This window comes from Enoplosus armatus, chromosome 5, assembly GCF_043641665.1.
Source record: "Enoplosus armatus isolate fEnoArm2 chromosome 5, fEnoArm2.hap1, whole genome shotgun sequence".
In the NCBI taxonomy this organism is placed as follows: domain Eukaryota; kingdom Metazoa; phylum Chordata; class Actinopteri; order Centrarchiformes; family Enoplosidae; genus Enoplosus; species Enoplosus armatus.
This window is the reverse complement of record NC_092184.1, coordinates 7,903,459-8,047,637: the sequence shown is the minus strand read 5'-3', so window position 1 is coordinate 8,047,637 and position 144,179 is coordinate 7,903,459. Positions and strand designations below refer to the sequence as shown.

Below are 144,179 nucleotides of genomic sequence, written 5' to 3'. Positions count from 1 at the left end.
TATGAGGGCTATACGCAAAGATATGTGTGTGCTTGTATATGGAGGTGTGTGTGTTAATACATACAGCTACTCTGTGATGTGTCCTCTTTATGACCCTTTAAATAGTATTAAAGGACTGTAGAAGAGTTATATTATACAAAATCTATCAAATGACAAAATCCTTGGAAGCTATCTTGACGGTTGTGGTTGGAATGGATGATGATGGAGACAAGTAACCCGAGAAGGAGATTATGCTTGTGAAATAATATACTGCTCAATAGTCTCGCAGTTTTCTGAATCACAAACACATTCTAATTAAAAACAAAATTCATTGTGTGCTCTTGCACTTACTCTTAAACTGTAGGCCAGTTGTCATTGTGACATTGAGTTAAGGAAAATGAATTCCAAACCAAGGACATTCTTGTTGGTCATCACAGGTTTATTTTTAGGGGAGGGGAAAGTCTAGTATTTTGGTTAGGCATTGGAATTAGAGAGGTTTATTGTTACGGACATTGAAATAACACACAAAAAACATTTTTTGTCCTTGGAAAGAAGAACAAATGTTTACATAAACTTGTGTTTGTGCACATGTTTGCATGGTTGTTCTTTTATGTGTGTAGTTTTGAGGTCCGTGCATTTGGACCTCATAACATAATACAGAAAAAAAGGTTGGTCTATGTGTGGACATTTGGTCCATTCTTCTTCTAAGAATAATTTTGAAATTAGAATTTAGATTTTAGAAATTAAGATTAGTATTAGGGGTATGTTTGAGTTAAATTTAGGCCATGAAATGGAAAAGGTTTACAGTAGGATGTGGTCAGGTTGTCTAATACAAATCTGTACATGTGTGTGTATTTGTAGTCGGTACGGTACCCCTGATGAGCTGAAGCAGCTGATAGACGTGGCTCATTCGATGGGGATCGTGGTGCTGCTGGATGTCGTTCACAGCCACGCCTCCCAGAACACTGAGGACGGCCTGAACTGCTTTGATGGCTCCGACTCGTGTTTCTTCCACTCTCCACCCAGAGGGGTGCACAGCCTGTGGGACAGCCGCCTCTTCAACTACTCCAGGTACTCTCTGTCTGGTTCCTTCTACTGTACCTCATATATTGATAAACTGTATGTTTATCATGATTGAATGAGAAATTTCTTCACCCTATGATGCACAACAAATTTTTAGATGTGCATTGATGCACATGGTAATTTTAATATAATTAAATCTGACATTCTGTTTTTTTCTGAGCCTTTTAGCACCATCCATGATATGAAAGCAAGAAACTGCCCACTGATTACTGCAATTTCAACTCAACGCCGCATTATGCTCTAGCTGTGGAGATTAAAAGCTGCAAATGTTACATATGATGCTCAACTCATGAAAGAGATTTTTAAAAATGGCTGCGTCAGATAAATAAATGTTTACCTTTGACAACAAGGTTGATAAATGAGCACTCCAGTTTTAGGGGTTCTGAATTTAAAACAAAAATGTATGAGCAACATATGAACAGATTGATAAATGAGGCCAAATGGGAGCTGACATACCACTCTTTATATTATCCCAGACTATCTGATACAGCATGATGTGTTGAAGGTCAAAAGCAAGACATGATCTCAAAATGACAGATTACATCTCTCACCATAATGGCCATGCAGTAAGGTTCACTGTTAATCTGATATTCCTAATGCATAGAATTGGCTATTAATGGTGAATTTAAGTTTCCTCAAATGCTCTTGATTTAATCTTTAACACATTTGGAGAGACAGGTGTTGAATTTTAATGCAGTATGAGTAATGATTTGATGTTATAGTGTTGGCAGGCTTAGGTAATGCTCATATTTTCAGCTAATTACAAAAGTGTGAGGAAAAACATAAAAGGCCTTAAGTCGGCAGGCTGTTTTCTGACTCTGCTGGTGCTCAGTGTACACCAAAACTATTGATTGGTTTGTAGGCCCTGTTAATTAAGTGTCTCCTCTTGCCTCTGTACCCAGAAAATGATCCCAGCACACATTAAAGAGGAGCAAGCGCTGTTGAGTCTATCAAATGCCTTTTTTGAACTCGCTTTTAATAAGTGTGTGTCTGTGTGCAGCAGTTTCCAATACATTATACAATGTTTAGCGTGAGGCATGGGGGCTATAATAAGAGAACAAGGTTCTTCTTTCATTAGTTATTGAACTCTCCTCATATCCAAAGCACTCATTAAACACGGTGCAGACATATGCCAGGACTGGGAGGCATATGAGGAGTCATTTGTAAAAGCCCAAAGGAGCTCCGCAATGTCATAGCCAGTTAATTTGTCTTCTCTGCCTCTCACAGGTTGTTTGGACGTGTCATTTGTGTCAAGCTTTTCTGCTACTCCCTTTGGAAGGAAATGAACCTCAGGCTAGCCGCGATCCTAGTGTGAAACACAGCCTGTTTTTAATCAAGCAGCCTTGCTATCAGCCATCACAGTCTGACCATGATGTTCTTATTAGGTTGACAGAAGCTGACTGATGCTGGCTATCGAAGCATAAATATATTTTCCTTGTTGCTGCCTCTTCTGCTCCGCTTTCACTTTTGCATCTTTATCAACAGCACCTTTTTTACTTGGTACATGTATGTGTTTCTCTTCAACCTTTTCTCATAAAACATTCAGTGCTGTTTAGATAAATTGAATTCCCTCTGACACAAATGCATCTGCATTTGAGGACACATAGTGCAGGTGCTTGCCCTTGCTGACACTTAAGTTAGTGTATGTCAAAAGGTTCTTGGCATCTATTGTTGTAGATGAATTATTTAAAATATAATGGAGGAAAAGGTAATAAATTCTTTGCTTGAACCTTTGCTTTGAGCTGAAATATTCCAAATGCCCTTGACCATCAAATTATATTTAGCTTGCATATCAACTGACCACCTGAAAAAGACTTTTTAAATGTACTGTGAATATACAAGGTGATGCACCATACACTTAACTGCTCTTGATGTGATAAGCAGAACTAACTAGGGGATATCAGCATTATTCGCTGGCTGCTGTTTCCTTCATAAACCTTTCTAAAGACGTCCAAATCACCTTGAGACAGTGACCGAGTGAGTGGAGCTCATGGTTCAGCATGTAGGGAGTTGGCAGCCAGAGAAGCCAAGCCTCTTTGCAGATCAGGGCCTTCAGAAGTGAGAGTTCTGAGAAGCTTGATGTGGGCTCTTTCTGTAATCCCCCCACCTCTCTCAGGATCATTTGCATCCATTTTTCATCAATCTTTGTGTGAATTCTTAAGATATGAAAAATAGGCCCAGGGCCAGGCTTTTGAAAACTCTTTTTAACTGCTCTCCATGTTCTCATGCTGAGAGATCGGCCCTGTGTTTGAGGACCGAGGAGCAATAATTCTCTCTTTGACAAGATTACTCTATGTGTGTGTTTTTATGACATTCAAATATTTGTTAATGATATGTGGATGGGCCAATAGAAATGGTGAATGTTGTGGTGTTTGCAAAGGATAGCTTAAAGACATTCACTAACTGAGAGTAGCACTGCTTGTATTGTAAGTATATTCTACAGAGTGAGAGCTCAGATAAGGCAGAATTAAATAAGTTAGGTTCTCTGATGTATGATATAGTACTAAATCCAATGATCAAGTTTTTTAATCCATGTAACCCTGCTGTCATAAAAATCAGTGTATGCCAGGTTTCATTACTACAAGCTACTGTCATGGATTATATTTTAGTCTTTGTAATATAGTAGCATTAGACATGCATTTGTCTTTTAAGAGCCGCGTAACAAATTATGGAAAAGATATTTATTTTGTAAGCATTACTTAAGACAGTGTGAGATCTCTTGTATCTTTATTATTTATTGCTTTACTGTAGGTTTTCAGCTGTTGGGCCTACAATGTGCCAGCTAAACCTCTTTTAAATTGGGAAATTCTAAAATAACAGTACATAAGGGACAACATGTGGGGAAACAAAGAATCACCCTGCTGAAAAATGACAGGCTTTTATTTTAAAGAACCAGAGCAGAAACCATCCTTAAATAAAAAAAAAATCTATGTCTATCTCCCTTAGGAGCATTTATGTTTGGACTATAGTTGGGGCCTGGCTACTGTCTGATTAATCAATAAAGTGACACTAGAAAAGTCAATTCAGTTCAAATTCAGTCATTTCAGTATTTAAAACGCATGAGTTATTTCCACTGCCCCATCAAGTCGCACAGCAAGGGGAAAAGTTGTTTTTCCCCTTTGGTGAGCTTCAGTTAATGAGCTCCACTTAGCTGTAGGTGTGCATGGCGGCTGGTTGGAGCTGCCTGTAGTGCTTCCAGTAGGTGCTGGATGAAGCCAGTGGATGGTAACATATCAGCTCTGCACCTTCATGCCCCTCAGCCCCTTAAAACTATCTGACAAAAAAGTACCATAGCAGTAATACGTACAAAGAGCTTTCTGTTAGCAGTCGAATGATCTACCTCTAACATAACTATGTTATGGAGTGTAGATTCTAGAGAAAACCCCGGGGACTGTTATTCCCTCAGTAAAGCCTATAAGGCTTCACCCTCCCTCAAGGCTGGCTGCCAAGTTCTGGCCCACATCTTTTTGTAATTAACCATTCCCAAGTGGTCAGCACATTGAAACACATGGGGGTGATGTTAGCCAGCTAGCTAGCTAACTGTATAGCTATGACTTGGGAGACATGCCTATAAAGATTTCTTTGTCAGAATGGCCACACCATTTAAATAACTTCAGTGATAATTCATGAGTACACCTTCAGAGGTGTCCCGCCACTACTAAAATATGGTCCACTGGAGAAAACTCTGATGGGCCAGAATTGGTCTGCCAGGCTGCAATTGAATTCTGAAAGACAGCAAGTACAAGGTGATACTAATTACAGGTTGCTAAACATACAAACAGTCTCACAGGCAGCAGAATATCCCTCCCAGGATGACAAGCAAAAGCAGCTAGCTGCCAGGCAGCCTAAAGAATGCCAGACAAATCGCAGATATCTGACACAAAGCACAGCAATACAGGGACAGTCTGTCATCCACCTAGATGAGAGTTTACCCTGCGAGGCAGCCAGCATCTCCAGACTGCCTGGAGGGCAGCTTATCAATGTGGTATGGAGTATAAAGACGCAGTTCTTACACATGTCCAGCACAGAGCACACATTTGCATCTTAAGATGCTAATTGAACCCTGTTGTGACAACTATATATGTTAGTCACAAAAGTAATAGAAAAGACATTATACAATATCAGCAAGTCATATCCTTCAAGCATCTGCTGTGCATATGTGTATTTAATGTACCCACAAGCTGAATGAAAAATTCCATTATTGAATGAATAAATAAATGAAGCTTCAACCAAGAAATGTGAATTTATTGCAGGTGTCACTCCTGTCAGTGTCTCTGTCCTGGACACATTAATGGCTGCAGGGATTGGAGAAAAGTTTGAAATGCGTTAAATGAGGTACCTTATTTGTCCTTTTTGGTCCAACAAATGCACACCATCCATCAGACTGTCTTGCATCGTTGTTTGAGCATCACACTTCTTGTGGAATGACCTGTCAGCTTCGTAAATTTATTTGCTCTTATCTGCAGCTTACCTGTGATGTTGTGAAAACAGGGACTTAAATCTCTCTTTCTGCTGTCATGACAAGTTGCCTTGACCCCTTATGCAAAATTGACTTCTAGAAACACAGCATGTTTCGTTGTTGTTCTGCTTCCAACACAACAAGCATTCCGTAATATGGGTCGCAGTCATGTTCAGCTGGAGGAGGAAATCAGCTCTGATAAGGGGCAACTAAGCATGAAGCTGATGTGAAAACGTCTGTTGAATTGACTTGTAGTGACTTTTGTAGCAGTGTGTGCTTGCAGGTAAAACAACAAGATAAATTACCTTAGCTTACTCTACAAGCAGCAATATTAGAGGCTTACTCTATTAGTGCTCTGTAGCCAGGTTTCACTGTCATTGCTGAGCTTTAGCATGAGGACGGTGTAATATGCAATTTGCTTTTGTATTAACACCACAGGCCGAGTGATAACTTCATTGAACTGCATAGATAAGCGGCGTATTGCATTGGGCATAGAGATCTACCTTCTCACTGTAATTGGACTTGATGATGAATGGCATTGTGGGTCCTAATGTGGCAGTATGGTTTCATCTTGGGCCTCTGGCTCTCACTGGCTATTATCTCCATCCCGTGAGGATACATTGTGTCTGAGCCTTTGTTGGCTCTGCGCAGTGGAGTGGAGGACCTAATCTATTTATCACAGGGTCTGCGTGACCACCCAGCCAGGCTGCTATATCGGATCATACCAGGCTCCCTTGCGTTCTTCCTCAAGGGAAGAAGGAAGCGCCGATGTAACATGCAGCTTCACACCTGTCAAACAGTGCTGAGGTTGGTCATCCCTGAGGAATGGAGCACAGAAGGCACCGCATTTAAATGTATTTTGTGTCATGGCTTACTTGGCCAAAAAAAAAAAAAAAAAATCAGTGATTTTGCCATAGAGGATGTAATCCTCAGCATTTAGTGTTGGAACATTCATTCAGAACAATCAATGAAAGAGGAGGTATTATTAAGAACAAGAATTGTCTAGTGTTTGGATGGATTTTTGTAGTTTGAGATGATATTGAAGTGTTGTTGAAGCATGAATCTGAGACTCCTCACTGCTTCACCAACTTTTTGACATGATGAAATTGCATCATTCAAGCAAAAAGTGTTGAACTGCCCCTCAGTGTGGTGTCACAACTGAAAAAAATCCCAAACGAAAGTCAGTATCTAACTTTTCCAATTCAGGGTCTGAATCAGGTTCCCATACTGTAAATATATAGAGAAATCAGAACTTCCCAGTTATGTTTCATAACATAATTCAATATCACATTTATATTTTTAATAATCTAAATTACTAAAAATTCGGCCTTGCAGTATAACTCAACAACATGCTGTGGGGTTCACTCCAGTTCTCTGGACAGGGGTATTGATTTAACTGTTTCTGTTTTTACTGCATTTAATTAACACAATTCCCCACAAACCCAAGACCAATGCAAGTGAGACTTCACTAACTTGACAGACTAAGACCAGTTATGTTATGTTATGTTATGTTATGTTATGTTATGTCATGTCAGCCCACATGGACTTCTAAAACACAACTCAAGGTTGGATGGATGAATGAAAAATGGACAATAGAAGATTACATAAGTGATGTTAGAAGAATGAGTTGGATGATATCTTTTTTGTTCTTTAACAGTATTGCAAATGGTTTAGAACATCATACAAATGAAGTAATACTGCCACCTGCTGACCATGCAAACAGCTGGATATAATAAAGAAACGGTTATGACGACAAATAATACGCACTGCAGCGCTTATTATTAACTTTGTCGAAATCATGAAGGGTCCAGTTTATGATACCAAGTGCTGTAGTCGATAGACACAGGACTTTGGCTCTCTGGGGTATATAAGGGAGGGGGCAGGACCTGCTGTACTGCCAGCCAATGAGTGTAGTAATCCACAAACAGTCTGTTTCAGGTTTGTGTGAAGCTCTGGAGGTCAGCTGATATTTCATGAAACTTTTGGTGACAAAAGTCATCAATGTACTTCATAGCAAAGCAGAGGCAGCAGTTCACATGTCATTCGCCTCACATCCTCTGCACTTTGCTGCTGAGCATGGCATCCATGTGTACAGTGTTCCATTTGGTGCTCATTATGCACACCGCATAGAGACAACCAAATCTTGAGTTTTAACTGACGTTTCCATGGCAATATACCACTGAATGGGAAGAGGTGAGGTGCGTAGTGTACTTTGCCTTGAGTGGCTGTTCAGATCCAGATGACTCTCCCATTGCTCAGTCAGGAACGGGGACTGCAGCCATTTATGGAATCCACCTCCTCCTGCCTCCACCAGCACAGTCCAGCCAACAGGCACAGAGAGCATTTGCATGCTTTGTAGTACACCATGGGCAACAAAATGCAGCCACAAGTTATGCTTTCATATGCAGATAGTTTGTTGGTTTCACCCATTTTTATTTATATAGAGTGGCCTCTTGCTTGTAGGACAGAGGAGCTTGTCATGTGTTGAAGATGGAAGCCAAAGCGAGTAGAAGCATATGATTCATCTCATCCTGAGGAGAGGGAACTCAGTTCCCCTGCATGGTGTTTGTTTACCCAAGTGTAGCATGAAATCCTATCAGTTCAAATACTCGGGTATGGGCCTAGCTATACTAAACGCTTGCCCAGTGGTCATGCAAGTGGTCTAATGGAAATCAGGAAACTTTGTTGTGTGCATCAGCCACGGGTTTCTCATCCTGACAACTGAATACGTGAAAGATGGCATCCCCTCTATGGTGTAGTTAATGAAAGCACCATCTCCTGTCATTGACACTCCATCTCCAACATAATGGAGCTTTGGTTATCAATATGTGAATGTCCTGTAGCGGTGAAAATTAATCTCTGGTGCCTAAAGTGCATGATGAGATGTGTGAATAATTCACAGCTTCTTGTTTATCTGACCTTGAGTGTGTGTGTGTGTGTGTGTGTGTGTGTGTGTGTGTGTGTGTTTGTGTCTTGCTAGCTGGGAAGTGCTGCGGTTCCTACTTTCAAACCTTCGCTGGTGGATGGAGGAGTACTGCTTTGACGGCTTCAGATTTGATGGTGTTACTTCTATGCTGTACCATCACCATGGCATCGGTAAGGCTGGTTTGTGTGCATCCCGTAGGCATGTCATCCTCCTCTCCTTTGAAACCCACAGTGCAGTGTGCACCACCGACTCCAGAAGCTTAAAGAATAAAGCCAATAGGAGTTTTGTAGAAACATCTGACTGATCCCAGCCATCATGGGGTGAAATGTCTTATCAAAAGCATGTCTCAATTAAAAAACATAAGGCCACGATAGTGTAACTGTTGCCTAAGGAATGAATCTGTGTCTAAACATTTTCCAGATGATATTTTATTAAATGTAGTCGAGGAAAAAAATATTTATTGCATGAATTAAAGGTACTCACAGGTAGAGCAGTCACTATACTCGACAGTATTTCAAATGAGGTCAAGTGAAGTGTGTAATTTTACATGCTCCAGAGTTGCATGATTGGATGGATTTTAGCAGTTGTTCCGTGAGGAGAGCCAATTAAATCAAGCAACGATTTCATGCTATTCAATGGTTCAATAGTTGTTGGCGGTAAGGCCTTAAGAAACACAGCAATGCGCCAGCATAAGGTGGGAAAGAAAAAGACTGCTAATTAATGTTAACATGGATGTAAACATATTACAAATTTGGCTTTGCAAATGTTTTATGAGCAATAAAATGCACTCAACACGTTTGTCAGGCCTCCAGGATGCACACAGTGGTGAAGAACAATGAATGTCCACAGGGAAAAACCTCACGTCTAATTACTACAAAATGTTCTTTATCAAAGATAGAGATCACAAATGTATATTTAAAATGAAACACTGAGTACTAAGTGAAACTAGAAAATAAACATAACAGAGCGTACAGGAAATAATCCAGTCATTTGCAGCAGTGTCACACAGTCTGTAATATATGTATTATGTAATTATGAATCTCTTTGAGTATCCTACACACACTGGCAGGTGCTACTTTGCAATCTCTAAAGTGGCATCTTACTGTGTAGCTGGTGTACTTGTGAGCAGAATCAATGACAGATGTCTCTGTGCTAGTTTCTAACCTGAAAATGAGCCATAAAAAAATCACACTTATGTCTTAATATTAAGGACAGTTAAGAATATGTCAAAGACATGAAGTAAAACAGTAGCAGCACTTAAAAAAAACAGAGGAATGAAGGATTTTAGACGTTTGGGTGGAAAACATGATGAGTGTTGAGTGTGTGGGTGTTTACTCCTCAGGCTTGGGCTTCTCAGGGGACTACAGTGAGTACTTTGGCCTACAGGTGGACGAAGACTCTTTGGTTTACCTGATGATCGCCAATCACATTCTTCATACCCTTTATCCTGACTGCATCACTGTTGCAGAGGTAAAAAAAAAAACCTCACAAACACACACCTTCAGCATCCACTTACTTTGCAATGACACTGCCCACAGCTATTATTAATTAAAAGCACTTATTAGTTAGGCATAGCTTACTTACGTATTCATTGGTGTAATTAAGAAGTAATGCAAAAGGAAATGGGATGTCACTCTTTTTTGGCCTGTGGTATCGGATTTTATAGAATGAGTTGTGGAGTGGTATTGATGTGATCTTGGCTGACTACTGGGAAAGAAACCTGTGCACACAAAGAGAAAAAGTGATATGAAATAGTGTGACTTCTCTGCAGGATGTGTCAGGGATGCCTGCTCTCTGCAGAGGAGTGGAGGAGGGAGGACTTGGTTTTGATTACCGACTGGCTATGGCCATTCCTGACAAGTGGATTCAGGTAAGATGATTTACTTCTTTTTAATCTGCCTCTTTTTTTTTCTGCCCTTTCTGCAACTTTTGCAGACACCGTCGGCCTACACTCATACAGAAACATCTGTATGAGCCACAAATACAGAGAGAAAACTGAAAGCTTTCAAAACAGGGATGAAAGACAAAGGGAGTCACAGGGCATGTTAGGAGGCATTAAACACTCTTGTGCTATATTACAGCTGAGCCTGTTGCTAAGCTTTTGAGCCTTTTAAGAAGCTTTCAAGTGTAAAACTTGTGTAGCAATACAGTGACACAGGGATCTTACCCTGTGTTGTCCCAGAGGAACCTGCACACTGTTGTGCTCCGGTGTAACTTGAATGGACAAGGATGCTTGATAAACCTGGAAACTAGATAGATGTGCACAAGGGGAAATAGTACAAACTTTATCAAGTGACTTCTGAAATTTAGGAGTACACTATAAAGGTTTATGTACTTGTACAATACACTCAGTGACAAGAAAAACTACAGCGGCCTGCACAATGTACTTAGCCCTGGGTTAAAGACTCTCATAATGAAGCTCATAATGTTGACTCTGTGTCATGGAGGTATTTATTTATTTTGGTTTCTCTTAAGTTCTGTAGTTAGTGGTGTTTTTGTATTTGATTGCACTGTATTAAATGGTATTTGTACTGCATTATATACTTTTCTGGTTACTTAGTGTATAGGCCACAAACTGAACCAATTAATTTACATATTGATAGTATCCACATTGATTGCTTGCTGTAATCAAATTTGTGTCTTTTTCCTCATTATTAAAGTAGATGACTGTTTCAGTAATACCAGTACTATACTAGTATTCTCATCCTGAGATATCTTTCACACTGCTCCTATGAAACGCTGTTATATAATAGGAAACTTTTATTTATTATTGTATCTTTCATACTTAAAATGCGGCTCAAAGTGCTTTACATAAAATAACATCAAAACACCAAACATTTTAAAATATAATTAGACAAAGTCGAAAAACATATCTTTCTACTAAGAAAGGTTACACAGTTAAATACCAAACAGACTACTGACTATAAGAAGGATTAAAGTGATGATAACATTTATTTTTTAAGTTAACAGTATTCTATTTCCATGAAACAGGAAACAATGAATATATTTCTACAGTCATAATGTCACATTCACAGTGAGACACATTCACAAATGTAAACAGGTCACATTCATTTTCTGGATTTCTTTTGCTGTTATGGCGAAAGTAGTCTGAAGTCTCTTCCCGTGTGAAGAGACTCTGCACTTGAGTCGTTTTTTTCATCCCGGGCTGCGAGTTTTTTTTTTTTATCAAACTGAAGGTCTTTGTGCTTTTTCTAAAGCAGCGCTAATTTATTTTTCTTTTTTCCTCCTTAATCCTACCTGCTGTGCAAATGGGAAGGTCATTATTTATCCCTTCAGAAGCAGAGTTATGAATAAATGATGGAAGATACATAATTGTTATTGGAAATAAAATGTTATGTTAATGTTATGTTAATGTAATATTAACATGAAGGTCATTTAGTCGCTGATCTAAGCATTTGAATAGGCTGGCAGTCACCTTTACAGTCACTTTAAATCATTATTCAGTCTGAAATGTCTGTCCTTGGGGTAGCTTTATATGATGTCAAAGCAAAGGATATTTCTCTGTTTGAACGTAATGCTCTGTTGATTTTTCCCAGTCAGACAATCTGAATAGTAGAAGTTCAGAAACACTACTTTCCACAACAACAAATCCTTGTCACAGCAGGGTTATCACCCTCCACTCACTCTCAAGAACAGAGGGTCACTTCAGCTGTAATAAATTAAAGAAGAAAAGGGTCAATTATTTTCACTCTAACAGTATGGACAGTAAGCTGTAAAGAAATTAAGAAAATCAAATTTTTATATTGAAATGATAGAATTTCCATGAATAAATCTTCTTAAAATGGCAATAGAGCGTAACAGTTCATAGTCCTAAACCCGCACATTCATTGAGCGGTGAGTTCACTCACCAGATCTCTGATGCTTTTTCAAGCTTCAGTGAATTTAAAAATGTTACATTGTAATTCGTGTTGGAGGTTTATGAATATGGCAAATATGTGTTAATTTGAGGAGATTAGCAAAATAATCTCTACATCTCTGCCATCAGTCTTTGTTCACTTCAGTATTCTTCTTGAATTCAATTGAAAACTGTTAAAATCCTGAATGGAGTTTTGTCATGTTGGTCTTCATAAAGACATCATTGCTCTACTTAACTTAAAGATGAAATGTGACTTTGAAAACTTAAAGTAGAAATAGCTTAAACTAAAAATACAATATGAAACTTCATCCATTTTAGGGTTTCATTTCTTTCTTTCCTCTTGCTTTAATTTCTCACATTTTTAAATAAGATTAAGTTACCTTGCCATCATGTCTGTTTGTTATTTCAACACAAAATGTAAATCTTAGTTTCATTATTCCTACTATAGTAGTGGAGTAAGAATTGTTTAATGTGTTAACCACATTTTCATTTTAGTTTTGGTCATACTGTACTGAGGAAAGGTTTCTTTGGACGAGTGAAGTATTGAGGGTAAATGCCTTTTGGAGCAGAGCAGTTTTCTCTTTCCACTGTCAGAGTTTTTGATTGTTCCATGTTTGCTGAAGGTCAGTCGTGCCATACAGCATAAGGTGCAGCTTGTTGTTCTGCTATCTTCCAGACAAAATGTAGCTAATGTGTACACACAAAAACATACAGAAAAACACCCACTGAAGAAGACATCGCACAGTCTCCGCACAGGCAGGTGGCTATACAAAAAGAATTGCTGTACATCTGTGGATGTTAACTGCTTATCAGGACTTATATACTGATAATGTTAAATCACCTCAAAATGTTACTTCGCTACAATGGTTGCAGAAGAAGCTAGACCTATTTACTCTTAAATATACTGTAACATGCATTTTTACAATATCGTTTATGTTTATGTTTAGCTCTTTAATAACAGATGCTCAAAAGAACTGGTAGCTCAAAATGCCAGCAAGAAGAGGCTTGTTGATAACCGCTAACGTAAATAGTCAGAAACCATTTTAATGTAGCTTTAGTTAACGGCACGTACAACATTTAACGGAACATCTTCTCACTGCTATTTCTATTTAATTCTTATTTCTTATGGTGACACCAACATTTTATTTGGGCAAACATGGACTTGAAAGGTCTTAATTGAATGAAACTCCCATTGTGATTTATACTGACGAACACAAGTTATTTTTGACATAAAAGCCTCTGAATCAGAGTTTTAACACTAGAATTAGCATATAAAATTCAGCATTACCCGGGCCAACAAATTGTGAGGGAATGAACATGGTGACGGTGATTAGACATCATTTCTAGATAATTCAACCTCATATTTAGGTAGGATGATAACAACAACAGTAACTTGAATTTTTAGAAGGGCAACTTTACAAAAACAACTTAAAAGTGTAATATCATTGCTAAAATTGAAAAAGTACTTTCTTTCACTAATCATTACTGGCAAAGACCATCGAGTGATGTGTTTCCACCCAGCGCTGCTTCAGACTGGATGGGAATTTCTGGGTGCCAAATATTCTCCGTCCTTCCACAACAACTGTTGAAGCACCCTTTAGCTCGGCACTTCAGCCCAAACTGCCACTGTGAAAGTACTTAATGGCCCACAATGGGAAAACATTGTTTATAACTGTGCAGCCATCAGGTGTGAAAGTCCATTGCTGTATGATGTTGAAGCAGAGTAGCACAGTGCATGCATATCCAGCCATCCACCCGGAGATAAATAAAGGTTATTGTATATTTCTTTATCTGAAGATTTTTTTTTTCTTGCTGTCTGTTGTGATGGCAGCAAAATCCTGCTGTACATGTGCAGACTTGCTCTCAGAACATTTTTTTCAACTGTGTTTTGGAGCAATGTTTGCCTCTTCTGGAGAACTTGGACAGATTTACTGTACTTGTACATAACTCATCATTTTTTGTCTTGGTCCCCTTAGTGTTTCCTCAAAGCCTGTATTAATAAGAAATGCCACCCATTCATCATCAGCATGTGACTGTGTTATTATTAAATCAGCAAATATTACTTTAGAAAGTATATTTAGGAAAGCACACAGGCAGCAGGTTATCTCTGGAGATGTGTCTGTCTGTTTGGGTTGGCTGGTGGATGGATGTGGATTGTTTCGTGTTCTGTCAGTGTGTCGGTCTGTCTGTCTGTGTGTGTGTTTGTGCATGTTTAGAACAAGTAGAGGTCTTTTCTTGTTTGATATTTGAGGGGAAATGCTGTTTGCAGAATGTCTAAAGAGGTTATCTGTTGTAAGATTCATGAAACGCTGTGCCTTTTTATCCACTAGCCCACACTGAAAGTTATATTTACTCATATTTTTGGTGAAAAAGCAAAGCAGAGCGTGTGACCTCGCGCCGCATGCATCCTCTTGCGCTACAGTTTCTTGTGTTTCTCGATGGGGGAAGTCTATGCATCGTTAATCAAGTCTTTCTCTCACAGCGGTGGGTTTTACTCAGTAGCAGGGATGGAGGGAGGAGAGTTGAGAGGCAAAGGGAGGGAGGGGGGCAGAGGGAGATAGTCCCAGACTTGACCTTCCTCAGTGATGCTTGCAATAGCTGTGCGGCAGGCAGTGCTGTACCGCTGAGACGCAGTCTCCTCCACAGTAACCAGAGGTTTCACAGGATTATCCTCGGGACGCCTCTGGAGAGGTTGTTGCTTCTCTTTTCAAACAATAATGCTTGCAATGCAATATTCGTTTCGATACTTCTTCTGGTTGCATTTTTTCAATTAAACATGTTGCCTCCCTGAGGAGACTTGATGCAACGTGAATCATGGAGCTGGAGGAGAGCAAGTGAGCAGCGAAATTCTTGTATTTCTGCGCAGCCAAGCTTTCACATGAACATGCCTTGGTATAGTCAGTGAAGTGCACCCAGGGCTAGCCTTGCCTCCTCTCACAGAGTGTCAATTAGGGAGGGATTTGAATGGACTGAAGTGGAGCCTCCAGTGAGGTGTGTGTTGCAGAGAAGGAGACATGGAGCGGGGAGGGCAGGCATTCAGGAAGACAGACAGACAGACAGACAGGCAGGCAGGCAGACAGACAGACAGGCAGGTAGATGGACAGACAGACATACAGAAACAGAAGGGAAGATAGACAAAGAGAGGGACCAACAGAGCTGTGAGCTTATTTATAGATTCACATGTGTGCATGGATGAATCTCTCTCGGTTCCTCGAGCAGGGCCTCACGCTGTGTTTCGTCCCCAGCATGACTGATTGATATGACTCATTTACTGGCTGCAGAAGGCTGTTAGGACCAACAGGCTGTGAAAAATTAAGATATCCTAATGAGAGGACCAGATAAGGCGCACAGCACAAGTTTGGATGATTCGATCTGATTATGACCATAAAATGCTGTCACTCCTAATGGATAATGTTACAAAAGCCCTCTAATTTAACAAGCACCCTTCCCTCCAGCTACAATAGATTGAGATGTAATTGAAACAATTAGAGGCGGAGGAGGTAGAGGGCTCACTGGTCGCAGCTAGGATAAGAGAAGGCGATGCAGAGAATTCTCCGGCATCCCTCTGCTCCTCTCAGCTCTTCAACTTGAATGACCTCCGAGTCAATTGTCCCGATTCTTGTTTCTGTTCTTCCATTTATTTTAATTGAATGAAAATATCAGTCTGCACAGCTCTCTCCTCATTAGTTTCAGGGGAAAAATCCATTTCTGGTCCAAATACTTTGCTCTGTCCATCATACTGGAAACACTTTCAATTAGGCCTAACATGACTTAATAAAATGCCGGCTGCCGGAAAGCAATGATGGACTCCAGCTTGTTTATGTAAACAAGTCAGCAGCTTCATCACCAGCGTTTAAAGGTCGCCCACTCTCTTTGACCCCCTTGGTCGGTGTCACCCTCCTCTCGCCTCCTTTAACGGCAGCATTTCAGCTTCATCCTGTGTGATTTTAATTTAATTGCAGTCTGAGGCCTCCCTGGTACAGTATGGTGTTAAGTGGGGGTGCAGGATTTAGACGGTGTGAGCTTCTTCAGCAAGGCTTGTTACAAGAAAACTGTGAGGTGAGCTAAGGAGTGCCTTTCAGCTGAGCGAAGCCTCCGGCAAAGACATTTGTGTGGGCAGGAAGTTCATTAATTTCCAAAAACTGTGAAAATATAAAGATCGGGAGGCATTAGCTTGATCCATGGGATTGAGTGTTACACACCTTTGTTCTCTTCTCATCTCTGGGGGCGGCACTGTATGTGTGAAAAGAGGATGTCCCCATAGCAACGCAAACTCAAACACAGTGTTTGCAGAGACAGGAGGGGCAGGATGCTCGGGCCAGCCACCAAATGTAAAACAAGAGCTTTACACTAAACACATCTCTGCCTCCGAGTCCTTCCCAACGCCATGTGATGGTAGCAGAGAGGCTCTTGAATCAGTCACAGCATGTCAGTGGCAGTGAAATGACCTCATCCTGCTCTGCGAGATTTTTTTAAATTTTATTTCTGGCTCTGCCTAATTAATCTGGGCACTCTGGTTGGCTCCTGACAGCAGGCTTGTAAAGTAAGATTTGTGCACTGCTCATTATCATTGATGAAGTGGAGTGTCAGTGGTGCCAGGAAGCTCGGCTGGTCGGGGCTGATGTGGGTGAGCTGGTGGTAGGGAAGTCGTCAACCCAGTCACTCCTGTCTGCGCTCCGACAGTCCCACTCCCAGATTAATTGCTCCCAGACCACTTCTGCGGTTGAATTGAATTGTAATGATTCATAAGGAAGTGTAAAGTGTCTGATTGTACGTGGATGTGGAGGCGGCCGGGATGATCTCCGGGGTATATCCTGCAGATTCAGTTGTTTAGCTTTTATAGTGGAGCTGCTGGGAAAAAAAAGAAGCCAGCATTTAGAGGATTTATTTATTTTCAGTTGGCATTCTGAGTTTAGCTGCAGCAGTAATATTCACTATTCACATTAAACTTTGTATTACTGTTTGATTTATCCAAATAGTAACTACTGTATTGTAATATTGTCCAGGATGCTACTAAACCATCCTACCTCAACAAGATACTTTTCATTTGGAAGAAGGTCTGGGAATAGTAACCTGGTAACTATGACCCATCTGCCTCGATTATTAGGACATTTAATGTATTAACTATTCATTGTGTTAATATTTTTCTCCCTTGTGGTAATGTGTACGTTTCTATATGTAACTGATAATCTCCCTTATGTTCTTCAAAAAAAATTTCTAATCAGTTTTCCAACCTTCACTCATATTCCACTACCTCCTCAAAGGACTTTTATTGACCTTTCTGTCGTACTTCTCATACGGTACCAGTGAATATAGAGCTTGAACTGTGAAGCCATCTGTTTTGTTACATGTCTTCAAGATTCCCATTTAAAACAAAGTCTCATTCCAAATGACATGCTGTTGAGCTAAAACCAAAGAAAAGCCAGCGTGGCTCGGCTTGGGGATCTGAGGCAGCGCACTGAGCTCAGAGGGAGTTAAAAGGTCTCAGACTTTGTCGTACATGTAGATGATAAGTGCCTGGCTGAGGTTTTCTGGTGGCATTGGCAATGACTAACATGGCCACACAAGGCTAAGGTGAAGAAGAGTGAATGTGAACAGATGGTGATGTATAGAGCGGAGTAGGCTTTATTTAGGTGGACCAGCCAGTTCATCTCAGACGTATTGATCGGCACAATTTACTCTCTTTACTCAGAGGATTATGGCTCTGTGGAGTAATATAAAGGTTTCCTGACATGTCAATCAGCTGTCACAGCCAATTCCACCGAGCAGACTTCAGCCTGTCACTGAGATGGGCTCGCCAACACCCCCACCATTCAGACAGGCTGCATGTCCATCACCAAGGGTTCTTGGAGGGCGCAAACTCTCCTTTTTTCCCATTTAGGAATGACATTGATACTGTGGATTTCTAGCCTCTCTCTTGTTCATTAAATCATCTCTGTGCCCACGACAGTCCATATGGTTATCTTTACTCTGCCCTGTGCTCTCGTTTGCTTGTGTAACTTTGAGTGATTAAGAGCAGTTTTGACCATATAGCAGCACTGTGTGGGCAAATGTGCTCGAGATGTATGTTTTGTTGGCCTCCTGTTTCCTTCTGACCTCTGTAAATGACTCCTTTGGCTGGAAGTGTGCATGTAGGCAGGCCAGTGGCAGGGCATTGATTCCATGGTTGGATTTATTGTTGAATCCCTCCGTTTGGATGAGATGCTCTGACCTTGCCCATCTCAGGTGGGGAGAGCTGATGCCTTACTACCCATGGGCTGTAGTGAAGTTATTAAAAACTCCATTACCGCCATTCAAAGGTAGACATAACTCACAGTGCGGATATAGAGATGTCAAAACAGAGATTGATCTGAGAAAGAAGTGTAACCCAGAGAAAACTTAAGAAAGGTAGAAAGACTGCCAGAGCTGAAATACTGAGCTTTAGACATCAGTCAGAGCCCGAATGGATCTCTGAGCTACACATCTATCATAACCTTTTTCAATAACCCCTCTCTGTCACTGTGTAGATCCTGAAGGAGTTAAAGGATGAGGACTGGAACATGGGCAATATCATCTACACGCTGACCAACAGGCGCTATGGCGAGAAATCCATAGCCTACGCAGAAAGTCACGATCAGGTAAGTTACTTTCTATAAGATCCTACTTCATAGTGTCAACAAAATCTTCATTATCTCGCTGTTGGTAATGAAACATAACCCACCTTTCCAGGCTTTGGTTGGGGATAAGACTCTGGCCTTCTGGTTGATGGACAAGGAGATGTACACCAACATGAGCTCCGTAATTCCCATGACGCCCATCATCGACCGTGGCATGCAGCTGCATAAAATGATCCGCCTCCTCACTCACGGTCTGGGTGGAGAGGGCTACCTCAATTTCATAGGTGAGTCATCATGGTAACACACAAAGAATCTAACCCTACAGTTACCTATACATTATACTGTATACTAGAATAAATAATATTAAGCAGTCATTTAGAAAATAGTATTACCCTTGTTATCTGCAGTTCAATAAGATCCTGTTTTTTGATGGCGTCCTTTGGTATATTTTAGAGTTGAAACTATTAATCCATTGACAGAAATTTCATCTACAACAATTATGATAATCCATTACTAATTTAAATCATTCCTTTGTTTCTCTCAAGTGTGAGAATTTGATGATATATGGCTTTTGAACCATTGGTCAGACAAAACAAGCAAATTGACGTCGCCTTTAGCTCTAAGAAACTGTGATGATGTTCTTTTCTGACATTTTATAGTGTAAACAACTAATTGGGTTAGGGTTATTGTAAATATATTTTTGCACGGCTGACTTTCATTCACACACCATATTCTGGCATAAAATTTGCAAAATGCAAAGAATTTAGCTCACAATGTACATATAATCATGTCTATTCTGCTCTCACATCATGCACAACATATCAAATTGCATCACATTACATCTCATAAAATCAAACCATATGTAATAAAATCATATGATCAGGCATATTGATATATATAATATATAATTGTACCAGGTGACATTGAACAGTCAAGAGGCAATCAAGGTTATGATTGTGAAGCAGCGTCCTTCTGTTGGTTCATTTTTTATTAAAAGAGGTGAGGGCAATCATTTCAGATCCCTCTCATGTACGGTATTCTTCCTGAATTTGAACCTCTCCCCTCAGGCAGGCACAACAATCCCTAAGTGTTCACCGAACAGATATAAACGTGCATTTATTCTCCTGTCCGTCCAAGTTGTCCACAGGCAACAGGCAGAAGCCGGCTTCACTATAAATCTTTAATTGATGAGCTACTGTTTTCATTTGTGCTACTGTTAGGGGTGTTATATTATATTTTGTGCTGTAGTGTCGTTTATTATTGTACACATCATTATGTTTTATATATATATGTGTGTGTGTTTTAGCTTCAGGGTAAGACTCACAAACCTATTTTACTTCGCAATGATAAAGATACTCTAATTTATAAAGGCTTGAAACAGCTTGAAGTAGCCCGTGTTACTTATTTTCCATTTGGGATAAAGTGCTTGGTTATTGGATTTGCTATGTTTCATTCATGGATATATCTCTGGAGTAGCTTGCCACCAATGAGTCAGGGCTGATGATAAGCATCAAAGGAACCTTTTGAAGTGGGGTTGTCATTAATGCTCACTTTCCAGAGCTGATGGTGAAATACAGGACAAAAGCTGTCTAAGATCAGATAGGTTCTGTTTTTTTCAAATGGATCCAATTCTCAGTCACAGTTGAGATGCTCCTCAGTTTTTAACACATCATCTGAGCTACGGCATGGCTCCATTGAGGCCTGCTGGTAAAGATAATAAAGTGATGATTAATGATGTTGGAAGATGACTTTGGTTGAAGGGAATGCATTTCCTTGCATGTGTTGCTGTCTGGCTTTATGTAGATACAGCCTACACTTGTGATCCACAGCATTTTAGCTCCACCTGGTGACTAGGTGATCCGGTCAAGCTCTGAGTCCAAACAATCAAAGTACTTCTGCAGTGCCTGCGCTGCCTCTTTGGATTCATTATCACTCAGTATTCACAACGATGTCCAGTCTTACTCTAGGAAAAAGAGTGAAACACCTTGTGAATTTCTGCTAAGTGGATTGATGTGTGTGTATGTGGGGGGGGGGCACAATCAAAGCAGCTGTTCTCGATGGACAATCATAACAGGGCAGCTCATAATGAACAGGATGTCAGAGAACTGACCCCATGTGGGAAGTTGAAGAAGAGTTGATAGTAATTATATCTGATTTTCTGGCTAAAGTATAGTTTAAAGGGACACTCTGCTGTACTCTTGGTGCTTTGTCTCCCATGGATTTTTGATGCCACAACCAATCAGTGTAGCACCAGAATCATCAAGAGTTGATACTTGAAATGTCTATTTGACATTGATTTCATAATGTCAATCAGCTATCTTTTGTGAAGATAAAGACTGAATGAGTTGCTCACTTGCCACCCTGGCCTTAAACCATACAATTTTTGCATCTTTTGATCACATATAATCACATAAACATATACAGTGGCAAAATGGCAATCTTTTATGAGTCTCTAGGCAGTAGCCCATTAACAAGGGGCCTGAACTAGTCGATGCATTGCCTTCTTGCAGATCAAAATGCTTCAATCTGGTTAAATATGGCAATAATAAAAGAGCATGAAGGGGGCATGCAACTCATTATAAGAATTCACTATATTTATTAAGCCAGGTCCAGTTCAGTCACTTTATGTAGTAGCTGTTTTCTTGCAAAGCTAGAAATGACAGACTCAGAACCAGAAGATTTATATTCTTTATAGTTTCCAATAATCAACATGTGGATGAGGGACCTGTCTAGGTTGTAGTATGTACTATATGTACTATATATTTACTTTATTTATTCCCATTGGCCTGCACCTTGTAAATCATTGCGTTTGCATTTTCAGTATCAGTCTTTTCTGTATTATTTCGGTATTAACCAGTTGAGTAAATCAAAATTAGAGCTGCAAAAATGACAGACACTGAGATTCAATTATAAATACTGGTGTTCTGCTTTTATATTTACTTTAAATTTGAACTAGAGAATGTGTCTATAAATCCCTTCCACCTGTCACCTGTCTTAATACAGTGCCATTGAATCGTAATCCTTATTCAAACAATAAGACAGTTGTGACTTTTCTATTTTAACTTTTGTATAAACCTTTTATGCATCAGTTAATTTGTCAGTTTTTGTTTGTAGGTGTTGTGTCATGGATTTGGAGAAAGGGCAAACTCTTCTGTAGTATTAACAGAGCCTGTGTAGAAAACAAGAAATGTACCCAAATAAAGTAAAATAAAATCAGAACAGTCACAGCTATTTGTGCTCCATTTCCTTCAATCTGCATTTGCAGAATTAGTTAGACAAATAAGGCAAACTCACAATTCAAACCTTTAATTTATCCCATTTATCCTGTAATGCTTGGTGGTTCGAAGAGCAGAAAAATGGAAAGGAGACCAGTATTAAGGAGGCAGAGAAAGAAATATTGTTCTCTTTTGAAACCATCAAGCCTCCCCTCAGTGTTCAGCCATCATTCCTTGGCCTAGAAAGTACCTTCCAGAATATATTGGATATTCTGGGTCCCACATAATCATGAAATGGAGTCCATATGTGATAACATATATCAATTTTACCTCTAGATCAATATGTCAGATATTCCATAGGTAAAATGTTGAATATTAACATATGCCATTCTAAGACTGTTGGTGGCTTATTTGAAATACATTTCAGCTATATGCTTTTACGTGGTGCTATCATCTTTTGATAACAGTAATAATGGATGAGATTTTTCTGAAGAATGCAAAATCAGGGAACTGACAAACTTTTCAAATCACAAAGACACACCACACTGAAGTTCATCCCTGAGAACTTTTCAAAGTCCATGCCATCGGGTGAGCATTAGGGAAATTCTCAAAAAAAGAGAAAGAAAATCAAGTAGATTTGAGATGACATGCCGTGTCAATGGATCAATGACGGCAGAGTCATTTAGTCAGTGCTGAGCAAGAGCAAATTGTTTGAGCAAGCAAATCAATTTGAAGTGCCTAGACTCGAAAAACCCATTTATTTACTCATAACCAATAGCAAACACCACACAGCAAGAGGACAGAGGGAGCATCCGTATTTGAGATGCGGAGAGATGGATACTGTAAAGGATGTTGCAGTGTCAATGACATTAAAGCGCCAAGTGGCGTGGCAGTAATGAAACGCCTCAGTGGTTTTATCATTACATCAGCAGGGACAGAATGGAAGTGCTCACACTTCCTGACTTTCAGGGCTCACAGAGACTTAAGATAACCTTGCAGATTTACAGTCTAAATTATTGAGCGAAAAACTTCTCCCATCACTCCGTATTCATGGAGTGCTACAATGCAACAAGCAACCATTATACTGCAGCCGTGGACGGCGAATTGAAAACCAGGGCTTCCTCCTCATACATTTCAAATAGATAATCTCACTGAGAGCTAACTGTGCTTTCAGGCTCGTGGTTTTGGATGAACGAGGCAATCCCACCACTGCTATTGGACCAGTAATGCCTATTTAATGTGCAAACTGGGAGTGGGAGTGTACATTAACACAGTAACAAGAAATCAATCTAGCCAGTGCAAATAATCATTGCATCACGTCTGCAGCTTATTTATTCTTTTTTTTTGCACAGTATCTGAAACCTTCTGTGACTCTTGCCTTCCCATCCCCTCTGATTCATTCATTGATCTTCTTTTGCCAGAATCCCTCCAATGGAAACCACATTGATCCTTGGCTCCTTCTTGTGCTGCTAATTACTGAGGGGACTGTGTCACTGTCAGGCCCTTATCTGATGCAGGGCTGTGTAGAGGAGTAATGAGATGTGCCAGCTGAAAAGCTGTCTGACATAACCTTGTGTAAACATGGTTATCCCCCATTAATCATATCTTTATTGGAACTGCAAAAAATGTAACATTATCCAACAAACTTTTAGTCATTTTTTCCACCCTTTAGCATGGGTGCAACATAATGTAACTCTTTGCTAACTTTAGCATGCTAACATGCTCACAATGACAATGCTAAAATGCTGATGTTGCAGGTGTAATGTTTACCATGTTCATTATCTTAGTTTAGCATGTTAGCATGCTAATTAGCACAAAACACAAAGTTAAGATGAGGCTGATGGGAATGTCATTAGTTTTTTTCAGATATTTAGTCATAAACCAAAGTAATGGTGCATTGAAATTTTGACCCGATGATGGTGCTTGATTAAAAGTCTGGGGATCACTAAAGTGATTACAATTCATCCTGAGGGTGGCATGAACGTGTGTACCAAATATTATGGCGATCCACCATATAGTTGTGGAGACATTTCACTCGAAACCACAAATGTCCATCTGTGGTTGGCGGTAGGGGAAAAGTCAGGGGATCACCAAAAGTCATTAGGATTCGTCCTCTGGGGACCATGCATGTCTGTACCAAATTCCATGGCCATCCATCAAATAGTTGTTGAGATATTTCAGTCTGGACCAAAGTGGTGGAGTGACCCATCGACATTGCCATCCCTAGAGCCATGCTAGCTGCATGGCTAAAAAACCTTAATTGTTTTCTCCCCTTAAAAGATTACTGTGGTCTCTTACAAATTTGCTCTTAGCAGTAATAATAACATTGCACTCACCAAGTTAACTTTTGATATTAAAGCGACCACAAGCGATGACTAACAACTCCAGTGGGGCAGAAACATGAGCAGTCGGGTCATACAGGTTTTAAACAAACCCCCAGGTTAGCCAAACAAACTGCAAACAGTAAAACTATTAACGGTTTTATGTAAACATCCATCACAGTTTACAGACTGACTTCCTTTGTTAACTGTGACCTACTGTACTTGCAGTTGCTGTGTGTGTGTGTGTGTGTGTGTGTGCAGCATATTTCTTAGCAATTTACTTTGGATGAATTTGGATGATCTGGCTAAACAGTTGCCTTATTTACAGCCTGATCTTCTGACTGCCAGTGTTTCTTGCCCCATCTGACTTCATTGTAGTCAGACGTTGATGACGAATGATGTTTAAAGAACAATCCTTGCATATATTAAACAAAAACTCCTTTATCTCAGGTAACAGTGTCCCGGATATATTATGAAACACAAATTATGATTTTATTTATGTGTGTATTGTGGTGAGAATCCATCATATTTCATCCTTGTACAGAATGTGCTATCTGGTTTACTTCAGCTGTGAGGAGGCAGAGGAAGGTTATTAACATGATGATTAATGCAGGCATATGGGAGGAACACTGCTGTGTTATCGTAGAGGAGAGGGGAATGGTTACCTAATGGAGGTGTGTCCAATGTGTTTCTTTAAAGCTGAAATGAAAAGAGGAGTCAAAGGCTTCCACGGGGCACTGAATCAACGTGAACAGGAAATCAATCATCTCCACTAGACTTTATAAAATAATAACATTAGAAAACTGAAAGTAAATACAGGCAAAAGGAGGCCGGTGCACTTACACTGTTAATGAAGTGTAGCTCTGTTTAAATCTTTTATTAAAGCACCAGCCTGTATCTGGGCTCCCTGTCTAAAACAATGATTAGGCAGATCATGTTTTGTTTTTTTCTCTCACCCGTGTTTTTGTGCGTGTGTGTATTTGTGTATGTAGGTGTGTGTACATGCCCTCCCTGCCTCCATATGCCACAAACACACACACACTCTCACAAAGCAAGTGGATGATAAGCAATGCTGCCTGCTCATTAATAGAAAAGTCCACACTTAAACATTTTCACACTGTTAGCAAAATACTTTGCATTTCTGGGTACATTTTCTCGTGCGGTGGTGTTCTTATTTGTACAGGTCAAATGTGGGCCAATAGATGAAGTCACATCACGTTGAAATATTTCGAGTGCAGTGTGGAGTAACGGTTATATGCTCATTATTTTGCCCTGACTGTGTTCACGCCTGTAGTTCAGTTCCCTCAGTCCAAATCAAAGAAAAAAATGACCCATTGTTTTCTTTTGGTTCTAGTCCATTTAGGGGTCAAGCTGACTTATTACCAACAAACCAAAAGTTGCAAACATAAAGTAAAATGGACTGACAGGTAACTCGTTCATTGGACAGTTTCGGTGACCTATTCTGCATCATCAGCGCTACACGGTCCCGCGGGGGAAAATCAAAACAAAATGTATTTCGGTGACCGACAGCGTGACACTGCTTACTGGCGCTTGAAGTCTTTTCCTGGTGGTCACGAAAAGCTCACACAAAGAGAAACAGTTGGTCATGAGCAGCAGTTCAGACTGTAACATGACTTTATTTGTCATAAATAATGACAGAAGGAAGGAAGAGACAGCAGCAGAAATTAGCCATCTTACATGATTGGAGGAAGTTCTTGCCATAATCAGCAGACAAATGATGCAAAACAGCAAACAAGTTAACAGTGCAGGAACACCAATGTCACATGAGTCATGGAGGGTTCTAAGGGCTGAATGCTATCGGTCCCAATGAGCACATTTTCATTGATGATCTTCAACCAGCGAGTAGGAGCTAATCAGGGAAATCTCCTGGTGCACCCTTTGGTTGGAAAAGCTAAGCTCCCAGAAGCCAAAGCCAAACTACATACTAATTGCATACAGTTTTTTTTTCAGTTTACAAGAAATCAAAGTACTTTTCCGTTTTGTACTAGGAGGTGAAACAAGAAGTGGGCTGACAGATGTCAATCCAACTTCAGCTTTTGAAAACTGCTGCTAATTAAACTTCAAGAAGAAGCATACTGCTTCTGTTTTGTGAAATTTCCGCTGAGCTTTTTATTTATCACATTATTTTATCACAATTTGTAGAATAGTTTTGGCAGCTGTGAGTAGCTCCACCAGTTCCTTTGTGCATTGCTTTCTCGGACAACCGAGTGCATGAACAGCACGCTCCACAAATCAAGCAGTTTTAGTATTCCAATATCAACACACAGCGTCTTCAAAACCAGCTTAGAATTAGTATGTAGTGTGGAATTGGGACACAGCTCTGGATAGCCCTCATACACACCGCACATAGTTGAATACTGTGTAATGCATCTGTAGCTTGCGTCATCATGGATCTTGTCAGCGACATGTGAAGTACAACAACCTCTTTGATGGCTTTTTTTTGCAGTCTGAACTGTGCATGACACACCGCTGCATTGATCCATTTCTCACCTTTTCTTCACCAGAAAATGTACGATACTGCTGTGGTGGCTCTCACTCCCACCACATATTGTATGCAATACAGTGCAACACAGAGGGCCCATTTCCCTAAGGCGTGTCGAAAGTCATTCCCGGAAATGTAGTAACTCAAAAGTACTGTATAAGTTGTTGAGCCATACTCAAGGTGGATACACCAACATAGTAAATTATGCATTGGACATCATGTATTGATGTCTGACAGTGAAAGAGTATCTGAATGTGGATTTTTTTTTTTTTTGAAAATGAGTTCCCAGAGGTAATCACAGGACTTATTCCTTAGGTGCTACTTAAAGGGAGGAGCCTCTGACACAGTATTTGAGAGTGTTCTTTTATGCCATTGCTCCCTCTTGACTTGTCTTGATATCGTGTGAATGCTACCTGAATCCAGACAATGCGAAGCTTACTCTCTCTGCCTTTGTAAAATATAAAAAAAGGAATCATCTCTTTTCTTGAAGGCAAGTTGTCAAATGAGCTGAGAGGGAGGATGATTTGGACAGCTGAGGAAGGCAAGAGGAATGGGCTATTTCTTCATCGAGGCTCTGAAGAAACCAGCTAGTTGGGGGGATTGTCCCCCTCGTGGCAGCAAAGCACTCACAAGAACTTCATTGTCTTTTTGCCTGAGGGAAGTCATGCCTACCATATATATCAGCTGCCGACCTGTGGCCAGGGCCATGACACAGCCCAGAGCGATTGTAACATCCATGGTGAAATTGCTCATTTGCCTTGCCTTGCCTTGCTAAGAGCGGGTACAAAAAACAACTCAGTCAAAAATGGGAGCTTTAACCGTTAAGAGACTCCTGCTTTGATGCCTTCACACACTCCCAGATTTCTTCAGGCACTGGGGAGATGAAAACTGAGGTGTCCTCAAGAAAAAGTGAGGAGACCTACTAGGGTGAAGCTTACTGCTGATGGTCACAGACTGCAAACCACCAGGAAAGTCTCACCAACCTTACTCACCTGACCTATCAACATCCCAGGATAGGAAGGACAAGAAGGCATTGTCTTCAGTCCTGCCAAGAGGCAGTCTTCATCTCCTAAGGGAGGACACAGCAGCAACGATCTGTGAAGGGACAGAGGGTGCTCTTGCATAACTGCTGCCACAGTACAGTACAGTATGCCTCACTGTGATTACACTGGAGCTTCATCCACAGTGAATGCAGGATGCAATTATAGCACTGCTGTCTTCTTGTCATCTGATGACAAAGCCATGTGGTCCATACATCCTGGCTGGTTGTTGATCGCAATGACAGCATGCTTGGCACTGAGGTGACACTGATGAGCAAGCCTGGACAGGAGTAAAGAAATGTCGACGAGGAGCAGCATCATCGCTGCCCTTACACAAGCTCCAATGGGGTTGGATAGGCTCACTCCGATTGGCTGAGCACACAATAGCAGAGTGGCTATTTCTGGGAATGGAGAATGAACTACAGTACATCAGCCGATCGTATTCAACAAATAATTATCACGATGATCACACCAAATGGATCCAAAGCCATCCAGTTTATGATTTGTGACCATCACATCTCGAACATCACAACGGCCACATTGGTGTAAAATGTTATGTGTCGATTCGCACTCCAACGAGGAGGAAACCTAATGATTTTGGTGGCCCTCTGACCTTCCCTCTAGCACTACAATAGGGCCAAACTTTTAATGGTCAACATATATAAAAAACATTATTCATTTTGCTGACCTTATGACCTATACTGAAGCACCATCATTACAGAAAACCTGCACATTTAAAATTAGTGTATCTCAAGTCTCATTGCCTGTTGCTAACAATTACCTTTTTGCAACCTCACATCTCGATAAACTTTGATATTATATTATTGATTTATCAGGTTAAGTTACAATTTTATTGCAGTGCCACGATGATGATCTTGTACACAGTGTGATGAAATATGTGATCAAAAATACAAATTGTCAGTTGATGAAAGGTACAAATGATCCTCCAGAGATACATGACTACAGCTAAACTATATGCTCTATAAATGCTGTATTGCCTTATGAAATAGTAAAGATTGAGCAGAAATGGATGTTTTGTTTATATTGCAAAAAATATGATTCATTACCATAAACCGTTTTTAACTGTAAAAACAGTTGCAAATTTGATGAATGAGGGAAAACTGTATTCATAATTGAATATTTAAGAATATTCAGCGTTAAAATGTAGTGCTATCTGTTATTCAGGCACTCTTGAGTATTTCCTCTCTGCATAAACAGTTTGAACTTTGACTCATTTACTTTTTCAGTCATTAAAACCATACCCATGCTATGTACAATGTTTGGCTTTTTTCACAAATCCAAATCCAAAACTAAATACAGTAAAGGTCCTGTGCTCGGTGAGATTATTTGCATGTTAAATGTTAATACAGGAATTTCAGATGCACAATGAATGTGTAGTGCACACATTCCTCTTGGTGGAGTTCAGGGGGAAAAATCTGCCTTTGACTGCAAGTTTCAAGTCTGAGGTGTAATTTTCTCCATTACATTTCAAGTTCAGCTGTGTGGGAGGCTTGTTATTCATGCAGATGTCACAAGAAAAGACCCCCCCGCCCCTCTCTCTGCATGTCTTTGCTGCCCTAATTCCTAGGCAAGTGCTGCAGTGGGCTTGTTCTGTTGGCAGTCCATGCCTTGTTGTTTGCTACTTCTTTAACACCTACATAATGTATTTCATTATGATTTGCTGTCAGTCCCTGTCCGTTCCACTTCATCCCATCACTCAGATTTTTTTTAAGGAGGTGGGGGCTTTTAGCACCAAATAAACAACTAGCCTGTATTCTGTTGTCATGCATCTTCCTCTGTCTCTTGTCTGCGTGTTTCTTCCTCTGCCGGGAATTCAATTATCCTGACTGTTGTTATATGATGTTGTCGTGACATCCGATGACGGATTCATTATCTCATCTCCTGGCGTGACAGCATAGCAGCAACGGGGCGGTTGTTTCCTGCACTTCTGCAGTATGCAGCTTTACATCTGAACACTTCACCTCCATCAATGATGCTAGTCTGAGGTTTATACTCTAGCCCTCGCTGGCTTTCTCTCTCAATTAAAGAAAAATAAGAATCTTCTGGAGTAGTTACATTAAAGGTACAGTAGTTCTGGTGGTTAGGAGGTGGCAGAATAATTCAGAAATTTAGATATTGCTTTAATAAACATGAATTAATCAACAGCATAGTAAAGAGAGATCTCCCTCTTTCTGTGCCTGTTTGTGTCAGAGTTCTTTGCAGTTTCTCCTCATTTCCAGTATTGACTTGAAGTTTGCTCTCTGTTATGGAGAAATAATGTATGAATATATCCTGGTGAATTATTTTTGCATATATTTGTTGCAAAAGTGAAACTCAAATGAAAGCTATGGGATTTATTTTCACTTGTGTTGGCTTTTTTCTTTTTTAGTTTTATTCATGAAAGGGCAGGTTCCTGGGTGACAGGAAGGCTGGCACACTGTAGTTGGAGAAAATGTTGCAGGGCTTTGTGGCTCTGTTTTAATATGGAAAGTACTAACCTCTGCTGGGGTTATAAAAAGGTCGCAGACTGTCTCTGACTCTGGTCTCTTTGATCTCTGTCTTTTTTTGTCTTGTTAAAAATTGCACAAAACCTGAGACAAACCTCATATGGCATGGCACGATAGAGTGTGCTAATTCACAGAGGCTGTGTGCCTTTTCCTTCATTATGTACATTCTTTAATAACACTCTCTGTGTTGCAGGGAATGAGTTTGGCCATCCTGAGTGGCTGGATTTCCCTAGAGAGGGGAACAATCAGAGTTACCACTACGCCCGGCGGCAGTTTAACCTAGTGGATATGGATCAACTCCGCTACTGTCAGCTCTACGCCTTTGACCGGGACATGAACCGTACTGAAGACAAGTACGGCTGGCTGGCTGCCCCACCTGTAAGGACATCACACACTCCCTGTACAGTAGGCTTTGTGCAGACTCTCTCAATGACAAAATCACAGGAAATCATAATGTCACAGCGCCATTTAGAATATTTGATAACATCTAGTGTGCCAACCAATTGTTCATAAATGATTTAGCTCATATAAGATTCTTTTTTCAAGAAAAAAATGTATTCTCAAACCATCATCTTTACACACCTTTGCAGTTTCCCTGTTTCCACAATGAGTGCTGTAGTTTTCAGCCATAAACAGAGTTCATTTAGGAAATGGCCTGTTTCTCTGACTGCTGTCAAGGTGAACAGTAATAGATTTCACTCCCATCCTGCAGCTTTTCTCTTTTTCTGCATTTGAAGCCTATGGGAGAAAAAAATGATATTTTTCTCTTGAGGGGCTGGTAAAGTACGGGGATAATGCAAATGGAGAGTGCGGTAAAATTGACAGGGATTAGAAGTGAGTCTGTGTAATTGATTCAAAAATACCCTCCCTCACATCCCTGAGAATCAGTCCTCAGATTAGAGCTACTTCACCTTGCTGCGTTACACTCTGACCTGCGTATTTCTCCTCGACAGACAAATGCAGCAGAGAAGGAAATGTATCAGGGAGCATAATTAGAGACGTGTCTGGTTCACAAGGATAATTTCTGTATATTGGTCTATCAATCAGAAGTGAGTTCTGGCTTACTAGAACCTCTTACACCCTTTACACCTGGATGAAACAGAGCTTACGAGGTAAGGCAAATGAAAAGCAGAGCCTGGCTGATTTCTGAGCTCCCTTTGGGGGGAATGGGAGGGAGTGCTGATCCCAAAGGATTCTACTGGCTGGGAAGACACATACATTTGGCACCAGTGCCGACCTGCTACACACTGGGTGCTGTTTTTCCTTGCTGCTTCAACGTCTTTAATATGTGAAACCATATAGTAGATGACAGCTCTACAATGTATACTTAAGACATCATCTATTTGTGTTCTTTCATTGACTTATTCTCAAATCATGCGTAAGATGATTCTGTTAGATTATTTAATAGCAGTCTGAGGGTTGTCATTTCTGCTACATTACATTATGTGTAAAGCCCTGGGAAGCTGGGATGTTTAGGGAGCAGGAAGACCATCCATCATAAGGATAATTTCTGAATATCGGGCCTTATTACGAGTACCTCCGATAGCAAGAGTTTATTCTGTTAAGGAGTTTTTGATCATAACACCAAATTCAGGCAGTAGTTACATCTTCTGGAAGGCCAGCGAGGATGTGCATAGAATTAGTTGTCATGTTTTCTTTAGCTATGATCATGACATAGCAGTTTTTGTTTTGGATCACACATGAGAACAACTTCTGTTGTAATATGAAACTGCAGAATAATTATTCTGTGATCATCAGAAAGGTTTTGACAGATTGTTGTCAGATTTAAAAAAAAAACATATTTATGTCAAGATAACCCAATGATAAGACAAATTGCTTTTAAATGATCTTGAAATAATTGTCACTGTCTCAATACAACAAGGTTGTTGCCTTGAAATAAAATAACTTTATTATCACAAGAAAACAAAAATTGAAATGTCTTATCAAGCCCTGTACTCTCTGGGCGTCCATAAAGACCACCTGAAGGCCCCTGAATGCTGTGCAGTTTTGGCTATTCTACTCTATAAAAAAGTTATTTGGTCATGAATAAAGAAACGTGGTGACACATCCACTGACGGCAGAGTTACATAATTGATGTCCAAAGACAGTCTGTGTCAAAATTTTGACAGTTTCAGAAATTTTGGACCAAATTCTCACAATGTAACTGCTGCTATAATGTATGTGTATAGAATATGACATGAGATGACACAGAATATTCTGGTGACATTGTTAGTGTCTATAGACACATACACATAAATGCCACATTATTGTAGATATTCACAAAACTACACTACTATAGATAAAGCATTGCAACTGGTTTCCTCTCATGGTGCTTAGGGGCGCTACGAGGCGGCGCTGCATTCACTACGTCATCAAAGGGGGATCACATACCAACCAAGTGCAGAGTAGGGAGCCAGCAGGGATCAGCCATGGATCAGCCTGGGCCCTGTCACAGCCCAGCTGGCAATTTTAGATGGCTGCTACTGAATCTATTGTGGGCGCCATTCTTTAATGAGCCAGCCAAAGCTTGTTGTTTACTGCATTTTCTAAACATGAGTGGCACAGACGGATGATATGAGTTGATGACATTTTTCTGCTCATGTTAATTTGTTTTTTCTGTTCATTGTAGCGCTACCTTAGGCATTCATCGCACAATCTGACATGCCTCAAAACTGATATTGTACAGTTCAACACAGATTGCAATTCATCATACAGATCCATCTGGCACAGTGTGACATAAGATTGCTGTCATCAGACAGTGGGCCTTTAGTCCAAGACCAGGTCTTAATGGGGTCAAGTCGAAATCAAGGCAAATTAAGGCCTACTCCAATACTATTTTAGAACATGTCATGTATACATAATACATAGGATTTTAATCAGTCAACGCACCAGACAACATACTACACACAGACGTGATCTCTTCAGTTGTTTGTGCCACTGGTAACATAATATTTTTTGAAATTCTTACATCAGAAGTGACAAGAGGGAAGAGGTGGAGTCAAAGTAGACACATGAATCAAAACAGCCATTCTGTAAAACTCAACCTAAGATATTAGGTAAGTGATCTGAAGACCACACTGAAGCCAACGATAATAAATCAGGTCCAAGGGTTTCTGTAGCTGACCCTGCGCTCCGCTCTCAGACAGCGCTCGGAAGCAGCTGAGACAAAAATGTCTCCTTCAGGGATTGATACAATATCATAAAAAGACTTTGTAGAACATCACTCACAGATAATGCCAATAACTGCTCAGAGTTTCTGCTGTAATAACCAGATGAGTCTGAATCCTCTGGACAGCTTATCAATGACATTGCCAAGGTAATCGTGCTTAGTGGGAATATTCTATAGCTTGGTTCAATATTTTACTGTGATGGGAGGATCCAAGGGCGTTTTGTAGTTGAAATGAGAAGCATGAGAGGATCTGTGGGCAGCTCTCCCTGTTGTCCCAGGTGTAAGTGAACTAAGCGGAAACGGAAACATGCAGGGACTTTTCTTAAAAGTGTGATATGTGCTCGCCTTTTTGAGGATGTGCAGCTGTGAGCTTCAAAAGGCCGAACTCTGGACATGCACTGAAGCTCCTGTTAGTGCAGAGATAATATTACTTGAGGTCCCACTGTGATGAAATGTAAATAATCCAGTACACACTAGCAAGCAGACTATAGCATCCAGAGAAGTCTATGTTCTACTTATACCAGCATTACTTAACTGGGATGCAAACCATTACTGTTACCCATAAGATACTTGAATTTACTGGTGATATAACTTGGTAATCTATCTTTATTTGTAATAGTAAAAGCTGTTTGTGAATCCCACCATCTTAGTTTTGTTCACATTAGAAAACTAAACTTCTTATTTTCTAATATTGAAGTCATTGGATGTTCCTCTATGATTCAACATTCCTGAAGCAAACCTCAGGGGGAAAGTCAAAACATTATTTCTGACCTCTTATCCAGCAGCGAGTTCATCTTCAAATGCATTTTCAATGTCTTCTGTCTCCCCGGAAACATAAAATGCCCAGGGGCGAAACCAACGTTTAAATCAAATTTTTCCGCAAACTGTGCCGGTGACTTAACTTACATTCCAGTGAAGAAAAGGAGAGAGGAGAGAGGAGGGCTTCAGTTTGTGGAAATATTGGATTTTAACAGCGCTTTCTCCCTAAGTTTCACCCAAAAGTGTTGTTTCAGGTCAGAATGATGCTGCAGGCAGTGACAGAAACAAAAACTTAAGAGACTCTTAGACCTATTGTCAAACTGGAAGACGTGGCTTTCATATCAGGTGACCATATGTTTGCTTAGGGAGATATTTTTCTTGGTGCACACTTGAAAATTATTAGTTGGATAATAATTTGGAGTTTTCTCAGCCTGTTATAACAGTTATTTATTTATAAGTAAGAGTGCCCATTTACTGTATATGCTCATCAGGTCACAACTTGATGGATGCAGGTTATATTTGCTTTCCAATGCTAAAGCAGTTACAGCCAGCCAGAGGAGCTTGGCATTACTCCAGATTTGTGGACTTCTCATGTAGAAATGGACTTGTTAAAAGACTCCAGACTGTCAGCTCATTCCTTAACCTCCATCCTCTCTGCCGGTCCAGTTGCAGGGGTGCTTATCTTTTCGTTCAGCCGTGAATATTCTGCCCTGAAATTGGCTTGGGGAACAAGGCACTAAAAATAGGGGGTTGGGTGACATTGATAATCTCTGCTAATGACACGTTAACAGTAGCTTGCTCCACAGGAGAGTGGCGGCTTTATCATGTGCAGCTGTCTAAAGCTGACAGTGTGTGCCTTGCACTACCCTGGGCTTCTGCTTTTTGCTGATGAGTGCCACCTGTAATTTGATGTGGGAATGTTGCTCAGCCTATTTGGAAATGTGTAGTCCACTGATATAATGTGCCCCATTATAAGTCTCTAAATCCAAGATGAGAAAGGTAATGACTATTCATGAAGAAATATTTTATTAGCTTTTTTTTCTCTCCCTTCTCCCCCTCCAGGCCTTTGTCAGTGCCATGCATGAAGAGGACAAGGTCATTGTGTTTGACAGGGCAAATGTGCTCTTTATCTTCAACTTCCACCCCAGTAAGAGCTTCCAGGACTACAGGGTGGCTGTAGAAGTTCCAGGAAAGTATCCTTTTAGCTCTCATCTGCCATGTCACTGCTCACGTCCTTTTAAATCTTCAGACGTTGGCTTTCCTCTGTCACGCCACAGTGCATCTCAGAGTAATGATGTCTGTGTTAGTTACTTCTTTTATACAATAACATGACAAATATTTTTGAGCTTGACAAAATCACTAACTGGAGATATTATATAAGAATGGAAAGATGGGAATTACATGACCCATGTGCACATTATCACTATAAAAAACTCACAGAAAGTATTAGAACTTTTCTGGGACAGTGTCAGTCTGTGAAATACTTCGGGCCAGAGTGAGATAAAGTAGGTCAACAACTATTTGGTACAGACATTAATGGTTCCCAGTGAAAATATCTAATTAACTCTGGTTATCCTGTAGTTTATCATCAGGCACCACTAACTCGTCCAAAACCCTTCACTACAGGATTCTCTAAAACGAATAACCACATTCCCATCAGATGGGCTGCCCTTGCTAACATCACGGTGCCTCTAGTGTTGCTATAAGACCTTTTAAGGATAAGTCTTTCAATATTCTGTGCTTTTCTTATTGTAAGCAAACCCTAACCCAAAACCAATAGTGCATTAGTCTGTCTTTCAGTACTTTCCCACTTCCCCAGCCTGGGGACCCATCCATTTGTTTCTACTGAAGATGTTAGTCTTGAAAAACAATCAATACAATATATAGTTTCATTTTTTTTTAAAAGACAGCTGAGCAATGTAGTTTTTAGCAAATGTTACTCAAACAGGAGTACATTGTTAAGCATTTGTCGGTCACTATTTTCTGCTGCGGATTTGGAGTGCTCACCAGTATTAGCACCAGCAGGATGGTATATGTGGGATTGACTCATAATAAATTACAATGCCCTTGTTCATGTTAATAAAGGGTAATGTCAGCCAGTGCAACGGCATGGCATGTCTTTTTTTTATAGTTTTTGGATAACAATGGAGCTCTATGTCACAGAGGAATAGGATATATCAGGCTTTGACTACATAGACAAAACTTGTTAGTAGGATCAATTCATAGTCGGTTTTGGTCTTTTCAAGGGATTTATAGACAATATATAAAATAAAAAATATCACCTTTGAGGGCAACACATGTTTGCCACGCCACAGCGTTGATGTGCGTCAGCTTTCTGGAAAAGCACCAATTTGTAATAGTATTTGTATGCTAGAGTAAGATGAATTATTGAAAGATAATCTTACTTGTATACCATGATGGTGAGCAAGTAGCTGATCTCCAATGCATGACAATCAGCTACTGAGACTCTCAGTAGCATAATCTGCCCATGAGTTTCTTAATCAATCACATGGTTCTGTATACAATGTGTGAAGTAGGTTTATGTCAGTCATGTTTACTAATAACTGCTGATATGAGTTTGAAGGCTAGACATGGTTCAAAGTTAATCTACCAATACATTCGTCTAAAAATCCCATCTAAGAAGATGCATTCGTCTGGGCTGAGAAGTGGATCAGGGATCTAAACACTGTGTCAGACTTGTTTAAAGTAAATGTGACTTGTAAAGACCCACAATTTTAATGTCAGTGTTTTCTACGAGGCTAATACTTTTGTGATATAAATTTAGCAGTCACTGTTGAGAGGAATATGAGTCAGTTGTTCGGTGCTGTTGTTATGCTATTAGAGAGAAATGATAGCAGAGCCCAGTGATTCAGAAAGCGCTCTCTTTAGCGGCATTGGCTGTCTGTCTTTCCAGCAAGCAGCGCAGAGGAATTTAATGAGTCCCACAGTTGTGATTACAGCAGGCTTAATGATCAGGGATGTGAAGGGGGACAGAAAGCTGACAGATTTGTATTTATTATAATGGACATCATTCTCTTCTGAGGCCCACTGGAGCTCACGCCAACAGTTTCCTGGATGGATACGAAGCTGTGTTGCTTGTTCAACTATGACTTAAATAACGTGATGGTGAGTCGAAACGCAGACAGAGTTTGTTAGTTTTACTCTGGACACCAGCGGTTCAAATCACTACACATGAGCAATCCAGTCTCAAATTATGGTGATTCGATTGGCTGACAACGAGGCTGTTAAACAGCCGTTGTTCTTTTTGATTTCTACATCAAATCAGACTTGTTGTTTCATATAGATGGATGTTTATGTTTCTAGCTAATTATTATGAAATAATAAAACTCTGTCGATATGTAATGAAATATCCTGAATGAAAAACATTTTGAATGCAGTATCAGCCTGGTGATATCCTTATATTAACAAGCAGTATATTTTATTACATCTCAAACAACTTCAAGTGGAATCCCATTGCATTTTGCACATTACATTATCCGACAATTTTTATATCATATATTGTTATGAAGATTTTTAGGTCATAATGTTACTGACTGCCTGCTTAGCATGATTAATACAGTGGATAAAAAACAGTACAAACAGAACATTTCTAATCTCTATTGCAAGTGTTAATCAACATCTTAAAAAGACAAAAAACAACAACATGTTATTAAATGTGAATAGTGAGACAGAAACAATAATCAAGTTTATTTGATGATTAATAAACAACAGAAGTATCCCCTAATCTCTTAATATCATGCATTAATTGTAAGCTTGTTTGATGTGCAATAATTTTACGTTCTGCCTCGTGTTGTCGGCTCTGCCTTGATGGTGTGAATCTCGGGCACACCACTAATAGCCTTGCTGCAGTGTCTGTAACACCGTTTTTGAGGGTTTATTTTCATTTAGATGGAACCACATCTTTTCCTCCTGGTGCTTCTTTTGATGTTTAAGGAGAGGCCTCAGACACTGGGTGGGTTGAGAGGAAATGCAAATAAATGTGAGGGCAAAGCTTTGGCTGTCATTATACAGAGAAGCAGTAAACACATAAAGGCAAATGTGCTGTGTGTGTGAGGAAGGTAAATGCGCCGTGTGTATGAGGAGATGCAGATCCTCCGATGGGAATGTGTGCAGAGGATCCAATTAGGGGAGAAGACAGATGAAAGTGCCACTCAGAGGCAGAGGAGGTAAACAAGACAAGCTCAAAGAGTCCAAAAGTGCTTTTTCATTACACTCAGCTGTCATATACTTAAACTTTCTTCTACCTGTGTGAGGGTCATGGATGTCACAGTGGAGCCCCACACCACTACTGGATCTGGAAATAATAGCTGGATGTAGCTGACCATGCTGTGCGCTGCTGAAAGTGGATCCAATCTATGGTGTTATTTCGTTTGGCAATATGGCAAGTACCGTTTTATATCAGAGTGTCCCTCTCCAGCAAAAAACACCATTAACTTGCCTTTGGTCACACACCAGATGACTGTATATTGGTCTAGATGGATCTTCAGGTGGTTTGTGTGTTTGGTTGTTATAAAACTGTTATAGTTATTTTACTACTAAACTAAAAATTAAGCAGAATGTTGCAGCACTGTTTGAAAATGCATTCTGATCTGCGTAACAGTGTCAGTGTAATTATACATAGAAACTCTAAGAAAAAATAGATGTCAATGTAGCACTGAAAAGAATCCAAAGTTGATGATGTTCAGATGTGTTACAGCGAAATAACTGTGTTGTTTTAGTGTCTGGGGTATAATTTAAAACTGAAAGTCTGCTGTCTTAACTTTAGAATAAATAAATAACAACTCAACTGCAATATAGTCATCATCTCTCAGTATCAGACCTTAGTTGGATGCACAGTGACTGTTTGACCTCTTCATATTTTTCGACAAGCTTTTCTTTTGCTTCTCATTGTCCTCTTTTAAATGTGTTTTTTTTTTTTTTCACTCCACGAGGAAAAGGAGAGACAGCAAAGCAAAACCCCGAAAATATAGGCCATTAAAATGCAGTCAACGTCAGCTTTTCGACAGGCACTCAAACCATCAGTGTTTTTTATTATTTTCTCGATGACTCGTGGTGGACACATTCTTCAGACACTGGGCTTTATCTGGCTGGTTAGAGTATTTGAAATCCCAGTTGGATCCTGTCATGAAAGCTGTACCTGTCAGGGCAGATTGGTCTTTGATTTACACTGTGCCAATAGGCAGTTGAGATTGTGTCAGGTCATCATTCTCCTTTTCTGTCTGAGCCATTCCTTGAATGCCGTTTGGAATAATTCAACTACAGGTGCAGTGACACTAACTAACTAGAATTTAGAATAAAATACACACAGTCACGCATAGGTGGCAATAATTTACTCTGATATTATCTAGAATGTACCGCATAAGGTTTCTGAAAAAGGAAAATATGTATCTAAATTTTTCTTACCACAGCGTGCTATAAGACACATCAAGATGGATTGCATAAACAAAGTTGCATTACATTTCTGTGCAGGTTGTAACTCTACCAGATATCATCCACAAACATCCTCATCAATCCAGAGGCTTAATCTGTGGTTCTAAATTTTGTCAAATGCTGTTGACAAGTAGAGGAGCTGCTTTTATTTCAAGCATTAAAGGAAAATTCCAGTTTATTAGAACTTGGGTCATATTTTTGTAGTTTTGGCCATCATTTATTTTATATGATACCGTTGTACTCAACAAAGTAATTCCTTAATCTGGGAACATAGTGATCAATTTAGATGGAGCAAAAAGACACCAGCAGTCAGATGATCAAACATGTTGTAAACAAGCTTTTCATGCTTGTCAGGGTTCAACAAGCAGTTGAGCCCTCTGTATATATGTAATATTTCTTCTGCACAAATGTATAGCTGTGGAGTTTTGTTTCATATGTAGTAATAATTTTAAAATAAAAGGATGCTCATCACTTTTTATAAAAAGTACGACGACGAACGTCATACGTGTAAATTTCCTCAAACTTGAAACATGGAAACATCACAACAGAGTGCAAAACAAAGTTACGCTGAAGGCTGTTGAACAATACTTTTAGGTGTCATGCTCTTTATACAAAGTGATGGACATCCCTTTATTTTGAAATGAATAGCCTCACTAGGGTCTCACTTTACTTCAGTTTATCTCATTTTCAGCTGCTGGTTAGACCAGTCTCTTATTCCTCTGTGACAGAAACTCTTTCTACCATTTCTTCCACTCTGATGTAACTTGCACCGGCTTAGCAGAAAGCAGGGAAAAGTCAACTCTGAAAAGCCAAGATACGGCATTTAGAATGCTTACGAGGCCATGCCACATTCTTCAGATGTGCACACACATCTTGTTCACCCACGCCAGGGTGCTATTACTTTCATAAAGCAAGAAAAAAAAATGACAAGCTGATGGGGAAAGTGGTGGCTTGGTCATGCAATCATGGTCATGGCCAGATTGTTTTCAGGTCATCAATGGCTCTAATCATCAAGCTTCAGGCTGCCTTCTTTCCTTTCTGCTCATTGGGCAAAATTGATTGTGTTCTTAAATCTTCCCCTTTTTTCACAAAGGCTGTATTGATTACAATACTTTCCAGCTGAACTGCAAGTTGTTGCGGCCATCTGTAGCCGCTAACAAAGACGCAATCGCTCAAAGCTTCCAACTACCAATTTGTGCTGGTTCTCGCTTCCATGCCGAGAGGTTTGCCGGGGAACTCTGAATTACTTAACTATGCTTCATTTCCAGCACACTGTGTGCCACAGACATGCACACATACTGTACACATGCAAGTCACAAGACTGTGGACTGTGAAGGAGCACTGCAGTGTTACTAGCACTCCAAATCCAATATTTACAGTTCACAAACGTATTCCGTTCACTGTTAGAACTAGTTAAGGTTTTTATTGTTTGTATTTGGATGATTAACCTTTGAAATCACATATATCCTCAGTTTACCAGAAGCATTATAATCACTGAGAGAATATTTCCATATTCCTCTGATAGTTATTGTAAAACCTTCATCAAAATGAGTGTCAATAATACACCATGGCAGCGAGTAGAGCACAGGAGGTGTGGAGGAAGGGATCTTCCTCCCCAGCAGAAACAATGCACGGAGCAGCACTTCTTTTTAATCATCACTATCAAAGCAGACAAGCAAGCAGCAAAAGCGGAATTTTCCCAGCTCTGGGGCAGAATGAGGCAGTGTTTGAGGATCACACTCAAACTCCAGAATATCGCCTATGGGGAGAAGGTGATTATTCATCCAGCCAATTAGGGGGCTGTTTGCATGTCTGCTCCTCACTCCTGGTGTTTGTTATAGTAGCACTATAGTACAGCTTCTATCCCTAAGAGACAGGAGTAAATAATGTACTGCACAGATGTGGGAGTATTTATGGGTATTTACATTATACATGGACATCAGGGCACACATGTAGGCTACTAAGCATTTCTGACTGGCACGAGCAAGGCTAAACTTTGCCTGGAGAGAAGTTTTCAGATAAAAATATATATTTATGTACACACTTGTCAGAGTGCACTTTGTTGCATTTTAAATCCGGCTTTTAAAATGTCTTATTTCGTGTGACATTAATAACGGCCTTGTAACCGATTCCGACATCCATCCTTTTTGTTTTTTGTCAAGCAACAAGATGGGGGCCGTGCTAATGTCAAGCAGCTGAAGAAAGGGAGGAGGGTTTTTTAAATGTCTCCCCGGAAAATTGTTTCTCCAGACAGACTTTGGGAGCTCTTTGCTAAGAATTTAGATACCACATTAGTCAGTATTCTCCATTTACCCCTGCTGAAGGACATAATTCATCATGTAATGGATTTGATCTTGCACTTTTGTGAAAAAGGGGAATATAGCCCTCACTGGAGCATATGGCATGATTTACATATTATATTTTATGCAATGACTTTCCATCTTGGTTCCTCTTCAAGAACACACATGTATGTCATGTATGGCAACAGTGGTAACCTTATTATGGAAGCTGCCATCACTCAGCTCTTCAGTGTCTGAGTATCCTTGTTCAGAAGTGCAGCAGAGAGATGCAAAAAGAATGAAGAAAAGGGGCCTTCACTCACCCCTCCCTCCCCCACACACTCATACGACACCTTTACCATACATGATCAAAGGCAGTCACAGTTTTTTTTTTTACTATTAACTAATTTTTACCACTCAGTGCAGCGAAAAATCACCACCACCCCCTCCCTGACACATAATATTGATACAACTTCAGATTCATCAAGCTTTTATGACAATGAGCAGCTGATAAATAAATTGTAAACACCAAGCATGTGCATGAGCAATATACAGAATATTCCACATAAAGTATGCTGTATTTGTGTAGGAAAATAGGACAGATTGCAGCGTCCAGATGTGCAAAGCTGATACAGTGTCTGTTAGGTCAGTGTCAGACCTAAATGCAGAGACACCCTCTGGGGCCTCTGACCTGAGAGGGATGAATGCCTTGGCAGTCATTTATGTGTTATTTTGTTTTTAATTCAGGTCTATTTGTAGTGATTTGCTCTCACTTTGACATTAATGAGTTCTGTTTCGTGATCTGTGTCAAAAAGCTTAATTATTCAAAGTTGTAAATCAACAAAACATGAAAAAAAGTTCTAGAGTGGATATGTTTCGTAGACTGCATTTTTGCGTATTTGGTGTCACTCATTTGGATCCTTTTTTTTGATTGAATTCATTATTTATGCAGTGAATTAGATAAATTAGACAGGCAGGCTGGATGGTTGAGCCGTGGCTGAATCACTTTTGTATTTATGTTAATTTCAGGCAGCGTTCTCTTTGTCTGTTAGGGCTCCGCACTGTCACTTTGTAGTGCTGGGAAGGGGAGATGAATGCTGATGGATGTGAGGATTTCAATGAATATAAACCAGCTGAGCACTGCTAAACCAAGTCTGCACACCAAAAGCACTGGTGATAAAACCTTCTCTTGTGCTTTTTATGTCTTAGATCTTATAATCTAGTTTCCCACTGCTATTGCGACTTAACCTCAATCTTTGTCAGATACAAAATCAAGCTGGATTCAGATCAGGTTCAGTATGGAGGTCACGGACGGCTGGACCACAACACGGAGTTCTACACAGAGGAGCAGCCCTTCAATGGTCGCACCAACTCAATGCAGGTAAATATTTTTTGACTCATCAAAGGTCATCTTTTGTTGAACGTCATCGAGTCCTAACTATGGAGTGTACTCCAGTTATAAGTCCAGGGCTATTGTATTCGAGTCCAGTCTCTAGACCACTTTTCTAATAACCTATGCCGTATCACCATCCCACTCTGCATACTAATGCTAACATGATTGGAGGATGTTGTACATTCACACTGACAAAGTGACTAAATTAAGTGTACTCAAAAATGTCAGTATGCATACTAAATGATTTTTGAGTGTGTCACTGATGGACACCCTTGTCCCACAATGCAGTGCACATATGTAATGGAGGAGCTGCTCACAGCTGAAAAACATCAAAGGCAGCTGGTGGGTGGTGATGAGACAGCTCCAGAAATATCTCGTAAAATAAAAAATGCAGGATTAAAACTTTGGACAAACATCTTTCTTTCTCTTTGTTGTGTCCAAATTTATTTTGCCTGTAGCATTACAAAATCACATGTCTAGCTTCATTAATTAATGTACCAAAGGGGCATTAATTTCATGTATACTAATTGCCTTAATACGTATGGCAGCGAGTATTGTGTAGATATTGTGTAGTTTTAGGGTGTAGCTTTGGTCTTGCATACCTTTTTCACGTCAGACATTTTGACTTGTCAGTTACACGGGTGTAAAAAAAAAGAAAAGTGATTGATGCTTTTGTTTGGGTGTGCTGGTGTCATGATAGACCTTTCTGACAGAAGATATTTGGACTTGCCGTTGCAGGGAAAGCACATGGCGTAACCAATAACATTAACAATGACTTCCATTCCATTAAAGTGTCCCAGTAAACCACACCAATGAGTGCCTGGATCCTGAAACTTGCACACCTAAGGCTCATAATATACATGGACCTGGAGGATTAATCCGTATATCTACTAGTCAACAGACGGGAAACTTATCCCTCGTCGACACCAGAATATCTTCTTTTAGGACTTCCACAATGTAAACATTACACAAACATGGCGTCACTTATATGCTGACCTTACTCCTGATATAGGCTACTTCCCCCGCCATTCACATGCTAATTGTATCTTGCGGACGCATAGGCAGGGCGCACATGAACAACGCTCCGTAGAAACCCAGGATATGTATGGTAGCCATGATGAGTCATGGCAATGTTAAAAGCAAGTACATTACCGGCTTTAATGCTGTATCAGTTACACCTGTTTTTTCCCACTATGACATGTCCGAATGTCTACTATGAGAGGTCTATTCTTTCTTTGCAGCACTGCCAACTGTTATAACATGTGATGTTCCTTGTCAGTTTATATGCATTAATCAGGTGGATATTGATGGTTTTACAGTAGTTAAGTGTTGTCCTTTATACAGGGAAAGAGGAGCACACACAATCTGCTTGTAGCAGTTACAAAATATGATGAAATAGCTGTCAGTGTATTAATGTTTTGTCCTTTTATGTTTGTTTTTGATTTCACAAATCAATTTAATTAGCCTGAAATGGAGTTTGTAGTGAGAGGATCCTTTAGAGCCATTCTAATGAGGTTTAAGTGTGTTGTCATGAATGAGGGCTGCCTGTTCTGGCAAAAAGCCACCATCTCTCTGGTCTGGGCCTTTCAGCTTTACTGCTGCTCTATAATTTAGTATCTTCCTCATTAATATCGTTAGCTTTTAATGCAGAATCCAGAAACTGATCAAATATGGCTGTATTACAAAAAAAAATGTCTACTGTACATCTGTCTACCAGGAGACGGGATCCATTGTTTGTGGTTTCTCCACAACATTAGGCTTTGTTTGTGAATTTCGTATTTGGCTTCTATGCATTTTACCCTTCTCATGCTGGCAGTTATCCTGGAGTTATTGAGCGTTATGTGAATATGATATCTACAGCTCCTTCAGATTCTTCAGCAAACAATGTGCATTATTCATGGCGTTAGAACTTACCTTTTCATGTGTACGCCTCTTAAGCTTGCGCAGCGTCACGGAGGGGAGAAAAATAACTGGGAGGAGAAACCACCGGGCTTCCATCATGGAGACTGCTTTAGGCTAATAATATGAACTAGATCGGTCCTTGAAATATAGAAAGAAACACTGATATGCATTTTAAGCAGAGTGCTCCAGGATCTTCCTCATGTTTGCCTCTTTTTTTTCCTGATGTAATTTTTTCTTGATTAAAATGCTGAAAGGCAATAAGATGTTTATGAATAAGGTCAGGGATGAATTAGTGAGGATCAGCACCGATACCCAAGCACTCCAACTATAACTCGGCTGATTGCTTGTGTTAGATCTTATGGTAATGAATCCAATTAATGCGTGAGGACAGTGATGTCTGTGAAGTGGTCTGTCATCCTTCATCTCCTTCTATAGTTTTTCAGTTTGTTTAGTGTAATATTAAATATCTCAAGGCAGTACACTCAGGCTGTTTCAGTTAGTACCAGAGTTGACATAACACCTGATGAGGTGTTTGTTTTTCTGAGCTCAACCTGAACCTTCTCAGATCAATACTGAAAGTGTTGCAGTTAATGGATTGAGGATATTACTCTATATTAAGAGTTGAACGGAGCACTTAGATGCATCAAAAATGTGTTTGGCTCACGCTGCTATTTAGAGCATCAATTCAGTATTATTTAAGGCCAGTTAAAAAGCCTCTTCCTCTTTCACGCAGACAGTGATCCTCCATCGTATTAGCTTAGGTTTCATCAGTTAAGGACTCAAATTCCACATTCTCTTAAATCTTTTCTAACTCTTATTAATTCAAACACCACTGCTTCACCCACGTCCCTCTTGGCCAAAATGTGAAGTTTAGTTAACAAGTCATCTGCTAATGTTGGCACCATCATGGATTAATGGGGAATGAAAGGAAGTGAGAGGAATGGGGCTGACAGGGAGGGAGGGAGGAGGCAGGGTGTGGACCCTTCTGCACATACTGTATCTCCTTTATAGGCTTTCTCATAGAGATTGCACAGTGAGACTGTAGTCTTGCATAAAGATGCTGCTTCTCCTCCTCCTCCTCACACCTACCTGGTTACGACAAGAATAATCAGACAAGAGCCTCTGCAGGGGCTGCAAAGGTGCCCACACCATCCATGTTTTATTTAACAACTGTTGCTTTCAAAGTCTGCGCAAACTTGTGCTCTCCTGTCTTTTTAATGGGGCCGTCAGTTCTCCAGCTTCCTCGTTACTGAGTGATAATAAACTCTCATATTCTCCAAGAAGGCATCACTCCTCAGACCAAGAATGCTTGGATGAAAGTGGATGAAGCCAGCAGAGTCGAGAGCATCCCAGTCTGCTTGGTAGGCTGTGGCGAGCATCATGTAACTGTAACGCCCGTGTTTACAAATGTTGCCCTGGACGGTTGCCATGTGACATCTCTTTTTCTCCATTATCAAAAAAATCAATAAAGAGAAAATGCCTTCTCAAAACAAACAACAAAAAACAAGAACAAAGTAGAACCTGTTGGACGTGACACATATGGTAAATAAGTTCTACAGTGTATTCAGAGGAATGCTGCATATTGTGATAGGCGTTGGTAGGCTGTGTTGGGGTCAGAAATAGTATTTCACTTGAAAAAAAACTATTATCTATTTATCAGATTAAACTTTAATATTACAGTGTATGCTGAACCTTTTACACATGTCTTGCTAAAACTATCTCTGTGTTTTTGAGAATATTTTGATTTCCCAGTTAGAATTTCCCTTTAAAAAGAGTGTACAAGTTGTAACTAATGGCTTTATCAAGGGTTAATGAAACAGAAATGTATAGATCAGTAACAAGCTGTTAATAAGAACAACTTTTGGGTTGCTAGGTTGTGAAAAATACTTTTTGCTGTTGTTTTATAATTTCATTAATTAGTAAGTAAGTGAGTAGTAGTACCATCTATGCCTAAAATAAAACATTCTGAATTTATTTTCTTTAATTTCTTACTAATTGATAAGATCCATGTCACTGACTAGGTTTAATTAAAATGCTAATATCAGTTTTGGGTTGTGACGAAGCATGACACCATGACTGTGTGTGGCTGGTATTGTTTTCACCTTGTGAGTCTGTGTGTGGAGTTTATATGTCCGTCTGTGGACAGATTTTGTCAATGCGATAGCATCACAACCGTGCAAGATGCAGTCCCGAAACTTCAGGTGTGTAGTTGAGATCAAAATGAAGGCCGAGTTCCAAGATGGGTGAGGTCCCAGCAAGGGCGCCAGAAGTAGGCAAGGGGCCATTGGGGCCCCCACTTCATGCCCCTGTTCCACATTTGTTTTAAGTTGCTGATCACTGTATCACTATGTTGGTATGTGAGTGTGGCCAACGTCAACATGCTGACTGGCGTTGCAGCTGGTGTGATCCCGTGGCAAGATGGTTGTTTTTAATATTAAATAGATCCGCAGTGCCCAAAGTGGGTGCCGTGTCAAGGGAGCAGAAAGATTTATCATAACTTTGTTAATTTATTGTGCATATTCAAACAAACAAATCAAAACAGAAAAAAGCAATAAATATCAAAATCACTGTGTTAGAAACACTGTTTATTATGCAGTTATGCCACAGCTAATGATGTGACAGCGGTAGCTGGTTGTCATAGTAACACAACACATTTTCTGGCTCTGGAGTTTCATCAGCAGTCAGAAAAATAGTGTCGGTCAGAGCAAACGATGGAAAAGCTTGACACGGTAAACATAGCGCAAAGAAATGCTGATACATCTCAGCCCTCAACACAGTCTGACAGGACTGGTTGTTTGTCGTTGTACATGTTAATCATGTTAATTGATTTCATTTAAGGTAATTTTAATATTAACCCATTTGTGCCCAAATTTTTTTCGGAGTTGTAAGGCATATAATTTTATCAGTTGAGTCCCTCTGAATCATGTTATGTATTTATTTCTTCCATTTTGTACTTTGTTTTGAAGAAAATTGCATTTTTATGACCGGCAACAATTGTTGCCAGTAGTCACACAGCTTGTCACTAGGTCAAATGTCACCTAATAATAATATAGAAATAATAATAATATAGTAATAACAAATTGATAATATTGTAATAATAAATAATAACAAAAAGGTGGAGGGGGGGGGTGGGTGGTGTAAAACAAAAGTAGTAAAACTGTAAATGGATACCAATGGATATTATCATCCCAGGAAGGTAGCTAATGATCATGGTTCAAACCTTGATTCCCCCTGTATAAAATTCAAAACATCAAACAATTTGAACTGGTTTCTTTATTCATAAATAACTTTTGTAACAGATTTACACCTCAGACCAAGTCTGTATAATATAAAAACAATGTCCAACAGGTTAAAACATAACAACAAAAGGTTTGAAACATTGAATTCACACTGCCAATCGAAAAACTGCCAAACAAGGGTGGGAACAAGTTGGTGGAAATAAAATCTCTAAAAACGTATTTCTTCCCATACATTCCGTTACCTTTCATTCATGTTCTACACAGTGTGGTACTTCTTGAAGCACTCCACATGTAGTGGCACATTACACTTTTCACATGCAAATGATGTGCGTCCGTCACATTGCTTGCATCGCTTGTACCTGCTGCCAGTGTTGCAGGGCCAGGACTTCTGTCCGCCACAGTTTGAGTCCTGCAGCATGGCCAGGACCTCTGCCATGTTGTACCTAAGGAAAGGACAACATACATGATTGATTTTTATTTTGACCTATGTTATTTTATGAAAATTGCTTACATACATAGTATACCAGAGGGAAAAGGGGGATTTGTGGCGGGGGTGTAGAGGTGTACTTGTGAGAGGTGTCCAACTGCACATCAAAAAAAATTTTACCTCAGTGAAACACAACCTAATGTTAGCTAACAAAGAAAGATCGCTTAGCAGCTAGCAAGAAAATGATGTATGGTACGGAATCAAAATCCTATAGACACAGGCCTTGAATACCTGTGAATTTATTTAGCTAGGAAGAGTATTCTAAGAGGACTAAAAAGAGCCATTGTACATCATTCTACAATTTGAAATAAGTAAATTATGAGCAATCCTGCAGACAGTGTTTTCCTTTAGTTAGCGACAAGCTATGTGCCCACTGGCAACTTTTGTTGCCACTCACAGAAACAAGCCCATGAACAAAAAAATATTTATCCCAGGTACAATTTTTTGGGGGAGGGTTACTCTAGAGACTTCAATGATTAAATAATAATAAATATGTTTGGGGGGAAAATCATAAGAAATTTATGAAAATTACCTCTTTCCGGGAGGATTTGCATCCGCCATGTCTTCAGCCGGAAGGAGCAGGAAGCAGGTGATGTTATGTAACAGGAAGCACTTGGAAATTATTTTTTATAAATCAAAACCTTAGTCTAAGTTGTCTACTAGCATATAAGTGGAAAAAGATGCATTAGAACCTTTGAGGTTTTTTATTGTGAATAGAAAATGACAGTGATATACTTTGGCAACAATTGTAAGGTGGCCAGAAACATGACTCCAAATGAAAGCTTATGTTGCTCCGTAACTGCTGAATGTGTAAATAAGAAAGTTCAGCATATCATGTTAAAAATGACATGGCTGTGTTCAGAACTTGTTTTCATTGTCCCCAAGTGAACATAAAAATCAGTTATTGCAGGTTTAATATTGATATAATGTAATATAATCATGTCTAAAATAAGATAAGGAACAGTAAGCGTCAGTGAATATATACATGTTATATTGAGGGTTGTGTGGCTCGTGATGCCATAATAAAATAATAAGTAGTTGCTCTTACAAAATAAAGTGCTGTAAGAGCAACTACTTCTTACTTTTTAAAGTGTTTTTAGGTGTTTGATGTAACAGGTTTATAATTGTAAGCACATTGTTTTAAAGAAAGTAGGGTCTGTTAGTAACAACAAAAGAATCAGCTCCCATTCATTCATTTCATTTTACCCCTGGTAATATGAAGAGAGTGAATGTTTCACAGCTATGAAGCCGTGAAGCTGAATAAAAAAGATGAAAAATGCACTCTTCTCTTTATGCAAATACAAAATGTTGCGGCAAAGCCTTCATCTGAGTGAACTGACAGCTTGATATACTCAGCAGAGCATTGCACGAGAATCTCTCACATCAAGAACTAGGACTACTGCTATTGAACGATAACAATTTATTCATTTAGCAAGACAAAAACTTAAATAGTCCGGGGCGAAAATTCCCCAAGTGAGAAATGTTATTTTAGGTTAACCTCTACTGGTATTTGTCACATTTAGAGTTTTGTTTGAGTGTTATAATGTCAAAGACATAACGCTAAGAAATACTGAGGAATAATTAGCCGCTTCAAAACCGTTTGATAAACTTTGCATGCATCAAAGGGGTTGTCTCCTTTGACAGTTTCACATAAAGAAATTAAACTGAAGTGAGGAAGAAAAAGAAAGTGAGAGAAACGTAGCAGGCTTGTGGCAAATGATCAAAAGACGTACATTTCTGTCAGAAACATCTAAGGCCTGATGTTGAAGTGTGAACTAACATAATAAAACTGTGACGGCACGTTGAGGACCTGCTTCACACTTTAAATACAGCACTACTACATATATACAGTACTACTAAATCCTCATACACATACTGTGTATACTGTATGAAACATGTACACATGTACACAGGTGAGAACTTACATTTGAGTATATTTATTATTATATTTATTATTTATAGCATAGTTTACAGTACTCCTCAATCGATCAATCAATCAAGATCATTTGTCACATGTAATTATATAATGTACAACCACAGTGAAGTGTAATCATTTTAATGTTTTGTTTTGTTTTTAATCTATTTTGTGTAAAATAACAAAACAGTTTTGAAGTTCGCTTTTTAGATTGTTTGTAGTGCAAATCTTCCTGCAAACTGAAAACTGAGAGACTGTTGGCTCAGAAAAGTTATAATCCGGTATCGTTCTGTTTACAGGAGCTTAATGTTCAAGTGTTTTTATTAGTCAGGTAAGCTCTGTGATTAAGCTTATCACAATTGAATACAGTACTTGAAGGGAATTTACAACCTGGGTGTTGTAATTGTGGTCATTATTCCTATTAATACTCAGTTAATATTCAATAAAAAGTGCTGATCTGTGAATGTGGTGATGACAAAAATAAGACCCAGGTTGTAAACAGAAACAGATTCTTTAATTGAGTCTTGACTTAACCATCCAAGTCAGGTTTGTGTTGTTAGCTGGTCAGATCCTTGGTCTGCCTAAAGTACAACCTGCATGTACAGAAATGCTTAAAGGGAGTTGATCCTTGTTAATTGAGTAATGGAGCCAAACAGCGACATGTCTGGAGACTTTAACTGCACAGATAGCCAGGCTGTGCTCTTGCCAGCAACCCGGGTCAGGAGACACAAACCTAGTGGATGATATATTCCTGTGAAGAACCTCATGAATCCTTTATTAGTGTGTTTGAACATTGATCAGATTGAGTATTAGCCCGAAGGCTGGACTCTGCTCGCGAAGTGAGTAGAAAATCCCACTTCTCACATGAGACTGTGATATGAGGCGATATCAGAACATCCTTAAGACAAAAGAAGTTTGAAAAAAAAAAAGGCCTAACTTTCATATTTGCAGTACATGTACTTTGAAAAACTTACTGCTTTGCTTCCTCTTTATCTTAATTTGTTTTGCAGCTCTGATATTAACGCTTGGAACAAATTGTCAGATTTGCAAAGGTTCTGTTGTTCAGTAACTGCTGTTGGATCTGACTGCTGGTTGTAACTGCTGTTGCTTAGATCTGAAATGTGGCTTATGTATGTATGTATGTGTGTGTGTGTGTGTGTGTGTGTGTGTGTGTGTGTGTGTGTGTGTATATGTGAGAGAGAGAGAGAGAGAGAGAGAGAAGTGGTAAACACCTACTCCAAATGACTCACCAGAAAGCAGCAGAGGCATTATGGACATATTTAGACAAATCCAGTCAGATGCTGGAAGCCCAGTGTTGCTTGTTGCACATTGCCTTCTCAATACGTTGGCAGCAGAATTTGTGCTACATTGATGAGCATTGTGTCAGACATTATGCCTGAGAAATTTATGTTAATATTGGGTGACTGGATGTGTGATCTAAAGGATCTCATAACATAGGTTAGCCAGGAATTTGAAATTATTAAAGCAACAAAACTTTTGAATGAGGGTTTCTAATATTAAACTAAAATATATCAATAAATAGCTGCTGTTTGTAACTACAAATAGCTTATCGTCATGGATGAATTATGTGTCAATGGGCCAGTGTCACACTGGTAAAAGGTCCCCCACCCCTACTACATAGGAGCAAGCCACCAAACTTTGTGGTGTTTTATCACCATTGTGCATCTCTTTGTTGTCATTTTGCATCTTTTTACAGTCTTGTTTTGTGTCTCTACTTAAAGGACCATATAAGTGTGTCTGCAGCATTAGCTCTTTAACTTTATTCGTGCATATTTGACAGCTGGACTGTTTGTGCAATCCATGTTTATTTGCCCCAAACAGCAGACTGTAGCTGTTAGCTGTAAGCTAGTTAGCAACGGATGTGTATGCAAAGGTGCCTTTGTTGGCCATGTAACCGTAGCACTTACAAATCTGATCTTGGACTGTTATGTTGAAACATTTTCAACTTGCATGGACAATTCTGATCGTGCCTTTCCACTGACTTTGTATGTAAATGTACCTCCTCTGAAACTGGCCTCACGGTCTGTCTGAAAACAACCTTACAAACGAAGTAGAACTCATAGAGAGAAAAATATGTTCAAATTATTACTATTACTATTACTATAAAATAGTTTGCAAAATAGCTAGCTGTAATATAAAGTAACTCTTATATCTATGTGATCAGATACTCTGAACAACAGTGTCACTCCTTGGCTCGATTCCCACGGGTCGTCTTGTTTTAGCTCGGCTCAACGTAACATGACCCTCTGGTCCTGTGTTTGAGGAGAATGTTTCTGACTAAAATGTGACATAATGGGAAATGTGTGATCCCTTTTTTAATTGTGTTTAGTCTGAATTATAAGTTTTATTTTGTAACAGTTAATTTACATTATGTAGAGTATGTATGTATCTAATTTATTACACCTTCATGTTGTGAGGAGTAGCATGTTAATTAGAATGTCTTCCACTAATTGCTGTGCCAACACTTGGGACTATCTGCTGCTCTTTGTTCACAGATTGATTTAGAATTTGTCACTATTGCTATCTATTTGGTGGAAATAAAAGCTGTTGACATATTCCAGGTTAGGCACAGTGGTAGCTTTTGTCTGAACAGGTGCAATGATTCATTCTGCCTTCCCTTCTCTCTGCGGTGCTTCTGCATGGAGGCTCTCCCACTGTGACTGTTTAATTAGTCACCAATGTCTGTGTCAGTGTTTCAGCGCCGGGCTGCTCGGCTCCCTCGGTGACAAACTGTTGCCAAAGAAACACATCCACAGCGAGCTCAGATCCACTGATGCCGAGGGGCGGCTTGAAGAGTTCAGGGGGTGATTGAATTGTTTACAGCCCTGCTCTCTTTTTCAGTTTTCTGTTGGGAAATATAGCATCATTTATGTCTGCTTGGCTTTTCCTTTGGCATAAATCTGAAATGACTAATGGTACACGGTGGCTCCTTGCCTCCAAACGACACTGTGAATATCAAAAGGATTGATCAAAGACTTTATTAGCTACACACTCCAAACTAACACCCTCACTAAGATTTGTTTGTACTGTATATATAAGGAATCTGACATTTCCAGGCTCGATTCCTTCTTTTTTTTTTTCCATGGTGTGCTTATTTTTTGCTGACATGTTTTTTCTTCAGTCCACCAAAACCCGAGAGATTCTTTTAGCTCAGCTTATGCCCACTGGCAGATTGTATCTTCACAGAACCCCAAATTTACAGTTGATGCACAGCCAATGTATAAGATGATGAAACACACAGTTATTGCGTTGATTGGAGAGCTCAGAATGGAAAATTATTTGTATTTTTGCCCCCACTGTAGGCAAGAATGCTCATTTGGGGATCGCTTACTTGAATGCACAAGCTTTGAATGCAATGTGATGTTAATGATGTGAATTCGAGACAGATTAAGTCACTGATCAAGAACTTTGCAGCACCATCTATGCCAGGATGCATATTCTCCAAAGCTCAAAGCTTAAGATGAAATGCCACAGCACCAGTTCACAGGCACAACTTTAAGCACTTGTGACTTGTCTCCGCAGGCAGATCTGCTGACTCCAGTGCCACCCAGAGGTCTTAATGGAGCTGCAGCTCTGTCTGTCACACTTTGATTATACCTCTCTAACCTTGACGGCCCCTTCGATCAAGTCTGTGGTGTTTGTGTACTGTGTCCTTTGAAGAGTTATTTTTCTGCTCAGATCTGAATACCCCTCTAAATACACCCCCCCCCCCATCCTCTTCTTCACTTTTTCCTCCTTCTCCTCCTCCGCATTTAGCCGACAAGTCAACCTTGATTGTGATAAGTGATCACACCTGATCGTCAAGGCACCACCAAGTGCCTCCATGTCTGACTTCTAAACAAGGATGAAGCTGAAGATTCAGTAATCTCCAAAATCAGTGATCTCGTTACCATCATTAATCTTCAATTGTCATCTCACTTTTCTCCCCACTGTCTTTCCTCCCTTTGTCTCTCTTTCTCTTTCTTTCTCAGGTCTACATCCCCTGCAGAACAGCTATTGTCCTGGCCAACGAGGAGATAGATTACTGTTATTAGAGGATGATTGTCTCTACAGAGACCAGGATCGAGAATGGATTCCAGCCTCAAACTGAGTGTTAACAATCACCTTCATCTTAAAGTGTCAACCTTGCACACCACCCAAACCCACTTTTTGTGTTCGAGTCTTTTTCTAAATGGGAAAAAAAAGCATTTTGAGCTTGTGTGCTTTCAAACACCATCTGCAACCTTAGATGCTGTGTAACCCCATTTACTACAGATTGCTCCATTTGGGAAGCGTCCAACCTAACCAGCAGCTAGATGCTAAAACTTAAAACCCTGCCGAGTCCATCCACCACTAGCCAGCAGCCATTTATAGGCTCTGTTGAATTTGGCGTGTCATCTGAAACACATGACTGGCGACTGTGACAGAGGGAGGCAATAGAGCAAGCATTCAAACATGATAAAAACTCAGAGAAAATAAGAATATTTTGGAATGTTATATGTTGAAATATATTTTACTTGGTTTAATTATTTTGTATTTAAATGCAAATAATGTTATGGTGTAAAAGACACAAAGGCATTTACAGTGTCACCAGCACTTCAAAATCAAAACGTCCAGGTATTTAATCACTGGTGATCCATCTTTGTTAATTTGCATTGTGGGACATTGTACGTATAAAAATATTGTAATTTGCACAAAGTAATAAGCTGCTTTAAATTATGATACTTTTAATGGGTATCTAAAACAGTTGTGTTTGAATTTATGCAGCTACTGGGAGCATTTATGTGGTTATTTATGGCCCTGTTATTAAGCCAGTAATTTGCAGCTAAAGCAAAGTGATAAAATCACCTAATTTGGGTTGTTCACAGAGTGTTGCATAATGCACAAGTAACATTTTTAGCTGCATTACACAGTTTTTTCCACTTTGCAAAAAGTAATGCATAGTTTTCTCATACAGTAAATCACATTAAAGTAGTTTATGTTGTGAATTTCACTAAACTTTATGTGGGAGAAGACAACTTTATGAGTGCAGTATGACTCACACACCTTACTACTTCAAGATACTGTGATTTATGTGCACCATGTTCATTACGTACTCTAGCATTCCCCTGGGATTATTCCAGAAAAACAGTGGAAAAACCTAACCACAAAACTTCACCTAAATTCACACAGAGAAGGATGTGTGTCTCCTCCAATTAGCTCTGACTTTGGTGACTTTTGTCTCAACACACTTCATGATTGAACATCTCAAAGAACAGCTGCAATGCTCATCCTGTCCTCCCCATAGCTGTTATGTGAGAAGGTTATTGATTAACTAAAATGTGTACGAACCGAGGAACATCACTGATGATAGATGACTGTTTTTGTGACTCCTGAACTCACTCACGCAGGCAGCATGTCATTAAAATGGTCTTTCATACAAGAGGTTTCATCTTTTGAGGTTATGTTTTGCAAATGACTGTGATAATTGATCTGTTTCCAGCCTTTATGTTCCATCCTCGCTCTAAAAGTCCCTCGTTGCCATATGAATGGATGGCTTTTGGACAATTCTCAGTATTCTTTGCACGTTTTATCAAAGCAGTACTGTTATAAGAGCTGATTTTGGGCATTCCAGATAAAAGCTAATGCCTTGATTTACTGCCATTGATACTGTAATTCTGTGATCCACACCTACTGCATTAGGACAGATTCTCAGCCATTTAAGCGGTGTATTGTAGCATATGGCAGGTTTTGATCTGCTTCCCCTGTAGCTGAAGAAAATACAGTTATATTCAGGACGATCCTCCTGTGTTTAGCCAAAAGTATCATGAACATGTCATTTCTTTCTGTGTAACACCAAAGCATTAAAAAAATGCCTTTCTCTACTGCTTGAAAGGCACAGAGGATCACTCTTCATACATTTTAAACAATGAGGTTGTGAGACTGAAGTGAAGTGTTTAATCATCCCTCATCTGACCCAATGTCATTGTCGTCCCACCACTGCCAAAATGAATTGTCTGCATTTGTTCTCAAAAGTAAAAGTGATGTCTGAAACACACTAACCATTGCAGCATATTTCTTTCATAATTACTAATGGTAATAAATCAGTGCCTGTCTAGCCACAAGTAAAATGTGGATGACCTGGATGTGCAGTCTGACTACTGATTCTGTCCCATCACACACTTATGGAAATGGTGGGGCCTCAGCATGCTCCAGGGTACATTGTGATGATCACCAAGGACTTGTTACAAAAACTGTTCCTCTTGGCCTTGACAGTCAGAGGGTTCATTCTAATTTTGGATGTCGTTTTCAATTGTTGCATGTCCGTCATTTTCGTCCAGCAGTTGAATTCCCACATATGCATGAGGCGGCTGGTAGCCAACAAGAAGAGATGATTCAGTTACCTTTAAATATTAAATTTACATCGTAGCCTCAAGTGCATCCAGTTTCTAAGTGACTATCGTGAGAGATGCTACAGAGTTTATGTTTGACCAATTAAAATCCATTAAAGAAGGTTAATTATCCTAAATGAAGAATAATTATCAAATTTTTTCAGATCCTAAAAATATTTTTTGACTTTTTGTTTTGTCTGCAAACATTCCAGATAATGAGTCAGTTTTTGAGAGTTACATAAGATGTAAGTTAAGTAAGAGTTGTTCTTGACGAAAGTCTTTATCAGGGTGTAGACATATGGGATTCTTTTTAATTTGTCAGTACAGCAATAGTGCTTAGGTCATATTTTAATTTAGACCTTTTTGTGTGCAATTTAATATCTTTGATACCTTACTATTTTTGATAATAAATAACACAACATATAGTTGTGAACAAGCTAAGGGAAACAATACCATGCATGAAAAAGGGAACTTTACTTTTGCTTCTAAGAGCAGCTTTAAATCTCCTTGAAATGCCATCATATATGGGTCCTGTGAACCGCGGGTAGTAGAATACTGGACCAGACTTCAATAAGGAAAGTCCTGAAATCTTTGTGACGACAAAAGAAGGATTGTACTTGGTTCTCTGCACTCCTGAACACAAAGTTTCAGTTTCCATTTGGTGACCAGGGAAGCTGTGAAATGTTGTTACAGGACTGTACAGAGCAATCGCTTCAGTGATTCCCACAACATGATGTAAGAGGGATGAAAGACAACTCATCAGACCATAATACTTAAATTTCCATTTCCTAGGCATCCACACTTTGTGCTACTTACACCAGATTATGTGTCTTTGTGAGCTGGCATCAATGCAAGCAGCTTCTTAATAGCAGCTGCACCATGAAAAGCAGTTTGAGACAATCACAAGGTAGCTTTTATCAAGGTGGTTTCACAAAGGTGCTGATTCAATTCGGTGGTCATATTTGAGGCTGCATTTTTGCGATGTTCAGAGGATATTATAAATAAATAAATATGTGTTTTTTTCTGTTACTGGTTCACACATTGCACACTTTCATTAACTATTTCCTGAACTCACTTGGTTTAGGCCAGTGGTTCTTAACCTGGGTTCGATCGAACCCCAGGGGTTCGGTGAGTCAGTCTCAGGGGTTCGGTGGAGGTCAAGACACACACCTCACTCATATGATTCGTGATGACAAATTTTATTTTTCCAATAAAGAAGGGTTCGGTGAAGGCGCATATGAAACTGGTGGGGTTCAGTACCTCCAACAAGGTTAAGAACCACTGGTTTAGGCACATGTTTTGAAGCTGCCATGGAACTTTTCAGTCTCTTCATTGTCAAGTATCTAATAATAATGATAATAATAAGCAAGTCCCCACCTCCCAAAAAAACCCTCTGGCCTTCTCCAAAAATGGCCTTCCATTATTTTATAATATTCGTCTGCTACCACAGGGGATGGTCTGTACAACATAATGCAGTCTAATCCAATTTCCATGCAAATTTGTTCACACACTGGACAAAAATAACAGAAACACCTCACAGCGAAATGCAACACCACCACAAACTATGGCTTCAGAACTAACCTGAGTTCAACCATTACCATTCAACAGTCGCAGCAAAAACGGATCTGCAAGCTTCACATTGTTAGATGTTAGTGAATGGCTGTTTTACGTGGGGTTGCACTGAATTTTACAGGTGTTAATGTTGTTGAGTGCCACCCCTGTATATATGGCCGCCATGAAATATGCAGGACATACAGTATATGGTGTGTTGTACATGAGAACATTTCATTAGTGACTCTGAAAGAGTGTTTTCTGTGTTGTAACAGTTTGTGTGTTTGTATTTTCTTATGGGTTCACTAGGATAGAAATGCCTAGAGGGAAGATCCTGGAGAATGCAATATTGTCAAAGTCAGAATTGGGGGTATGACATGTACAAAGAGGATGTTTTCACAGTCTGACCCATGAGACTGCACGAGTCGGGAAGGGATTTCACCATGCACACTACTGCGGTTCTAACACAAAAAGCCTGCGACGATATTTTACTCTGTTAGTTGAGCTTTCCAGATAAATGCTCGCTTCGGCCGAGACAAGCACTTTAGAAATTACAAATGTAAAGTCAATTGCATTAATTGGTGAAATGTTTGTTAGGTCATGTGACATTTTATCTGCTGGCACAGTATGAAAACAACCAATGAATAATTTCAGGAACAAAACACAGAGAATTAGAATTCAAAGTCTATTCAAAGCAATAAGAATGAAATGGCAAATGTCATTTAATGCCATGAAAAAGAGGTCTACTCTGTGTATGTTATCCGATGATTTCCCTTTTAAAATCTTGTTTAAACAGCATATACCCCTAGATAATCCTCTGTCAGGTTTGATTAAACAGTAGCATAAATGTCAAGAGTTAAACTTTCAATGTCCTGCAAATCCGAAGCAACAACACTATTGATGTCGAGAACTATTGGAGAGGTTAGTTTTTTGTTCTCATTATTCATCCGTACATTTAGCACATACTGTTCTGTGAACAGCAAAGTTCAGCTAACACATAACACTCAAAAAAAAGCACATATACTCTTGATCGTTGTTTTTGAAGAGAGGTATCCTGTGGTTTTCAGGAACAATCAGCCCCTGCCGGTTTGAACGCCTGGGGCACACAGTATGGGACCTGATCCTTTTTAGACCACTTAACTTCACTAACTTCAGCGTCCTATATAATATGCTCAAAAGCTTCATTTCTTGGGTTGGTGCACATAGAGTTAGAAGGGACAAATCATAGGAGCCTTGATAATCTGAACGTTGCAGTTTTAGTGTTATGTTAGGAACATGAAAAGGGTGTACCAAAAGTATCAACATTTTTCAAAACACACATCACAACCTGTAGCACCAGAGGATACAAGATGTACAGAGGATAGTTTTGGAGTCGCCTCATGTTTGTGCCTCTCATGTATTATCATTACATTCAAGTGACAGAGCATCCTCTTTTTCTAAAAAAATGAATACCCGCTGATTTTTAAAAAACCAGGTGGTAATTTAACAGCACTTACTGCTGTTCTGAAGGTATCTGTTCTGGTATATACAGATTCCTCCCAACCATCTGGGTTAAAAAAAAAAAAACTTCCTCTGTAGAATAAAAAAGGTTTTTAACCTTTAAGTTTTTACTGTATTCCTTATCCAGGTAGCCAGAAATGAGAAACATGTTATTTTATCATGAAATATAGAATAATACATATAGACAAATATAACTATACAAAAATAAAATATAGCTAATAAAATGTTTACATTCTTTTTCACGTCATAGCAATTGAGCACCAACTTACAGTATGTAATTTCTGGCTACCATCTTTGTTTGGACTAGAAAAGAGTGCAGCAACTTGGGAAATGGGTTAAAAAGCTTCTTCATCGTGCGTAATGTTTGGTTTTATCCAGATGGTTAGACGAGTCTACGAGGATTCCGTTTTTTTCAAGATTACCTGATACTTATTTTCCTGGGAAAAGGATGCTCTGTGACTCAACTGTAATAGTAACACATGAGGGGCACAAACTGGGGCTAGTTTTGGAGTTGTAGCTATACAGTTATATATCGCTAAATAGCAATAACCTAGCTTATAATAGCTTATCTTTTTTCTTTTGACAAAGACTTCCTATGTTTGTGCTAGAAGCAAAGCTAAACATGAGACCAAGCTATCTCTTTTGTACTAAGACAGCAAACAAGTAAATCTCCCAAAAACATTGGAGAATTAGCATCAGCGAGTCAAACTGATTTGAATCTTTACTTTTATTGTGATTCATGTGATTGTAAAGATCACTGGTGCCTGAATCAGGCCGTCTCAGTGCAGCACTCTGGCATGAGCGAGGGAGAGGGGAAGATCAATGTGTGTGCTGGGACTGTCGTCAGGCCCAGCAGAGAGCAGAGTGTGCTGATATTCTTTTTGTCATTACAGTCAGTTTTTCATCTTTATGCAGATCACTGGCAGTGACTGGCTCCAATGCAGATCTTTGGGACCCAAAGTGCCATTTGTTTTCTATTGAACAGGGTAATTAAAAGCATTCTCCTGGTATCATCTGTCTATTCAGTCCTCATTAAACAGCTTGAATGAAAACCATAAGTACTCAAGCTCCTGAGAACCGGAGCTGGGAAACACTAGAAGAAACTGCACTAATACAGAATCCACTGGTTCTCATTCATGAAGGTGGTTAAGATAAGTTCATGGGGTGGGAAACCATCCACCAGAAGTGTACAGATACTGTATCTAAAAGGAGCAAAATGCAGCGATATCTGCTGTGGGGGAGCGTGCAAGTATTTCTTATGAAGTACTTCCTCCTATGAGTCCCACAGGAATTGCTTTACTTCAAAATCACCTTAGAGCGCTGTCTCTCATTTATCAAGGCGATCCACAATTGGCCCACAGGGTGAGTGGCAGTCAACCATAAATCTAGAATTGTCAAATAAAGCAGCATATACAGCACTTCTCTTACCAATTATGTCTTAGTACGCTTTGATACATGCACTAGTTATAGTCAAAGCAAAAGGGAATCATGAAGCGGCCCAAATATCTGACTGATCTCAACAACCTCTGCAGCTCGTTTCAGCAGGGCCTAAAAATGACTGATCTGGTAGGAAGGAATCTCTCCATCCCAGGCTGGATGGAGCTTAGTCATGACTGGTGTGGCTTCCTTTTTTGTATGCTGAGCAGCCTGTAAGGATCCCCTTGCATTGATAATCCCAAATCCTGGGGTAGATTTTGGGCCTATAGCCTATATCAAGAATCAGGCTGAAGTAAGAGGATCACGACATGGTACCGCTCCGCAGCAGGAAACTCAGAGGATGGAGCGTGACAGCTTTTGTTTCCCCACTGAGACTTTTGCAACTTCACAAGCGATCCATAATCACTGCATGTTGATGGTTGGGGTTTGTATGCAAGGAGGAGAGGGAAAGATGTCAACATATGCACACTGATACAGGGCCAAATTTAAAATTAAGACATGACTACTGGGTATGTTGCTGTTTCTGACCACCAGCCAGGATGCCTCACAGGTATCATTTGCTTGTAAAGAGCGCCATCTGGTGGTTGCAGATGGTCTCTGCAGGAAGGGGAACATTTACAATCTGGTAGCTCTGTAATGATCGGGTGGAGCCAGAGACAGCTGGGCGGACTTCCCACTGTCCGTGTGTGGGCTGTACGTGTGTGTGTGTGTGTGTGTGAGTGTCCTTCCCAGTCAACCATCTGTTGGAAGTTTGAGTCTGAAGAAAGCGTTTGTCAGGAGCTGAGCCGCATTACTGACTCTTTTTGTGATTGGCGTCTTCTTAAAGGTAAGACGTTTAAAGTCTAATAATTTGACTTTGTTTTCTTTTTAAATATTTTTTTTTTTTTTACTAAACAAATGTCACATGTGTTAGGCTGCAGCGGGGGGCGGGGGGGACAAGCGTCGTAGTGGTCCATAAGGAAGCAGTGCACATGGTCTAAAATGAGAAATCAACCATCCGGCTGATGCAATACAACCTGAGGGCTGCTGCACTTTTCTCTTCATACCAGCAGACTTTAAAGTAGCCGAGAACATAGCCGAGATGTTCACCAATGAATCACTGTTTAAAGGTGAATTAGAAGCAGTTTTGTGCGGATGTTTGCCGTCTGAAAAGCCCGAGCTGCGGGCACGAAGAGAAACATTGCCTTTTATAGCGCCACATGATTTCAGTGTCTTTTTCCACCAGTGGTGAAGTCATGTTAACCCAGTTCTCACATTTTTTATCAGTGTTTTTAAGTTTTCTGTGGGAAAAAAAACCCTACCAAAATGTTAATCTGTGTAGAAGACTTTAACTCAACGTGTTTTTGCATGCTGACAGTGCATGTTGTTGTGCGAAGCAGTGAGTGTTATATTCACCTAAATGTGACATTTAAGTGCTCAAAATATTATTGTGATCAAATTTTCATGCAGGCCTACAAATGCAATTTGGCCCAATTGTGTACGTTTTGAAACATCTGTTAACAAACTGTATGTAAAATGACAAGCAGTAATCATGTGGAAATCATATGAATACTCAGCCTACATTGTCCTCATGTGCAACTATGAGAATATCAATAACAAATTTGACATCATTTGCGTCATTCCAGGCTGAAGAGGCCAACCTTATATTACAAGAATTTGATTCATTTGTGTCAGATAGATATTAGGTGTAGCTTGGGTTCACATTCTTTCAGTCTGTCTTAAAACAGCACTCATGTGCCCACATGTACAAGTGTTATTGGTAGCTGTCTTCCTTCCTCTCCATACTGGCTGCAGAGAGATCAGTTTCTAATGCCATTCCAATGTAAGAGACTGGGGTAGGGAAATCTACAGTCCTTGTCCCTGCAAAAATGTAAAATTCATCCAAAGCATGAGTTAGTCAAATTTAATTGGTATCTTCCAAAGTTCCCTTATTTTTAGTGCAACATTTCTTCTTTGTGCTACCAAAGCTCAGCAAGGAAACACTGTTCTCTGTTTCTTTCAACTTCTTTTATCTGGACTCCAGTACTTTTTATGTTAATCCCATACATTCCCTAAATACACAGAATTCACTGAAACAGACTTACAAACTTAATGTAATCTAATAAACACATTTGGCTGACACTGGCTAGGTATGAACAAACTGCTGTATATGTAAAGCTGCCAACCAGCGAAATAATTTCACAGGCATTCACTTCATTGAAGAGTTCCAGAGTCCTGTCATGGTTTGATAGTGACAGATGTACCTTACATAGAATATATTCAAAAACTGGGACTGTGTCTGTTTTTAATCTGTTAAAACAGTAAAAATAGTTTGAATAAGGCTGTTTAGTGTGCAGAGTACCAAGGGTGGTGTTCCATGCAATACTGTTAATTTAGGGCAGCGGTGGCAAACACCTTACACTGGGTGGTGGTCTAATAAATTTGTTAAGCGCTGTATATATATATGATGATATACAGTTACAATATTCTTAGAATAAAAAAAAGTCCCACAAAGATGCAAAACGCATGCAATGTCCCAAAATGTGTTCATCATACACTCTTCTTCATATGTCATTGTACAAAAGCTCAAACATTGCATTCAGGCATTAAACTTTTAAGACACTGAGATATTCAGGCCTCTGTGATTATTTATCTGCCTGCGTCATGAAAAGCATCCTTTCTGTTTTAAGTCTGAATGGTTTTGGGTCATTCATTTCAGTTTTTTCTGTTTTCTTCCACAAGAGCAAGAAACATTACATGTGTGCTCAAAACCCACTTTGAGGCCTCCGTCTGTGAAGGTATGAATATCTCAACAAAACTCAAAAAATAGCAAAAGCTGTTATCCCTTTGTCTAATGTTGTTGTCTTGCTGCTGCTGCTGTTCTCTGCTTTGTAGCTTTAATGGTACAAGGTCAGTGTGGCCCTAGAGGTGTCACTAAGAACTGAATCCCTGGACAGGAACGTTTGTTTGGCTTGTGTAAGCTGGCTGTTTTATGATCGCCCTCACATGGCACTTTGTTTGCTCCATCCCCACTTACACCACGAGGGCAGGTGGGCTTTTTGTAGTGCTGCTAAATACGCTTCACATGCCAGGTGGGAGCTCAGTGGGCCCTGAATTGGCTCTCTGCTGTCGTCTTCTTTTAGATTCCTGCAGGGAAAATTCTAATTAAAGACAGTCAGTAGCTTTTCTCAAATTCATGTTAGAAAAATGTCAAGTTGCGTACTCGAAGAAAAAGTGTTTTCCAAGACACAGGTGCTTCTGCAGGTGTCCGTCAGTTGTATGTAATGGCTGTAACATTTGCAGCATCATTTGAATTCAGCCAACACAGATATGCAGGACCAGTATTAATGCTTGACTGAGTGATCCAACTATATTTTAAGGATGTCGTGTTATCTTTAACATTCATTTACATGGAAAGAATCGATGAAAATATAATTTTTCTGTAGTCCCACAGAAACCTTTACAATACTAAATGTCTAAGATACCAATACCAAGTCTATGCCTCATATATATTATATTACAGTTTAGTTTGATGTCTTTGCTGTCTTCTCCATGCGCATAAACAGTGTCACCGCTAACATAAAAGACGTTTGAAGGAGCATAAGTATTTTCCCTCAGGCCAAATAGTGACGAGCATGTGACTTACTGCTATTCCAAATTCACCCACATGCCCCCTGTGTGTCACAAGCAGGTGTTGAGTTTGATGATTGGCTGAGAAGAGGGCAGGGACCTACCCTGCCCACCCTCCTTTTTTAGCTCAGCCTCTGCATGTCACATCTCGTGCATGCTACAGTATGCCTCTGCAGTGAGGTCTGAACCGCTGGCTGTTCTCGCCCTTTTTGCCCGGGCTGCGATGTAACAAATGTTGGCGCTTGCACAACATACAAGGGCATATTCTTTCATGCCCTACTTCTGTTCATATCTTTGACTGATGTGAGGAGTACACATTCATTTCTAGTTTCAGTGTTATGTACATTCAACAGGGTTGTTTTGGCTTCTGCATGTTTGTCTAATCAAACTGTTGGCCCAGTGAGATGTCTGGCTCCAACTGTCCAGGTCATCATAACCTAGACAGACTACACAAAACTGTTCAGCTACAGCTTTTGGCTCGTTTAGTCTTTGAATCTTGTCTTCTTTTTGGAAGAGTGTTCTACACACATCTTAACTTCCTGATGTCAATATGTGCGTCTGCATATTTTCAAAGCACGTGATTGATATTGTCTTATTTGATTATAAATCGTAATACAGGCCCGAATTTATAATCGACACCCCAAGTCTTAGGTAAAAGAGTATAATCGGGTCGTATTTTCCGAGCCGTCTTGTATTCATGACTTGACTATAATGAGAAGAGCCTGCCAGAGTCAGTCGGTCTTGCACACGGGGTATATGGCTGTCGTCACAGCTGTTCTGAGTGTCTTGAGCCCTGAGGCCATGTGATGTCTCACTGTTCTATTTGTGAGCTGGACACCTGAATGGTTTGTGCACTGAGAGGCGTCTGCATCACGTGTCAAACAAGTGCTTGTAAACGTCTCTCTCAGCTCTATTCATCTGAAGCTGACTGGAAATTAGTCGACAGCTACGCTCTGGAGAAAGTGGTTGAGTGGATTTACAAAGTGAAAGAAGAGTAACTGTGTGTAGCACAGAAGACAGAAGATCCTGTTTTGTATTGTGTTGTGAAAGTGAGTACTTGTCTGCATTGTTGGGCAGATCTATATCTGTCTCTGCCGTGCTGTTTTAGTAGAGGCTTTGAAATTGGATCTTGGATTACCAGGATTATGCCCTGCTCACTATTTACAAAATGTCTTGATGTTATATATTATATTATCGCATAATTTCACATTACAGTATCTGAAGGAGATATTCTTCACGAGACTTCAATTGGCATATTCTCATTTGATGCAGAATATAATGCATACTATGGTGTGTCCCTTCAGAAGCCGTGTTAAGTATGAAGCTGATGGTCCTTGCATGATCAAAACTTTGAGTCTTGCTGTTTCCATCAAAACAAACGGATTAGAGGCGAGACACAATGTGAAGCACCACCAAATGAGAGTGGGCAGAAAATTTAAATATACAGTATAATTTTGTGCAAATGTATATCTTGAAGTACTCATATGGCATTCCTGTCACAATATGCTAATGCTAATATGTAGTATTCAGTGCATGCTGTTGGTATGTAGTATGTACTGTAGTAACAATTCGGACACACTATTCTTGCTTATCCAAGCACTTCCCTGAACATAGTGAAAACATTTGTGAATCATGTCATTCAGTCATTGATTTGCGTACAGACCAATAGCTCCTCCCCTGAGGTGAATGTGTTATATTCATACTCACTTTTTAAATGATACATAAACGTTTGCACACTTAAGAAAGCTGCAGTGGGTTTTAAGAAATCAAACTCATCTGCATATCTGAGGTCATTGCTGTGTGTCCTGATGCAGGGTTTTTAAGCAGCTTGTTGTGTAATCTGTGACTTATTTTAACGGCAGCCTGTATGAATTTCAACAACACCCGACTATACCTCATTGAATTAAGATTTTGCGTCACTGACATTTTCGCTGCAAGGACCAGTGCGCTTGTTTATTACATTGGGGTTAACGCAGGTCATGATGCAAAATACACCAAAACTAATGTTCTCAATTTCATTTCTGTCCTATGACACCGTCACAAGAATTAGGGAGTGTCTTTACTGTCAATGCCAATTGGCAGAAAGCTTTTATTCCAAAAAAAGAACATGACAAATTGTCAGATTTAGATGTCAGCACTTTGTAATCATTATTGGTTTGTTGGTGTTAATCAACTAAGCTATTATTTCTTAGAACATCGAATCAAAGTTAGAAGCACAAGGAACAAAGAGTTACTTGGCATGGGACTGGAACAGCACCATATTTTTTTTTGTTTTTTTTCCTTTGTTTAGAAGTACACAGTTATCTCTGTGTCATTCCTGTCATGTTTTGTCAACAGGTAAATTATCTTCTGTAGAGCTTTTGGTGCAGAGTGCCAGCCAGGATGATTCTGGCGACATTGAAGGGCTTTGGGAAGCAGCTGCTGCGGGTGAAGGTTGTGGACTGTAACACAGAAGACTCCCGCTTGTCTCGATGCCTCAACACGTTTGACCTGGTGGCCCTGGGCGTCGGCAGTACGCTGGGTGCCGGAGTCTACGTGCTTGCTGGCGCTGTAGCCCGAGACAGCTCTGGACCTGCCATAGTCCTCTCCTTCCTCATTGCTGCCCTTGCCTCAGTCCTCGCTGGTCTGTGCTACGCCGAGTTCGGAGCCCGGGTCCCCAAAACTGGCTCGGCTTACCTCTATAGCTATGTGACAGTTGGAGAACTGTGGGCCTTTATCACAGGCTGGAACCTCATCCTCTCTTACGTCATTGGTGAGACACTTTAAGTAAGGAAGGACAGGAGTTGGTTGCTACTCCAGATATTGTTCAGTTTACATGAATACTTTCCTCCACACAGGAACTTCAAGTGTGGCCCGAGCATGGAGCGCAACCTTTGATGAGCTGATTGGAAAGCACATTGAGGAATTCTGCAGACGATACATGACCATGAACGCCCCAGGTGTCCTGGCAGAGTATCCAGACATATTTGCTGTTTTCATCATAATCACCCTGACAGGTGAGGAGCAGCTCAGATTTATCTCTCTCACGTTTTATCTTGTTTTTTTTTTACATCGGCTTTCATCTTTTACATTGTCTTTGTTATTCAAAATGCTTGCAGGACTGCTTGCATTTGGAGTGAAGGAGTCGGCCTTGGTAAATAAAGTATTCACCTGCATCAATGTGTTGGTGCTGCTATTTGTGGTCATCTCTGGCTTGGTCAAAGGAAACCTAAAAAACTGGAACTTGAACCCTGAAGAAATCCTCAATGCCACCAGCAACTCTAGCCTGAAGTGGGTGAAATGAAGAGCTTATTCCCAAAATGTATAATGTGCCTAACGATATGCCAGAGTTGTGTTTTGAATAAGCAAATGTTTTCTTCCTTTTACTTCCAGCATGTCTGACACCTTACCATCAGAAGAAAGCCTTGGGGATGGCGGCTTCATGCCTTTTGGCTGGACTGGAGTCCTCTCTGGTGCCGCCACCTGTTTTTATGCCTTCGTAGGGTTTGACTGCATTGCTACTACAGGTGAGGGGGAATACATTCAATTGATGATCAACACACATGACCTATCCTCCTATCCTCTGACATCTCCAGTTACGTTTCCTCCCCAGGAGAAGAAGTGAAGAACCCTCAGAGGGCCATTCCTATTGGAATTGTGGCCTCGCTGCTCATCTGTTTTGTGGCATACTTCGGTGTGTCTGCTGCCCTCACTGTGATGATGCCTTACTACATGTTGGACAAGAACAGCCCACTGCCAGTGGCCTTTAATTATGTGGGCTGGGAGGGAGCCACTTATGCAGTGGCCATTGGCTCTTTATGTGCCTTATCGACCAGGTAAGAGGCTCTCCTACTGCCTCTCAGCATGACAAGTTGAAGAGGACTTGTATCTGTTTGCATGCTTTTTCACAAATGAATAATTCATATACAGTGCACTGAATATAATATTTAATTCAGTACTTGAGGTGAACCAGTTGTAGTATTAAAAATACTTGACTCACTTATTTGCCAGATGAGCTGATCCATTGAGAATTTTGTGATTATTTATTTAAAGGTGCTTGTTATGAAATGCTGAAAACTCATGTTACTTAACTTATTTAAAGGTGCCCTGTGGAGTTTTCATGTAAACAAAGTTTCTGTTTGCATTCAGCATTACTCACCGAAGCAGATTGTGTGTGTAGCCTTGAGGTCTAACAAAAGTGTTGAATACATTTCCTTCCTCATTTGCAAAGCGGCTTTTTCTTGACAGTTTGGAACTTCCATTGTTTACATTCATGTTTACTTGCTTGCAGTCTTCCCTGCAGTCTTCCCTGCCTTTGTTGGCACGTTGCTGTGTGTGTCTCTTGATGTGTTACCGCCTCCTGTAGATCAATGGAATAGTGTGAAACTGTTGCTAGGAATACAAATCGTGTTACTAGTGGTCAAAAAGTCCACAGGGTATCTTTAATTCAGCTTCACATACTTTTTGTATAATGTGGACAAAGACTTGTGTGTTATTGGGTATATTTTTTGCATGTGTGTTACATATATATACACTATATTGCCAAAAGTATTCACTCACCCATCCAAATAATTGAAATCAGGTGTTCCAATCACTTCCATGGCCACAGGTGTATAAAATCATGCACCAAGGCATGCAGACTGTTTCTACAAACATTTGTGAAAGAATGGGTCGCTCTCAGGAGCTCAGTGAATTCCAGCGTGGGACTGTGATAGGATGCCACCTGTGCAACAAGTCCAGTCGTGAAATTTCCTCACTCCTAAATATTCCACAGTCAACTGTCAGTGGTATTATAACAAAGTGGAAGCGATTGGGAATGACAGCAACTCAGCCACGAAGTGGTAGGCCACGTAAAATGACGGAGCGGGGTCAGCGGATGCTGAGGCGCATAGTGCGCAGAGGTCGCCAACTTTCTGCAGAGTCAATCGCTACAGACCTCCAAACTTCATGTAGCCTTCAGATTAGCTCAAGAACAGTGCGTAGAGAGCTTCATGGAATGGGTTTCCATGGCCGAGCAGCTGCATCCAAGCCATACATCACCAAGTGCAATGCAAAGCGTCGGATGCAGTGGTGTAAAGCACGCCGCCACTGGACTCTAGAGCAGTGGAGACGCGTTCTCTGGGGTGACGAATCGCACTTCACCATCTGGCGATGTGATGGAGGAGTCTGGGTTTGGCGGTTGCCAGGAGAACGGTACTTGTCTGACTGCATTGTGCCAAGTGTAAAGTTTGGTGGAGGGGGGATTATGGTGTGGGGTTGTTTTTCAGGAGCTGGGCTTGGCCCCTTAGTTCCAGTGAAAGGAACTCTGAATGCTTCAGCATACCAAGAGATTTTGGACAATTCCATGCTCCCAACTTTGTGGGAACAGTTTGGGGACGGCCCCTTCCTGTTCCAACATGACTGTGCACCAGTGCACAAAGCAAGGTCCATAAAGACATGGATGAGAGAGTTTGGTGTGGATGAACTTGACTGGCCTGCACAGAGTCCTGACCTCAACCCGATAGAACACCTTTGGGATGAATTAGAGTGGAGACTGAGAGCCAGGCCTTCTCGTCCAACATCAGTGTGTGACCTCACAAATGCGCTTCTGGAAGAATGGTCAAAAATCCCCATAAACACACTCCTAAACCTTGTGGAAAGCCTTCCCAGAAGAGTTGAAGCTGTTATAGCTGCAAAGGGTGGACCGACGTCACATTAAACCCTATGGATTAAGAATGGGATGTAACTTAAGTTCATATGCGAGTCAAGGCAGGTGAGCCAATACTTTTGGCAATATAGTGTATATTGTTTTATAACAGATTAATAAGCACAGAATATTTACTGAATATTATATTGCCTAAGCTAATTTGCGATGCTCATCCCTGGATGGTCTTTTGGCCAAGAGTATGTGGACACCCTTGTCCAATTTTTATGTATTTTTTAAAGGAAATCTTAATTATGGAAGCCCATTTTCTATGTCTGATTTAAATTGTTTTCTCTCCTGTGTTTATGATTTAAGAACAACTTAGGTTTTTGCCAGGATAATCTTTTATTTATAAAAATATTTTGTACAGTAATGTGCTTTCAATTTTGTTGCAGTAGTCCCCTGTTATATTTTCTAACTGAACTGCATTCACTTGCACGGCATGTTTTTTTCCCTTTCTCCCGTACTAGTTTACTAGGCTCCATGTTCCCAATGCCCAGAGTGATCTGGGCCATGGCAGAAGATGGTCTGCTCTTCAAATGTTTGGCTAAAATCAGCCCACGAACCAAAACCCCTCTAACAGCTACAGTAACGTCAGGTGTTGTGGCAGGTGAGCTCACAATCTAAACCTACTAACTGGTTGGGGTTCCTATCAGAACCCTACAAGACACTCTTGATACACATGGCCTCAACACAAGCACTCAACCAAAACCATGATGGCCATACAACATAAAGATAGTCCTGCAAATTTAATATTTCTTCTTTAGTTATTACCATGTACAAAGCTGACACAGCAACATCCCGAGTAAAGCGTCCTGCGTTGCTTATCAGGATGTCGGGCTGAGAAGCAGTTGAGGCCTTGTGTGAAACCAGAGTTCACTAACTTTTTTTTTTTAAGTTAAAAATCTCTGCCTCCTCCTCCTCCTTCTTCCTCCATCCTTGGCTTAGTCTCCTTGGCTCCATGTTTCCGCTTCCACGCATTATCTTTGCTATGGCTCGCGATGGTCTGCTCTTCTCGTTTCTGGCACGTGTCAGCGAGAGGAAGACGCCCACCATCTCCACCTTGGTGTCAGGGCTTTTGTCTGGTAGGTAGCTGAGATGAGGCCAAAGGTAACAGTGCCTCTTGTGGAAGGAGGATGGTGGCAAAATCACTTACGGTTGAAAATAAATGGAGCTGTACAGTTTGAAAATTATAGATTTTAAGAGTATGAATTATCTAAAAAAAAACAATATCTGCATCATATTGTGGTGAATGTGCTTCCTGCATTTTTTTTTTTACTTTTTGGATCTGTCATCTTGCTGACATGTATTTTTCTCCTGTGTGTCCTGCAGCTGTGATGGCTTTCCTGTTTGACTTGAAGGACCTGGTTGACCTAATGTCCATTGGCACTTTGCTGGCCTACACTCTGGTGGCTGCCTGTGTGCTGGTCCTCAGGTATTGCTCATCTTTCAGCTTACATATCCACTCTATGGTTGACAGGACACTAGAGGATTACCAGGCTGAAAACACTGTATTAGTACTTCCTCCTTGGAAGGAAATCCCCAGTCAGAGACTAGTCAGACCAGTCAGTCCAGATGAGTGTTTAAGGCACTCACAGTTTCCGTTTGTATTTGATACTATGCATGTTAGATTACAGTAATGAATCATCCTAATCATTTATAGCATATTCACTAGACGAGAAATATCTGCTAAACCCTCATAGTGAATGCACTGCAGTGTGTGTACGATTTTAAATATCTTCTTGTGTGTCCTCAGCCTCAGTGAATAGAAGTTTTGGGGGTCCTGCAGTTTCTACGTCTGGTTTTGACTTTCTGTTTTGCCGTCTGAAGGTACCAGCCTGAGCAGCCCAGTTCTTCCTATGAGATGGCCAACACTCAGGATGAAGCTGAAATGGCTGAGTCTTTTAATGAGGGGAACATTGACATTTTACCACAACCAGACGATCGCTTCACCATCAAGAATCTACTTTACCCTTCAAACACAGAGCCGTCCCCTCTGTCTGGATTTGCCGTCAACATTTGCACCAGTGTGATTGGTGAGACGCATGCGAAGCCCAGAGAAAACTGGTTGGAAGTGCCTGAATAATTCACCTGGTTGCTGATACAGCACATCATCTAAAGACCTCTCTTTACTGTCTTATTCTTCCTGCCAGGTGTTTTAGTGTGTGTCTTCAGTGTTGTAGCTGTTCATGGAGGTCTGGCGCCCTGGTCACTGTCTGTCCTCTGTATTATCATGGGGGTCTGTCTGACTCTCACCTTCATTGTGTGGAGACAGCCGCAGAGCAAGGCCAAGCTTGCCTTCAAGGTAGAGTGTGTTCTTTCACAGAAGCGTTTTCTCACACTATTTCACAGTCACATGTACAATATGACGTTGTCAGAATGTGATAAGCGTAACGTGTAAATTACTCAATAACCCCTTCTGTACACTTGGAGGTTTCATAAAAAGCCCCTTTTTAAAGCAAGTAGTTTTATTGTAGCCTAACTGCTGTAAAAGTGAACAGAGCAAACATCAACAAGCAAACAGTGGAGAGGGGAGGATTTGCTCTTCAGAGTTTATTATTTGTCCTAACCTGCTAAATGACTACACAACTTTTAGCCGAACAACTACAAATTGTGTGGACCTAAAGGGTATTTTTAAAACTGGGCCCTTCTTTTACATATTTCCGGGTGTAAATGATGGTCCAGTAGATTGCCTCAGCCAGCAGCCACGAAACGGGCTGCAACAATGGCTGCAACGTAATCCTTGGAGGCAATTGCGAACTTTCAGAAAAGATAAATACACAGACTCTCTCCTCACAGGTTCCCCTGCTGCCATTTGTCCCAGTCAGTAGTTTGTTCATCAATGTCTACCTGATGATGCAGCTCGACAGAGGAACCTGGATGCGCTTTGCCATCTGGATGGTCTTAGGTACTTTGAATTTTTGGCCAACAATGTCAAATATTATCTCTACTGTACTTCACTTTTTAGTGGAATTAATGTCTTTGCCACAATGTTTCTTCACCATTTGTAGGTCTCTTTATCTACTTCGGCTATGGTATTCGCAACAGTGCAGAGGCAGTGTTGACCAGGTCTGACACCTACACGCCAGCCTGCACAATAAAGGGAGAGCCCATGGCCACAGAGAAGGAAGCCTTCCTACACAACACACAAAACGCCACCGGAGACGACGACGAAGATTCCTGAGGAAATGGGAGGTTCACTACTCGACTCTCTTTTCCATATCAAACATATGTTACTTTCTCCAAAACGGCTGCAAATCCAGGAGACATGTGGAGACTTTTATGCACTGCTCCAATCAGAACGTAGAGTTGTTTCCTAATTCCGGCCAGAAACATGGTCTAATTTGGCTGCAGGATTGAAGTAGAAAGGTTAATTAGATGTAAAAGCTTTTTTCAAAAGATAAATCTCCACACATCTGACAACCAAGATTTTATTTCAGAAAGCTTTATTTTCTAGCTAAAAAGTCATTTTTGTATGTTTTGCACTTTGATATGATCAATTTCACTAAACGCAACAAATTCTGTGGACAGCAACCAAAGGCAAAGCACAAGTAGTTTTAACAAAGTTTTATCAAGGCATCTATTGTTAAACTTTATTTTGGTTCCTTAATTCACAGTATGTCAGAATGATGAGACCCATTCTTTCTGTTACAGAAAAGACAGTATGAATTACAAAAGCATTTTAATAAAATAAGTGAGGCTCATCTTCTCATGGTAAATTTGCATGCATGTGGCAGATGTCCTGGTAAATGTTTGCCACTCATCTTGCTGCATTAGGAGGCACAGTGCCGGCTACTGTCCAAATCCCATGGGAGATTGTTTTTTTAAATCCACATCCCCTTATTTCACACCTTAATTAAGTGCATTAATCTGCAAATGTTAACCCAGCTGAGAATTTCACTGTATCTTCAATGCCTTTTGTGGTACAACTTTGTATGTAGATATTTTGCTACTGAGAAAATACACTGTATAGAAAGCACAACTCCGTACAGTACAACTCAGAGATGGTACAGTGCTTTGTGATCAGTGTGTGAAAGGGTTGATGTTTGTATGATTTGTCTTCTAGCTGATTGATGGTTTCCTCACGGCGCACATTTACCAGAGATCAAATACACCAGTGTTGTCTCCGTTGAGGAACTTTTTCTAATAGCCAAAGAAAAAAAGCTGCTAATGTTGAGTTATCAGATACTTCAGAGGATGTATTTTAAGTGCCTATGTCCCGAATGAATGTTCCACTTTTAGAGGTATGATATTACTCTATCACCAGCCAAATATATATATATAGTCTGTATATAATGCACACTTTGGATTTCTTATATTTATTATCAATAAGAGAAATTTCACCTCAGTGGACTATTTTCTCTTTTTAGTCCACATATATCTGAGTGGGATGAAGTACAGCTTCCAACAACTCACTATTGTTTTACTCTCTTTCATTCTGAAAAGTCAAAAGTCTGCATTATATACTGTATATTCATTAACATACTGCTCCAACAGTAACGGTGTACCTCGAGCAGTAATCTGTCTGAAAGTGCCTCTCACAGTCAGCCGTTATTTAATCATTATGGAAATGAAAGCTCATGGTGAGTGTGTGGTGTGCAGATTCCCAGGGCAGCTCAAACCTAAACATGACATATCGAGGTGTGTGTGTGTGTTCACTAAAGACTGAAAATGTAACAAGGTGAAACATATCTTTAATGAGTCCCTTTTTAAATGAAAACTATGATGAAATGTTTCCTTTTTTTGCTATTTATGTTCCATTGAGAGAAACTATTGATGTAACCTGAAGCCAAATTGTTAGATTTAATTGGATTATGTGTCAAAACAATTTTGTTTGTTGAGTTGCTGTAGATTTTCCCAACTGTGGCAGTAAAGTAGCCTACATTTAAAATACTATGACTTAGAAAATGACTACTTTGTAAATAGACATGGTGTATGAAACCGCATCATACGATGAGGCTGCAGAAAGTTACTGTTTTCCATCCACTAACTTGTTTTGTAAATACTGTGCATTACAGCAACTAGCTTTTATTTAAACTGGCAGGCATTTGATACAGTGGGACATCATCACATATATGTTTTGTTCTTTATTATTAAATCACATGCATCTTTCTGTTATAGAAATGCCAATTTCCAACATTTTATGTCTGTTTTTATTTTTGTAAATACAGTTTGGATTTTGGTTAAAAGTTACTGCCCGTATTACAACTTTCAACGTATAAATTACTTTATTGCAATTATAAGTTTGAAAGATCTAAGTAGAGTTATTCATCAGGTGAATATCATCTCCCTTTTCAGTTGGATGTAGTACCATAAGCCCAACTTTCACTGATCGTGATTTAGCCTTTTGTTATGGATGTAGTTACATTAAAACTCATGTGAGGCTTCATCCGTGCGAATGCAACAGCAGATAGTTCGAATGATTTTCCCTGACAGTCTGCTTTATGTAAACATTTGCATGCAGCCCTTAATTATTTCAAAACTTTATGAAGTTTGGAAAGTTGTATTTTCTAGTACTGCTAAGTTATGAACATGTTTACAGTGTATCAGAGCGGTGAAGGTCAGCTGTTCGGCATGTGTTGTCTTGGTGTGGGTTGCGGTTTGTATAGTTTTCTGCTGTAAATAAATAAATGCTGAAAGTTAAAGCCACACACTTTGTCTTTGTTCCCACCAGCATGCTACATAAATGGTTTGCATGACATGTCTGTGGCATGTGTTTTCCCATTATTTTCAATTTTTGCTCAGAATTTGTTTTTATTTATAGATCATGAAAATCAACATTTTGAGGATAGTGTATAAATGACATTATTTTGTCCAGTTACTTTTATCACTACAACTCATAATATTAATAATTCTATTTATTTATTTTATTTTATTAATATTATTTTATTAATATTTTTTGAAATTTAAATTATGCAACTTTTAATACAAGACACCTTCATATGATGATAGAGAGCTCTTATATATCTAGAAGTAAAGTTCGGATATATGGAACAGCTGGATTGACTTTCTGCTTGTGTTGATTGTGTACACGGTCTGACGCTGCTGTATGTTACTGTATGCAGCTCCAAATAATTGATGAAGGGAAAAAAGTAGATGATTTCACCTGCAGGGGGCGACCTGCGCCCGTGTTGACATGGGCGTCGAGTCTCCTCTCCTCTCTCCTCTCCTCTCCTCCCTGTTTTCCAGCGATGCTGCAGACTGTCTCCTCTTCATCGCGGCCCGAGCTGGATGCGTCCCTCCTCTTTCTTCTTCTCCCCCGCTTCACTGTCGAGCTCTCCTCCAGCGGATCACCTGACTGCGGACGGTAAGGACTACCATTTCACACCGGGGACGGCGGGTGTTTTCTGCCTCCCTCCCTCTCAATCTCAATCTCAGATGAGCGGCAGTGGTAATTGGATTTATTGAGTCCAAGTGCTGCATCTGTTGGAGGGACTGCGGATGATCCTGTTGGTGGTGGTGTTTGTATTAACGGTGTTTCCAGGAGTGCAAATTCCAATGTAGCTGTTGCATACAGTCAAGCTGAAAAAAAGGTAACCTCGTTATAGGTGGGCTCACCTCAGTGTGTGTGTGTGTGAGTGTGAGTGTGTGTGTGTGTGTGTGAGTGTGTGAGTGCAGTGGGGTCAGACCCTGGATTGTGTGTTCTTTCACCTCTAATGTTTGTTTTTCAGTGTCTGTCCTAAAAGCAACAAAGCCTCATCTTTCCTTCCTGTTTGGGGATCATGTGTGTAGACGCGCTTTATATTTAGAAACTGTAAAATGAGGAACAAGGCAGCACGAGCTGAATGAATGAGCGTCAGTGACAGATTTCAGCTGGTGAGGTTTGAGTGACCACAATTATCCAAAAGGCTGGATTCTTGTTACATTATGTAAGATGTGACAGTGAAGTACGGAGGACCACTGAGGCCTCAATTATCTGTCGGTGAAAGCTTGGTGATTATACTGATTTAACACGAAAGGCGTTGGTGGTACATATTTGTGAATATACATAGGAGAGATTTACCTTTGCAAGGCACATTAAGGTTTTCACGGCATGTATGTTGCTTCTGTACCTTGTGCCATCACTTGTAGGCCTCAGAGGCACACACGTTTGCTACTGTTTCAATTTGCTTTCAAGTTACAACAACAGCAAATCTTCTGTGAGCTTTGGTTGGTTACACAAAGAAGTCAGGGCCACTGAAGCATTAAAATGGGAGGGAGACCGATGCCTCCATTTTCATCCATCCTCAATATTTCATGAGGATTCCAGTTTAAGCATCAAGTGAAGCCTGGTGGAAAAATTAAGGCCTTGATCAGTTCTCTGCTGCAGATATATGCCTGCTAAAACTGACGGAGCTTCTGTTTCACTGAGAAAAACAAGTTGTTAGAGCACAAATACACACACACACACACACACACTTACACAAGGGCAAGGATGCACAGATTTCATAAGAGGCCCAGATGAAGGTCTTGTCATCATGCTGCATATCAGGAGGCAGGTGGCGGGGTGAGTTGCTGAACAATGGGGGGATGGGGAAACATGCTCAGGGAAGCATGTTGTTGCAACAAGCATAAATTTCCTCAATCTTCCCCTTTCAGTGATGGTGTTGCCGCAGGAACATTATCGACTGTTGCAGCAGCAGGAAAAACATGAGAGGACAACTACCAGGGAGCGTAAATTAAAAATACATTTAAAGAAGGTGACTGGGCCAATGCAGGAATGAGCCTGGCACACTGACAGCCTGCATGTACAGTAGAACAGTATGTGCGGTGTGGGTGGAAATGGCAAATGGGGTGGTAATGGAAGTACAGAATATCACTTCAGTCACTCACTTACTTACTTGCGCTGCACTATTTCAGTCGGTAGGACTCGCAGCATCCTGCTCTTTCTTGCCTGGACTATGAGTGTGTGTGCTCAGCTCTCCAGAGATTTGAGAAAAGAAAGGAGGTTGAAATAAATTAAAAAGTTTAATTATCTCTGTAATGCCTTTTATTTTATCCAGCATTGGAAACTGTGAAGCAGAAAATTATGAAATCAGCAGGAAGAACAATGTCAACTTAACTCACAAAAGTAGGGCAGGTAGGTGTCATTTATTTTAGACTCCTTAAAGAGAGCAAGACTGCATTCTGGGGTTTTGAGAGACAATGATTTTGCATGTTAGCATTACTTTAACTTCCATTTGTGTTTTTTGTCAAATTATTTAGATTGAGTGTTGCCTGGGCTATTTTTTATCTTCCATACTCTTGAAAGCCCAGTTTTAAACTTCCTAACTAGTGAGCCATATCCATCATCCCTTTTCCATGTGTCTTGTGAAGTACAGCAGTGTTGTGTCTGTACAGTGGACTGCACTGCATCGACTTGGAGTTAGAAATCAATGTAAGGGATGGAGAAGCAATCATGGCTGCAGCAGAAACAATCCCGTTCCCAGATTGCAGCCCCTCTCTTGAAAGAAGACTGCATTTATCCAATTTGTCATCTCTTGTCATGCTCGTCAGGCAGCATGCTACATGTACTGTAAGAATTTTTATCAGAGCTCCATCTGTGGTTTGGCTACCCAGAGGGAGTTTGTGGCTCTCTGTGGTTGAACGGCGGTGCAGAGAGACCTGATAGGGAGGTGGGGAGAGGAGAGGCAGGTGTAAGGGAATCAGATTCATTGGTCTCTGTTCTGCAGTGCAGGTGCTGAGACAGCGTTTATTGTAATGTGTTAGCCTGTACTTCAAAGAGACGCTTCTCTCTTTGGACCCTCTTTGCATTTCTTTTTAGTGTGCTTCCAAAAATATAAAAGTACAAAAACATAGTATATATGTTTTGTAGCCAATAGTATTTCCCTTTCTTCTCCTAAACATGCAGCAAATTCTATCATCACACAACAGCACAGTTTTATTTTCATAAGAAGGGAAAAGTGTGTAAGTGAATTTATGAGGACATAAATGGGGAGCAAAGAGATGAGGTGGAGCAGAAGTCAGTAGACAGGTGTCATGCTAATCAGCCAATGAGTACAAAGAATTCACCGGTTTTGGCCTGCTTTTGCCCCAAGCTGTTTAAAACAAGCTTTTGTTTTGCTCTTTCATTTTCAGTCCTGATGACATCCCCTTTAGCGTACTACAGCATACCTGAAATAAAATGTCTTCTATTTCCTTATGTTTACCTTGAAATGAGTCTGTAGGCACAAAAACTATGGTGGTGCATTTTTGTGAACTCGTGATTAATTTATGGTTAATTTATGGTACTTAGCTGAACTTGACAAACAGAGCTGAATGATGGCAGATGTGGCGAGGAGGGAACTGAATGTGCAGGTGCTTTTGTGTTGCTGCCTGAGATCATAGGGTCTGTTAAAGCTCTCTGTACGGTACAAGAGTCCACTCAGGAAATAGGTCAATTGCAGACATCCTTTATTATGGGCTTTTGGCTGAAGACATGAAAAGAAACAGCAGAGATGGCAGACCACTGGTTTCTTCCAATTTACAGTGTAGGCCTAATCGGAGACCCTAAATATCAGAACAAGTGAACACACCTGCTGGCTGCTAATAATCACTGGGTTGTTATAGCAATTATTAACTACAGCTCTTGAGCGTGATAAGTTCCCCTATAATGATGTCATCAGGACAAGTCAGACCCACATGGTCATGGACATATTGTTTCCACCCTTACAGTTACACATCAGGATAGTTTTGTCTATAAGAGGTTCCTCGTGACTTCTGGTGAGCAGAGATCACTTGATTTGAGGCTAGTAGTACATTCTGTTTGCCGAGGTTCCTGTCATATATTCTTACCTGTAAACCGCCACCTTTTTGCCCCACAGCACAGCTTGCTGTCATTATGCCAAAACCACACAGCTCCTCTGCAAGGATAACAAAAAGATGCTTCTCTTCATGTCAAACAGTGACGTGCTGTTGTATCATTAGCAGCTACGGACTATATGCTCCGGGATGGGCAACATTTTCGAGTTTCAGCAGTGAATGGTACAGTTAGCAGTGACTGATGCAGAGGGATAATGTTAAGAATTACAGAAAATTATAATTGCAGCAGAATGTAAATTGTCTTGTTATAACAAAGTTGCTTGTATCCTAACACTAATCTGATGGTTAAACAGAAGCATAGAACTTCACAAAACAAGCTTCCCCACAATGGCCATAATGTAATATCTTCAATGTCACATTGTTTCTCTCAACGCTAATCACAGACATGGGTAGATACAGTATGTGTGTCGACATACAAATGACAATATCATCCACGTCTATTGCCTAGCAAGAGCGAAATTCATTTTGTTTGCTCGTGCTCATCCATTTCTGCAAATATTCTTTTCCTAAAGAAGCCAGTTCAGTGTTTCTGCAAGACAATTGGTTATTCCCTAGTTTATGTTAAACTTTGTAACCTCTAGTTAAATAATTTTTTGGTACCAAACACTGAGACATGGAAGGATGACACTCTATTTAATTTAGTGCAAAGTAGTTTATTTTTGCGGATTGTTGAAAGTGCAATACATATCTGGAATACGAAGGGTTTGGATTCAGAATATAAACAATAACATTTCTCCCGGCATCCATTTTTAAACCTTTCATACTAAGCTCTTCCTGATGGGATGTGATGTTTCTGGTTGGTCAATGATCAAAACACGGAAGTCACTGAAAGTCTCTGATTGGTCATGAATTAAAGGCCAAATTACCCAATTGAAGGTACACAAGGAAATTTTCTTACAGCTGCAAAGCGACACACCTGTCTGGCTGAACTTAATCCTGGATCCTGCTGGAAAGACTATGCAGACACATAGATACCAGTCCTGACTTTCTGTCTCTCCCCTGTGATAAAAGTGCTAATCAGCAAACTTCCCAGCTCTGCACAGCAAAATGACGTTGGTTCCCATCATGTTGGTGTGCTGCTCTCTGATCATAACTCCATGCTTTCTTTGTTTAAAATGAAACACACATCTAGTCATGCAAATAAAATGGTTGTTTTGAATAAAATGAACACATCTTAGTTGATGAAATTGATTGTGTAAGTAACACAACTTCTGAAACTGGATCAGACAGAATCACATTGTGTTACATTGTTCCCAGTGGTCTGAAATACTCCATAGAGTATATTATTTTACTTAAAGTGTAGAATTCAGTTACATTGTGTAATACACTTCAGATTAGAAGTCATTGAGATTTGATTTCCTAATGGGATTTCCTTTTTTAAATCAACTTCAGAAGCTTGTCTTTTGAAAAAGTATGGCTTAACAGAGAAGATAATTATTCTGGGGGCCCTGACAATAGTTCATTCAAGGCTCTGAAACGATAAATAAATCTAATCGTTGCATGTTTCATGCCTGAAAAAAAATGACTTCATCAATTTATAGTGATATACTGAAGCTTATATACAGTACTAAAATAAAGAAGTGTTTGTTTAATTTTGCTGGCTTTTATAAGAGCTTACACCTGTTAAACAAGTTCTTGTCAAGTTATCTGTCATTTTGCTGATGGTTTTATTTGTTGATCTGTTGTTTTTATAGGATAAGGACCCCAGATGTCATGAAGATCCATCTTCCAAATTAGACATGATATTCAACGTTCTGATTACTGCCATACTGGCCCGAAATGTGAAAATCAATTATGGGCTCCTGCTGTGTCACTAAGACTCTTTGATGGGTAGACAGACTTTTTCGTGATTGATGCCATGGATGATTGATTTTTAAAGTGCTTTTGAGGGCGCTGTAAACTGAGAGCTGTTTCTAAAATGTGTGAGCCAGGAGAGCCCTTCGGTGAGGGGGAGTTGAGGAATAACAACCAGCAGGGTGGCGTGCTGGCTGATGGTGATGCCAACGCCAATGAAATCCGGACAGAGGACGGCGGGAGGACAGGTGATACTGGCACTCTGTCAGGGCTGATGACTGAAACAGCAGAGCAGGACAAAGTCATCATCTGGGGTACAGACTCCCAGTGTGACGACCCCGAGCTGGCTGAGTTTGAGATGCTGGAGTGTCAGGAGCTGGAGGCCTACCTGGTTGGGGAGGGAGAGGACTTTGTCGGGCTTACAGACAGGAAGGAGCTTCAAGAACTGTCTTCATCATGTAGCAAAGCCTCAGTAGAACAGGCAACAGTTTATAAAAGCAGGGAAGAGAGAAAGTCTGTTCTGCATGGTGGCAGTGAGCAAGACTCCAGTGCCTCTCATGTCTCTGAGAGCAGAGAGGCATCCAGAACTGAATTAAGCTCAGAAACTGATGTCTTTGTGTCCTGTCTGTCCACCATTTCAAGCATGGACACGGCTGGCAGGACCCAGACGACAGACTCCTGGCACATTGCCTCTGGTCCTTACTCAAGCATCTCAGAAGACCTGACTCTGGTTTCCCAGACATGCAACCAAGTCACTGAGAGAGGCAAGGCCTCTCAAAGAGCGGATCATCCTTCCCTCTCCTCTGGAAAAAGCACAATACACGGCAAAGATGTGGACATGAATTTGAATTCAACAGTTCACTCAGATGATGTGGTATCACAGGCACAAATAAGCAATGGAGTTGTTCCATGTAAGGATGTCATTGATGAGCACAGGGAGAACAATAACCAGAGAAATAAAGCAGGGAATCTCATCTCAGAGAGAGATTGCGGTCAAGGGAGAAGTGCTGAGCACAAGGGTTTACCCACTGCAAACAAATTACATGAAGAAATCAACACTAAAATGGACAAAAGCACACAAGCTGATGAGTCTCCTGATGTGAACTACAGCCCACACAAAACAGGTACAAAGGGGACTCTGTCATCAATTGAATCCAAAGCCATAAAGAAACAAGGATCATTTGATAACACATTGAAAATGCAAAACTCTTTTGACAAGAGTTTTAAAAAGCAGACATCGTTTGATAATAGTTTAAAGAAGCAGCACTCCTTTGATAACAGCTTAAAAAAGCAGGGCTCTTTCGAGAACACAGTCACCTCCAGTTCTCTAAGTCTGGAGAGGAGGAAGCCATGGGGAAGCCCTAGCCGACCAGCAACTCCTTCTTCCCCTAAAACAACCTCCTGTTCCCCCAAGAGACGACCGCCTGGTTCTCCAGCCAGGGTCCAGGGCATCAGGGCACTGAGCTTGGAGCGCAGCAACTCTCCTCAGAGAGGTTTAAGTCAAACAGTCAAACCACCAGCTAAGACTAGTCTGAGCAGTGGCATCCCCAAACCAGTCATGCCTCAGCAGAAAGAGCCTGAACCCAGGAGGTCCTCTCCTCCCCAGAAGCCTAAAAATGTCCGACCAAAAATAATCACCTATGTTCGAAAGAATCCTCAAGCAAAACCACAAGTGACAGATGCTCCACTTGAAGCCTCCACACTCCCACTAAGACTATCTTCTTACTCCAGTCCACCAGCTCATAAAGATCCAAAGGTTGGTCCTCAACCTAAATCCACACCGGTGCTATGTTCCTCCAACCTGCTGTTTGACAAATATCGACAGGAGATGCAGAAGGCAGGGTACTATCCTCCAGGCATGGCTGCAACTGGGATGAAACCTCCAAGCAGCACCATCCCTCAAAGGCTGAGTGGGAAGTCGGACAGTTTTCATGAGGATATACCTGAGAAATATGTCCAAGAGGTGAGAAATGTACTTCTGATTTGATATACTGACATGACACAACTGCATGTCATAACATGCTGATGGCTCAAAATAGCAGCAGCTGACAAAATATCTGAGGAACCGCTTAGTGCAAGGAGGAAAATGGTCAATTTCACCTACGCTGCACTTCCCATGTTTCAAACCTTGAATCATTAACATGGTTATATATTGATACATTTAGCAAAATCTTTGAGTGCATGTGCCTTTCTGCAAATTAAAAAAACAAAAAACAGGATCAATCATGGCCACCCCAGAATGAAGAGCAAATTAAGTTGTTCTGACCTAAATGTGAAGACACAATGTCTGTATACAGTCTGATAGGATCTAAGCAAACAGTAATGCTAACAATAAAAGTCACAGTTGCTTCATGCAGAAGAAGTCACTTGCAGGGGCCTAAGGGATAATATTGGTGTGGCCACATTTCCTGGGATGCAGCAGTTGTCTGTAACTGACAGGGTGCTCTTTGCTGTTGCAGCCTCATTTTCTGATTTAGGGTCACAAAATGGGTACAGCATTACATGAAATCACAATGCCTAGTGAAAGAATGTAGTTTATCATTGCACTCCGTAACTCCAAACTGTATTACATAATTTTGTTGTCCGTCAGTTGAAATATTTATTGTGATTACAGTGATTGACTGTATTGGTAATGCCCCTCACCAGCATGTTTCCCAAGAAGGAGGCAGTGTCTACCGCTCACCCAGAGCTCTGAGGCCTCAGCTGGGGTTAGGGGCGGTCACCAGGCAGCCTGCAGCCAAGACAAGAGTTCCTCAGACAGGTCAAAGATCAGCCCCGAGCCATGCTGCTCAGGCAGCCGGAGTGTCCACCCAAGGCTACCAGGACCCTGCAGGTGAGATGGTGATCTGCTGGCATAATTGATTCAATGTGAAATTTTACTGTGAAAATTTACACATGGTGTTTTTTCAAAGGGATTAAGAACTTGAGCACAAGAACATGTTTGACATGCTGCATACTTGTGTGCTTATGTTGTAAACCATTCAGACCGTTGTGGGAAAATAATTTTTTAAGAGCTTTCTCATCTCTGCATACTTCTATTCTGTGCACATCCCATCCCCCTGTTGTTGAGCTGCAGAGAAGTTATCTTCTCGGGTTCGCTGAATGATTTACCGCATTTTTTTCCCCTGTCATGCTTATGGATGAGGCTTGGCTTTTGGCACCTAAACTCTTTGAAGTGCAAAGCATTTCATAGCAATGTAACTCACACGTCCTACGAACTTGCACTGCATATTTCTTCCTGCTCACATTATAATCTGGTCAGCTTCCACATATGGTGCTCTCTTATTTATGTGCAATTTCATCACTGAATGAAGGTTGGTATATGTTTTCATCTGTGTGTCATCTTTGTAGCTTCATGAGATTAGTGAAAGTGACATGAATCCTCTTTTTTTTTTGGCATGAGAATGTAACACTGAAACAGAAAGTTTATCTCAATAGGTCTTGGAGATCAAAAGAGGTCAGGAGAAAGAGGTCCAGAAACCCCCCCCAAGAGCCTCCTGCTCAAACCAGGCCAGTCTGGTCTCCGTCCTCCAGGCTTCTCCGCCCTGACAGCTGCCCGTCTGGCCTCTTTTGGCTTCGTCCGGAGCTCCAGTGTCTCGTCTGTGTCCAGCAACCAGTCCAACGACAGCAGTCACAGTGATCCCTGCCGAACTTCTCACCGTGAGTCACGCATTTCATATAAATTAGGGTTATATCGTTTTTACTAGTCCCAGACATCAGACAGACAGCACACTGTCTGATTAAAGGATATTCCACATTTATGTTTTATCGTATCTACTGTACTTCTCCTTATTAGTTCACCAGTAGTTGTTGCTGCCCCTGCTATCCTCAGTTACTATAGTAACGGCCACTCACTTCCTTTCATTTTTCATTCATTTATCTCAAGTAGGCACGGAAAGCTGCTGCACCACAGGGGCTTTGATGAAGAAATCGTTAAGTCGCTCTCCTCCCTCTGCTGCCTGTCCTCAGCCTGCATACTGCAGCATTTTATCTGGATCAGGTCGTGGTGCTCAGTCCGATACCCTCTCAAAAGGTTTCTGAAGCCTTCATTTAGACAAATCAGTGCTTGTACAATCCAATTGACAAGCTGATTTTTTCTGCGTGTAAGAGAGATATAAGAAATGTGTCAGAACAAGCTGAGAGTTTGTTATTTATTACAGAGAGAAAGCATTTACTGAATATAAGCAGTGTTTATGTGTTTTGTTCCAGCATGGAGCTCCTGCACAGTAATTTATTCCAAGTGCTGACTCAAAACCCACCACTGTCTGAAAAATGCTTAGACATACTGTAAAACAGTCCTGTTTTTCCCTCCTGTGTCTTTACATTCACAAAGTAACTCAGTCAAATGTAATCAATCTTTAATTCTTTGGTAGTTTTACCATGAATATAAATGTACCAAAATCAGATAAATTCACCCAAAATAGACAAGTCCAGATATGTTGTTTGCCAAAATCAATTATGTAATGGTGCGCACTTTACTATTTTGTACTTCTTTAAGAGTGGTCTGTTTGCACCGACAAAAGTGTCTCTATGGCATCTGTACTGACTGTGCTGATTGGCAGACATGACGAAGGGTTAATGCTGTCCTCGCTCAAGTGTCACCACATATGCTCTAGTCTTAGACAGCTGGCTGCTGCCTTTCCCTTTTCACCACTTTTACTGCCTTAGTCTGACCTGCTGGATTCAGACGCTTCCTTAAGCTGCTGGTGCAGGCTGGTGTCCTCAGACTGGACAAAAAAAAGAAAACAGCTGTTGTCTCATGAAGGGTGCGCCCCCCAGCCTCAACCGCAGTAACTGCTTCACATGTCAGCAGCAGTCTCTTCTTTACTATTAATAATCACTGGAATTAAATAGTGGTGCCAGCGGCTACAGCGCGTGTCAAAAAGAGAGAGTCAGGGTGTGGTATGACTGGATAATCTGTGAAGCTGTTTTTACCCCGACATCTCTGACTAGCCTCTTTCGTGCCTGTGGATCTCCTCCTCAAACCTTCACTACAGTCAAGCCAGATAATGGTCTTTCTTTCCGCCTCAGGGTCCCTCCTAAAAGGCTCCAATGTACACTTTACTGGGTTATTTTGTACCATTTTTAACACTGATTCTTCAGAAAACAACCACAGCTCAAGATGATAACCTGCAGTCGTGTAAGTGTGGCCTGCTCTTTCTTTTATTGCCATTGTTGTCTTTGATAGCTTCTCTGTGGAGCTTTTGGTAAATGTGTAAGCCAATTGCAAATTTGCTGTGTATCTTTCAGCAAAAAAAGAAAAAAAGAAAATGTAATTCTGCTTGTGCTGTAGTGAATAGATGGGTGTCTACCAGATAGTTAAACATTTGGGAGTCGCTCAGACAGCATATACATGACTGGCAGTGTTTCCCTTCAGGCTGTTGGCTCAGACAGCGCTGCTCCATTAGTATGCCACCGTATGCCTCAAATGCAGCCACATTCACCAGGGATGCACTCCAGCAAAACGTTGTGACTGGGCGGGTATACATCCTCTTAGAGGAACATCAGGAGTTCATCTGTCCAGTTTTCAGTGGGAGCCTGTCATGTGCGCTATTTGGATGGCAAGATACAAGAGTGAAGTTCTGTGTGTTTGGTGCTCCACTGTGTTTGTCAGCTGTACTCAGAGTGGCTAGATGTTTAGATTACTCTGAAGGTGTTTTGAAAGACACAATGTATTAGTTACAATTATAATGGAGTAGTCGATTTAGAAGAAGAAAATAAATCATTTAAGTTGGTTATCAAGCACAAAAGCTCAAATTTGAGGATTTGCTGCTTTTCTCTGTTTTCTAAGGGAATTTCTTTGGAGTTTGGTCTGTTGGTAAAACAAAACAAGGTATTTGAATGTTACCTTGATGCCTATTTACTTTGTAATCCAACTTTATGCTTTACATACCCGTTCCATGACACTTCCAAGAGACTGCTGTGAGACTTCACAGTTGAAGTTGAAGCAGAACAAATCTCTGTGGCATGTTATGAATATTAAGCCTCTTTTCCTGTGGATCAATCCCATCCCTGCCGTGTCCTGCAGGAAAAAAGCAACATTTCTTTCTTTAAAGCCTATATTGCCTTCTGGTGACTGAAAGTGCATCCTCTGAAGAGGAGATCTGATAAAAACTGTGAAGTGTAACTTTCACTTTCACTGTTCAGTATTCTGCCTTTTCACAAAGAGCTTAAAAACTTGCTTCATGTCTTTCCTCTCAGTCCAGTTAAACACTAAAATGTATCTTGAGGGATTTCCCTAAATTAACACAATAACAGAGTTCACATTGGTGCTCTACTGCAGTCTTATCTTACGCCACATGTTTATTTCTGTCACTTCCGATTGGATAATAAAAAAAGGATCATCAAAATAATCTGACAAAAAGAAAGAATACAAATAGCCCATGTTATTGTCTGTCACAATTTGTGTATTTCCAATATTTGCATCATATAAGCCAGACAGCTTAATTGAGAAAAGCTAATTCAAATTTAGATAAAGAGGAATTATTGAGAAATGGAAGAAATGGGACATTGCACTTTCAGTAGATATAGTAACAATAAGCAAAATGTTTGTCTTGTCTTTAATATTTTTAACCTGTCTGTGAATTAGTCACCAGCAGAGTCCTCCCTGCTGCTTGCTGGTGTAACACTGATCAGAGGATGCTTACAGCAGGGGATGGATTTGTGCTGTACATGCAGGCTAGAAACAAGCATTTAGCAGTGTGAGTCAGCCTCCAGCCGTCTCCTTCAGCCAATCCGTTTCTTGGCTCAGTCTCCATTTCAGCAAGATGCCTTTGGGGAAAAAAAGCATCTGCTGACTCTCCCAGGTGAATTCAGTCTCTGTTGCAGTGAGGAGAGCTGCTGTGATCCCACTGGACGTTTCACGCAGGCCCTGAGCATTTTGACGTCACAAGGGATTTCATGTTCTCTTCCTATTCTGAACTAGTTATGCTATCTACTGTAATGTTGTATATTTTACTACAAGTATCTGTGATTTCCGGTTCCTTGAACCATCCTCTGACTTATTCATTCTTAGACCAGAATAAAGATATTTGAATTCAAGGGCACAAACCTGACCTTCTGTCCTCGTTGAGACTGCCGAGTTACATGTAGGTGCAGCATGTGTCAGCACTGTTATTGATTGAGGAGCTGAATATTTCATGATAAGTAATTGGAGCAATCTTCATTTGCACTGGCAAAGTTGAACAAAAATGCGGGATTGTCTGTATAGTGCTGGAATCCAGAGACAGTTTATCCTGAGGAGGTTTTATAAAACAAAACAATGACAATGTATAATGACAGTGAGGATCTTCCTGCTTGTATGGAAGGAATGGTTGTTCCTGGTGATGTTTTTCTGGTGGACTACTCCTTGCTACAGCCTCAGTTTGTCTATGAATCGAAGTCTTTTATAGCCACAGAAAGCTAGAGGCATAATAACAGCTGTTGTGAATAATTAAGATGTTTGCAGCATTCTGCTTTTTTGCTAGTGGTGAATTTCTGCAGTTTAGAAAAACTACTCTCCAAGGACAGACAGTGACCTGCTGATACTCGATCCTAAGAATACAAACGAAAAACAACATGGTAAATCTTGATGAGATGATTTAAAGCACTGTCACTGGACAAAATATGTTCTTTTTAATGGAAAAGCTGAGATATTTTTACATTAACAATGGCACTGCAAATTATTAAAAACAGTAATACATTGACTAATTAAAGCTATAATGCCCCCTCCCACAGGGTTTCCTTTGAAACCAAATTAGAGCTTTGATCATAAGAAACAAGACCCAATGTGAAAAAGTGAGATGTAGGCTGGTGCTGAATATTTCTACCCCTCATGCAAAAAACTGGAAAAAAAGTGGAATCATGGAGTGATTGAGAGTAGTGCTGTGTCCATTCACCCATCTCTACTCCTTCCTGTTCAGGATAATAATAATAATGATAATAATTGTATTTGTATAGCACTTTTCAAGCTAGGAGCTCAAAGTGCTTTCCATAGGCAGCATAAAAAAACAATCACACATATAAAAGAAAAACACAAGAGCAGCAAAACACAAGCACACAATTAAAAGACAGTATAAAATAAATGTTTAAATAAATCATCCAAAAGGTAGATCAAGTGAAATGTATTCAAAATAAACTTAAAATCAGGTGGTTGCACAACAGAGCTGTATAAACAGGACAAGATAGGATTTAAAAGCTGAAACAGTGTCAGCAGATCAAATACTAATTACAAGACATGGAGGGCTGGAGCGTGTCCCAGTATGCGTTGGGCAAAAGGCTGGGAGACACTCTGGACAGGTCACCAGTCTGTCACAGGGCTGACACATGCAGCAGACAGACACTGACATCTACACCTACAATAAACATAGGGTTTCTAATTGGCATGACCTGTACTGTACAGTATGTCTTTGGACTGGGAGGACATGGGGTGAACAGACAGTTAGGCTCAAACCCAGGACCTTATTACTGTGACGCAACCGTACTAACCACTGTGTAAAAATAATATATGAAGCAAGTTGATGTGCAACATTTCAGATAACATAAGTTTGATTGTGAAAGTATGTGGATACTGCAGAAGATTTCTGTAAACATGTCTATAAAATGTCCGATAGTTTGTGGAACATCTATCAAAATCATTATCACACCTTGTACACTGTATGCCAGCCTGACACAGACTGGCTATACTATATCAGGTTCAGGCGAGGAAATTAGGGTGGAGAATCACTGACTACGTTTTTTCTGTTCTCCTGATCCTGCAGATCCTGGCAGTGGCAGCGATGACACACCTGTCCCCAAAGCCACTGCGGTCCCCAGTGACACCTCCCATGCTCAGAGCCGGACTCAGCCTCCCAACGCCCCCAGCCTCCAGCGCCGTAGTCTGCCGCCGCAGCGCTGCTCCCCGCTTGGTACGGCCCCATAATACACTCAATTTCCTGACTCTATCTCTATCTCCAGAGATAATATCCTTGTCCCAGTTCAAGGTCACTCTGTCTGGTGAACACATGAGCCTTGAGATTGGATGTGTGAGTGTATGCTAGCAGGGGCGTTAAAGAGGGAGGTGGCAGCTCGGCATTGGAATGTACATGGACATAGCTGTCAACCCTCAAACAGGTCATGACGATTTATAAACTGTAGCCCCCAATTCACATGTTGGTATTCACTCAGTGGAAACTCCCAGCCCTATAATGACAGCACTGTTTCACCTTCAGGAAGACAGTTACGCTGCTGGGTAGTTTACAGATGCTAGTGTTCTGCATGTAACTGCATCTGCTTTCTAGAAAGCCTCATACAGGTCCAAAATTAGACTGATCATAAAACTGTTGGCCAGGCAGAAATGGGGAAATTTAGGGTTTCTCGTGCCTACCCTGCTTCAGGCAATTCATTTACATATGAGACGCTCAGGCTTGTATGAATTTTCTTTATGTTTAAATGACTTATCGTGACATCTCACCTTCCACACCTGGGTATAAAATGCAAATTGAAAAATAGGCCCCTTAAAAGGCAACCTGTATATAATCTAATATATATACATATATAAATTGTGAGATTCTGGCTGCAAGGCAAACATATATAACTTTGTTCCAAGTACTAAGATTCCAACATTTCAACCACAGGATCTTTGTCAGGGCATTTTCACATATTTGTTTGTGTTTGAGATTCAAAATTAAGGCCATCAATGTTACACTCAGGTGCCTCTTTCTAACAGAATTAGTAGCACATTTATCCCTTGTGCCTTCTCTGTGGGCATTTATACATAATACGTTAATTTGCTTATGCAGTCCTTCAGCACAAGAAATTGAAATTGAGTTATATTGTATTCAACAGAAAATAAAGCCTCTAAATTTGAGCTAGATGAATGTGAAGCTGAACTGGAAACTAAACTACAGAGTATTTTATCACAGCTATTTTATTGTTGTAAAGTACTACGATTGAGTGTGCCCCTTGACAGGCCCTTAGCTAAGCAACAGTTAAGATACATTACAGCATTACTTTCCGTCAGTGTTCCTTTTTTTCTGCATCACAGCAGTGATGCAGTAGCATGTATATACTCCCTCTCTGCTGATGTAGTCGTCTTTGTTGTTATTGCTGCACCTTGTGGCCTGTGTTGGCATCTTTGCAGTGAATGCGGAGTATCAGCACCATCCAGTGGTCACAGCGTGTATTTCTGTGTGAGCCAGGGGCAGCCTCAGCTTCCTGCAACAGAAGCTGTGTGAACAAGTGGAGCAGCAACTCCAGCTAGTGGTCACTATGCCGCACTGTACCCCTCTTCCATGGTTTCTCACTTGTGGTTTACGCCAGTAGTTCCCAACCTTTTTAGTTGTGAACTTTTCAACCAAAGATAGATCTTTCCTTCTCATATAGTTTCATATTCATAATATTTAAGGATTTGAAGAATTTATAAAGAATATTTCCCAAGTAAGAATGAAAAATTAGAAAAAAGTTTTGTGTTCATGTACCAACCTCCAGGCTTAGAACATGTGCAGAATCCAACATTTACAAGTATAAAAAAGAATAAAGTATAAAAGTGCTCATTATACAGAAAAGTGTTATTTTATGTTACTACTTTGCATACATGTACAATAGTTTAATCCATAGAAACAGATCATATTTATAAACTCATGTGCTTTGTATGTAAAATCTCAGTCTGCAAAGTGACTCGTCACCATAACTGTCAAATAAATTAAAATGAAAGAGTAAAAAATAACAATATTGTTGTCTGAAAGGCAGTGCAGTAGAAGTATAAAGTAGCGTAAAATGGAAATACTTAAGTGAGCTACAAGTAGCTCAAATGTTACTCTCCACCACTGATTATGTACTAACATGTAATGTATTTATGAAAACAGTATCTATGAGAGGAGACAAAAAGTGCATTTCGATTGTGTTCATTATAAAACATTTGTCTTTACCACACAGCCTCCAGGAGAGAGATGCAGAAGGACATAGAGGCTGTGATGCCTCCAAAGTCCTCTCCTAAAAGATTTGCTGTGGTTTCTCCAAAGCCACAGTCCCCTGGTGAGTCTTACATATCACATTGCAGCCTGTGTGTGTGTGTGTGTGTGTGTGTACTGTAGCTTTAAAATTTACAGTCACCCTCTCTCTCCGCTCGCTCCCCCTCTCTCCACACTTCATTACAAGACCCATGGCAGCCTGCTGTTGTCATAGCAACAAGCCACAGTAGCTGTAATGCTAGGATGGCTCCTTCGGTAGCAATCCTGCTGGGTCAGATTACCTCAACAAGTCAGCATTTTGTCCTTTTCTCAGAGAGCAGACAGACAGTAACAGCTGTGTCCAGTTCCAGTACAGGTGATGAAAGCTGAGTGTTTAGAGGTGAGACAGGAAGTTGCTGCTTATTGGTCTGAGCAGAGACAAGACTTGAGTAACAGTAAGATGGAAAGTTAATTTGTCCTTGCGGGAGGAAATAAACCACTGAGGTTCCAACCAATCAGCAGTTAATTTGTTTGTGTGTAAGCTGAGAGGGCAAACCAATTGCTAATATTATCTGCAGTGTAAATCAGCTATTTGGTATTTCTATTAGGGGTGCAGCTAATGACTATTGTTATATTGATTAAGCTGTCAGCTATTTTTCTATATATTTTTCAATATTTGTCGAAAAATAACAAAGAGGACTAAAATAGTTTTCCTGTTATAATTTCTGTTTGTCCAAAACACAAAGATATCCCATTTACAGCCCCATGAAACAGACAAACTCAGCAAATCCTCATACTTAAGAAAATGAAAACAGCTAATAATTGGCATTTTCCTTGATAAATGATCTATGATCTATCATCAATGTTGTTGTCACAACTGTCTTCAGAATCAGAAATACTTTATTGATCCCCGGTACTGTATAATTTCCCCCCGGGGATCAATAAAGTATTTCTGATTCTGATTCTGATTTCTCTTGGTAATGTTTGTGTTTGCTCTTCTGCTTCTCTACTAACATACACATTGTAAAGTCGATTACAGCGATCACAAAGGAAATGGTTGATTACTGCTTATACACATGATCTGCTTGTGAATGGCAGTGTCCAGATTTTTCCTTTAAAAAACATTTCATTAAGTCTGTTGCAAGTGAAAATATGTCACTTTATGTCGTTCATCCTTCTGCTCTCTGTTTCTGTAGTTCGGGGGCGGACAGCAGCAGTTCAGGGTGCTGTTCGGACTGAAAGGGCCCAGGAGTTGGACCGGGCCCTGATCCAACAGCTGCGGGAACGCTGTGAGCAGCAGGCCCTGCAGCTGCAGAGCCTTCAGGCCCAGTTGAAGAAGGCCTCCCTGTGCCTGGACGTTTTCAGCATCACCACCCAGCACTTTTGTCACAAGGTACGCTACAGCAGACTTCTGGGACCTCAGCAGGGCTGACAGGCAAGCAAACTTGGTCTGGCCTCCACTTTGAGATCCCTGTAAAAGTCTAAGTTCTCCTTCTTCTCCCCTACCCTTTAAGGTGTGTTTGAGGAAGATTTGACATCCGTGATTTGGCAGTACTGCATTCATAAAGTAACTTATCAGAAATGAATCCCAGAAGATGTATCCCCTTATTTATCTATTCTGATAAATTAGCTCAGGGATGTCATCAACTTGATCTTTTCTTGCATTAAAAATGTGGATTGGGGGGATGAATGAAAAACAGCCCTTGCTTGCAGCTACATTATTGTGTAACAGTAACATAACTTGATGAAGTAAATTTAACATTCATCACGATGGCTGGATTGCCCATCTCAAGCAAGTTTCAAATCACCAATTGGTTTTCTTGCCACACTGAAATGAACAGAAAGAGTGGTTCACCAAAGTTGGGAAATAAATATAAAAACATAATAGAATGCTTTACAAAGTATTTCTATTTTTTAGGTAATAGCCTAAAACATGCAAAACCAGCAGCATGGTCTGTTTTTTAGAAGTGTCATGCGAACAGAATCCTGTAATGGAAATTTCAAACTACAAAGGGGAAGCTGTTGCGGGCTTCAGAATGCAACTACAAAGTGCGATGAGTCCGCTAGCAACAAATGACACCTGCAGCATCTGGCTTTTGTTGTCAGCATTTCTTTGTTCACAAAGCCAGTCACTTGCTTTAAAACCAGGTTGTTGCGGCTTTTTGAATATGTTGAATATGTTGGGAATAACCATGAAGCAGCAGGATTTCTAAGTTTGTGGGGAAACACTGAGGATTTCCAGAGGTAGTAGTAGTTTAAACAAAAGGAAAGGAAATGTGATGCATTATGTCTTTTTATTATTGATACAGTATATATGTGCATGCATTGGAAAGGGCTGTGTGGCGTTTCATGTCGGGTCTGTGCTACGACTGCTGGACGGTTGAGTCAATGGGATCTAAACACATTTGAAATATATTTAAACTAGCTGGATTGATGTGTCTCGTGAGGATTCTCCTGTTGTGTAAGATAATCAGTTCACCATCGTACAGCTTCTGATGGTACCGACAGTCAGCTTTCACACTGTGACTGAGTGTGCTCTGCTTCTCAAACCTGGATTAAGCGCTTGTTTCTTGCCCTTTCCTGTCCTCTGCTTGCATTTCATCCATTTCCCAGCCCCACCCACGGGTTCCGCTCTACAGTGGGAGATGATTAATGAGATTAGAGCTGCCTGTCTGGGCCTCGCTGTGCTTTTAGTGAGACTGATTGTCAGACACTGGCAGAGTAACCTCTAAGGTCTGACAGGTGGAAGACTTTGAAATATGTGCATCTGAGATATATCTGCAAACTTTGGAGGGAATAGGACTCCCCATTAAAATATTGACAATGTTCCTTAAATTTGGTTTTCAATTATGACAAAATGGCAGATGTAGACTACAGGTGAACTTGTGGCAACGTATGCAGATGAGGTTTTTGAAGGTTTAATATATGTATGACACTGATTGAAGAAATAGAGAAAAGACAAATTTTTTTCTGCCTGAACATCACCAGATTTAAAGTGCTTTATACTGTATATTATACTGTGGTATTGTTACTACTCAGAGCTATCTAGAATAAATTATTTTTTATTAAGTATGTGTGTGTTCTGTATGTACTGAAATGCCTGCATGTAGCTATTTTCCCTGAGCTGAGTAACCGAGCAGATAATTGGCTACTTATTGATTATCTCCCTCCCCCATCTTCTCCTGCTCCACTCTTTTCTTTCGTCTCAAAGATGCGAGAGACCGCGCATATGTATGTGTGTGTGTGTGTTTCTCCCTGCCATGTGTGTGAATGTGATACGGGGCGTGTTGGAGGGGGTTTAAAGGGAGGGCAGGCAGAGCTGGGCTGGTGCTGCTGGTCTTTGTTCCAGCAGTGATAAACGCTAGTCGCAAAGCAGGAAACGAGGTGAGGCTTCGGTTTTCCCGTCTCTCCTCCCCTCTCCTTCCTTCGCCTGGTTCCCTCCCACTCTGTCTGTCTTTCTGGCGCTTGCATCTGTCACTGCTGCCTCCCCAGTGGGCTCAGGGATGCTGCTGTCTGCTAGCCTAGTATGGGCCATCGCTGCTGTAGGCTCCATTTCTTCTCTCTGCGCTGTCTGGACCAAACGGTAAAGGCAGTATCTTCTGCAGGCAGCAGGCTTGTTTCAGCACCGAGGATTCCTTTATATATGTGTGGTTGTGCGCATGTGTGTGTGTTTGGGGGTGGGGGGTGTGTGTGGGGGTCTGTCTATACGAGCATTATATTCACTTGTTTCCTAGAGAGTGTAAAGCTGTGCATGATTATGCTGAGTCAAAGGAGGCTTGTCTGTCGCACTGTCCCTCTTTCTTTTCTCTTAGAGTTTGCAGTGACATTACATAACATGCTACTGCTGCTGTGCTGTGTACATTTTGTCCTTCCTGTATGTATGCTGGTGTAATTCTGCCTGATTACATGCCATTGACTGTATAGGAGGACTTTCACTTAGGATGCATTCTTGTTTACCTGATGTTGCTGAATTTCTCATCTCCAAGAAAGCTTGTGTTTGATAAGTCTTCGTGTTGTAAGCTTATTTTAAGCTTCCTGCATGTTTATTGGAGTCTGAATCTCTTCAGGACAAAAAGTCCAAACAAAAGAAGCAGCTGCACATTGGAAGGTCCTACTGAAACTGGGCTGATTGCATGCATAATATCTAACTTATTACAGTATCTACTCGAGAAAGAGCACCGTTACTATAAAAAGGCCTTGTTTATTCTTTCCCAGCTGGTAAAATGTACAGTGCTGAAGTGATTAGACGATTGATGGAAAGGGATACATACATTTTTGATAATCCATTAATCGTTTGTGATGTTATCAAGGAAAAATGCCAAACATTAGCTTGTTCCGGCTTCTCAAATGTGAGGGTTTGGTTCTTTTCTCTGTTTTAAATCTTAGTCAGTAGAATATACTTTGTTGTGGACTGTTGGTCGTAAAAATCAAACCGTGGACTCTGTGGAATTGTGATGAGCATTTTTCACTATTTTCGTATGTTAGAGACGATTACAATTGATCAAAGAATCGCATGGAAACAATCATTTGATCATGTGCCTTAAAAATGTGGCCTTTGTGAGGACTGAATATCAGATGGGGAAATTAGAATGCATGTCACATAAGTCTCTGGAGATCTGGGGGGTGTTTGGGCAGGACGGGGGAAATGATGGGTAGGAGCAGAGGTGGAGCTGAAGAGGAAGAAATTAAAAAATGCTGCTGACCAACCTTCATCCCTCATGAGGTCACAACAGTCTCTCCCTGATGACTGTATGTTCCAAGTAAAACCTCTTACAGGGTGACATCATCACTGCAGAGACATACTGTATACTATATCATACATAATTCACCCACTGCTCTCTGTCTCTGTCTCTCTCTGTCTCTCTCTCTCTCTTTGTTTCTCGTAAGCACTGCTTTGTGATCTCTGATTAATCTCCAAGCAACAGTGTGCGTAGCTGTCTTCCTGCATGTTCAGAGTTGTGATCAATAGTCATTTAACTGGCTGGTGTGTCTTCCTCTGTGAGTAAGATGTGCTCTGAGGGTGTCACATCATGAGTCCCCAGTGGATACCTGAGAGGGCCTGTGGAAATGCTGTATATGATTACTTTTTCATTGTAAAAATGTTCACAAATGTTATAGTTGACTCCTACAGGCTGCCATGAAGCATTTACTGTAGCTTAATAGCCTTAGCTATTATGAATCATGGTGACCTATAGGATACACTGATAGTATAAACTTGTAGTGCTGCAGAAGAATTAATGTGTATTTTTGTCTATAATGAACAGAAATGATACAAACTATGTTGTTATTCCTCACATGTTTCTTGATCCTTTGTGATCTGCGAGCACCAGGCAGCGCACAGTTCTTAATTATCTAATATGATCAAAAGTGCAATAGACTGTAGCTGCGTCGTCTGAACTTTAGTCCAGTATGTTGTGCCAAGTTATCACACAGAGTTTTATTTGTCGTGTTTATCAATGAATCGTGGCAGACAGAAAGGTGTTCCCCTCATTGATATAAATGTGTTGGACAAACTATTACAAACACCTCTCAGTATAATGAGATACAGTTCAACTGCAGCCTCCAAAATAACTGTAAATTTGAAATAGCACTTTATTAGTTCATTAGTTTTAGTTTGATGTAAGTAAGAAACTGGCAACTGAGTGGATATGAACGTCAAAAAATGCACTTATTAATATTGTGATATTCATTTCCCATCACCCAGTCCTGTATCGGCAGCTCAAATTAATGCCAAAACTGTCACGTTATTTTCACTCAAAGGCGTTCAGTGGTACTGCAGGTGTTTCAAATCCATTTGTTCAGTTCAGAGGTGTTCACTGCTTCATGTGTTTGCATTTCAGAGTGAGAGTGCCGTTGTGAAGGAGAGGGAACTGTCCCTGGAGCTCGCCAGAATCAGGGATGAAGTGGGTAAGTGGGATACAGTGTCACATATATGGCACCAAGGGAGGAGAGAAAGCTGTGAGTCACTCACTGCATATCATGTATTATAGAGTAAACTACAAGAGATGGAAGGAACAAGTAACCTCTGGGAATCCACTCTGTAGATTAAATTTACTCTGTGGATTTAGTCAAAGATCGAACACCATATACTAGACGCTGTAAAATGCTGCCCTGTCTTTGTTTCATAGCAAACTCTGACTGCTTTGGGATTTATAATGTATTCGTTTTTTCATGATTTTTTAAATAAATGGGCAAAAATATACTGAGAAAAACAGTGAAGTTGCATTACAATCATTTGTACTATTTATGAAAAAGAAAATATTACCATCCAGACATTATAATATAACAATAACACAAATGAAATAATAAACAAACTAACTTAGAGGCTGTTAAGTGCCAAATTAACTTCAAGGTGACAACAAGGTGTCTTCTTTTGTAGTTAATTCATGGCCTAAATTTGGATCTTGTGAAACAGACTAAAGCTTTACGTTGCATTCCAGCTTTCAGTGTTGCACACTGGGAGCAACTGCAGCAGGAGAAGGAGGAACTGGAGCGTCGTTTTGAGGCTGAGCTGCAGGGACTGCGGGCTCGGCAGCAGAGGGAGCTGGGAGCGCTGGAGGAGCGGCTGAAGGTTCAGCATACGGCCGAGGCCAAGAGCCTGCAGGCCCGACAACGAGCCGAGCTGGAGGAGCTACGGCTCAAACAGCAGGAGCAGGTGTGTGTGTTTTTAATGGAGAGTGGATATATCAGTTTTGTCCACATCCACGATGAGAAGTGAAGATGTGATGTCACTGAAAAAACATTTACGTATTCCAGCTTTTGATTATCTATCTCCTGCTTCCAGCTGAATACAAAGGATGTGAATGCCATTTTATTTGTGGTTCTCAAAGCTTTTTTAGATTATCTTTTTATATTTCAACATCAACGTGTCTTTCCTGAAACAATTTCCCGGTTACTCTGGATAATCCGCAGACCTCACTATGAACTGTTTTCAATGGAACTGCATTTTACTGAAGAAATTGTCCCCATCAAAACTGTTACACAATCCATTATTACACCCCTTGTGTGTATGCATGTTTGAATGTGTGTTTGTGGCTGTGTAACAGTGAACGGTTAAGTCATTTTTGTGATTGCTGATTGTCTAAATCTTGGCCTCAGATCGAGGAGATGAGTGAGAACCAGGAGGCGTCCTTGATGGAGATGGAGACGGCTCACAATGACACGCTGGCCACTCTGCAGGAGGAGCATGCCAGGACCGTGAAGAGTAAGCACCCCTTTTATAAAACTTGTTGCTCTCCTGCACTGACTCACTCTGCTGCCGGTCAGGAGAGATGATCATATTGTTATTATTTCCTGTGTCAGATCTGAAGATGGCCCACGAACAGCAGACAAAGTCTCTGGAGGAAGAGTTTGCAAAGATCAGACTGTCACTGCAGGTAAACAGTTCTCCTTAAAAATATGTGTTTTTTTACAGATACATAGTTAGATACATTTTGTTTGTAGTGACAGTAATTAACGAGTTAATATCTGTCTGGTCACCAGGATCAGGTGGACACGCTGACGTTTCAGAATCGTAGCCTCAGAGACCGAGCCAAGCGCTTTGAAGAAGCTCTGCGCAGGAGCACAGACGAGCAGATAGTGGTAAGTGCTGCATGACACAGTACAGGACAATATGTCGGCTGCTTCTGCTGACAGTATCAAATGTAAAGAAAGCATTGTTTATTTGTTTTAAAGACTGATGGTGGTTTTCACGATGTTATCTGCTGTTGCCAGGACGCTTTGGCGCCATATAAACACATTGATGAGGACCTGAAGAGTCTGAAAGAAGTTCTAGAGATGAAGAATCAACAAATTCATCAACAGGAACAGAAGATCTCTGAACTGGAGAAAATAGTAGGCTTCAAATTTCTGCTTTTGCTTCGCAACAAAGGAAAACTGGTGCATGTTTTCAAGCTGTTTTGTATGTGAAGTTGTCAAAAATATTAAATCCAATCATCAGAGTTGGACTATCAATTTCCAATAACACCCAACATCCAGGTAATCTAGAGACAGCATCAAATGACAAAAAGGGACCTATGCACCAAGTATTTTATAGAAAACCCATATCATATATTGTCATACACCATTTGAAGAATTTAATGTTGTGCACCGTTTCTCCTGTGTTTTTGAGCAGGCTGAAAAGAATGTGTACCTGGAGGAGAGAGTGCAAGTGTTACAGCAGCAGAACGAGGACCTGAAGGAAAGAATAGACAAGAACCTTGCTGTGTCCAGGTCAGAAATGCATATAAAAGATTTTTTAAACCTTGCGATTTTCTGTATATATTACTTATATAGATTAGTATAGTATTACCCCAAGATCAAGGGTCATGGGTTATACTGTCTGTGCACATTGAGAGAACAATTTTAGGCAGATACACCAGTGGGCAAAGACAATCTTGGGGCGAGTACATGGTATTTATGTTTTGACTTTTCCCGCCCCTCCTCTTTCTCAGGCAACTCTCTGAGGAGAACGCCAACCTACAAGTGAATGTGGAGAAGGAGAGCAACGAGAAGAAGCGGCTGAGTCGCACCAATGAGGAGCTGCTGTGGCGTCTTCAGACAGGCGAGCTGAGCCCTCACATGTCCCCCAGCTCCTCCCCCATCCATAGACCCTTGTCTGGACCAGGCTCCCCCGCCCGCCCACACTCCTACCATCAATGACACTCTCAATGGAAGCTCTCGTATCAAAAACGTTCTTTTATCTGGCATCGGAAGCCCTGATTTTTTAAATACTCTTTGTTGAATGTTCCTCTCAATTTGAAGGGTTGGATTTTACACAATGTAGATGGAAAGACACAGATACGTTTGTTTCTTTGGGAAATGCTGCTCACCCATGTGATGCATTTCCAAAGTCCAACCCCAGGAATTCTAATCTCTGATCTAAAGAATTGTATTAATGATTACGCCTCTTATTGTTCAAAAGGGAATTCTCTGCCCTCCTTTTTTTCTATTCCACCTCAGCGCCAGACAAAACAGACGTGCTGTGTTACTGCAGCAGATGAAAGACCTGGTCATTGTGGACTTCAGAGAGCAGGATCAGAGTCGCAGTGCCTCATTTCCATGTTTTCGCCTCCATCTACATCGCCACCTCCTCATCCAGCGCTCAGGATGATGGATGAACAAGACATAGCAAACATCAAAAGTGCAACAATGAACACAAGAAGCGCCTTTGCCGTCATTCTCTCCTACCAGCAACGTCTATCAAGGCACAGTCAATACTTTGAGTCAAATCACAAACCTACCTACAGTAAGTTACTCTCAAAGTGTGGATTCTTCTCTGGGGCATGTTAACCTTTTTATGCGGAAATATTTCATATATCAGGAGTGTATGAATGACTACCTAGCCATCTAACCTCAACCACCCAACAACAACAGTCAGCGTTGACCTGATTACAACAACACAACAATTCATAAATCCATTGAACTGCCAACACAGTGTAACTATATTATTGATTATAATTTGTAAAAACTGTACATGTATTGCTCTTTTTAAAGCATGTTCTGTCTTCCAGTTATAATGGATTTTATTTTAGGATTACCTTCAGTGTGACGATATGGAGCAGAAGGGGCAACACAAGTGACCTCTCATTTCTAATAAAAGAGAGCAGGATTTATTCAAATGAAACCAAGAAATAAGACATTGTATTACACATTTCCGACTAACCTCACATTTCTTATGTGAGAAGGTGCCCCTCACCTTCAAAATAGAAGAATTTCCCACAAAACAAAAGGATCACCAAAGAGGAAATCAAGAAACACAGCACTTCATCATGTACTGTAGCTATCTTATGTGTCTGGAGTTAAGTGCTGCAGAAACGGTGCAGACATTGCAGTTCTTGTCAAAATGTATTAACCTGAACACATAAATCCAACATCTGTTCATTATTTAACATATTTTCTCTTTCTTTGAGTGTACCTTATCATCGCTCTTGCAGCTGCTGCTGTTTTTCCCCATTGTGTGTTTTGTGAGCAAATGTGATGGAAAAAACTATTATGGCTTCCAAACATTAATTCTCTCCATCTCTCCAGTTGACTCTTGACAAAAATTCCTGCTGAGAGGAATAATCCAAAATGTGTTAAAGAATTGAAACTTGTCAAAATAAGTAAGAAAATCATGAAAGCCTGCAAGCTGTTACCTCATTTCTCATTGCAGAGAATAATCTCAGGTCCTGAAGAAAATTATGAGTCATCAAAGGAAGCAACTGCCATAACTTTTCTTGTATTAATTGTACTTTCTTTTACACTTTTGCCCATGTTTACATAACCACTCAGTTCTGTTTTTGTATTCAATTACCTGGATGTACAGAATATGTTTAACTATTTTAAACAACAAAGTGCAGTCAGCTAATATATGAAGATAGACTGAAGAAATATTGCTTTATTATGATAACATGATAATAATAATAATAATAATCAGCTCCCCCAGACACATAAAATGTGGAAATCTGCTCAAAGAGGGATTTGGTTGAGGGTGAGTTGCTTCACTGTGTTCTGAAGGAAGTGGACATAATATTTCTCTCCATCAGGTACTCCGATTGCACTGATTGCCTCTGTGTCCTGTGGACATGACCTTGTACTCATTTACTGAATGTTCATTCGACACTAGAATAAGAGGATTTGTTTACAGTTTACATCCAATGTCCGAGAAGGTTGGTTATCACGTTTATGTTGGTACTTCTATTGATTGTTTACAGGACTTCTGTTGTAAAGATCATATTCAGTATTTCAGAAATTCATGCTCTGGATAAGTTTATATGAAAGCATGTCTTTATAAGGTTGTTGTGCATTATTTTAGTTTTACATTTCTTGTGCATTTCATTTATTTATTTATTTGACCTCCTCCAGAACTGCAACTGTAGCTTAGCTGGTTAAAATATTGTGGTCAGTGATAAGACACTAATGTCTATTCTGTAAATGTTGCACTTTGTATTTAAGTATTAAATCACAATCAGAAAATAAGTGTACAAAAGTGAGATCTGGTGTGGCTACATCTTTAAACACATAATTGAGATGTAAATACGGTAGGCCTCTTGGACCATACAGTATCTAAAAGAGATACCACTGAAGCTTACAACATTAACAACAACTATATACCAGTAATAACAGCGTGAATCTGATTTCATTTAGCTCTTGTAGTAAATGCTGGCTCTGAGATTCATCACTACTTCTGCATAAAATTCTGCAACATATCTATGGGCAGAGGGAAGATGATGGTGGAGTTCTTCTCTGCTGCGATGGTGTTGAGGGTCTGCAGGTATCGCAGCTGGAGAGCAGAGGGTGACTCAGCAATTACCAGAGAGGCTTCTTTCAGAGCCCTGGAGGCCTTCATCTCTCCCTCTGCAGAAATGATCTGAAACACAGACAGACAATCATTATTTCTACAAACGCTCCTCCTCAGCATCCCTTCTTTTGATTGTATCAAGTGGAAATGAAATGAAATCTTCCATCGCCCTCCTCACCTTTGCTCTGGCCTCCCGACTGGCTTCTGCCTCTGCTGCCATGGCTCTCTGCATCTGCTGAGGGAGCTTCACATCTTTTATCTCCACACGCTCCACCTTAATACCCCACGGATCGGTGGCTTCATCCAGAGATTCCTGCAGGGGGATATTGAAGAACAAATACTTCAGTCACAAAAAATGTTGTTAGTGCCAACAATCAATCAAATTACTGAAATAATTTTAGCCTTTATTAACTCTCTCTCTCTTTATTCATTATTTGGATTTTGTGGCACTTTTTGTTTTCTGGTTCAATCTCACCGCTCTCATCATTGCCGTTTTAGCAGAAACAAACAGCCGTTTTCAGCAAACAGCTGGTTAAAAACAATGAAACAAATCTTTCTGTTGGTTTAGACGAAAACAGAGGTAAAGGAGAGATATTGGACTTCTATTCATCATATGGTTAGAAACATGATAATAATGTTGCTCCATGTCTGCTTGATATGTAAAGAGGCAAATATTTGCTAACGTGTTAGCCATAACAACAAAGAACGTCAGTGTCAGCTTGTTTTTGGAGCTCTAATGCTGCTTTAAAGTAACAGATTACTCCAGAGTTAAAGCTCATTAGCCTATCTACTCAGGTTTTTAGGACCATGAAAAGCACAGTGAGTTTGTTTTTGTGTTCTTTGTCAAGCATGTCCTGCAGATTTTCCTCATTACTAATACTCTACTCTCGAATGTAGAAATTGTGCACATGGTCACAAACAAATTATTGTGAGGAAACTATGGAGGGTAATGACATAGATATTGCACTTTCAAACACCTACAATCAAAGTGTACAGCTACACGGTGCTGCACGAGCTTGTTTCGATGCTTCTGCTCCTCATAAACGTTGTTACCACACTGTTGATCCTAACCTGCATACTGAGTGATATGCTCTCTCTGTCAGATAGCAGTTCTGCCAGGTTTTTGGTACCAAGTACATTCCTCAGGGTGGTTTGAGCCAGCAGCCGTGTAGATAAGTGTGCGTTGGCCACATTGGCCACAGATGAGATGGGGCAGTATATGCGGAAGTACACCACGCCGTCCACAGACACTGTCACTGAGTCTTTGGTTAGGATCTGCAAGGTAAAAAGCAGCAATTATGATGCTGCCACTATTTTGATCACCCAGGAAGATGACAGACAATTTTTATTAACGACATTTGATGTGAATAGAACAAATGCAAACAAACATACCTCTTGTGGAGGGATGTCAAAGGACACAGTTCTCAGATCGACTTTGACAAAGTTGTCAGTGCAGGGCAGAACAAAGAAAAGTCCTGGAAAGAAATAGTGCTATAAATAATATTTTTTTGTATCCATCATAGTCAACAACTGCTTTGGCAATCTATTTAGACCACCCTATAGTGTAGAAGTTCTTGTTGAATATAATAGGATGGAATAAGAGTAGTCCACAGAGACAACAAACCAGACAATCCATCTGGCTTGTAACAATTTTCAGAAATGAGTCATATGCAGCCCCACTGTGGAACAGAACTGTATATTTTCTTAAGATTGTAGATAAAGACTAATTGGATCATGGTTTGGTACAGACTTTTTCAGCCAGAAATCAGTGTCTGGATTTTTATTCCCACAATGTAAAGTCATGTATGTAACATGTTAAATCACAAACCTGGCCCTTTAGGTTTTCTGTCTGTGATCCGGCCGAGTCTAAAAATGACAGCTCGCTCGTACTCCTTCACTATCTGGATGTTAGAAACACAGCCAGACATACAGAGAACATAAGACAGACAAAAATACAAATCAGTGTGAAGGGAAAAAATTATCTCATGCCACGTGAGTAGGTTTAGACCCATAGATAAGTTTGCTAACGTAGTTGGCATAGGTATTCAGCATCATCCGCTCCTTCTGTGATGGTGGTTTCTACCAGATCACAGCCACTGTGCGTAACATCTGCTCATTTTATCAATTCAATTGATTGGGCAATAATGCATTTTTAAAAAGTATACTCCCTGAACAGATGCTGTGGGTCACCCTGCTTTAAAGCCACTATGTGTAGCACTTGAAAATTTCAGACTTTGGTGCCCCCAGTGGCTGTGGTCCACAACAATCCTCCTGTGATGAATAAAGTGAAAACAACACATACACTGCACCAATTGTCACTGGGATTGTCTAGTTTTTTTCTACAAACAAAAGCTTGCCATCAGAGTAATTGAATTAATGTTGCAATCAAATAAAAAGTTTCCACGTTACTAGAGCTACTAACACATAAAAACATGTGTCATAGTGGCAGAGATAAGTTAATAAATTAAGTTAAATGATCCTGAGCCTGTGTCTCCTGTCATGTACAGCCCCCTTAATAAATAAGAAAATTACATTTCTGTATCACATACATGTTTCACTCAAAAAGCTTAGAAACTTTTTGAAAGCCAGACTGATGGAATTAAAGGGTTTTCTGACCAGATAAAAAATAGAGAGGGGTATGAGGGAAATTATTGAAACTTGGTTGGAATTTAAAAAAACGGTCAGAAAAACGGTCAAATTCCAGAGCAGTGAATACTAACACAAAAATACAGGTAAGACACTGGTGCCTGTATCGGCTTTCAGAAACAAATACTGGTCTAATCCTAGTCAGTAGTGTACATCAATGAGAACCATACTCCACCTTTACACACAAAAATATTGTGAGCGGGAAGGTTCCTGTTATAAAGAGGAGGGATATGAGGACCAACAGCCAACCGAAACATCCCAGTCTCCCTGAACTTTTATCTGTAGAGAGAGTGAAACACACTTTACAAGCTTGTACTGGAGTACGGAGAGGTACAGTATTTTGCATATTTTCCATGGCACCTTTGTTCCACACTTGTAAGCATTTAATCCAGACAGTAGAAGAATATTGTGGTAGTCATTTTGTTCACATAATTAAACAGTATGATCCAGTGGGACAGCGCCTTTTATTAAAGGTGACAACATTCATGTGCAAGTGGATCTACACATCTCATTATCACTAATGATGTAATTAATCTCTCAGGAAGGACACGTAACTTCAAACCCACCAGAGTCACAGAGAGTTGTGTAAAGCTACTGAACTTTTGATATATCATCCTAAATTACAGACGGGATGTTAGAGAAAAAAAGACTAACTGTCTTAGAGTAGACTTTTCAGTTAGTGTAGGACTGCAACTAACCTTTGTTTGCATTGTCTTTAATATGTTGATCATTCTTCTTTCTTCGTTTTGCTATCAAGCAATAATGTCAAACTTTTGTCCTACTTCCCTACCTGTTTACATAATGTATTGTAGTGTTGTAGCTTTGTATTATCATTGTGTAAAATTCTCAAGGTATACAATAATAATGAACATTGTTAGCAAAAAACAAAATGTCTCTCTGTGATGACAAGATGAAGAGTGGCACTCCTAGACATCTTGGGTCCCTTAAAAACAGCACACTTGGGGCCCTCAAACAATATCTATTATCCCTGACACGTTCACCCTGAATAATTCAGACTTTTTTCACTGATTCTGTGTCCCTAGTGAGCAGGTTGTTAAAAGAAATATACATTTCACATCTACTGACAGTCAAAGTCTAAGACCCACTTTGGAAAAGATAATAAAATTTACCTTCGACATTCTCCACAGCGTTGATCTGAAGTTTACGCTGTGTAACCATCTCGGCCGTGCTGGACGTTGTTGAGATCATTAGTGTGTGTGTGTGTTGTCTGTGTCAGTGTGTGCGAATGAAGCAGCGCAGCACTTGTTTACCTGTCTGTTCTCCCTGCGGGTTGTGGCCTGTTCCCGATCCCTCATCACCTGCTGCTTGTCACGGGCCTGAGACACACACATAAACTCATACTCCCACTTGGTGTGTGACTCTCGGGCTCACCTAGTGGGTGCCAACAGGTAACATAAACCATAGAGACTAACCAGCCTCTATGTGGCTCCTGTATTGGAAAGCTTAAAGTTCATTGCTTATGCTTTCCCATTATACTCTGACATTCACGTCCAGGAGCAGTCCAGGAGTCTGACACCTGTCGAGTGCAGGTTATGAATAAACAATAGGTGGCATCCAAGTCGTGAAACATGAGAGCTGTTGCAAGCACAAGATGTGATCACGCTCATGTCTCTCCTTGTTTATGTAATGGAAGTTTACCCACATTTAAAATGTACAAAAATTGTGAAGGAGTTTTCAGTGTCGTTGTTGAATGAGATTTTTGTTGTGTGGAATCAAAAAATTTATCAAAATGTGGAGAGGGCGAAATGTGTGAGGCAGAGAAGAAGAGAGGAGAGGAAGGAGGTGGAGGAATGTACGAGTACACACTATAAAATATATTTCATCTATTTTATATTTATTGCAAATTTTAATAGAAGTGTTGTGTAACTAAGAGTAATTACAGTATGTAGAACAGCCTGACCACATAGTAAAATAGTCATTTCTTTGATGTAAAGCAGTACGGTACACAGTGTGTGTGAGCTACAGAGTCACAAGAACTGACATGTGAGCTGCTTGTTACCATCATTTTTCAGTGAGGTCCCTTTAACGGGTTAGGGTTATCATGACTGTCACATGATACTTGGTCACATGACAGCCAGCTCACTACAGTACATGATGTGAGTCCATGTTCAGTTGTTCACAACACTACACACAACAGGCTCACTTTGCTCTTTTGCAAATTTCATTTCATTTAAGTTGATGAGTTCACTGTGATAACTGTGATCATTTTGTTAGTTTAAGGATTGTTTTTAAAGGGAGGGGAAACATTTAAGTTTCAAAAGCCGAAAACAGATCTATGTGTGTGTACTCTGGCTTACTGGCTTTTGGAGAGGGCCACATCTATTTTATTTTCCCATCATGCTGGATTGCACATGAGTCCTAGCAGTAACTTTTTTCAAAACAATTTCCAGAAAAGACAAAAGATTCACTTCCTCCTAATTATCTTATTAAGTTTTACTGTAACAAGAAACTGTGTTACAGACCGCACCCTCTTTAAATCCAAACTTTAAACTACAACTTTTATAATATCATTGATAATAATTTATCATTTTTGTTCTTCTCAAAAACTAAATGTTTTTTTGTTTGGTTTTGAACTGATTTTTACTCCCTGCATCAAAAAGTTGTTCTCCTGCTGCAAGAGAACACTGAACAGTGTATGTGAACAGGATCCTCTCGTGGGGAGGCACACAACTCTGAATTTGCTTCAGCTAACAGAAAATGGAAAAAAAAAACTAAACAAAACAAAACAGAAAGAAAATGCTGAAGAGGATGTCATGTGTTACAGATCAGTCAAAGCAGAACGATTTGCACTGCATATTTTTTAAAATCAGATTTTTACTCAGCTTTTGCAGCAGGCTGTTCATATTCTGTACTGAAACATATTCACAGGTTAAGCAGGACTTATACGATTAAAACTTTATTTTAAATTACTTTGGCCAGCACAGTATAGACACAGTGTTTGTGTCGTTCACAAGATACTCGAATACAGCCACACCAAAAGCATCAATATTTGCAAGATTATTTTCACCTTTATTAGACAGCAAAGGCAGACAGAAAATGGGGGAGAGACAGACAGGGGTATGACGTGCAACACAGGTCGCCGGCTGGAATCGAACTGGCATTGTTGCATCGGCCATGCAGCATGCACCATAATCATTTGGGTCATCATTAAATAAAACTCATTTTAAAAATGAGAAAGGGCAGTGTTCCAGCAGAATACTTGCTTTAAGTGTAAAGATCCTCCACCTCAGGCACCAGCTGTCTCCATCATAAACTTGCGACTGAGCTCATAAGCCAGGAAGAGCGCTCCGTTGGCAGGGAAAGTGCGTATCATGGTAGGAGTCAGGCCAGAGTACAGAGCAATGAACCCTGTGGGACAAGAGAGAGTCAAACAGCTACACAGGTCCTTCCCCACAGTTGAGTCAGGTCCCCAGCTTGGGCCACTTAGTAACAGGATGCATCCACACGCTGCGTCTAAGTCAGGCCGGCAGTGGTGCACTTAGAATGTAAAAAGCTCCCCTGTTAAGTTTACATTATACAAGTTCACATTAAAGTTAAAACATATTTGATTATTGTGCCCTCCCAAGCTCAATCAGTGTGATTGGTAACAGTAGCTTCATTTGTGTCATGTCAGCAAACATTTACAAAGTCATAAAATACATTCTTTAATTTATCATCTAAACCAGGCTAATTATTGTGTTTCTAAAGAAATTCTACAAGTATTAGACCTGTTCTATAGAGTGATTCTGTGTATCTCCCCATCATGCCAACAGATGGTGCAGATGGTGTGGCATGTGGCTGTGACTCAGTACATTAAGCATGTAGACAGAAACTTGATGTACAGTTATATTCAACTAAATGTGCAAAACCGATCAGACTGTAATTTTTCCACACACTACAGTGGAATAAAAATATCCCTTTAGAGGCTGCTCTGTTGAGCCCATTAGCATCATCATCATGATCGGGGCACCACAACATACATGAACAATAACACTGTATTACTGACCAGCTGCTTACTTTAGGGCCACAAAACACACACACATTCTTCAAATGTATACTTTTTTTCATATTTTTTCCCCCATAGGTCTCATACAGGTGATGTGACTCTAGAAGTACCCAATAAAGAATCTGAAAATCTGATCTGAAACATGTTAAACACAACGAATGTCTGGATCTAAGACCTTTTTACATTTCTATACGTGCCTGCAGTCCTGCTAATACACATTTTTAATTCAAGTGCTTTCATCGCTTACTCTTCAATTGACACTTCAACTATTTTCACTGGTTGCACATCAACTGACAATTCAACTGCTTTCAGCACTTGCTGTTTAACTGAGAGTTCATTTGCTTTCACTTTTGCTTACACCTCAGCTAATACTACAATTTTAGTTCTTCTCAGCGATTGAACTTCAACTGACACTTCAACTTCCCTGAGCGCTTTCACTTGAATTAACACTTCAACTTCATTCCGCGCTTACACTTAAACTGAATGTTCAACTTCTTTCAGGACTTCCATTGTAAAAGCCGTTTCAACTTCTTTCACTAATTGCATTTCGACTGCCACTTCACCTTCTCTCAGTATTTCCACTATTCCAATGTTTCAGCACTTACACACTTACATTTCCCTCAGACATGTTGCCTTTTCTAGTATTCTTTATTTCATTTTTTATGTTTTGCATGTTATATGTTGTTACATATGTGACACATTCAAATTTCTATCTCAGCATGCTTTGCTGCTGTTATGTTGGACACCCTTTATACTGTACATACTAATATTCCTATATTACTACTTGATATGCACTGGTGTTTTCATTGTTGCCAACTTTAATAAGTCTGATTTGTGTCAATCTTACTGTTTGCTAATAAAACAACCCTGAGGGGTGGGGTAATTTGAATAATTTTAAATAATTTTGTCTGATTATGAACATTGACTGACACCACGAGACAGTATGAACATAAACAAATACAGTCTGTGTAAATCAACTGTATTACTTCCAGATGGCTCTCCCATCCTCTCTGTGTCAAAAATGACCAAAAATGAGAGATACCAACAACTGCCTATGAGGTATATCCTGTCACTATAAAGAGAACAGTGAATATTAGATTTCAGACATGATGGCTGTACCAGCATGATGTCTCACAAAGACTGTATTTAACAGCACATTTTTCCCCCCAGATGTATAAGAGAAGGTTAGACAACATTCAACAACAAAGCAAACATTGTTGGAGAATCCTTCTCTTTTGAATTAATGAAGTTGAGACGTTGCGTCTCTGCAGAGGTTATTTCTGATATCTGAATGTCTAAACTGATAATGAACTGAGTGGGAGAGGCAAGTCTTGACAGCACTGTTCTCTGCTGAACCAAGGTTGTTCACAAAAAGCCAAATTATACAGTTGCTGTCCTTCAGACTATGATTATGTGGTCATGTGATGTAAACCAGTCAGTTGTGCTCCCCTGTAGTTATGAATATGGTCTGGATGTAAAACCTTTGGAGACATTTGAGAAGACAACAACAACAAGGGACAAAATTAATGATTTCCATTTAGGAATGTACGTTCAAATCTTACCCTCAGTGCGTATGACACCAATGAAGGTCTTCATGAAGCCCTTTTGCCTCCCAGTTAAAGAGTGCACCTGGATCCTGGACTTCACACAGTCTATGGGATAGACCATCAACCAAAGACAAGCTCCCCCAAATCCACCGCTGAACATGAGCGGAAGAACACCTGCAAATACCAAATTATTTTGTGGGAGCAGATCACAGAAACATCATAAAATGTTGAAAATGTCTAATTAAATGTAAATAATGTAACATACCTATACTTTCCTTGTCCGTGCCCATGTACTGTGCAAATTTAGACCGACACAGTTCATAGGCCCCAAAAAAGCAGAAGTAACCTGGTATCTCCCTCACAATGGTGGATGTCAATCCTTGGTAGAAACCCAGGGGACCGTTTGTCTTCAACACTGTCTTCACTACAGTCCACACTGTACTGAAGTCACACCACAAAACACAAGAGTGTATCAACTGAAACTAAACATGTTATACTCTTTCCAGTGTCTCTTTTTGGCCACACTTACCTCCTCTGTCCGCTAGCAACCTTCCCAGATGCTTCCATTTCGTGCATGGCCTGCAGGCGACATTTCACCAGCTCGGTGGGGCATATTGCCATGGCGGAGAAGATGGAGGCTAAAGACCCTGCGGATGCCTTCTGAAGATCACTGATGAGCAATGAAGAGGAGTACAATAGAAGAAACAAAAATGTGCATACAGGAAGACTACCTACCTCAGTCTTTAGGATCACTGAGGACAATTATATTTTTAGACAAAAACATAAATTCTTTCCTATCGTACCCACAAATAAGAGGTCATTTGCTCTGTTGTAGTCTGCTGACACACAAATGATCTGCGTATTTCTGAAAATAAAGTGCACTAAATGGAAATGCATCCTATGATTGTACCCAAGATGATTTTCTAATAGTATAGTTCTACCTCAAAGAGCTAAAACAAAAAGCCTTCAAGTACACAAAGTCACCTTCTCATTAAATGTCAAGGGACTGGCTCTTGGCTAGACACCTGCATCTCTCTGAATAAAGAGTCTAATATTTTTACAACCAATTAGAAGAAACATCTTCGTCAAACTCATTGCTCAGTTTGATATGGAAAAGTCGAATCACAGCAATGTAAAAGATTTATGGTAATAATGGAGCAATTTATGTAGCGTATCATGTATTATCTTTGGTATACTACCATTAGAAATATATACTATATTCATACCATCATTAAAAATAGCAAACAGTATCTTATTTTATTTTTTTAAATACCTCTGACTTCACCGTGTCTGAAACCAAACCTACACCTTCGGCCGTAATGAATAATGGATGAAAAACATTAACGACATCATCACTACAGTCAGTCTCTCTGCTGTTCAGCTTCAGAAGAAACTTGTAAAAATTCACAATGTGACGGTACTGTATGATACGATGTTTATGGGTTCTATTTTAGGGTGCAGCTAAGGATTCATTTTGTCATTGAATTATTTGTTTAGTCCTCTAAATGTCCCCCAAAACCCAAAGACATTCAATTTACACTCATATAAAATTGTGTCACCACACCCAGTTGCACAACAGTGTATGATGAAATGCTGCTTTAGTGTACAGGGTGGGGATAGAGGAAGCAGCAACTTGTGGAGGACATGAAGGGAAATGCGGGCGAACCGAGGTGAAATCACAGATATGTGAGTGTCAAACCTGAGATCGGCCCCTTTATCCATCTTGGACACAAAGCGGACCACATCCTGGCAGAGACCATAACTCAAGAAGAGCACAGCGTTCTCACTGATGTTGGCTATGAGGGCCGGGGTCGTGCCTTTGTAGAGACCACGTAGTCCCACCTGCCGGAAGGTCGACGTGAAGCAGTGGATGAAGCCGCGGTACATGGTGGGGAACGTCTGCATCTTCACCTTTGTGGTGTCAAACGGCTGACCGCTCAGCACGCAAGCTGTTCCACCTGAGGACGGATTTCAAGAGATGTCTTACTGAGATCCAATAAGAGAGATGAAACGGATGTCATGACTTATCAGAGCAGAAGTGCCCAAAGCAGAGTCCAGGGACCAGTTTCACTTTCTCAAGTCATGCTTCTCCAACTAGAAGCACATTAGGACACAGACCCACAGTTGGTGATATTTTGCCATTTTTGGACATGACTTTGTAGATACACAACTTTACACTATACAGACTAATGCTGCTGAACTCATGACTTCTCCCTGACCAGAGCCAAATTGTCTCGTAAATAATGGGGGGAGGGCACTTTAGGTGATCCTTGAAACGATCCATCAAGAAAGAATCTCACTGGTGTGTGTTTCAGTTGTTATCTTAAGCATACCATGATCGAAATAGTGTTTCAGTACTACTATAATAATAATTTTTCAGGAAAATTTATGTATAAAACTTGTTTCTGCAGTAGATAAAGAAGCAACAGTGGAGGTAACACAGTGGAAACAAAGGAATAAATATATATGAATAATTTGACTATTTAATAGGCTTGATTTGACTTTTTTGAGTCATTGAGGATCCATAGTATAGATTGAGAGATAGACAGATAGAGAGAGAGAGAGATAGACAGATAGAGAGATAGACAGATAAACAGATAGATAGCGTCTAGTCTGGCTGATTCATACACATAACTCACCTATTGCTCCAGCTGAGAAGTCGATGATTGCCTGAATTATGGGATGTGGAGCCATAATGATTCAGGAGATGCTATGAACCTGAAAATATCAAAAACATGAATCTATTTAACAACCTTGGCATAATCTCAAATACACACCAATACACACACAAAACTGAACGTACTTGTAAAATGAGCAATGATGTGCTAAGATATAAAACTACAATAAAGAACAACAAAGTCACAATAGACTCGGTATTGAAGCCTACAGACACTCAGTCAGTCTGCTGCGGTGTATCACTCGCGTTGATCTCTCTGGGCACAAGATTAGCTCGAACCTTGTCAAGCAGACAGACTCTTCTACATCCTACCACGTAATAAGTTTCCGTGTCAGCATCTCAATGCTCAGAATGAAACTAAGATTTTGAGGAAAGGTTGCTCAAATGGCCTTTAAAGTCAACCATTAGTCCCGGGTGGGAGTTGAATGACTTACTGTACTTTCGTTTTCTTGGCAACGTCTTGTGAAATCTATTGGCGGATTGCAACAAGTCGTTCCTTCTGTGCGTCAAAGTGCGCAATTTACGCAAACCAAGTGCGCAAGGTGTGTAACGAGCTATCCAGTGGAAGCCACAATAACACAGGAAACAATTCATTTAAAACCCCAAATTAAATATAATGATGCAGTTACCTACCGATATGTGGACTTCCTGCCTTTAATATAACTGTTACATATCATATCGTGACTGTTGACACCACTGAGATTTTTTTTAAATCTTCACTCTTTATCTATTTTTGTTTTGAAGCAATATCCAATTATAACGCATTTGGCAATGTATTTTATTTTGAAACTACTAAGTTCTGTACAGGTTCTATTTTAACTCAGACTGGCTCGACACTGTTGCCTGGTTGGAGCAAAACTGCAGATCTTAACATTTTATTTGATAGCTGATAAGTCAATGGAACAAAATGAAACTATGTTTTTTTAGTGTGGTGTTAGTCTGTCACGATGACTAAATGGAGAGCTAAATGCGGAAGAGATGAGATGCTGGCTGTGTCGGGTTGTAATAGCTGACAATGGCCACAAGATGTCAATAAAGTCCACAGTGGGCTGAAGAGACGGCTTCTGGTCCAACAAAGCACCAGGAGCAGCACACCTACAGCTGGAGACATAAGCTGTTGCATTATTTAACGCTGAGGAGCCTTTCTTTCTCCGTGTCTGTCATTCAAAATATTCTTTCTTCTTTTCTTGTTTTATTATACAGAGGAAGTGTTGTCAGGATGTTTAAGATGTAGCCCTGTTTATTTATGTTATGTATTTCTAACTTTGAAGACTGTAGCAGTGGCAGCAGTGTTACTCATTATTTGGCTGGATAATTAATTTAGAAACTGTGAAAACCTACTCAATGGGGTTGCTGTCTCAATTTAAAATGAAAGTTGCACATGAAAAAAATATGACTTGTTATCATCTGCCATAGGCTGAATATCAGATGGCAGATGAATCATCCAAAAACATATTTAACCCTACAAAGTTGATGGTTTGGGCTGCGAAATGACAGAACATTTTCAGTTGAATGTGATTTTAATAAGCAACGGAATGAAGAAAATACTGTGTTTTTCTATATCCAAACACAAACAGCAATTTTAGAGAGATAAGTAAAAAGTAATGGATGTAATCACTACTCTCTGGACGGAACGTGTGAAATAATAGGCTACATCTAATTTTGACATGAATTACTGGTGAGTTGAAACATCCGAGACAGAGAAAAGTTCACTTTTTGGTCCTCAGATAAGATGTTTACTAGACGAAAGAATGAAAACAAGGATCATTTTTTTTCATCCATGTCTGTCGATGCCATTCATTGGCGCTTCCCTGGTGTCAATCAAATGTGGGCGGTGTCAGCTGACAAATGATAGTTCCAGTAAGTCCTCACATGCTGTACAACACAGAGAGTCAACAGGCTGTTCGGGGCGCAGACGGAACATCACTACGACTGGATAACAAAAACAAAGCAGCGGGTCAACACACTGTGGACACTTAGAAACTTTTCCTCTCACATGAAAGGCCTTTTTAGAAACTTACTTTTTATTGTTGCTAACATATATTTCTACCGGCTTGGGATGTGACTTTCACTGTAGACTTTGCGCCCAGGCGGAGCACCGTTTTTCCCGGACAGTTATCTTGTGTTCGCTCACATTTCAAAGGCGAAGTTGCTACTTTTGAGAGGTTTGTCACATTTACGTGACATTGTAACACTCGGCTCCGTCACCTCTCGACCATGGCGGAAGCGGCCCAGCAGCCACACCTGGTGGAAATCGACCCGGATTTTGAGCCCCTGTCGCGGCCCCGGTCATGCACTTGGCCTTTGCCCCGGCCGGAGTTCATCAACCCGGGAGACTCCAACACTTCCTCGCCGGTGCCGTCTGTGAAGCAGGAGCCCGCCGGCAACACCGAGTTCATCAACAACCTTAGTCTGCTGGAGGAGACCGAGGACTTCACGGAGCAGAAGCCTGTCATCCTGTGCACTGATTTCCAGTGTCGGGAGAACTGCGTCCACCAGCCACCTCCACAGCAGCAGCAACAACAACAACAACAACAACAACATCAGCAGCATCAGCAGCAGCACCCGAACCCGCAACTCCCGCATCATCACCATCATCAGCAACAGCAGCAGCAGCAGGTGCCTCTGCTCTCCTCCCCGGTCGGCTCGTCGTCCACTGCGGCCGCAGCTGCCGCAGCTGCCCAGAGGAAGAGCAGCTCCTCCCGGCGAAACGCATGGGGGAATATGTCATATGCAGACCTCATAACCAAAGCTATCGAAAGTTCTCCTGAGAACCGACTAACTCTCTCTCAGATCTATGACTGGATGGTGAAGAGTGTGCCTTATTTCAAGGACAAAGGAGACAGCAATAGCTCTGCAGGCTGGAAGGTACGTTTGTGTTTTTCTCGTTTGGTACTTATATCCAGGGGGTACAGTGTGTGGAAGTGTGTGTGGTGGGAGTTCACAGCACGAATGGCTCATGGCTGCTGCTTTTGCCTGATAAAGCAGTCGCTTGTGCCAGTCCTGGTACAAAGTTTTCCAGTGGGGCGTTTTGGTGTGTCTGTGGTAGTTAACAGTGGGTTCACAGGGACTTCATTGTGCTTTATGCTATGTTTTTTTTTTATCTCCTGTGGTATCACTGTAATATCCCTCCAGGGCTTTCAAGCCTGTCTGTGGTGTTTGATAGTCAGTTTATTTACGACGATATAATGCTTTTTGGTCAGGGTTGCTTATTTTTTTTTTATCTCCATCATCTATGGTTATTGCTGCCACATCTCCTGCAGGGACTTCTGCTAATATTTGCATAGGATTCTTACTTTTTTCCACAAATGTTTCTACATTGACAAAAGAGCATGCATGAAGAGTTAAGTAACTGTTGTTTATCATTTGCTCCCATTCATGGTCTTGTGAAACCATGTCTCCCTTCATTGTTATCCATCCAGTTCATGGCACTTCAGTGTATAACTGACAATTGCTGCCATTACCTTAGACAGTCATCTGACTTCTCCCTGCAGTATGTGATTTACATGAGTCTGCTGACTCAACAGGGTTTTTTTCTCTTTGCCTTATTCCTCCCCTCAATGTGCTATTCACAAATGCTGTCAGCTCAGGCTTCATATGTTTGAGACAGCTATCCTCTCTCTGCTGATATTTTAAAATTTATGATGGATTTCGAGGCTAAATTACACTTTTCCATATTAGAGCGTGTGCCTTGAATGAAGCTGTGTTTGGACGTCTCTGTCGCAAGGAGATACCAGAAGCATTCATGTGTCCTGGAAACTGTCCAAAACATTACACAAGAGGGGACTTAAAATTTCTGATGTGGTGTGACGGGCCCTCCCACTGAACACTATTCAAGGGCGTAAACCTCCTTTTGGAGACACATAGTTTCAGTGGTGTCTGACAATAAATTGATGACAGTCTACTCTCCCAGTGGGAAGTCATATTGAGCCTGTAGTCACACAGTGAGAGATTTATTACGGCTTCCCTCTGTTATAGGTTGTCTGGGTTGCCAGCAGTTGTGGAGTGTTTTTTTTTGTCTTCCCCTGTCAGAGCAGGCTCCCATGTTTGAGACATGTGCTGAGAGATGACACAGTCAGTCACAAATGCCAGCAAGAATTTCTTTTTTTAGTTCCTACTGAATCACATAGACAGATAGAAAAAAAAAATCATATTTTTCCATGTACTGGTTTTGCTTTTTCAACAAGTTGACTGGGCACAAATGCAGTGTTCAGCAACGTCCTGTTCCTCCATATTCATCCATTTAACCCAAGTGTTTACAAAAAGCACAAAACTCATGTTGAGCTGTCAAACATAGTCCTGTCAGTCAAATTATATGAGGGTGGAAAAAAAAACCTTCAGTGTAGTGAAATACACACAGTAAACAAAGCAGGCACTGGGCAGACCTGTTGCTAGGGTGGTCCAGGTTTAAGGAAAAACAACGTTTCCCTCCATTTATTCATTATTGGTACTTCGTAAGGTTCAGCATCTATCCTACTCTATGATTTGCATGTAAAATTTTGTGGCAAACAAAATCAAACTTAGTGAGTGCGCTGTATGTGTGTGGAAATTAAGTTAGTGGAAGCTAATGGAGATCCTAATGAAGAATCTATAGGCGGCGTGTAGTATGGCGACACCTCAAAACACAAACACCTACAGAGTGTTAGTCACATAGAGTCGTTGTGTGAGGTTGCGGAGTATCATATTCATAGAAAAAAACGTACTGGTGTTGACTTAAAAGATAGGACCATCTTTTGCATTATAATTTTTTACATTAAAGCGATGTAGTAAGCACTTTTGATGAGAAAGTAGACTCCTCACTTGGCCACAGGAGTGTCAGCAGTAGTCCAGCACCTCACTGACCACGAAACATAGCTGTGGTCAACACATTCTCAGTGCCACTCACTGGTTACAGTGTAATTGGGAAGTTATTATGTAATAGAGTGCAGCTCAGACAAGTGACTCTGAGGCTTCATCATCATTACCGACAATAGTTGATCATTTACATATTGTAAAGCATGCAACAGAGTCGCAGTGACAAAGACTGGGAACATGTCTTTGTGTCTTCATCATAGTGCTTAAATAAACAGTGAAGTTTCTCGGAGTTGTTTAACAGTTATTGTTTGATTGGCGGCATGGAGAGGGGCGCTCAGCCACCGCCTGGGCTTGCTGCTTATCCTGCCATGTTGGGGGTGTAGACTGAGTAATACTGTGGGAAAGCAAAGTGCCATTCACTGCTGTGAGGGGAGTTATTCATAGAGCTCCCCTCGGTTCCACACAGGGGGGCTATCACACATTGTCTCTTCAGAGCGAGCATACTTATGAGCCGGGGTGTGGGCCAGAGAGGAGCCGAGGAAAGATGACAATGTAAAATGGTAATTCTGCGGCCAGCCATGTGTTTTTTGTTGTGTTGTTTCTTCTTCAAAGGCCTTTTGATTTAAAAAGTAACTTCCAGACAGTTTAAGTAGTTAATCAGTATTTATTCATTGATTCGCTCCTTTTAAAATTTGACAAACAAAAATGTTTCAGTGATGAATCCAGGGGGTATAGCTTTTTCATCTTCCACCGCCTTGTCATATTCTCTCTTGACTGAGGCGACATGATGGATTGGAAACATGAATATATGTAAATTGTGTGGCAGACCTCATTCCAAAGACACCAGCTTTGCAAAATGACTCTAGACATTCAAACGAAAGCACTCAGAACAAATTACCTTCAATTTTAACTCTGTGAACCTTCGACTGAGAATAAAAGTGAGAACTATATATGTTCTGTGGTTTGTGGAAATATTGGGTGGATTCATTGGTTGACTGTTAAACACCTTGAAACGTTTTTCGTAAATTCACTTTAGGTTCAGTCTTTATGAAGTTAACCAGGGATCATTGTCCATGTGACTGATGTCCCTGAGCAGACAGGGCTCACCTGAAGTGAACGGGCTGAAGCACATGAAGTTTTCATTAATCTATGATTAAGGCTGTCTGCTCTGTAATTGTTTGAGGCCGAGCTTGTTTCTCAGCGCTGCTGATCCTCCGCAGTCGGTCGTGTCTGAACTGAGTCATGACAGCCTCCACACTTCTCGGGCCGTCTGCGACAGTGTGAATTTTGAGGACAGTTGTGCCAGGTGGGACCAGCTTGGAGAAGCTCTCCGAGTGGACTGGACACTGGCCCTGGCACAGGATGCTATCCAACAGGAAGAAGAACAGATGGCACAAATTATGTATCACCAAACCTCTCTGCAGAGCTGTTTATATATTTCTAATATGTCCCGTTCCCCAGCAGACTGCCTGTTTCTTTTTCTTTATTATATTATTATAAAATGTCATTAATGTATGTTTTTCAGCTGCAGCACATGCACAAATTACACGCATGCATTAATGAAGAACAAAATATTCAGTACACACACATCCTTGCATGCCTGCCAAAAATCTGTTCTTTCTTGTACTTCTCTACTATCTGTACGTCACCACAGGATAAATATTTGGTTTCAGCCGGTGGAGCTGGGTGGCTCAGGTGCTCTTTGATGTCAGTATCGAGATCAATTCGGTCGTAGGTTTTCTCTGTACGCGGCACTCTCTTGACCTGACATTCCTCAGCCTACGCTGGTAAACACTCCCACGGATCTCAAAACAAACTGTGCCGGAGCAGACAGACACGCAGGTCCGAGCAGATTGTACAGCAAGTGACTCTTGGGTCATTACCATGTAAATGCACCCGTTGACTCCAGTCCCTCTTAGTCTTACAGTAAACAGCGTAGGTATCACCAAGAGGAGAGTGTCAGACAGGTTGTGTAGCAGGTCGGGTTATGAGAGTGTGTGTGTGTGTGTGTGTGTGTGTGTGTGTGTGTGTGTGTGTGTGTGTGTGTGTGGAATCTCTGCGCCTTGTGGTACAGGACATACATCTCTAATTTGACCTGACTGGTGATTGATATTCAGAATGCAAGTTGTGTTGTTTTCATTTACTTACATTGACAATGAGTCCATTCTGAGTATGTGAAGCATCTCATAACCTTCAAGCTTCACTTTGCTTTTTGCTGTGACCACCAGGATAAGTTGCTCTACAGGGCATGTTAGTCTCAAACATTTCAAGAAACTGAAACCCCATGAACCCGACTACAGACCAATCGATGCATGAGTTGAGGTCGATACTGGTATTATATTAAAATCTGGTAACGATATATCTGCTGTTAGTAATTTTTTCAACATAAACGCATAACAAAAAGAAACAATCTTTTTTTTGGGTATTTTAATTGTGACCAAGGTCACTAACGACCCACTATGTAATGGTGACGCTGTTTATAAATGATCTCACACCTAGTTTTCTGGATTGCAGTTTCTTGTTTCTTATCGGCCGACATAAACATGATAACAGATATATCTGCAATAAGCTAACATTAGCTGATTTATCGGTCCAGTTCATACCGCGACTGCTTCTTTGCATTGAGTTTAGCTGGTTACTTATATTACAAGACGGGTTACCAGAGACTGCATCTTAATCCAGCCATTGACAAATAAATGCATTAGAACAATACTGAAGGAAACAACAGAACATGTACCTTACAGAGCCATTCCATGTGCAACAATCTTTCAGCTGAACTGAACTATAGCAAGATTTTAAATATTTTAGATAAAATGAGGATGAAATCTTTTATTCCAACTGCTTTAAGTTGAATTGATTGAAAATTGTGTATTTGAGTCACATTGTTTCCCTCTTTTTGATTTTAGATGGTTTAACTCTCCTGATGGATTGTTCTTCAGTGCAGATGCAGAGGTATATGTAATTGCTTTGTGTTATCTAAAATGTATTTCCCATGGACCCTGGGAATACAGATTAAAGAAATACAGAAGCTAATAATTAAGGCGTTCTAATCCTGAGTGAGCACAAAGCTGGTTGTACTTTATCACCAATCACAAACTGCTTGTTTCTCCGGGTTTGAATGTGTATTAGTAGGACAGGGAGCTGGGTAGAACAGCAGTCCTCCTGTTTCTACTGGTTCAACACACACACACACACACACACACACACACACACACACACATACACACACACACACACACACACACACACACACACACATACACACACACCTCTCACCCCCCTGAGGGAGTCGAGGAGTCCAACCTTGGCATTGCCCCAAGACATGAGGGGCAGCTGTGTTTCTCAGGCAAAGAGCTGGAGGAGCTCTCCTCACCCTCCTCCCCATTTCCTGCCTGCACCGCCTGCCTCTTCATTCCTGGTTTTCTGCCCCTGCACAAAGCAGGGCACACTTAGTGTTTAGAAGGGTTAACGGACCCCCCATCGGTCAAACCCCCAAGGAGCTAACCGCTTACTGTCTTCAGAGAAAAATTAAGTGATGAAGAGAAAGACAGAGAGAGAGCAGAGACCCAGAATGCTCTAAGTTCAGACTGGGTGACACTTGTTAGGAGTTGCATAACAAGACATTTACTGGAATCAGGGAGCCGCAGGCCAAAGTCTGGTGCCACTGGTTAGTCAGCGGAACTGTGAGGCACTGTGTTAGAGATATGTGGGACGCTAGTCTCCTGTGTGTGTGTGTGTGTGTGTGTGTGTGTGTGTGTGTGTGCGCACATAACCTGGGCCTCATAATTAAAGCCCTGCTGCTGGCAGATGCACAGACACGATGGCAGACAGACAGACAGGCAGGCCGACACAGGGAACATTCCAGCACAGGCTTTTATATCTTTTTTTTATTGTGGCGTGATATTCTGACTTTCCTTTTCTCCCCAGCTGATTTTAATCCAGTATCTCCTTACAACTGCCTTTTTTTTCCTTCTTCGCTTTTCATATCACTTTGATGTGCTGAATCACCATAGCTGGCACACCACGGGTGTTAAAAAAAAAAGCAGCTGTGAGTATTGATGAACACCACCTGTTAGTCTTTGATCTGCTCCATGTAAGATGTCCTGGTAGATACTTGGACTGCAATAATGATACTTTTCATTATCAGTTAACATAGTGATTATTTATTCCATTAAATGACAAATTGTTGAGTTTATATTATGTCAAAAAAGAGTGGAAATGCCCACCACAAGTTCCAAAAACCAAAACTGACAACATTGAAATTCAAAACCCAAAGACTATTTCATTTCTAATGATACAAACAGAAATTAGCCATTTCTCACATTTGAGAAGAAGAAGCAAATGCTTGTCTATTTACAGTTTAATTGGCTAATTGTTTCAGCATAAGGAGATCCACTTATTTAGGTGTTCTTGGCTCAGTGTGGTATGAAAATGTGGTGCAGATGAGAGGAAAATATTGTCATGTTCAAAGTGATGTAACTGTGCTCATCCACCCTGATCTGATTGAGTGACGGTGTGAAACTAAAAGCCCCACAGATTATTTCACAACCCCATGTTTTCCTTCTGTCCTGCTCAACATTTGTTTACCTCTCAGCCCCGGCATCAGTACTCTCTGTTGTTGTCTGTCTCTCATTCCCTCTACCAAGAAACATTTCAGGATATTAATCACTGACTCAAACCTCAACAGACTGAAATAAAAACGAGGCAGGGGAAGCAGGTCAGTGTGGCGCAGCAGGGATATCGAATGGTGTTTATGCCTGTGTGTGGTACACGTGGGTTTATTTATGGATCGAGCCATTCTGTAGCTATGAAGTCACGTCACTTCAACCTCAAACGATTGTTGACAATTGATTCCATGTGCCGGTGCTGTCTGGGTCATTGTTTCACAGTAAACCTTTAACAGTAGGTCCAGAGTGGAAGCCAACGGGCAACGACAGAAGCTGTGAGACACACACCGCGCAGGGGATCATGTCTGCCTTCAAAGATTCGGTTGGCTCATTGCTCTGCCTGCCAGACTGTAATGCAGCCACAATGATTTCCCTCAATCAAATGTCCCCAACAACATGCAAATAAGTTTTACTTTAAAGGGGCAATAGTTAAGATTTCTGTTGCTCCGTAGAACAAAACAACCACATTGTGTCTGCTGATATGCTTTTTGACGGTCTGCCAAATGTTACTCATTCAAGGTTTTTCCTGCTTCAAGAACTGTCTGGCTGCACCGATCTGAGCCGCCAGTGAGAACTTTTAGACAGCTGAGAAAAAAAACTTTCTTAGCACATTTCATGAGTGTTGGAAGTGTTGTGTAATGAGTTTCGTAGCAGTAAACTAAAAGTTTGGTTCCGTCATACAGCTGCTGAATCCTTTCGAAATCCCTTATTGCATAGGTCACTAACAGGCGGACCGCGGTCCGAGTCCGGACCCAGACGCCGTCCTATACGGACCTGGACCTATAATCAATAAATTATTAAGGGATTTAAAATTTTGACGGGGCGTTTCTATTTTAACCGGCGCAGCTTTTCTAGTCTTCACGGCACTGGTTTTGCGGATCAGGAAACTCACAGACCAATTGCATACGAGTTAAGCCAGCCTACGCGATGCTACTCAGCCAATCAAATCTGTGCATTCCAGGCGATAAACATTGCGATTCTGAAACAGACAGACGAGAGAGGTGAGAGGCGAGTGACAGATGACAAGATGAGTCAAGATGTGAAACAGTTAACAAAGACAAAGGGAAATTCAAGCTGCTGCTACATTTATTTTGCTTTTCTAAAATTAAGCACTTTATTTTAAGATGCACCATTTTTCAAAAGCTATTTTATTTATTTTATTTTTAAATGCAGTCCTTTTTTACTTAATGAGAGAAGGACATTATACATATCTACAGTATTATATATCTGTATAGTTCAATGTTAAGTGACAATAGATATTGTCTGTATGTTTTTGTACTTTCTTTATTTGATTTGACAGTCAGTTGTTGATGACATGCAGACGTTGATACAACTACTAGGCTACTTCAATATATATCACGTTAAATCACAACGCAAGTTAGACATTATGATGTTCCGGACCTTTGCTTGAGGAAACTTTCTCTAACTGGACCTCTTCGAATTGTAGTTGAATACCGCTGCCTTATTGGATTCATTTTAAGAATATTTCATTGATCTACATGACTATTTGTTAGTTTCGGAGCTCATTGAAATCAGGTATTTTACCAACTTGGAAGCAAATCCAAAATGATCAGATCCCAGCACTAATTCTCTAAAACAAGTTAAACATGCTCAATTTGAGCATGATCTATTAAAACTGTATGTTTACTGAGCTGAGGAAATGGCTATTGTAAGTGATATTTTCCACCTCAGTTAGTGACACAGCTGGTGCTACAGCTGGTAAGTTACACTTACACCTACAAGAGCCCTTATCTCACTGGAAAGGACCCAGGAAAAATCCCCGTAAAGTGCTCCTTTCATTTGGTGAATGTTTCCTCCCACCTCAGACACTGGCATCACACAACCCTGCAGCACTCCTGCCAGTGTTTTGTTTTGTCAGTTCTTTTTCTGGCCATAAACCAGAGGACAGATCATTGAGTGAGTGTAGCGTCCAGATACCAGCAGAGAGTAGAGCCTCATTCAACAGGACAGAGGAAACAGAGGTGCCCACGCAGGCTGCTTTACTCTGGAGTCGGGGAAAAAAATAGAGTTGACATCCAGCACCGTGGTCAGGTAAACAGTCATTTAGGATGAGTCAGATTGTTTTGTTTTTCTCAGTGCGGGTTTGGTAGTAGCAGGCAGAGAGCACGTGATCGTCTGTTTTGGCAGTGGGTTTGCCCAGGCATGGCAGTTTGTTTCACTGAATATGCTGTTGCTCTGTCTGCCATCACGACTTCTCATCAGTCAGAAAAATTGGAAAAACCTCCTGCGGGGTTAACAGGAAGACCTCAGCATTGTTTTACGACGTGAGAAGAGGAACTGTTGTATGGATTTTGAATAATTTCACCATTCAAATGAGAAGTGAAAGCCCTCAACGCTTCTTCACACATGAAAAATGTGGTGTCCCCGCAATTTCTCATAGCTCATGTGTGTGTGAACTGGCTGCAGACACACAGCGAATGAGTGGAGCAACACTTTTACGGGACCACTCACTGCCGAGGGCCCCAAACCACAGGCATTACCCAGACCCACATTGCTGTGCAATTCCCGCCCTAAAGCGATTATGCACGGTGCCTGTCAGACTGGCCCGGCATTATCACACAATGACACATGCAATCAGGCATGTGTCATTGTGTTCACATACATGAACGCTTACTGGAGGCCTGTTGCTGGCTGGCATGGGTGGAAATTTAAATACGCACTTTAATCAGAAGTGCCGCTATGACTGTGCATCAGACAGGGGGTTCCCCGCTTCTGTTGTCACGGGAACTAATAGTTTGTTTCGAGGTCAAAGTGCGTAACAGTGTAACCAGACCGCCCTCTGGAGTGTTCACTTTAGGTTTGCATTGGTGTTGCAACATTGCTGCACTATTGTCTGTGTTGTATAGCGAGGCTCTTGGCTGACGTTGTGTCAAAGTGAACGCCTCACAGCGGGAGGAGAGGTTACCAGCAGTTACGTTTTACTTGACATTAGCTTCTGCTAGCACATACTGTATGGACTAAAACTGAGTGTTTTATTATTTGTTTTAAGTCCAAAATAGACTTCCGTTCACAATTTCCGAAGCAAGTGTGGGATGTTATTATTTTATCACGTCGACTGATAGATTTTTCCCTGAGAGTGTTTATGTATGTCTGGGGTACTGCTAGATAGACACATCGATGTAATGTTTCTGAGGGTAGATGTACTGTTTCCAGTGTGGCTTCCCATTCAGGGTTCCCGTGTTGGATTCTAGGAAATGCAGCAGTGCCAGTCAGGCGGATAAGACATGTAACCACATGTGGACTCATTTTTCTCTCAATGAATCATTCATGTCCTGGTTGAAGTCATTCATGTAAATGATAACAAAGAAAAAAGGAATCTTGATCTGTTGACGACTGGGTTTTGTGTCGTCATGTTAAGAATCCAGAATCATTCTTTTTCATTGTTTTTACTGTCATTCAGAATTTTTATTCAGATTAATCACGAAATGCTTAGATATCATAAATACTGTTGTTGAGCTTATATCACCTGTCTTGTGTCACTGATCATTCCTCCATCTTTATGAATAAACAGGTGGTCCTTTGCCATTACTATTATAATAAATATCTGTCTAGTACATTGGTTATGATATTTTTTCTTCTGAATATTTTCTGTGTCAACACATATAGTTGGCAGTGATTGCATGAGTTATCTCTTTTGAATTATCTGCTCCTCTCCTTTTTTAAGAGCTGCACTTTTCAGCCCATAACTGACAGGAAGTGGGTGCTTTGAAAGCAGTATGCAGGGTAGTGATGTCACCACGAGAGGAAGCAACACTGAGCGTGACGCCAGATTCTGTGGCTTCTTCCTCTTCCAGTGTTTCCTTCATTTTTTTCTTTCTTCCTCTTACCCCCACTCAGAGCTGGGAAATGAATCAGTGTTTTTGCTTATCGTTCCTCTAAATGATGGTTTTAAATTCTCATATAAATGAGCTAAATGAGACTATATGGACTTTAAGTTAGAGCTAAAGTAAATGCAGCCCCTGTCCTGAAATGTACTGGAGCCAGCTTGATAATGGCACCTCTGACTGGGATGCCAAGTCCAGGTCTTGGTGCCCTGGTTTAATGTCACACTTTGTCTACTGTCCCTCACAAAAATGTGAGCCTTCACCACGACCGATGAGGTTTTTTAATATTCACTGGAGGAGATTTTGAGTGCTGGGTAGCATTTCTGTAGTCATACATACTGATCTACTAGTTCTGGAGGTAATTAAAACACGAACAACACCTTTTTTCGGCTTCTTTTTCCATGACTACTGTGAACACTGGACTTTTTTCAACCAGCCAAACAAACACATAGTAGCACAATGCATAGCAGCACACTTACAATATATTGAATGTGTGTCATATAATGGCACCAGTCTAATAGCAACAAGGCCAAATAACAAGGATGCTGGTGATAATAAAAAAGAAAAACAGAGAAATATTTGTATATTAAACAAACTGTGCATTTCAAGATATCTTTTCAAGATAACCATGAAAACTGGAGCCAAGACACAATCCAGTTTAGTTTCTCACACACTTAAATGAAGTCCCCCAACGCTCCCTCTGTGAGATTCACACATATTTATTTATTTATTTTGTGACATGTAACTGTTATTTCCTTTTTATAATGAGCCCTTGAAAAAAGAAAATACTTTGTGATAAAAGCACTATAATGGCTCTACTACATCTTGTAGGGTTTCTTTTGTGTTTTTTTCTCTAAAAACATTTTTTTTGTGGCGGTGCATGAGCCATGCTGATTTTACAACTGTCAAACAGTTGAGTGCATTACATCCCAACGTACAGTCCTGCTTCATGGACATTGTAAATATCTGAGGAGAGTTGAAAGCATCAGGAATGGCTAAAATCCATGATTAGACAACAATTTTTCAACAAAGGACACTTGTGGCCATTGCTCACTCAGTCTTGTACAATGCTAGCAACTTTCCTCCTGTTTTTAAAGAAATCTCTTTATTTCTCTGGAAATACAACATTATGTTTGTTTGTGACTTCGGACTGATATTAGTGTTAGTCTCTCATTGTTGGTATACAGCCTTTTTTCATGTTTAGAAGCGCATTAATTAGTGTCAGTGCTTTGCAGTGTAATAAAACAACACAGAAAAGAAGTGTACCAATGAGAAATCCTCTCAACTGTGTAACCGAATGGAGAGTGATGTTGAAATCAACATCCAGCCATAAAAACAGCTCGGGGATATCCCTGTGTTTGCCAGCTTGAACTGGGGTAACAAACGTACAAATATAACCCATCCACCCTCCCTCCCTCCCGTGGTGGGTCAGGCCTATGGACGCAGGCCGCCACACAGGCACCCAGCAGTGGTCCACACACTGCATCTTTATCCAGGCAGAGCAGGCAGCAGCCCAGCCCCGCCCAGCCGCTCTGCTGATCAGAGGCGAAAAATATCCCAGCTCCACAGACACAGCTCTGTGCATTTACAGACTCACATTGTGTTGCACATAGCAACACATGCACATATTTTAGCATGGTAAGCTTAGCTAGCACAACCCGGTCCCTGTCTGTACACATGAGCTGCGTGCTGCTTAAGTCTGAGTCAGGAAATCAGCGAGCACAAGAGAGAGCTCAGCATGTAAACCCCTGAGCTGTGACTGCTGTTAGCATGCTGCTGGGAAGTTATTTAAAAATGATGTGTAGCGATTATCATAAACAACAAATGAATAGTCGGAAAAATTATACAAAAAGGAATATAAGTCATTCAGTCAGTTAGTCAATACAAATGCAGCCAGTGTTTATGGGCCTTCCAGGTCAGGGGACATAAGGGCAGTGTGTTTAAATGTAACACTATAAATAAGCATATATATATATATATTTTCTCTACTCAAAAATTTTAATTTTTGCTGATTAACACAGTTGACAGTCAGTGTCAGTTGAGGATTAAAACAAACCCTTCAATAACTAATTTTATTAGTTTTTAATTACAGTTTGGTTTGTCACAAATCTGTAAAATTTGAACATGATATGATCATTTAATTACAATGCAATGAATTGGCTTGAGTCAACTTCTCATCCTTTTCTTGTTGGCCTGGTGAAATGAAAACAGGGAAGAGCAAAAAACAGATTGGATTTTAAGGTTTATAGCCAATAAACACAAAACAGTTTGGCCTGTTTTTCTGAATCAGCAACCTTTCTGGCTGTTTGAGTTGTTGATTATGTAGTTTAAAGTATGAATGTACGGACAGTCATGCGCTCATTCAGCCAAGTTTTGTCCCAATGTCAGACCTGGCCAAACCAGGGGAAAGAGCAGATGATTTATTATTCTCCTACCAAGTTCTGTTTGTTTGGATCCATAATGAGGGCAAATCATAAGTGGGGAACTGTTTCTAAGATGCACAGTAAGAGCTTTATCCGCCATTGTAATCCTGCTGGAAAAGCCTACCTGGACAAGGGCCCCCTCTTTCCTTTTTCCTCTTGTTTTGCCCAGTCAGACTGCAGAGTTTTGATTAGGAAGTAGTGGCTCTTGAACCCACTGTTTTCTTCAGCTAGTCCCTTACATTGCACCTACCAGGGCCTCATTCTGCAGTGTTTTGCATAGAAACCAGAGGCATCAGTCGGATCAGTATCAGGACTGGCCAGCACTTCCTGTGCGGATACAATGCAGCAGGAAGTTCACTAATAGCCCCTCCACTCCAGCCCCCGTCTCACACTATCATACGCCAATGAAAGATCCTGGAGTGTCAGTGGCTTTGCTGCTTCTCACCGTATGAACAAAACCACTCACAGACGATTTATCATTTGTCTGCAGCGTCTGTGAGACCGATCAATCTTAAGCTTAACCAATCATCATCCGCTCAGGCTTCCAAGTTCAGCTGTGTGTGTGTGTGTGTGTGTTTGGGGGGAGGGAGGTTGGTTGCACTCAGATTCCTTGCAGAGGATTGTGAAAAGGAGATCCTGCCAAGAGGCCGTCAGTAAATACATTTGCAGACAGATTTGCTTCTGCATGACTTGCGTTTTCTGCCTTTCCATCTGCGCTTTACGATGGTCATATAATTCAGCATCTGACAATGACCATTTTGAAGAGGTACTTTCCTGGATATCATAGACTGCTACTCGGACTCATAGAACTCTAAAGTTAATTTAAGGAGCTCCACACTGAGTGCTCTGTGTCCGGGCCTCCTCTCTCCCCTCCTCTTTGCCAAATTGAATTATTGGAAGTTGACGTCAACGGGTGAGAAAGGGACCCTTTTTGCTGCAACACGAGTGTGCGATCAGCTGTGGCCAGTAGTGTGCGTGCATGATGTCCCAGAGGAGCAAGTGAAAAGGACAAGGGTGGAATAGAAGACTAGGAAAGGGGCAGGGTGGAGGGAGAGGGCAGAGATGATCTATTTCTGGTTCGAACCATATCCTAGGGTCAGTTTCCATTTTTAATCTGAGACTTTTTTTAAAACAGAAATTGTGGCAAAAACAGATTTCTTTTTATATCGCGGCTAACAGTGACACATTTATTCTTTCTCGACCAGTTGAACCTTAGGCGCTGTTCTGTGTTGCTCGCTGCTACGCAACATTAATGACAACAATCATTTCCTTTTCTCTGGACTGTTTTAATGAAACCGAGGGTATAAATAATAAAAAAGCCTGAGGCTTTACATTTCCTGTGTGCTGCTTTTTATATCCACTGCCTTTTATGATCAGTGCTGTATTGACTTTAGCAAATAGGTCAGTGATTATCACTGGTCAGTTCAATATTGGTGCTGATGATAACCTATCAAACTGCAAACACATGAAGTCATCAGAGTCTATTCAGATTGCTTTGTGAATGTGGTAATGTGAAGGTGTATTGCTTTATTTTTTGCGTGTGTGTGAGAGAGAGAGATTTCTTGTGTGTAGCTGAGCATGTGAAGATCAATAGGCCCAGACTGTAACAGTTTCCTTTAATTTCCAATAAAACGCAACACTAAAATCATTACCCTGTAGATAAATACTGTAAAGCTACCATATAGCAATTTAAATGAATCCACCAATGACCAAATATCCCATGACTCTTCAAATTTAGGTGCAAACACGTTCAATTCAAGTCTCTTGATCTTGTCTTTATTGACTATTGATGTAAATAATTCAGAACCCCCGCCATTAAACAACCAGAAATATTAGAGCAAAAATCCCACCAAAAAATGAAAAAAGAACTATTTAAATGTTAAATATGGTCGAAACACAAGCATCCGTTGAAGAACTTTGCCTGAATAAAATACTATTATTACTATTATACTATTATAAAATACAAATTACAATTTAAATCAGATCAAATCTGACCAGACATGTGATGTCAGCTTTCGGTACTTGATAGGTTTTGGGACTCTGTGCTACAGACACATTTCTCTCTGCACTAAAAAACTATTTGAAGTTGGGTCCACTCATAGTACTTTTAGCCAAGAACAACTGACTCTCGAGAAATAACTGTTGCCTCTTCCCTCTTGCTCATGTCTGCGCTGCTCTTTACTTCCAGCCTCTGCAGCCAGTTTACCACAATGCGCCTTGAGCGAACCTACTGTCATAATCTAATGGAATCAGTTGTAATCGGCCTCTGGATTACAGAATACAAAGTGCGTCTGACATGAAGGGGAAAAACCTGCAGTGAATGTATCTTTTGATTATTTTGTGATCCCAGTGAGTGGTAGTTCTCCGTCACCTGTCGCCCCGCCATCTCACCTGGAGCTGTGTGCTCAGCTCCATGCTGTTGTTAAGCGGGCAGACCTGCTGAGCTGGTGTTAGGCTAATAACAGGTTTTCTGTCTTAACCACACGGCTCTAACTCAGCCAGACTCAGCACAAAGCTCCAGACATGACCAAGCTACAGCTTTAGGGCTACTTACTTAGGCGCTTAAAAGTGGTGCACTACATACTCTATAGGTTGTCCTCTTCACAGCCGCAGACATTACACAGAAAATAGCTAGTTACAGTGCAAGAATACACCTACTGTTACGACTGAAGCTTTGGTAACGAAAGGTGAAAAGGCCTGTTCAGGACAGCACCGTTTATCAAATGAGTTCAGTGGAAATAGTGAAGGGAAACCACAGTTTTTCACTTTCATCAGTTCCATATATCTGGTAAATGCATGTGAAACTGCTCAGAGAACTGCTGGCGTGTGAGTTCGTACCTGCTGCACACTTTCAGTCAGTGAGGAGCATTGCTGCAGACACTTTATACCTAAAGCTGTATGGGCTTTGCAGCTGAGGTTTCACTTGTGGCTTCACTAGATTCAAAGCAGCCCTGCAAGTAGGTGGTGTAGCGCTCTTCCGGGGATTTTTTCATTAGACGAGTTGACATTTGAGCAGCTCTGAGAGCGTCAGCACCTCGGGTCAGTGTGCCAGCATCTGTCTGGCACACCGTCTCCAGTTTTCTGCAGGTACTTTGCTACTGTCTGCAAGAGAAAGTAGGAGAGGAGAGGAGAAGGAAGGAGAGGAGAAGGAAGGAAACGAGATGAGGAGAGGAGAAGGATGGAAAACAAAGGAGAGGAGATGAGGTGAGAAGGACAGATACAAGATGAGGAGGAGATAAGAGGAGAAGGAAGGAAACAGGATGAGGAGAGGGGAAGGAAGGGAACAAGTGAGAAGAGAAGAGGAAGGTGAGAGGAGGAGAGAATAGAAGAGAGGAGATGAAAGGAGCAGGAAAGAGGAGACAAGAAATAAAGAGAAGGAGAGAAGGAAGGAGAGGAGGAGAGGGTGATGTACCGAACACTGTGGCCTTTCAGTAGTGCTGCCAGTGAGGGAGTTTAAACCAGCACAGTGTGTTCTTTACTGATCCATGCCCACTCTGTCACACACAACCCCTCTTTCTTCATTTCTTAAATAGCCTACACGCAAAACACATTCTCCTGTTCTCTCGCATACACACACACACACACACACACACACACACACACTCAAACCACCCATATGCCCATACTGCAGCTACTTCTTGAGTCATGACGTGGCCAGTCATGTAATTCTGTTTCAGCAGTCACACGACAAACTGAACATTACTGTCATTTAATGAATATAGTGTGACATCAGGGCCATTAGTGCCTGTTCCTAAACATAAACCCTCTGGCAGCGGGGGAGGTGGGGGGTGGGGTGAGGAGGGGGCGAAAGCTAAATTTGTGGTGTCCACTTGGCTCAAGGCGCTGCGGCTTCGCATTCCATGCCTTTTTCTCTGCCTCACGACCGCCGCGTTTCCTGTGAGGCAGGAAGTCAGCTCTGTTTCCTGTCACAGTCCTCTTTCATGTGGTCACTTCCTCGTGTTTTGCCAGCGCCGCTCTGTTCTGTTGACTCAGAGAACGGAGGTGGTGCTCCTCGCGGTGGGCTCCAGCAGAACAGAGAAAAGTATTTTTATTATCTCTGGCTACATGGGCTAGCCTTCAGAGATACTGTAATGTCAGGTCATTGCATTTGTTATGATTACATTCCTCAGTGCAAAAAAAACATTAACACATTATCTGTGTATAAGTGCAAGCAACATTATTTTGAGTGCAGGCTACTCTGTCATCACACAATCTTTTGTTTCTTTTCCAAAACTGTCCCCATCGTTTTGTTGCATTTTTTTGTGGGAATAAACAACGGGAGATGGGACGTCGTGTTATTGTCATATTTTTATACAGCACGAGATAGGACCGTCCTCAAGCGACGGTAATCAGGGTTCAGTTCTGTGAAATCGTGGGTTTTGTAACCTTTCTGAGGAATGTTGATTGTGATGGCTGCCTGGCTGGGAATCCCGCCTTTACTGTTTCCTAAGAGATACTAACACGTTGGCTCTGATTACAATTGAACTTTGCACACAGTGATTAGCTGGAATGTTAAGATTCCTGTGTACTGTGGCCCGAGATAAATCAGTGTCACATTCAGCCGCAGGATCCAAAAGAAACACATTCTTAATTTGTAAAAAAAAAAAAATAATATACTGAATTAAAAAGTACATCAACAAATATAGCAAGCAATGTGACACACTTTTCATTAATATATGCATTTATGTGTGTGTGTCTTTTCAGTGTGTGTGGTTATCCCAAATCGCATGTCTTTTTAAACCACGATATCACTGGCTGCAGTGGAGTGAGCAACAAAATCAAAACCATACTGCGCTGCTGTTTGTCGTACTGCCAGTCCACTAAAAACATGAGCTGGCACTCTCTCACACACACACACACACACACACACACACACTCACACACACACACTCACGCACACACACACACACACACACACAGTGGGAGACGAGGCTTTTCCATTGGCCCCACCAGACATCCTCAGCCACACTCCCCACACGGTACTCTGAGTTCTGCCGAGTTCTGGTATTTCCCATCAGAGCAGTTTTTATGACCCTTCACTTGTACTCCGTCTCTTGCATCAAGACTGGTTTTAAAATGTTCTCCATCATCACAGCACCCAGTGTATTGATTGTGACATAACTAGAGCCTCCGAAGTGGAGACTTTAGCTGTGAGTTTCACCCTCCTGTCATCAGGATGATATAGGGCTGTAACAGGACATCCCGGCGTCTGCGCTCACATTGCAGTCATTCCTTGTTGCAGCACAGCTGAAATTACCACCACTCTTAGCGGTCATGGGAAAGAGAGGCTCATGACCAGACTTTACTCCTCGCTTTTTGTCATAGCTACCGATGTGCAGGAGGAGGAGGAGGTGGGGGGAGAAAAGCATTTGCTAGGCTAATCAGGGAAGGGCTGTCACGTCCCTCAGATCATGCAAACTAGCCCGAGGCTATTGGCTGAGGTAGTCGGGTCATTTGATTCGGAATTTCATTCATTTGTGAAGGTCCAGTGTTCAGGCGGCCCCCATGCGCCCTAGAGCCTGAAGTCATCCGGTCAGGAGAGGAAAAAGGTGGAGAGAAGGAAAAGTTTATTTGTCACATGTAATCATATAAAGTACAATCACAGTGAAATGTGATCACAGAAAGAGAAGATGAAGAAGAGATGTTGAAGAAAAATGACAGAGAGGAAAATGATATGCCAATTAATTGATCTGCCGATTGTCTGAAAATTAGTCAGCAACAATTCTGTTAATTGATCAGGAACTGGTGGAACTCCACCAATTTTACACAGTGAGGTCAGTTTACTGATCATGATGAGTCCTTCTCAGCGCGTGGAAACAGTTGTATAATATCTTCTGTGGCTCCGGAGGGAGCTTCTCCAAGGTTTGAGAAAATAACCCTTATGATGTCATTGTGATGTCATCAGGGTTATCCCAGCTTAGGTTTGAGAGAAGTTTTAACAGAAAGCCTGCGTCACAAACTGGGGTTGTTGCGTTGGCAAATGATGTCGCCATTTAAAAGTATTTAAAGACGCTATCAGGTTGCATTATGGGAAATGTCCCGGTGTTTTAAGAGCTTGACGAATACCAGGGACTCTTTAAAAATTTGTCTCTTACAAGTCCCCCAAACTTTTGTAGTCATTCATTAAGCAAACATGCCAGAAATATGCAGTTTCTAGCCTTTCAAATGCAAGACTTTGCTCTATTTCTCTATGTACAATGTAGCACTGTATCAGTTAGTTGTTAGTTGAATATCTTTGGGTACTTTGAGATGCAGTTGAAAACTGTCAATCATTCATAAGTGGCATTTTTTTGAGCTCGGGTTGAAACTAATGACAAAATTTGAATGACCATGGCCTATGGAAAAGTATGATGAGCATTTTTTACTGTTTTGTAGGCTAAACAAATCATTGTTTACTTAGTCGAGAAATTAATCAACAATGAAAATAATTGTGCCGTCAGTTAGAGTGGGACGAGATGTCAGAGTCAAGATTGAGAAGAGATGGTAGAGATGAGGAGAAGCAGAGGTGAAGGCAGAGCAGAGGGCAGACTGTGAACCAGATGTGAAGCAGTGACTCACAGCAGGAACAGGCTTGATGACGTTAGCCACTATGCACGCTAAGCTCTGCATGTGTGTGTGTGTGTGTGTGTGTGTGTGCGCCGGGAGTTCCAGTCTTTCTTCCAAAACAACAAGCTTTACGCATGCACAGTAGTGTCTGGCCAAGGCTCATTACTTCATGTTATGGCCCGGACACAAAACGATACGTAGCCAGAGAAACTTAATCAACAGTTTGGACTGATTTAGAGTTCAAACATCATAACACGCTGAAAAACAAATGAAGTCTGAGATGAGTAACACTGGTGTCCCAGAACAGTAGTAGTTCAAGTTAAGTAGGACAGAAATAGTGTCTCACTTTCTGTGGTTTGCTTAGCAGACATTTGCCCAATATTCCTGCTCTTGTTTGCCGTGTTTTAATAATGCTTCACTGGCTTCCTGCACAAAAATGAGTTTTTCCACTGGGGGTGTCACTAAGCAACGTTAGAGCGCCGTATTAATGTGTCTGTAAGAAGGAAAGATTAGTCTGTTTCCTCCCTTTGATTCTGTGCTGGTTTAGACAAGACACGTAGTCAGGTGGAATGTGTGTTGTTATAATGGTGTTTTACAATGGGCCCCTCTGTTTTTGTGAAGGAAATAAAGGCCCACATGTACAGTATGTTTGGAGATAAGAGTGTCTGCAGTTTAATCCTTGTTCTCTTCAGGATGTATTGCTCATGGAGTAAACATATTGACACCTATTGTGTGGTTCTTTGAATTGCAAATGGCATTAGGTTGTTGAGTGCCCTTAAAATCTCCCCTTTCTCCTCTTTAAGTCAGCTGTCAAGCCGAGTGTGTTTTTAAAAGAGAACCACCTGTAAGGATGGATTTGCACTTGTATGCTAAAGCAGATCTGAGGTGTTTTGGGAAAAGGGCAAACACAAATCTCTCTGTTTGTCAGCTCCTCACCCAGCTTTTCTCTTTTTCTCTCTCTCCCTCTCCTCCAGAACTCCATTAGACACAACTTGTCACTGCACAGCCGCTTTGTTCGTGTGCAGAATGAGGGGACGGGAAAGAGCTCGTGGTGGATGCTAAACCCGGAGGGCGGGAAGAGCGGCAAGTCCCCGCGACGCAGGGCAGCCTCCATGGACAACAACAGCAAATTCACCAAGAGCAGGGGAAGAGCTGCTAAGAAAAAGGTAAATAAAAGAAGAATCCACCAAATGCTTTTGTGTATGCCATGCCAAGGTTTTCTTTTATCTCAACTGTCTCTACACTGTCTGTTTTTCAAAAGAAGTTATGAAAAGGTGAATGGGAGGCAACATGTTTTTGATGTTTTAGTTTTTGTGATAAATTCTTTCATCAGTTATCACCCACTTCGTGTTCTAAAAGAGCAGGTTGATATATCACCACAATGTATTATAATAAAAGACCAGACATCACATGGGATTTTGGTAATATTCTTATCCTAAATGTGTCTCTTCTTGCTCTTAATGGCTACATTACAATTAACAAATACAATTATCTGGACTTATTAGTCTTGTAGAAGTGAAGGAAATGAACTAAGACTGATTCTATGTAATCATATCCACACTTATTGTTTCTTAGTCATCATGTCTGTGAACGTCCTTTGAATAGTTATTCCCAAGATATTATCACATTATTGATTTAGCAAGAATACTTACTTTATATAATATTATTGTAATTGTATTTGATTGTTTCCATAACCAACCAGTCATTTGTTTTATTGTCAATGGTTTCTGCTCAAAACATATGTTACACTGACTGTCTCTGGCACATACAGTGTGTCTATTGGTACACTGAGAGTCTCCTTGTCTCCCTACAGCTGTCCCTGCAGGGCGGCCCTGACGGAGGCGCAGACAGTCCAGGCTCCTACTCCAAGTGGCCTGGCAGCCCCAACTCCCACAGCAACGACGACTTTGATGCGTGGAACAGCTTCAGGCCTCGGACCAGCTCCAACGCCAGCACTCTGAGCGGCCGCCTCTCACCCTTCATGCCTGAGGACGACCTCGGAGAGGCAGACGTGCATATGAGCTACCCAGGAGCCCCCGGGGCCAAGATGACAGCCACGCTGCCCAGTCTCACAGAGATGACGGGCTCTCTGGGACACAGTTCTGAGAATGTCATGGAGAACCTTCTGGACAACCTGAACTTGCTCTCGCCCAACAACTCTCAGGTTGGAGGAGGGGCGACGACCCCTGGCTCCTCCCAGTCCTCCCCCTCTCCTATGATGCAGCCGAGCCCTGGGTACCCCGCTTACAGCTCCCCCAGCATGGCCTCGCAGCCTCAGCAGGAGTACCGCAAGTGTGTGTATGGCCAAGCAGGAATGAACACCCTGTCGTCCATGTCGCTGCAGACACTGCCAGAGAGTAAGCCCAGCTTCGGGCCCGGTATGGGCCAGTACAGCTGCCCTGCGGGGCTTCTGAAGGAGCTGCTGACGTCAGATACAGACCAGCACAGAGAGCTCATGCCATCAGTGGACACTGTGGTGTCTCAGTCCAGCGGAGGCTGTATGCTGCCACCGTACAGCAGCAGCCAGCATGCAGCCAAACTCATGGGAGGAGGGAACGTTCACCCGCATGGTCTCTCTCACACTCACCCCCACAACGTGCACAGCCAAGCCCCAGCCACGTCACCAGCTATGAATGGCCGCTTGCTCATGTCCTTGAGCCACAGCGGGGGCACCACGCGTTTGCCTACAGCCAAAAGCTCTATGCAGATGCCTTATGGCCTCTCCAGCCACCTCAGCGGAGGAGGCATGGCAGGTGGCTTCTGCCCTCTCAACACCAACGGATACGGCCGACCAGGCCTGCCGCAGCCCTCGCACCCAGAGAAGCTGCCCAGCGACCTGGACGACATGTCCATCGAGAAGTTTGAGTTTGACATGGAGACGGTCCTCCATGACACTCTTATGGACGGGGACTCCCTGGACTTCAACTTTGAGCCAATGGTGACCCAACAAGGTTTCCCCCACGGAGTGAAGACCACCACACACAGCTGGGTGTCAGGGTAGAAACTGTAGTGCAGAAAAAGTTCTGTTCAACTGACTTGTTGTTGTTGCTGTTTGTTAACGACACAATCAGAACTCATTTGAGACAAAAAAAAATATCTTAGGATCCCAACTTCACCTGCAGTTTCTGTACCATCAACATTTCTTTTTCAAAAATATTTTTCGGGTCCTTTCAGCAGACTGAGACTGGTCGCGATCTGTTGAAGACGCATCTCCATCAGAGCCCCAGAACTGGTGAAGAAGTAATCAGAATTATTTTTTGAAATATCAAACATTCTGTACAAACTAAGTGCCAAACATTTTGCCTTAACGTAAGAGCCAAACTGAAACACACCTCTGGTTTACTCACCAAGATTACAGATACTAGACAGTGGTTGTGTCTGCGAAGTGACACTGCCAACTACATCTCATCATCATCAGCAGCAGCACAATCTCTAGATGTGCACAAACTCATACCATGCTGTTTACTGTGTTTCCACAATCAAATGTTTTGTATGTACAGTGTAGTGATAACTGATTATGAAGGTAATCTGGCTCTTGTGTTTGTGGACTGACAGGATGTAAAGTGAGAGACTTCTCAAGGGATCCTCGGATGATGTTACATAATAACTCACTTTGTAATTGCCTGAATGTACATAATGTCATCAAACAGTTTGTAAAATCAGGTCTCGTAGTGTATTTTCTAAGACTGTACATAGTGTTTACAGAGCGGAAGCAAAAATCAAGGCAGCAGAAGTGAGCTCACAGAAAAAACTGGATCAGATTATTTTAAACACATGTCGAGTAGACAGATCTGTGCTTGAGGATTCTTCTCAATCGGGCTGTAAAACGGTAATACACTTTCTGATTTCTTGTACATACATTCAGAATGTATATTAAAATGATGTAGTAGATGTTTACTAGATTTAGTATATATTTGAGACCTAAATTATTTGTGCTTAATATAGATTTATGCTGGTGCATAACCTGCACTCAGACATCAGAATTGTTCTGAGTCATTCGTCACTCTGAACCTTAATACCACAGGGGCCTATTTATTGTGCCTAACAAAGTAGATATCGGCTGCAGGCTTGAAGGGTTTTATATTGTAAATGTCTACGGTCCAGAAGATACTCAAATCCAGCAGTCTTGAAGAAAAGAACAGTGAATTCTTTATTTTCAGTTCCCTGCTTTCACTTTTCTTTAGAAGTCAAGAAGAAACGAGTGAGAGTAGATTGTTATTGTCGGGGTTTCCTGAACGCTTCGCAGCGCTGTGAATGTTAAGAGGTCAAGGCAGGTTGGTGGATAAAAGATATTCCCAGTTCTACTGTTGTTTTCACATCAATGCACCAATGAGTCCAAGACCTGCCAGAGATTGTCATAAAGACACTGTGAGGAACCAGCCTGTCCCCTGTTCAGTTTCATAACTCTTTTTATTTTCTTCTTTGTCTCAAAGGGTTAGTGTGACTGATTTAAATTAGCACAGTATGATTCCTTTCTGTCCAAAGGAGCCCTTTGATGCTGTCAGTAGGATCAGCTTTTACTGCTTTTAATGAGACTCCACTTTGACTCTGCCCCTCCTACCTCTACCTATCTCTGTGTCTTTTTAAACATTTGATATAATGGTAATAGTGACTTGATAGCTCCAATCATCTTTTTAACAACAAGTCTATTTTAATTCTTTTTTAAAGTTGCCCCTGAAAAGCGCCACTAAGTGTTACGTATCTTATCTAGCTTGTACATTTGCATTTTCTGACTTGCTTTCCCCACTTATTGCTGTACTAACAACGAGCTTTTCAGCCTGTCAGTGACTTATTATGCAGAGTCACATATAGTGTACAAGATTGTGGCTGCCTTTGTGAAGATGGTGTCTGTAAACAAGACTGCTTCTCATGAAGTCATCTGGTGGTCCAAGTGGCTTAGAGATAACAAACTGAAACTGAAAACTGCCTGTTCGACATTGATGTTTATTGTATGATTTATCCTGAAACCACACATATCAGTGGGTGTCTGATAATGTGTTGTCAAGGGCTCTGAGTATGTAGGTTTTTATTTAAGTCGTACTACTAGCGGGTTCCCCTCTAACCAGAGGGGAAAGCTCTTTAATTAGTTTTGGTGTTTTGGTTGAAATGGAAACTTGCATACTCCAGACCAGTAATGGCACATGATCTGACACCCCTGACATAGATCTTAAGAAAGCTGGGGAGCGGGGCAGGTTTAAGCAAAGTAAAATGAAATTCTAAACATTTCAAAAGGCCCTGCAGAGAAGCCGCTGAAGAAGCTGCTGTTTGGCTTTGGTGCCAGGTGTTGCCTTTTCTTACCCAAACATGCCATAGTGTACTATAGCCAAATTTGCCTTTTGAAGTCAAAGTGATATATTTAGCATTTTTATTATGTGATATGTTCAGAATTATATATATATATTTGTGCAGGTCACTCAAGTCAGGATAAACTGTAATGAATCCATGTAGTCAGTGTCACAGGGTTCACTCTAAAAGTAAAAGAGCTGTACTAAGTAAATTATATCTCTACATTTTGAAATGATTGAATCTATGCATTGTATTCCTTAATTTTATGTTGCTATTGTTATATTTTCTTTTTCTTTGAACTTATGACAGAGATATTTTATTGTAACATAGCGCTGTGAGATATTATGGTGTTGTTGTTGTTGTCAAAACTCTATGTTTCAGATAGTTATATGGGGAAAAAAATGAAGTTTATTTAGAAATAGATGATGCAGTGATTAATATGCTAAGCTTTTGTAAACTGACAATGTTGTATTTCTTGTATTTAGCTACAGTTTTTAGAAAATAGCATCAAAAAGCAAATTACAGAAAAAGAAATGTAAAGATATATTGCATTTTTAAAATGAAAAACACAATATTTAGTCTGTCGGAGAAGTCCTGCTCAGAATGCAGATTCTGGACCAATTTTTGTAATTTTATGAGTAGAAAGATATTGCACTTTTACTTACATTTTATAACAAAGTGCCCCTCGTAACAAGAGGAAAAGTTCCCATTACATGTTTTAAAATAAAAATCTGTTACATTTAACTTATATACATGAATAAATTGGACTTG

The 144,179-nt window shown here is 40.7% G+C and overlaps 6 protein-coding genes across 6 annotated transcripts in view; 4 read left to right on the top strand and 2 right to left on the bottom strand.

Moving 5' to 3' along the window:
- gbe1b (glucan (1,4-alpha-), branching enzyme 1b) overlaps positions 1–55,455 on the top strand; it is a 75,112-nt gene extending 19,657 nt beyond the window's left edge. Inside the window, exons 7-16 of the mRNA XM_070905848.1 lie at positions 841–1,050; positions 8,502–8,617; positions 9,790–9,917; positions 10,219–10,317; positions 18,831–18,941; positions 19,033–19,204; positions 30,700–30,884; positions 35,497–35,627; positions 43,428–43,545; positions 55,093–55,455. Of these exons, the coding sequence (XP_070761949.1) occupies positions 841–1,050; positions 8,502–8,617; positions 9,790–9,917; positions 10,219–10,317; positions 18,831–18,941; positions 19,033–19,204; positions 30,700–30,884; positions 35,497–35,627; positions 43,428–43,545; positions 55,093–55,155 (1,333 nt within the window). The 3' untranslated portion in view covers positions 55,156–55,455. The remainder of the gene's footprint in view (positions 1–840; positions 1,051–8,501; positions 8,618–9,789; positions 9,918–10,218; positions 10,318–18,830; positions 18,942–19,032; positions 19,205–30,699; positions 30,885–35,496; positions 35,628–43,427; positions 43,546–55,092) is intronic.
- A 9,266-nt stretch (positions 55,456–64,721) lies between these two features.
- Positions 64,722–74,561, top strand: LOC139284916 (high affinity cationic amino acid transporter 1-like). The gene is made up of 12 exons (XM_070905285.1): positions 64,722–64,736; positions 67,906–68,320; positions 68,406–68,564; positions 68,667–68,838; positions 68,941–69,074; positions 69,161–69,383; positions 71,701–71,840; positions 72,563–72,665; positions 73,061–73,266; positions 73,384–73,535; positions 74,030–74,138; positions 74,242–74,561. Exons 2-12 carry the CDS (start codon positions 67,951–67,953, stop codon positions 74,412–74,414), a joined length of 1,941 nt encoding a protein of 646 aa, XP_070761386.1. The 5' UTR covers positions 64,722–64,736; positions 67,906–67,950; the 3' UTR covers positions 74,415–74,561.
- An 8,367-nt stretch (positions 74,562–82,928) lies between these two features.
- mtus2b (microtubule associated tumor suppressor candidate 2b) lies at positions 82,929–102,351 on the top strand. Its single transcript, XM_070905963.1, has 14 exons — positions 82,929–84,767; positions 85,451–85,637; positions 86,243–86,464; positions 91,543–91,689; positions 93,698–93,796; positions 94,908–95,104; positions 99,552–99,618; positions 100,152–100,366; positions 100,810–100,915; positions 101,014–101,087; positions 101,194–101,292; positions 101,425–101,544; positions 101,825–101,922; positions 102,144–102,351. The coding sequence occupies exons 1-14, from the start codon at positions 82,929–82,931 to the stop codon at positions 102,349–102,351; spliced, it is 3,678 nt and encodes a 1,225-aa protein (XP_070762064.1).
- A 2,369-nt stretch (positions 102,352–104,720) lies between these two features.
- Positions 104,721–108,826, bottom strand: stoml3a (stomatin (EPB72)-like 3a). Its single transcript, XM_070905935.1, has 7 exons — positions 108,748–108,826; positions 107,793–107,896; positions 106,800–106,872; positions 106,364–106,446; positions 106,043–106,246; positions 105,150–105,284; positions 104,721–105,040 (listed from the first exon to the last, which is right to left on the bottom strand). The coding sequence occupies exons 1-7, from the start codon at positions 108,824–108,826 to the stop codon at positions 104,852–104,854; spliced, it is 867 nt and encodes a 288-aa protein (XP_070762036.1). The 3' UTR covers positions 104,721–104,851.
- A 1,787-nt stretch (positions 108,827–110,613) lies between these two features.
- On the bottom strand, positions 110,614–115,888 carry slc25a15a (solute carrier family 25 member 15a). The gene is made up of 6 exons (XM_070906173.1): positions 115,810–115,888; positions 114,870–115,128; positions 113,700–113,840; positions 113,436–113,611; positions 113,186–113,344; positions 110,614–110,986 (listed from the first exon to the last, which is right to left on the bottom strand). The coding sequence occupies exons 1-6, from the start codon at positions 115,862–115,864 to the stop codon at positions 110,865–110,867; spliced, it is 912 nt and encodes a 303-aa protein (XP_070762274.1). The 5' UTR covers positions 115,865–115,888; the 3' UTR covers positions 110,614–110,864.
- Positions 115,889–118,064: 2,176 nt separating this feature from the next.
- Positions 118,065–141,278, top strand: foxo1a (forkhead box O1 a). The gene is made up of 3 exons (XM_070905878.1): positions 118,065–118,715; positions 139,097–139,288; positions 139,936–141,278. The coding sequence occupies exons 1-3, from the start codon at positions 118,065–118,067 to the stop codon at positions 141,121–141,123; spliced, it is 2,031 nt and encodes a 676-aa protein (XP_070761979.1). The 3' UTR covers positions 141,124–141,278.
- Positions 141,279–144,179: the final 2,901 nt, after the last annotated feature.

What these genes read in the sequence shown, in the direction of transcription:
- LOC139284916 (XM_070905285.1), top strand. Translation starts at nt 67,951, where the DNA reads ATGATTCTGGCGACATTGAAGGGCTTTGGGAAGCAGCTGCTGCGGGTG. An exon ending in AACGTCAGGTGTTGTGGCAG is followed by an intron (nt 71,841 to 72,562) that starts GTGAGCTCACAA and finishes TGTGTCCTGCAG; the next exon opens with CTGTGATGGCTTTCCTGTTT. An exon ending in CATTTGCACCAGTGTGATTG is followed by an intron (nt 73,267 to 73,383) that starts GTGAGACGCATG and finishes TCTTCCTGCCAG; the next exon opens with GTGTTTTAGTGTGTGTCTTC.
- mtus2b (XM_070905963.1), top strand. Translation starts at nt 82,929, where the DNA reads ATGTGTGAGCCAGGAGAGCCCTTCGGTGAGGGGGAGTTGAGGAATAAC. An exon ending in TCCAAAGCCACAGTCCCCTG is followed by an intron (nt 93,797 to 94,907) that starts GTGAGTCTTACA and finishes CTGTTTCTGTAG; the next exon opens with TTCGGGGGCGGACAGCAGCA. An exon ending in TCTCTGAACTGGAGAAAATA is followed by an intron (nt 101,545 to 101,824) that starts GTAGGCTTCAAA and finishes GTTTTTGAGCAG; the next exon opens with GCTGAAAAGAATGTGTACCT.
- slc25a15a (XM_070906173.1), bottom strand. Translation starts at nt 115,864, where the DNA reads ATGGCTCCACATCCCATAATTCAGGCAATCATCGACTTCTCAGCTGGA. An exon ending in GTTGCTAGCGGACAGAGGAG is followed by an intron (nt 113,612 to 113,699) that starts GTAAGTGTGGCC and finishes GTGTGACTTCAG; the next exon opens with TACAGTGTGGACTGTAGTGA. An exon ending in TGGTGTCATACGCACTGAGG is followed by an intron (nt 110,987 to 113,185) that starts GTAAGATTTGAA and finishes CTTGTCCCACAG; the next exon opens with GGTTCATTGCTCTGTACTCT.
- foxo1a (XM_070905878.1), top strand. Translation starts at nt 118,065, where the DNA reads ATGGCGGAAGCGGCCCAGCAGCCACACCTGGTGGAAATCGACCCGGAT. An exon ending in ATAGCTCTGCAGGCTGGAAG is followed by an intron (nt 118,716 to 139,096) that starts GTACGTTTGTGT and finishes CCTCTCCTCCAG; the next exon opens with AACTCCATTAGACACAACTT. An exon ending in GAAGAGCTGCTAAGAAAAAG is followed by an intron (nt 139,289 to 139,935) that starts GTAAATAAAAGA and finishes GTCTCCCTACAG; the next exon opens with CTGTCCCTGCAGGGCGGCCC.
- stoml3a (XM_070905935.1), bottom strand. Translation starts at nt 108,826, where the DNA reads ATGATCTCAACAACGTCCAGCACGGCCGAGATGGTTACACAGCGTAAA. An exon ending in CAGAAAACCTAAAGGGCCAG is followed by an intron (nt 106,447 to 106,799) that starts GTTTGTGATTTA and finishes ATTTCTTTCCAG; the next exon opens with GACTTTTCTTTGTTCTGCCC. An exon ending in GTCGGGAGGCCAGAGCAAAG is followed by an intron (nt 105,041 to 105,149) that starts GTGAGGAGGGCG and finishes TCTGTGTTTCAG; the next exon opens with ATCATTTCTGCAGAGGGAGA.